This window comes from Cyprinus carpio, chromosome B5 (genome assembly GCF_018340385.1).
Source record: "Cyprinus carpio isolate SPL01 chromosome B5, ASM1834038v1, whole genome shotgun sequence".
NCBI classification, from domain to species: domain Eukaryota; kingdom Metazoa; phylum Chordata; class Actinopteri; order Cypriniformes; family Cyprinidae; genus Cyprinus; species Cyprinus carpio.
Genome location: NC_056601.1, coordinates 4,226,480 through 4,370,658, shown reverse-complemented (window position 1 = coordinate 4,370,658; position 144,179 = coordinate 4,226,480). Strand labels below are relative to the sequence as shown.

At 36.4% G+C, this 144,179-nt stretch overlaps 5 protein-coding genes and 5 long non-coding RNA genes across 17 annotated transcripts; 2 read left to right on the top strand and 8 right to left on the bottom strand.

The window, feature by feature from the left end:
* Positions 1-9,728: 9,728 nt before the first annotated feature.
* Positions 9,729-14,297, bottom strand: LOC109067867. Its single transcript, XR_006154822.1, has 5 exons — positions 14,103-14,297; positions 13,780-13,973; positions 13,647-13,683; positions 13,404-13,447; positions 9,729-10,396 (listed from the first exon to the last, which is right to left on the bottom strand). It is a non-coding gene; the product is annotated as an uncharacterized LOC109067867 (long non-coding RNA).
* A 221-nt stretch (positions 14,298-14,518) lies between these two features.
* LOC122137419 lies at positions 14,519-14,968 on the bottom strand. Its single transcript, XR_006154823.1, has 4 exons — positions 14,950-14,968; positions 14,837-14,873; positions 14,658-14,718; positions 14,519-14,552 (listed from the first exon to the last, which is right to left on the bottom strand). It is a non-coding gene; the product is annotated as an uncharacterized LOC122137419 (long non-coding RNA).
* A 1,158-nt stretch (positions 14,969-16,126) lies between these two features.
* On the bottom strand, positions 16,127-42,043 carry LOC109046619. Of its 3 annotated transcripts, none has more exons than XM_042723734.1 (8): positions 41,659-42,043; positions 34,486-34,512; positions 34,063-34,371; positions 33,641-33,696; positions 28,579-28,639; positions 28,099-28,353; positions 16,537-16,789; positions 16,127-16,310 (listed from the first exon to the last, which is right to left on the bottom strand). In XM_042723734.1, the coding sequence occupies exons 2-7, from the start codon at positions 34,502-34,504 to the stop codon at positions 16,653-16,655; spliced, it is 837 nt and encodes a 278-aa protein (XP_042579668.1). In that variant the 5' UTR covers positions 34,505-34,512; positions 41,659-42,043; the 3' UTR covers positions 16,127-16,310; positions 16,537-16,652. The 3 variants fall into 3 exon arrangements, with proteins under 3 accessions (XP_042579668.1, XP_042579665.1, XP_042579667.1); XM_042723731.1 differs by lacking the exon at positions 41,659-42,043 and adding an exon at positions 36,381-36,600; XM_042723733.1 differs by lacking the exon at positions 41,659-42,043 and adding an exon at positions 36,381-36,600 and having other exon boundaries at positions 28,099-28,290.
* LOC109084502 lies at positions 20,645-21,305 on the bottom strand. 2 transcript variants are annotated; one of them, XR_006154821.1, is made up of 3 exons: positions 21,266-21,305; positions 20,806-20,913; positions 20,645-20,686 (listed from the first exon to the last, which is right to left on the bottom strand). It is a non-coding gene; the product is annotated as an uncharacterized LOC109084502 (long non-coding RNA). The 2 variants fall into 2 exon arrangements; XR_006154820.1 differs by lacking the exon at positions 20,645-20,686 and having other exon boundaries at positions 20,696-20,913.
* A 9,061-nt stretch (positions 42,044-51,104) lies between the features above and the next one.
* Positions 51,105-51,649, bottom strand: LOC122137418 (ribonuclease Y-like). The gene is made up of 2 exons (XM_042723730.1): positions 51,574-51,649; positions 51,105-51,469 (listed from the first exon to the last, which is right to left on the bottom strand). The coding sequence occupies exons 1-2, from the start codon at positions 51,620-51,622 to the stop codon at positions 51,132-51,134; spliced, it is 387 nt and encodes a 128-aa protein (XP_042579664.1). The 5' UTR covers positions 51,623-51,649; the 3' UTR covers positions 51,105-51,131.
* A 1,291-nt stretch (positions 51,650-52,940) lies between these two features.
* Positions 52,941-53,663, bottom strand: LOC122137362. The gene is made up of 3 exons (XR_006154794.1): positions 53,526-53,663; positions 53,071-53,098; positions 52,941-52,977 (listed from the first exon to the last, which is right to left on the bottom strand). It is a non-coding gene; the product is annotated as an uncharacterized LOC122137362 (long non-coding RNA).
* A 12,284-nt stretch (positions 53,664-65,947) lies between these two features.
* Positions 65,948-72,256, top strand: LOC109065541 (probable G-protein coupled receptor 83). Its single transcript, XM_042723729.1, has 4 exons — positions 65,948-66,534; positions 67,720-67,845; positions 67,995-68,128; positions 69,607-72,256. The coding sequence occupies exons 1-4, from the start codon at positions 66,217-66,219 to the stop codon at positions 70,082-70,084; spliced, it is 1,056 nt and encodes a 351-aa protein (XP_042579663.1). The 5' UTR covers positions 65,948-66,216; the 3' UTR covers positions 70,085-72,256.
* A 10,488-nt stretch (positions 72,257-82,744) lies between these two features.
* Positions 82,745-116,349, bottom strand: LOC109090004 (rho GTPase-activating protein 20-like). 5 transcript variants are annotated; one of them, XM_042723725.1, is made up of 16 exons: positions 116,197-116,349; positions 115,958-116,117; positions 113,742-113,809; positions 110,145-110,282; positions 109,891-110,037; positions 108,048-108,089; positions 107,759-107,849; positions 107,510-107,596; positions 107,114-107,180; positions 105,428-105,595; positions 102,566-102,735; positions 99,555-99,716; positions 99,246-99,355; positions 96,492-96,681; positions 91,486-91,600; positions 82,745-87,817 (listed from the first exon to the last, which is right to left on the bottom strand). In XM_042723725.1, exons 2-16 carry the CDS (start codon positions 116,045-116,047, stop codon positions 85,965-85,967), a joined length of 3,498 nt encoding a protein of 1,165 aa, XP_042579659.1. In that variant the 5' UTR covers positions 116,048-116,117; positions 116,197-116,349; the 3' UTR covers positions 82,745-85,964. The 5 variants fall into 5 exon arrangements, with proteins under 5 accessions (XP_042579659.1, XP_042579661.1, XP_042579662.1 ...); XM_042723727.1 differs by adding an exon at positions 111,010-111,125 and having other exon boundaries at positions 115,958-116,336; XM_042723728.1 differs by having other exon boundaries at positions 82,745-84,369; positions 86,364-87,817; positions 115,958-116,335.
* Positions 116,350-122,785: 6,436 nt separating this feature from the next.
* LOC122137417 lies at positions 122,786-124,776 on the top strand. The gene is made up of 2 exons (XR_006154819.1): positions 122,786-122,961; positions 123,313-124,776. It is a non-coding gene; the product is annotated as an uncharacterized LOC122137417 (long non-coding RNA).
* Positions 124,777-127,711: 2,935 nt separating this feature from the next.
* On the bottom strand, positions 127,712-135,538 carry fdx1b (ferredoxin 1b). The gene is made up of 4 exons (XM_019097402.2): positions 135,274-135,538; positions 129,689-129,816; positions 129,031-129,160; positions 127,712-127,990 (listed from the first exon to the last, which is right to left on the bottom strand). Exons 1-4 carry the CDS (start codon positions 135,426-135,428, stop codon positions 127,876-127,878), a joined length of 528 nt encoding a protein of 175 aa, XP_018952947.1. The 5' UTR covers positions 135,429-135,538; the 3' UTR covers positions 127,712-127,875.
* Between the last annotated feature and the right edge of the window lie 8,641 nt (positions 135,539-144,179).

Here is a 144,179-nt window from a genome sequence, read left to right as displayed (position 1 = left end):
CATGCACGCTCTGCATTTCCTACGGAAACCAAAAGCCCGGAGGCACCTTGACTTGGTCCTCTGCGAACCAGCTCAGTCCGAATCCTGTCAGTCAGATGGGAGGGGCCAGTTAGCAGGGTCGGTTGACAGAGGCTCATCCTCACCATGGGGGCTCAGTTGGGGTTCAGCTCCAGGCATTTCTATCAAACAGCATATTGGCAACTATTACTCAAAACACCATAGCAGTGAAAAAACATAGACCTACTCATAAATTATCAGAAATATACTAAAATTACATTAAATTGCAGTTGTCCAGTTGTCTTGTAGCCCTACACACACACACACCACACACCACACACACACACGATATGCACACCTGAAAGCTCATGCTGGGGACGAAAGAAGTAGAGGCAAAGAGGTCTTCTACATCCTCAATATCAGATATTTGTGGAGACATATGTGTAAGCGGAGGAGGTGGTTGGCTCATCCTGAAGGGTTATGAGACCATTCCAGAAGAGGCCTGTGTAGCGGGGGAGGTGGTTGGCTCATCCTGAAGGGTTGAGACCATTCCCAGAAGAGGCCTGTGTTAGCGGGGGAGGTGGTTGGCTCATCCTGACCAGCTGGCAGAGGATGGCTCCAAAATATTTTTAGAAGTGCCCCTGAAATTGCAATTGAATTGCATTTGAAATCAAAAGACCATAGGTGATAATGTTTTATAAAGCTTAAAACAGCCTGGGGTCAAATTGACTCAAAACATATAGAAGGGTTACATAAACCTGCTCTTTACACACTAAATGTCTGTCATTACACGCTATATCCTCCTAGACCCGGAAAAAAACATTTATTTATATTTTTTTTTTTCGTTTTTTTTTCCCCATGTCATCACATTGTTTAGCGAGAGCATAGAAACAAATGGTAAAAAAAAAATTATTGAAAAATTATATTTTATTCATGTTATGCTATGGTCACCTGGGAGCTTCAGTTGTTTAAAAAAATAAATGACATTAAATTATATGTATAGGCAAAAACAATGGGATTTTTTTTATTTTTTAATCACCAAAAACTTTTTTGGGTTTTCAGGATATTTTTGCAACCAAAAAATTTGTATATTAATCTAACTTTCATGGAGGAACCATTAGCTCTTTGGTTACTGCCTCAAATTCTATGCATGACACACTTTTAGTTATGACTTGTAAAAAAGTTGTCTATACTTAGGAAACTATACTTAGCCATACTGTGTAGCAAATAAATAGCAAATGTTCGTCTTAACCTACAGATTTGAAAATGCCGTTGGTTATTTATCAGGGGCCTAACGTTAACACCAACTGATGGAAATGATAACTGAACTTGTAACAGTTTTATTGCAAAGCACCAATATTATAAATTAGATCTCCTGATTGAGTTGAAACCAAATTATTGTTGTATAAGCAATAGCAAGCATCATACCAAAAAGGCTAACAAAGAGTTATACCCACCACCAATTAACATTAGCCCTTCATTCATGAAATGGATACTGTAATCATAAAGAGAGAGAGAACGTAGTTGCATACCTTTATCTTTTGCTCGTGTTCTCCTCTTCTTACTTTTCTTTTTCGAAATTGGGCACCTGATGGCTTGACCTTTTCTTCCTCCATCTCTGTTTATTTGGCACTCGACAATCAACAGATTTCCCATCCCCCCAACTGTCACTCAAGACCAGAAGTCACAGACTAAACCAATTCACCTTGATGACCGCATAATCGTTTTGTATTACCTAGTTTCATTTGCAGGAACCATAGGGCCTGTATTATAATATTATTAGACGTCGGGCAAAGCGTTCCGGTGCCAGGCCTTCACTCGTTGAATCCCTTGAGAACCGGTAGAAGGCTGTGTTCCATATGTGAGACCTAAGTGGATCCCATATGTGTAAAGTCCACGGTATAGCCTCAGAGCCCGTGTTTCCCTGGCAGACTTCTGCCATTTCCAAGAGTTATGCAATCACCTCCAATTTTCCATATGATTAATATGTTTGTTTATATATATAATTTTTTATTAATTTTGAGTATAAATACTGGGTACCGTTCAGGCTAGTTAAGAACATGCAACCACAATTATGGGAAAAGACTACTGACTTTGACAATCTTCTAGAAGACGATCATCGACTATCGACCCTCCACAAGGACAGTAAGTCACAGAAGGTCATTGCTGAAAGGGCTGGCTGTTCACAGAGTGCTTTAAAGTATCAAATATATTTCATAGAAAGTTGACCGGAAGGAAAAAGTGTTGGTAGGAAAAGGTGCACAAGCAAGAGGGGATGACACAGCCTTGGGAAGATTGTCAGGGGCAAAGCTGATTCAAGAACTTGGGAGAGCTTCACAAGGAGTGGACTGAAGCACAGAGTCAGTGCATCACAGTCACCACGCTCAGCCTTCTTCAGGAAATGGGCTACAGTTGTCACATTCCTAGAACCAAGCCACTCCTGAACCAGAAAAAAAAAAAAAATGTAAAAAGCATCTCAACTGGGGTAAGGAGAAAAAGAACTGGACTGTTGCTCAGTGGTCCACGGTCCTCCTTCTCATATGAAAGTAAATTTTGCATTTCATTTGGAAATCAAGGTCTGGAGTCTGGAGAAAAGACTGGAGAGGCACAGAATCCAAGTCCAGTTTGAAGTTTCCAAAGTCCAGTGATGATTCGGGTTGCCGTGACGTCTGCTGGTGTTGGTTCATTGTGTTTTATCAAGTCCAAAGTCAATGCAGCCATCTACCAGGACATTTTGGAGCACTTTATGCTTCCATCTGCTTACAAGCTTTATGAAGATGCTGATTTCATTTTGCAGCAGGACTTTAGCACCTACTCACAGTGCCAAAAAACCATTACAAGTGGTTTGGCTGACTATGATAATTGCTGTGCTTGATTGGCCAGCCAACTCACCTGACCTGAACCTCACAGAGACCTCTATGGGGGTATTGTGAAGAGGAAGATAAGTAAAATCTGAAAAACAATACAGAGGAGCTGAAAGCCGCTATCAAAGCAACCTGGGCTTCAATAACACCTCAGCAGTGCCACAGACTGATCACCTTCATGCCATGCCGCACTGAAGCAGTAATTTTGTGCAAAGGAGCCCAACCAAGTATTGAGTGCATAATTAAACCTACTTTGGAGATCTTGAACATTTCTGTTTTGTAAATCTTTTTTTGATTGATCTTTGAGAAAATATTTTTTTTTTTTTGAGATACTGAATTCTTAATTTTCCTAAGCTGGAAAGGTCTACCAACTCTACCCTTTTCAAATCATTAAATAACAATTTGGACTTATTTTTACTTAACTTTTTGACATTTCTACATATCCAACATTTGTTTCAAAGTGACCTTGACTATGTTCTGCCTGCTTAAAAGCACAATTTCTCCCTGAACCAAGACCATGTGCTCATTTTTGCTTTGCTAAGCCTTGCTTTGTTTCTCTCCAGCTTGACCTCACCAGTAAATATTTACATTTCAATTCATTGCTGAAAGAATGGAGAAAAAAAAGCTCTAAAATGTATAGAGTGTGGTGGGTTGCCCTCCTTTATTTGAAGTCAGTTGTTTCACACATGAAATTAAAGAAAAAACACTATTTAAGCTGCATGAATATAGAGGTGATTTCTATGCAACAGCTGTGCATGTTTATCAAAAGGGTTTCAATCTTCAACAAAGCACTGAGTTTGGATGAAGATGATGATGATGATGATGATGGAGATGGAGAAATGATCGTGGAATGAGACAGATCACTGGTATAGCTGAAATGAGACATTAACCTCATTTATGTACTGATATCTACTAATTCATAAATACAGGTTGTATATATATCAGTATGCTGTGGAGTTTTGATTTTTTTTTTGTTTCTGTTTCCATTTTACAAGTTTACTTAAATTTTTTTTTCATCTATAAATATTGCACTTTGAACATATTTGATTATTCACTAATGAATATTTTTACAGTACACTTTTTAAAGTACCTTTATATTTAAATAATAATTAACTGAGGATTTTTGGTATTCTATAGACGTCTAAATGTTTTGTATTCACTTTAAAAGGCAATCTGAAGTACTTTGTGGCATTTTTTAGCGTTAATAGGCTTTGAGACACTAGATGGCGCCCTAAAGAGATTTTAACAGTACAATTGCTCAGACTTAAAAAAAAAAACGTGCACTGCATTGTTCGTTATTTTTCACAATTTTTGTATTATTTTCAGAAGACAGTCTGTATTCTTTTAATTTTCTCCTTTATTATAAATTTACCATATGCAAGTTCATCTAAGTTAGCAAGCATCTACAAAACCTGTAGCCTGTAGTTACTGTACAACTATCCCTTCTAGAGGGAAAATAGGGAAATTACAAGTGACATAGCATAAATTAAAAGGTCAGTGAAAATCAATTGTGAATAAATTATTTACAGGTAAGTCTGGAGTCACAATGATCAAAAAACAAAAAGCTTGACTTCACCAGCAAGTTTTTATATTTCATTTCATTTATGAAAGAATGGGGAAAAACAAGCCCTATAGATGGAGAGTGTGGGTTGCACTGTATTTAAAGTTAGTTCTTCCACACATGACATTAAAGAAAAGTTACATTGAAGAAAATATTGAGGTGATTTTGATGAATATGCAGTGTAATAGCTAATCATTTGTTAAACAAATGAATTAAATTTGTCTCTGTGTAATACAATATGACGCACTGCAGCAAGCAATAACAGACAGACATGTGTGTATTGACCCTTGTCTTGTCATGGTCTTCCCAGTCCCCAAGATGGAATCCAGCTTGAAATACAGCAGAGAATACAGAAATCAAAACAAGCATGCAATTTTTCACATTAAAGCAAAAAAAGTTTTTTTTTTTCTTGACAGAAATATAATATAATATAATATAATATAATATAATATAATATAATATAATATAATATAATATAATAATATAGACTATATTTAATGACAAAACGTGGCTTTAACCTATTTTGATATTGGACATATTTTGACACCTCTTTTCCTCCCCTAGTGAATCATCATAACATGAGTACAATGAGCACAAATGATGATACTGAGTAAACAGGGATGTTTTCCAAATGATTTTAAAGCAGTTTTCATATTTTGGAGCATCTTTAAAAAAAAAAAAAAAAAAAAAAAGTAAAAGCAAAATTTGCTGCGATTTGCCTTGCAGGAACCTGCTGCATATTTTCATTTTTCACTTTAGCAACAGTAAATGACTGTGGAGGAACTAGATTTTTATACATGGGCTGGCCAGTACATGAGTGATATAGTTCAGGGATGCAGGAATAGACCATGAAGAAAATCAATGTGTAACCCTATTATTGCATCAAAAAAGCATGAATTAATCATATGATTACTAAAAAAAGCCGAGTGAGGTATAAGTAGGGTTGGGAATCTGGTTCCGGTTCCGATTCCGGTTTTATTAAAATCATTAAATAACTATTAAAAAATAGTGGTAAGGAAAAGTGCACAGTACTCAACTTTTCAATGCTCAATACTGTTTATTACTTACTGTCAACTTAATTTAAATGTTGGCAATGTCAAAAATCAACATATATTACAGTATACGGATCTTCATAAGTAGGGTTGGGTATTGTTAGAAATTTTCCGATTCCGATTCCATTTAAATGAACTATTATGTTTTTTACTATTTTACCTTCATTGAATGTAGTGTTGCTGGAAGGTAAGTAATGTTGAGTAATGCTAGTCCATCAATCAGCATGTTCTTCAAAGTTGATGTTTTTTACACTATCAATAACATTTTGCTTTTCAAGCAGGAATAATCTGGTTGGCCAAAATAGTCCCTTGAGGGCTAAGACACTTGTTCATTTCCCTAAATTAATGAAATATAAACTGTTAGACTTATAACCATGTATACACCCACACTCCATAAAGCCCCTACAAATAATAATGCAGTGAGGAGATGGTGTGATGCAATGAGTGGTTTCCACATTTTTAAACATTTAAAATGCATGAAAACAAATATTTTCTATCACTTTGTTTATCACTCTTGAAATGGCCTTTACACTAAATAATCCAACCCTCATACCTACATAACAATAGCAGTCTGTTTATTTATACATCCAAATTCAAACAAAAATATATACAAATTAGAGTGCGCATACAGTTGTGGGAAACATGTGTTGCGGCAGGTGCTGCGCGCTGCCGGTACATGTACAGTCAGACAAAACGACGTGCACAGTTATCAGAGGCGCGAGTGTGCGCGTACAACTTGTGGGAAACGATGTGCTGGGTAGTTAAAGACACGACGCGTCTGTGGAATGCGCGTCATTGGAATCAATGTGCTCAGTAATTAAAGAGTCAGGACGGTGTGTCTGTTATTTGGTTTGTGACATCCTTTACGGGAAACGCCGATTCGTCAGAACACCGGCGAAGGCTGCTCACAGCGCTTGGTCACGTGTCGCACCAGAACCGTTTTCGGAACCGAAACTTAGAAATTGCTTACGGTTCCGATTCTTTTCAAAGAACAGAACTGGTTCTGAATAAGAACCGGTTCTCGGTTCCCAATCCTACGTATGTATAAGTGATTCAGGCATTAGTTCAGTGTGGCAGATGTGGTCCAGTTAGGCTACTCATTACTAACAGACATTCATTAATGAGTAAAACCAGTGCTTAATTTGTAAATTGCGAGGTCCCGGAACAAAGTGGGGTAATGGATCTGGCATGTGATTAGAGGAAGAAGAGGTAACGGAGCATTTGTGCAATCACATTATTTTAGACTTGCCTAAAATAAAATCTATAGATATAAAACAGTTCAATATCACAACCTAGATAAATGTGCGCTGTTAGGCGCATAACCAAGCATTTGTGCGGAGAGTGGAAGCTAAGCACTCTGCAGGACATGGAGGCGCAAGCGCGGTCACTTGCATTTTTTTTCTAACAGTAGAAACAACTTAAAATACTTGTCATTTTAATGCATATAATTTATATGTAAGTCATTTTTGCTCATAAAGGTAAGAGTAATACATCATCATTCGGAACTTTAAAAGGTCTGCTTTTATTTGTGTGCACTCACAATATCAACAAAACATTGTGCTTTTATAAAATAAAGAAAAAACAAACAGTATGCGCTTTCTGCCGTCTCATCTTGACCAGGAGCGCTTCACAAAAATTAACGACACCCAGCGAATATATGCCCCACATTCATGACAAATATATCTATAGAAGCTTTAAATTACTACTTTAATATGAACTTTTTCTAATCGAAAACAAAAACTCTTTCATTATGTAATCCGTAAAGATGCATTTCTTTCTAAAGGCGCGTCCAGTGAGGAGATGAAGAGTCAAGATCGCCAACTTCATCTTTGCAACACTGACTAGTTTATCAATAAATAATTAAAATATCTCTTACTATTTCCCCCTGACACGTTCATGGTAATTACTTTTGCTGGGGCTTTTGCGGCAAGCTTTAGCTGATCATGTGCGTTTAAACGCGGATCTCTTCCAGATGCGCTGAAGGCACTTGCGCTTGCTGCTACTGACGCTAAACACCGTCGAGCCGGTCTTGACAGTCGCTGTAGCACGAAGTCCGGCCCTGCTTAAATAATAAGCCGGAGCCGGTCGGGTCCGGGCTGAAATGCAGGGCTCTAAAGTGGATAATCACAATTAAAAAAATAAGAAAAGAAAAGAAAACATTAAATCTGCTGGTGCAAATGGCCACTTATAGACGACACATCTTAATTTTCTTAAAGTTAGCTCTCCAGGTCGGGTCCGGGCTGAAATGCAGGGCTCTAAAGTGGACAACAAAAATTAAAAAAAATAAGAAAAGAAAAGAAAAAAAAACATTAAATCTGCTGGTGCAAATGGCCACTTACAGACGACACATCTTAATTTTCTTAAAGTTAGCTCTCCATCATGGTGTCCGAACGGTTTGAGTTTCGGTAAATTTTCCTGACTGACAACAACCGACGCTCGTTAGCCGATCATTAACCGTTAACCAACAAAATTTGAAGGTTAAATTAGATTTAAATAAATTAAAACATAGAACTTAAACTTAACATATAGCAGCAAACATAGAACTATTCACACATCGTCACATCACGCACCCGCGCATTGCATCTGTGTATGGAGAAAAACAGAATAAAACAGCATATATAAAAGGAATAGAATAAACATTCCTAAACATTTATTTCACTTAAATAACGAACATATTAACAAAACCAAATAAAAAAACTGCACCGAGTTCCGCGCCACAAGTTCAAGAAAAACCGAGAAGAATAGCGCACCCTATTTGTTTTCTTTATTTTTCAAAAGCACAATGTTTTTTTTTTTTTTTAAAAAAAATAATACAAATTAGACTGTTGTAGGCTGACCGGATCTCATGAAAGTGCGTAGTATACACTGTCATATATAGATCAGTGGTAGTATAGCACTATTTTCTGTTTGGCGTAATATTTATAGCAGAAATTGACGTGAGCAGAAATTGACTTTGGTTTGGTGTGCAGAAAATCGAGCTGGCTACTATAGGAGAAACAAGAGAGAAACGTAAATTTATAATTAATGGCATGACTGGTTCAGTCGACAGAAATACGGGACACGTTACGTATAATAACTGCTGAAATGTTTCCGGGGGAATTCTCAGGTCAGCCTGAGCGCTCACGCACAGTGCGTACAGCCGCACCCTGCAGACGCCACATAGTTGTATTCATTCCCGCAGCTTTCAAGTTAATAATAAAGGAAATTCCTGGAGACATTTACTCAGTATATTAGGCCAGATGAGTAAATACACACAAACTATCAGATTAAATCTGTCATTTAAAAACAGATTCTGCTGTACCGCGTCTTCTCTCTTTCATTCTCTCAATAGCCTAAGGGGCTGTTCACATGTTTGCGTCTTTTGCACGCTGAAGTTCGTTATTGTACGGCAAGAGCGCTCTTAATAGAAGATTTTTCATTAAATATATCACATGCACGCTATAGATCAGCACGAACGTCTTTCATTGGCGCCTGAGGAGGGCGATGTGCCAAAATGAGGTGCCGGATCCGGATCAGGTGTTGTGCCCAATTTTGACCCCCAGCCAAATTATTACCCCCCTCGTTCAAATCGCTACCTGATTGCCTAATCCTAACCCCACCCCTAATCCTAACCCCTCCCCAAACCTACTCCTAAACCTACCAATACTAGGGCGGTAATAATCTAGCAGGGGGTCAGAATTGGGCTCAACGCCGGTACAAATTAAGCCCTGAGTAAAACTAGTTGTAATTTGTGTTTTTTTTTTTTTTTCCATATTTTATGACTGACAGTTCTCTTGTCAGTTATAATGTTTTTTGAACTTTATTAGTTAGGCTATAGTTTTTACTGTGGCATCAAAGAAATACTTGAAGTGTTCTTTAAGATGCTTCTGAAGTGAACCATCAGCTTCAGTGCAGAGAGGGTAGACTGCAGCAGGGCCTGTAGAGCAGTTGTGTTTGTGTAGGGTGCCACAATTTTTTTTAAGAATTTGAAAAGGGTGCCATGTCTGAAAAAAAGTTGGGAAATGGGGCTTTAAATAACCCATTCAAAACGTCATCAGTCATTTGCTTCCTTTTGGAAAAAAAAAAAAACTGATTCAATGCCTCATTCATTAAGACAGTGACTTGCCGCCACCTACTGGCGGTTTTAGTTTCATATATCATGTAATGATATATTATGTATATAATATGTACTTTTTTTTAGGTCTATACTGATTATTAACATAAACCTTATTTAATAAAAAATATTTTACAGTTAAACATAGGACACAAACAAACTTTACAGTTTTACACCAAATTTACTATGATTTGTAATTATAAGTATTTTTCTTTTTACAGGATAAGATTTAGAGTAAAGGCATAGTAGCAGACAAAATCTATCAATACAACATGCAGATTAAATGCAGTATGATTCATTTACACCAGCAAAGAAACAATTAATTGAAAATCTCTTAATTAAATACACAGAAATTTTGTTCATTTGTTACATAGTTATATTTGCCTCTGCATAAATGTAAGGAATTAGACAGAAGAACTGAACATTAGTTTATTATCATATATGGGCTTTGTCATGCAGCAAGGAGAGTTTTACTGCTTTGTACACTCATTATCAGGTCATTTATTTGCGTACATTAGTAGCCAATAGAACTATTCAGTATAATGGTTTGTAAATGCCTGTCAACATGCTAGGCTTTTGTAAATACCCTAACCCTTACCCTAATAAAACAAAGACTTCTGTTTTTAGTTCACTGTGGCTGGAATAAACTGGATAATAACTAACTGATTAAATTATTGCATTTTTTTAAGCACTTGCTGAAAACATTTGTATTTGATAGACACAAGCTCAAGTAGATCTCAACTGTGAAGAGTCGAGGTATGTAGTTGTCACAGGATCTTTCTGAATGGTCGATGAAGCGATCCTCAGTGTCATTCTGCTATGCTCTAAACTATACAAAACACAGAATTTATTGTTACTGTGATATACATTCAGTTAGTACCTTTAAATCACCCCTGCTTAAAGTCTGCAATAACTTCAAACAATTAATCGTGATTAATCACATCCAAAATAAATGTTTTTTTTGTTTGCATAATATGTGTGTGTTCTGTGTACATTTATTATGTATATATAAATGCACACATACAGTATATATTTTGAATTTTTTTATATGTATTTACATGTCTATATTTATATTCATATAATTTACATTATAAATATATTTAATATATAAAAATAACATATTTTTCTGAAATATATACATGCATGTGTGTGTATTTATATAGCCTATACATAATAAATATACACAGTACACATACTTATATTATGTAAACAAAAACCTTTTATTTTGGATGCAATTAATTGTTTTGACAGCATATATATATATATATATATATATATATTATATATATATATATATATATATTATATATATATATATATATATATATATATATATAAATAATAGTAATAATATATACAGTTTACAGCATTAATGAGTACACCCCCTCTGAATAAAGTAAATTCATGGTATATAATAATATAATTCATGGTAAGATAGCAAAATTTAAACATATTAAACATATACTTAATAAAAACAAGAAAATATATGCCAATATTTTCTTAAAGATAAGTAAATTAGCCAATTTTGTTTAAATGAAGGATTGAAGAATTGAGTACACCTGAGATTTAATTCAGAAAATGTATATTATAGTACTTCGTATGTCTTACAGAACTTAAAGTATACTGCTCTGACCCTTCTTGGTACGGAGTGTACAAGTTCATGACAAATTTTCACATCTGTCCTGTTTAACTTTGCTCTGTTATGCTCTGATCTTTAATGGGGAGTGTTGCTTAGCTCAGAGAATGAATATATTCATTGTAATGCTGAAAATTGCCCATGCAGGGAATGAGGGAGAGGGTAGCATCTTCTGTTTCAAGTTTTTGTATTACATCACACGGTAGTATGTGAATTCATGCCAGCATTGATAAAGCACAACTCCCTCACACACTTCAGCACTCATTTCATCCCTATATAAAAGCTTTACTACCACTGTGGGTACCAAGCACTTCTCACTGTACTCCTCCTCTAGCAACACCAGAACATTTTGGATGCTTATGGATCCGAAATGATTGAATTGGTCTCTTGAGACCAGAGTATGGATTCCCAGAAGTCTCTAATTTGTAAATATGGGCCTTGGAAGAGGTTAAATAAGTTTATTTTGCTTTGGCTTCAGTTGGTAGTTCTGGTGTGTATAAACAACCATGCATGTCACTTTTGCAGGCTGCGTCATACTCTGTGAGATAAAGTGGCACTCTTTTCATAGCTTTTGCCGGCTCTGAGACACTTGCATGTTATTTCTCCTGCTTTTTTTCTAGCAAAAATCCACTCATCACTAAATCAAAACTTAAAGTGAAGACCTGATTATTTCAGGAGCCTTATCACAAGTCCATTGTTTTTGAAATGTTGGTGTTACTTCTGCTAAATTTTTACACTTAAAACAATAATTTGGTATTCCTCTTATATCTCCAAAGAACCCTCACATGTATTCTAAGTAAAGAGTAATTGCTTAATTTGTTAAGTTTTTGAGAGGGGCTGTACTCCTTTATGCTGTGCACTGTGTGTGTATATATATATACTGTGTATATATACAGAGAGTTTGTGTGTGTGTGTGTGTGTGTATATACAATTTTCAAAGAAGCACAACTACAGTGGAATAATCTATAATAATCCACTTCATGTGTAGTCATATGTGTTGTGTTTTTCTGCTGTCACTTTTTATTAATCTAGTTAGCATTATTATTTCTGAAGCACTGTCTATCCAAAGTCTGTACTACATGTTAATTGCACCCCAACATAATAACAGGTCATTTCTGCATTAGCCAGTATTTTTGCACTTCTTCTATGTTAACTAGTAACTATATATAGAAAAATTCCTGGATATACTGGACCATTTTATTAGCTTTGTTCAGAACTATTGGACCTGACAGCTCTTATACACATAAAGGGATAGTTCACCCAAAATGAAAATTCTGTCATTAATTACTCACCCTTATGTCGTTCCAAACCCGTACGACCTTTGTTTATCTTCGGAACACAAATTAATATATTTTTGATGAATTCCGAGAGCTCTCTGACCCTCCCATAGTCAGCAAGGATTCTTATACGATCAAGGCTCAGAAATGTAGTAAAAATAATGCAGTAAAAAACATAGTAAAATAATCCAGATGACATCAGTGGTTCAACCATAATTTTATGAAGCTACTAGGATACTTTTTTGTGCATAAAGAAAACAAAAAGACTTCATCCAACAATTTGTCTCCTCTGCATCATCACCACCTGCCGCCATTTTGGAGAGTATCACATACGTAAACAACATATGTACGTAGATATGTTGTTTATGCTTTGATCTGAATGTAAACAACGTATCCACATAGATACGTTGCATACTTTGTTTACATATGTGATACTTTCCAAAATGATGCCAGGGTGGAGACAAATTGTTGAATAAAAACTTTATTTTTGTTTTCTTTGCACTTTCTTTTTCTATGGGAGGGTCAGAGAACTCTCGAATCCATCAAAAATTGAGAAACCACTGCAAATGAGTCAGTGTGTAAGTGAACTGTGAATAAATTAAACTGAATCACAGACCATTTCAGACGTTTTTGCAAGGGATATAGATTATCAAGTCTGTATACTTACTTACTTATCTATTAATGATAATGCTGTTCAGAGAAACAGGTGTTACTCTACCATGAAATAATGTATGAAGTTTGTAGAAAACAATTAAGTTGAATAAAAGTGTATTTTACAAAAATCTCAATATCTTAATAAATTTATGACATCAGTTCTTCATGCCAAACTAGGACATGAGAAAGCTGCTGTATGTTTAATATTTGTTCTGTTGCACTGTAGTGTTTTTACAGACAGTCAATTCCAGAAAAGTATTTCTTCTTACCTTTCTCAAATATGAAATTACACCTGAAGAGGCAGATGATTCATCTGTTTGAAATAAGGGACAGTTTTAAAAAATAAATTGTGTTACTGATCATTAAAACATGCAAATGAAAACAAAAACATAAACAAGCATCCTATTATCACTTGAAGTAAAAAAAGATGCTTGATTTTCTTAGAATTATGTAGGCTTTATTTATTGATTTTCCAGTTAATTAAAATGACTAATTTAATGTCTTTAACCTACGTTGACTTGGTGATATTGTTTTGCCTATTTTTGCCCCCTGCAGAAAAAACAAGCAATGTGAGCTTAATTAGTATGTGTGTTTCAATACATTTTAGAGCAGTGTTCATATTTAATGGAGCATCTTGTTACATACCTGCTGTATTAACCAGTTCACAGTTTTTTCAGTGGAATCTAAATTCTTCTGACACTTCAGTAATCCTGTATCCTCATAGAACAGACAGTCCACTGTGAGTATGTCTGTCCTCTTGACAGATCTGCTGCTGTCTGGGACTATTTTCTCTGGGTCAAACGTGTGATGAAGCACCACTAGAACAGTTAGCTTAGAATCTGTTTAAGGACATAGACAAATTTAAGATAATTTCATCTGAAATGCTTATACATGTATAAATTTGAGGCAGAATATTCTGGGAATTAAATCTTTATTTAAAATAGTGTGACGATGATAATAAAAACAACCTGTAGAGTAAAACACAATTCTTCAGTGCAGCTTCAATGTCAGTTCCAGCTCGAGAAACAATAGGACAGAAAACTAGAATAATGTCACTTTCGCCCCCTGTGTGAGCTTCCTCCAGATTCTCAGTTCGGTTTCTCAAAATGTCAAAAAACTTCTTCTGACAGCTTTTCATCTTTTCATCCAAAATGGAGAACACTTTGACCACCTCTGGAAAATGAATTGGGATGGAATAAGTAAAACAGCGCAACATACAAATATGATCAGACCAAAATGAATGTAAATAATAATACAGTTTTAAAAATGAATTTCTTAATCTAGGAGGAGGTATACTGTTCTATTAACTCTTGAAAAAAAAATTTAATGTGTGTGACTAGACAAGCAATTATCGTGAGAGATCCCTCATAAGATACAAACTTACTTGTACTAGGTTCATTGTTTCCCATTTTCTGCCTCTGTATATTTTACAGACATACAACTTATAAATTAGTCACAGTATCTGGATAAACACTGTTTGGCATTTTAAACATTGACCTAAGCACAACAATATAAACATTTACCTTATTTCCTTTGGCCAATGCTTCATGTTCTTGATCTCGGTTTTGTCTGGGTTTGTAAAGTCTTTTGTTTGGTAAATCAGTAGAAATTAAGATAAAACAATGAGCAACATAATTACTGTTAACTTAAATGCTATATTTACTGACGTTATATTTAACGACAAAAAGTGACTTTAACCTACTTTGACGTGGACGTATTTTGACACCTGTTTGCCTCCCCTGTAGAGAATGATTACAACATGAGCTTATGAGTACAGTGATGTGTTTTTCAAATTAAATATTTTAGAGCATGTACCTGCTGTATTAACCAGTTCGCACAGTTTTGTCAACTGCATTTGAATTCTTCTGACACTTCAGTAATCCTCTATCCTCATAGAACAGACAGTCCACTGTGAGTATGTCTGTCCTCTTGACAGATCTGCTGCTGTCTGGGATGGTTTTCTCTGGGTCAAACGTGTGATGAAGCACCACCAGAACAGCCAGCTTAGAATCTGTTCAGAAAACAAATTTGTCTAATGTCCTCACTATTAAAATATCATGTACTCCATAATATTCTGAATAATAAAAATATTATTAATTAAAAAGGAACCGTAAACTCAAACAACCTGTATTGTGATTGAATATTTCCAGTGCATTGTCAATGTCAGTTCCAGCTCGGGAAACAAAAAGACAGAAAACCAGAATAATGTCACTCTCGTCCACTGTGCCAGCTTCTGTCAGATTCTCAGTTCGGCTTTGTAGCATGTCAGTAAAATCCTTATCAAAGTTATTTGTTTTTCCAGTCCGAAAGATGTACACTTTGACATCTGGAAAATTCAACAGCATAGTAAAATTAAAAAAGAGACAAGAAAATCTTTTGTTTTGGATATGCTGTTCATGTCCATTTTGACTTCATATACACAAATCCACATATTTCACCCAAATATTTACTGTATCTGCCTCTGACCTGATATTCTGATGTACATGACAAGCATTGCAGTTTCTGTTCTTTCTCTTTCACATGAAAGTTACATTATTGATTATAATATATTTTAACTAGCTATCCTGTGTCTGTTAACATGTCTTTCAATCATTCACTTTAACAACTTATCTTGAAACAGCAGTAGCTTTTTAGCAGATGTTAATAAATTCTAGAAAGTTTGATACATTGCAACGCTGTATGTCATCTACTCTAAATGCACAGTGCAGACCTCATCTCTAAAAACGTCTTAATATTCACCGCCCCTTTCTTTCACTCAGAAGAGTGGTGAACGGTCTTTGACAAATGGATGCTCTAGATAAATCTTACCTGAATCCCTGTCTAAAAGATAACCTATGTCAAAAGATATCACTAATAGGTTTGTATCATTCTATTTTTTCTACAGTCATGAATATGTATGTTCAAGTGCAGATTAATTTTGGAGTATACAAAAAAATGATTCATCTAAATGTATCCTGACAAAACTATAAATGTGACAAACAACCTACCACTTGAAAAACCTGGTTGTTGATCACCCAGATGTGTTTTCTGTTCCTCCAGTTTACAGGTACTGGTTTCCATCACATTTTCTGGGAAACCCATGCTGTCATTCATATGTCTTCCTTTATGAACCTGTTGTGTGTTTTTCTCCTCAGCCTCTTCCCGGTTCTCCTCAACGTTTATGTCTGTCTGCGGAACTGTAGCATTGACACCCTGAAGATCTTCCTTTGGTGCAATCTGTATTTTCTAGCCTATTGAAGGCTATATGAAATCAAGCATATGAAATTCTTGATCATGGCTGATCTGCTCCATCCACTATCTTCATGAGAATATGTATGTTCAAGTGCAGATGAACTTTGGAATATACAAAAAATATTTCATTCAAATGTATCCTAACAAACTATAAATGTGACAAACAACTACCACTTGAAAATCCTGGTTGTTGATCACCCAGATGTGTTTTCTGTTCCTCCAGTTTACAGGTACTGGTTTCCATCACATTTTCTGGGAAACCCATGCTGTCATTCATATGTCTTCCTTTATGAACCTGTTGTGTGTTTTTTCTCCTCAGCCTCTTCCTGGTTCTCCTCAACGTTTATGTCTGTCTGCGGAACTGTAGCATTGACACCCTGAAGATCTTCCTTTGGTGCATCTGTATTTTCTAGCTTATTGAAAACTATATGAAATCAAGCATATGAAATTCTTGATCATGGCTAATCTGCTCAATACTACGGAGCCCCTAAAAAATTTGGGGTGGGAGGAAAAATATTTTTCAGATTTTTTTTGCGTTCTCTCGCAAAACTTTTGCGTTCCTTCGAGAAACTTTGCGTTCCCTCGCAAAACTTTTAAGTTCTCTTGCAAAGATATTAGCGTTCTCTCGCAAAACCAGTTGAGTTCAGACAAACACTTCCTGTTTACTTTACAGCTTGTAGTGGTTAATACTGCTCCTTAAGTTGACAATAGAGAGGTTCATAGAGTTTGGTTTTGAACTTGGACGATATTGTCAGTGCATGCTTATTAAAGGGTTAGTTCACCCAAGTATGAAAATTCTGACATTAATTACTCACCCTTATGTTGGTTCAAACCTGTCGAAACCTGTGACATCAGTGGTTCATCCGCAATTATACGAAGCTATGAGAATACATTTTGTGCGCAAAAGAAAAAAAAATAACAACATTATTCAACAATTTATCTCCACTGCATCACCCTTGTGCCATTTTGTAGAATATCTCAGCCACGTCATGCCGCAACTGTTTCCTACGTTGTTGTGATTTGATCTGAATGGAAACAGTGTATAGGCGTGACGAAAGTCTCTTTTTTTTTTTTTTTTTTGCTCACAAAAAGTATTCTCGTAGCTTCGTATAATTGCGGATGAGCCACTGATGTCACGTGGATTGTTTTACAGATCTCCTTGCTACGTTTCTGGACTTGGGAACATTTCAGTTGCATTGCTGTCCGTGCAGGGTCAGACAGCTCCAGATTCCATCGATTCCGAAGATGAACGAAGGTCTTACGGGTTTGAAACGACATGAGGGTGAGTAATTAATGACAGAATTTTCATATTTGGGTGAATTAACCCTTTAAGGCACGGTTTTGGGACATAAAAACCACTACATTCTGAAACGCTTAATGTAAAACACTGGATGACTAAATTCAGCACACACCTTATTAATAAAAGCATACAGACAAGCAGAATAGTCCAGAGTATGAACGTAACACAGTAAATTGCACTTTAAGTGTATACCTCATAGAAAGAAAACGCTTAATTAATGGACTAAGACAGTGGTATAAAAAGGCAGAATCGATTCAGTATACAGTTTATTAATAAATTATATATGAAAGCAGGTAAGCCCAGAAGAACAGAAGTGTTTTCCTCCCATAAAGAAAACGCGGCTTAATGAAGACGGTGATTAAAAAAAAAATACCAAATATGCTATAGAAAAATATATTCTGTGTACATGCAAGCAGATGAGCCCATATGAGCTGAATTGCATGATAATCGTTTTCTTCCCCATAGAAAACGCGCTTAATGTGGCATAATATAAGAAAATGTTATATTTTATAAAAAATATAGGCTACTAAATATATAATTTGATCTTTTAATTACACTTAATGTAGGCCTATTTTAACACATTAAGCCATATTAAGTGTTTGTTACTGTTCTGTGGCCGTGGATTTGCGGGTCTTGTCTTTTTCTTGCAGGACCCTGTATGTTATAGTGCTAAATTAGTTTTAATCATCACTGCCACAGCGTCTTGTCTCCATTGGCAACACGCATGAGTGGATTTGTGTCGATTGCAAGTGATGTCGCAGGTAGTGGAGAGTGCAAGTGGAGATTACAAGTGACTTGTGACACTACCTGACTACTGTTGTAAAATGTTGAGAGATTCAAACAAAAAGTAATCAATAAATAGAACAAAATACAAAATAAAAAAGACTGCAAGTAATTAGCGGAAGCGCAAGTGTCTGAGTGTGCAAGTCTGAGAATGCAAGTGTGCAGGTGCGTGACAGGAAGTAAGTGCGCAAGACTGTCCAGATCTTAAAAACGCCAAAGCGCAGTGCCCCCTTAAACACACACTAAATCCACAATATCTCGAATACCGCTCCACAGCAGTATTCAAGGCCTTAGTGTATCCCCTCATGCTGTGGAAATAAATATTTTGCCAAGATCGCGAGAGGTCACAGAAAACTTTCCAATGTAAGTTAAATATTAATAATAATTAGATATTACATATAATATGGTATTAAAACAAAGTACTACACGTTTTGTTGGCGCAAAGGTGAGTAGCCTATATTTATTTTGTACATCATTTGCAACTGCTTTTTATCACTTAATTAGACGCGCCAAACATTAAAGTGTGTCCCATCAGGTAATGAAAAGTTGTACACACACCTGTGGTCTTCATCCTCACTTGAACACTTGGGCCAAATACAGGAAATACGTCATATAAGTAGTCAAGTGATCAAGTGCAAAGACCGCAAGTGTGGGTATTTGACCAAGGCATGAGAGTGCAAGTTTTCCAACGTTTTAAATGGGGGAGAAACGTTGCATTATGGCTATCTGCTTTACTATAGTAATGCTATTAATAAGGTTATTAAGTTGGCTTGAGAAAGCCAACTTACTGATCTACTATTTAAACTTATTAAGTTGGCTTGAGAAAGCCAACTTACTGATCTACTATTTAAACTTATTATTATTATTATTCTTCTGAGACTAAATTTCTGACTGCTACTCCTCCTAGAGCTTTAACTCTACAGACTCCAAACTCAGCCCAGCTCTTCAGACTGATCTGACTCGAGTTGCTATATCTTTTTAGACTGATTGGACTTACGGTTTTCATAAAAATGAAGATTAAAAATCATAAAAATCCCATAGACTTACATTGAAAAGCCTCTGCTCATCTGGGGTCTCATTTATAAAACTATGCGTAGGATCTTTACTAAAAGTTTACGTGCGCCCAAAAGCCAAAAATGGCGTACGCCAAAAAATATTCCGATTTATAAAACCGTGCGTACGCACACCTGTAAGCAATGTTCCCTTTATAAATCACAGATCACCCGCAGATGTGCGTACGTGAACCAGCCTCATATCCCGCCCTGTACACGCCCATTTTTAACCATAAATAGTCAATGCAAATCACCTCATGATTGCTGATCAGCATGTAAATGAGAGTGGAATCCCATATATACCTGGAAAACTGGCATGATGCGACCCGCCAATTAATTAATCCAAGAAAGTGAAAACGTGCATTTCTGTTAGCCTAATTTTAATAATGGCGACAGGTGAGAAAAGAGGAAAAAAAACGTAATTTCTCAGATACTGAGATTGAAACACTTGTAGGGGAGGTGGAGGCTCGGAAAACTGTGTTATTGGTGGCCACAGCAGTGGGGTCACTAATAAAAAGAAGCAGTGCGAGTGGCAAAGTATTGCTTCTGCCGTCAATTGTGTCAGTGGGACAGAACGGACAGTTGCAGAATTAAAGAAAAAATGGTCCGACCTGAAGGTATACAAATTTTTTTTTTACCAACATATTACATTTGTGTTTTATTAGGCTATATACCTATATAAATAGCAATATTGATTTTCAAAAAGTTTTATTTACATGTGCTTACAGTATGCAAAATATGTGAAATAAAGATTCTCATTCATTCAAGGTGGAGGCAAAGAGAAAACTGTCCTCCCACCGCCAGAGCGTGGCTGCAATTGGTGGGGGCCCATGTACAGCTGATCTCACATCAGTGGACAGCAAAATCGCGGCTATAATTGGGGAGGTCAGCGTGTGTGGTATTGTGTCGGAAAAGGAGGGAGACACTGACGTGACTGAAACCACAGAGGAGCAAGGTTAAACCGATTTTTAATCATTAACGCTGTACATTTGAGTGTGTGGGGTGATAAATGGATAAATGTTGCCAATTGTTTGTCCTCCAGTCCTTCCGGAGTCTGAAGCTGTAAATGAACAGGAGGTTCAGGGTGAGGGGTTCTCAGATGCAGATGCACAGCGTCCGGCTCAAAGCAGTGCCCCTTCTGCGTTCTGGCACGTCCAAAAGTGGTCGGGTACTCACTGACGCAGTCCTGCAGTTACAGCGAGAGACAATAAACGCTGTCAACGGGGTTGCAGATGAGCTACGGCAGATGAGAGAAGTGATGCAAGAAATTGCACAATCATTAAAAGATGCAGTTAAAACATGAACCTTGAGTTTTGTCTTTCTTTACAAACGCCGCATGACATCCTCACGGATTCTTGCACCTCGTTGATATCCCTCTTGTCGGCCAGGGGGCTGTGGCTCGGGGTCGTAATGCTGGGGTAGAGGGAGAGCAGGAGGGAGAGGAATACCGTTTCTCAGTGCTATATTGTGCAAAACACCACACGCCCTGACAATCTTGGCACACTTTTGCTGGATGGTATAAAAGTCTGCCACCCGAGGCATCCAGAGCACGCCATCTGCATTTCAGGATGCCGATGGCACGCTCCACAACTGCGCGGGCACGAGAGTGGACCTCGTTATAATGAGTTTCCTCTGCGCTCTGCGGGTTTAAAAATGGGGTGAGGAGCCAGCGTCTCAGGGGGTAGCCACTGTCGCCTGCAGGTTATAATTATATTAAAAACAATTGTTACGGTTTCTCTACTTTTTTTAATATTGTTAAACTCACCAAGAAGCCAGCCATCACGTACTGCGCCTGCATTTAGTCTGTTCCCCTACACTGCTATGTGTCAAGATAAAGGAATCATGTGTTGAACCAGGCCAGCGTGCCACAATGTTTGTGAGGGTCATGTTGGAGTCACATATGATTTGCACATTAATAGAATGCACATGCTTTCTATTAACATAAGCAAATTCATTTTCAGATGGTGCCCTTATAGCAACATGAGTGCAGTCAATTGCGCCGATTACATTTGGGAAACCAGACATTGCTGCAAATTGCGTTTTAATTTCGGCCTGTTCTCGCACAGTGTAGGGGAACCTGATGTATCGACTAACCATATTAAGTATACCATTTAAAACGACAGATATTATGGCACTCAGGGACGGCTGTGATATACCAGACCTATAGGGTGAGATGATAGATTCCAATAGAATTATTTCATATACAAAAAGGTCTTAGAGACAAATTTGAGGATTACTTATAGTTTTTTTTATATTATTAATTTACCTGTCTGCCAATTCCCGCTGGAAACAGCCGGTTGCCAAGAACCCCAGAGTGGTGAGGACTTGTATTTGGACTGGGATGGCATGGTTCCGGCGTGTTGCCCTCTCTAATACTGGACCCAATTCAGCACATAGATCCAAGAGCACAGCTCTAGGGAATCTAAATCGGCTTATTAGCCAGTCATCATCATGGGCCAGGAAATCATCATGGTCCCTGAAAACTCGTTCTCTCCTTATTCTGCCATTAGCGTAATCCTCCAACAGTGCCAGGAGTGCCATCATGAAGCATTACATACCCGGGTCACCGGAGAATTTATATGTTTCTAGCAAATAGACTGATCGTTAACACCTTGACAAAATCACTTAATTAATTTGTGGGCGAAAATTTAAGAAGAAAATGTTATAGTGAACACATGCTTCTTGACGGTTTTGTAATGAACACCGTAATAGTTAGGACCGATGATGAGTAGCGATTGTGCTTCATGACTGTATTTGCAGACTTTGACATTTTATGATATAGGCTATGTACATTAAGGAAAATATATTTCTTTTTTACACTGTGTTCTGCAGTTCTCTAATAAAAGGGTATTTCATGCTATTCTGTAGGCTATCACATGTATCGCGCCATGTCCTCCTGTGCTCCCGTTGTGGACAATGTGACTGTAAGGCAGCGCTGATTATTATTTTATTTTACTTTTAATACATTTTGAATTACGTTTGGATTTTACTAGATGTATATAGCCTAAAACAATCGGCACAAATAACACTGTTGGATTTAATCTTCATGATAATGTGGATATAACGTATGAAATGGAGTGAAAATTAAATGTCATTCATTCTTATAAATCGTTCTTCTCACATTTATTTTCTACAATCTAACTTCAGTTCACGACCTCACCATCGGTGTCGCCAATTCCCTTTGTCTCCAGAATGTGCGTACGCACGGCTCAAAGTTTGCTTAAAGGTGCGCACATTCTCCCGTCAAGTTTGTTTTTTATAGATCACAACCTTTGCGTGGGAACTGGCGTACGTACGTTTCCAGCCCCGTTTTGTGCGTAAGCACACTTTATAAATGAGGCCCCAGAACATTCCGTAAACTCCAACTGTCAAAAATTCAAATCTAAACACACTGAAGCCCATTACACTCAATCAGACATGCCTTCTTTGTACTATTACTAACCCTTTCAAACTTATTCAGACGTATCTATCTATCTATCTATCTATCTATCATCTGACTGTTTCTATCTATCTATCTATCTATCTATCTATCTATCTATCTATCTATCTATCTATCTATCTATCTATCTATCTATATCTATCATCTGACTGCTTCTATCTATCTATCTATCTATCTATCTATCTATCTATCTATCTATCTATCTATCTATCTATCTATCTATCTATCTATCTATCGTCTGACTATTTCTATCTATCTATCTATCTATCTATCTATCTATCTATCTATCTATCTATCTATCATCTGACTGTTTCTATCTATCTATCTATCTATCTATCTATCTATCTATCTATCTATCTATCTATCTATATATCTATCATCTGACTGCTTCTATCTATCTATCTATCTATCTATCTATCATCTGACTGCTTCTATCTATCTATCTATCTATCTATCTATCTATCTATCTATCTATCTATCTATCTATCTATCTATCTATCTATCTATCTATCATCTGACTGTTTCTATCTATCTATCTATCTATCTATCTATCTATCTATCTATCTATCTATCTATCTATCTATCTATCTATCTATCTAATCTATCTATCTATCTTCTGACTATTTCTATCTATCTATCTATCTATCGATCGTCTGGCTATTTCTATCTATCTATCTATCTATCTATCTATCTATCTATCTATCTATCCTAGCAACATGCTAATAATGCTAGAAACATGCTAGTAACTTGTTAATCATGCTAGCGACATGCTAGTAACATGCTAATCATGCTAGAAACATGCTAGTGACATGCTAGTAACTTGCTAATCATGCTAGTCACTTGCTAATTATGCTAGTGACATCCTAGTAATTTGCTAATCATGCTAGAAACATGCTAGCGACCTGCTAGTAACATGCTAATCATGCAAAAAACATGTTAGAATGACATGCTAGTCATTGGCTAATCATGCTAGAAACATGCTAGTCACTCGCTTATCATAAAAGAAACATGCTAGAGACATGCTAGTCACTTGTTAATCATGCTAGAAACATGCTAGTGACATGCTAGTAACATGCTAATCATGCTAGAAACATGCTAGCGACATGCTAGTCACTCACTAATCATGCTAAAAACATGCTAGTCACTTGCTAATCATGCTAAAAACATGCTAGCGACATGCTAGTAACTTGCTAATCATGCTAGAAACATGCTAGCGACATGCTAGTCACTCGCTAATCATGCTAAAAACATGCTAGTGACATGCTAGTAACTTGCTAATCATGCTAGAAACATGCTAGCGACATGCTAGTCACTTGCTAATCATGCTAAAAACATGCTAGCGACATGCTAGTAACTTGCTAATCATGCTACTGACATGCTAGTCACTTGCTAATCATGCTAGAAACATGCTAGCGACATGCTAGTCACTCGCTAATCATGTTAAAACATGCTAGTGACATGCTAGTCACTCGCTAATCATGCTAGTGACATGCTAGTCACTTGCTAATCATGCTAGAAACATGCTAGCGACATGCTAGTCACTCGCTAATCATGTTAAAAACATGCTAGCGACATGCTAGTCACTCGCTAATCATGCTAAAAACATGCTAGTCACTTGCTAATCATTCTAGAAACATGCTAGCGACATGCTAGTCACTCGCTAATCATGCTAGTGACATGCTAGTCACTTGCTAATCATGCTAGAAACATGCTAGCAACATGCTAGTAACTTGCTAATCATGCTAGTGACATGCCTGTCACTGGCTAATCATGCTAGAAACATGCTAGCGACATGCTAGTCACTCGCTAATCATGCTAAAAACCATGCTAGCGACATGCTAGTAACTGGCTAATCATGCAAAAAAAATGCTAGTGACATGCTAGTCACTTGCTAATCATGCTAAAAACATGCTAGTGACATGCTAATCACTCGCTAATCATGCTAGTAACTAGCTTATCATGCTAGAAACATGCTAGTAACTTTGCTAATCATGCTAATGACATGCTACTCACTTGCTTTATTAAACTTCTTAAACTTTTCAAACTTTCTAAACTTTTCAAACTTTCTGTTCAAGCTTTCTCAAGCCAACTTAAAGTTTGTCTTGACGAACTTTTTTATCTAGTTATTATTATTCTTCTGAGACTAAATTATCAACTCTAACTCCTCCTAGAGCTTTAACTCTACAGACTCCAAACTCAGCCCAGCTCTTCAAACTTATCTGAAGTTAGTTGCTATATCTTTTTAGACTGATTGGACGTACAATTTTCATAATAATGAACATTAAAACTCATAAAAATCCCATAGACTTTCATTGACGGAATGTTCAGATGAGCCAAGCTCCAACTGTCAAAATTCAAATCTAAACAAACTGAAGCCAATTAGACTCAATCAAGCTTCGCTTCTATGTACTATTTCTAATCCATTTAAACTCATTCAAACTCATCTATCTAATATTTCTAATCTATCTATCTTTCTATCTGTCATCTAACTCTATCTATCTATCTATCTATCTATCTATCTATCTATCTATCTATCTATCATCTGACTATTTCTATCTATCTATCTATCTATCTATCTTAATCATGCTAGCGACATGCTAGTCACTTGGTAATCATGCTAGGAACATGCTAGTAACATGCTAATCATGCTAGAACATGCTAACGACATGCTATTAACTTGCTAATCATGCTAGAAACATGCTAGTAACTTGATAATAATGCTAGCGACATGCTAGTAACATGCTAATCATGCTAGAAAAATGCTAATCATGCTAGAAACACGTTAGCGACATGCTAGTAACTTGCTAATCATGCTAGCGACATTCTAGTCACTCGCTAATCATGCTAGAAACATGCTAGCGACATGCTAGTCACTCGCCAATCATGCTAAAAACATGCTAGTCATTTGCTAATAATGCTAAAAACATGTTAGCGACATGCTAGTCACTTGCTAATCTTGCTAGAAACATGCTAGCGACATGCTAGTCACTCGTTAATCATGCTAGAAACATGCTAGCGACATGCTAGTCACTCGCTAATCATGCTAGTCACTCGCTAATCATGCTAAAAACATGCTAGCGACATGATAGTCAATCGCTAATCATGCCAAAAACATGCTAGTGACATGCTAGTCACTTGCTAATCATGCTAAAAAAAATGCTAGTGACATGCTAGTCACTTGCTAATCATGCTAAAAAACATGCTAGCGACATGCTAGTAACTTGCTAATCATGCTAGTCACTTGCTAATCATGCTAAAAGCATGCTAGCGACATGCTAGTCACTCGCTAATCATGCTAAAAACATGCTAGTGACATGCTAGTCACTTGCTAATCATGCTAGAAACATGCTAGCGACATGCTAGTAACTTGCTAATCATGCTAGTCATGCGCTAATCATGCTAAAACATGCTAGTGAAATGCTAGTCACTTGCTAATCATGCTAGAAACATGCTAGTGACATGCTAGTCACTTGCTAATCATGCTAGAAACATGCTAGCGACATGCTAGTAACTTGCTAATCATGCTAGTCACTTGCTAATCATGCTAAAAACATGCTAGCGACATGCTAGTAACTCGCTAATCATGCTAAAAACATGCTAGTGACATGCTAGTCACTTGCTAATCATGCTAGAAACATACTAGCGACATGCTAGTAACTTGCTAATCATGCTAGTCACTTGCTAATCATGCTAGAAACATGCTAACGACATGCTAGTAACTTGCTAATCATGCTAGTGACATGCTAGTCACTTGCTAATCATGCTAAAAACATGCTAGTCGACATGCTAGTCACTTGTTAAACATGCTAAAAACATGCTAGTGACATGCTAGTCACTTGCTAATCATGTTAAAAACATGCTAGCAACTTGCTAATCATGCTAGAAACATGCTAACGACATGCTAGTAACTTGCTAATCATGCTAGTGAAATGCTAGTCACTTGCTAATCATGCTAGAAACATGCTAGCGACATGCTAGTCACCCGCTAATCATGCTAAAAACATGCTAGTGACATGCTTGTCACTTGCTAATCATGCTAGTCACTTGCTAATCATGCTTAAAACATGCTAGCGACATGCTAGTCACTCGCTAATCATGCTAAAAACATGCTAGCGACATGCTAGTCACTCACTAATCATGCTAAAACATGCTAGTCACTTGCTAGTCACTTGCTAATCATGCTAGAAACATGCTAGTGACATGCTAGTAACTTGCTAATTATGCTAGCAACATGCTAGTAACTAGCTTTTCATGCTAGAAACATGCTAGTAACTTTGCTTATCATGCTAATGACATGTTAGTCACTTGCTTTATTAAACTTCTTAAACTTTTCAAACTTTTCAAACTTTCTAAACTTTTCAAACTTTCTGTTCAGGCTATCTCAAGCCAACTTAAAGTTTGTCTTGACGAACTTTTTTATCTAGTTAATATTACAATTGTTATTAGTATTAATAGTATTTATTATTCCTAATCCTGAATTGGGTCTCCAATGTCATTTTATAGTATATTAAGCCACATTAAATGTTTTAAAATGTCCCAAAACCGTGCCTTAAACTATACGCAAGGCTGACTGTATTTGAACTTGAGTCCAAGTTTAAAATAAAACTTTTCTTTATCGGAAGAAAATGCTTCTGTTCTTCTGGGCTTACCTGCTTTCATGTAGGCCTATAATTTATTAATAAACTGTATACCGAATTCGGCCTTTTTATACCACTGTCTTAGTCCATTAATTTAGCTGTTTTTTTTTTCTATGAGGGATAGCCTACGCTTAAAGTGCAATTTACCGTGTTACATTCATATTCTGGGCTATATTTTGCTTCTCTGTTTGCTTTATTAATAAGGTGTGTACTGAATTTAGTCATCCAGTGTTTTACATTAAACGTTTTAGAATGTCCCAAAAGCGTGCCTTAATAAGCATGCACTGACTTTTTCGTCCAAGTTCAAAACCAAACTCTATGAACCGCTCCATTGTGAACTTATGGAGCTGTATGAACCACTACAAGCTGTAAAGTAAACAGGAAGTGTTTGTCTGAAAAAATCTGAAAAATATGTATGTTCAAGTGCAGATTAACTTTAGAATATATAACAAAATGATTCATCTAAATGTATCAAACCATACCAAACAAATCTGACAAACCATAAATGTGACAAACACCTACCACTTGAAAACCCCGGCTGTTGATCGCCCAGATGTGTTTTCTGTTCCTCCTCCAGTTTACAGGTACTGGTTTCCATCACATTTTCTGGGAAACCCATGCTGTCATTCATATGTCTTCCTTTATGAACCTGTTGTGTGTTTTTCTCCTCAGCCTCTTCCTGGTTCTCCTCAACGTTTATGTCTGTCTGCGGAACTGTAGCAATAACGCCCTGAAGATCTTCCTTTGGTGCATCTGTTTTTTCTAGCTTATTGAAAACTATATGAAATCAAGCATATGCAGTTCTTAATAAATGTTCATATATATATATATATATATATATATATATATATATATATCTATATATATATATATATATATATATATATATATATATATATATATATATATAAAAGATAACCACATTTATTTTATTCTGTATTGAATAAATCAAGTTCTCTGTGTTCAAACTTCATTTACTTTAAGCATTCTAACTGAACTCACCTGCCAATAAAGCAGAATTTGCCATTTTTATTCTCTCCTCATTAGTCCATGTTCTGGCTCTCTGAAAGAATAACATTGAGAACATTGAGCAAAGAATATTGTATATCAACCTTTCATTCGCTGCGTGAGGTGTGTGTGTATATTGATGCACCGCCGGCCTATCAGTGGTAAACTCAGTGGCTACTGGCAATTGTATAGTGAATTCCCGCGACAAGTCGGTAGCCTTATTTTTGGACCGGACCGGACGCTATCCAGCCATGGACGCGTTTCTTCTTGCAGCTCTAGACGGGACCGCCTTGTGGCCAGAGATCCGTGCATCCTCCTCTGTTTGCGTATCCTGTGCGCTTTCATCATTGGCGGAGCAGTCGGTCAATCCCACCTTCCAGTAAATACGACTTGTGATTGGACTGTACGTCAGCAGACAACAAAGCATTGGCCAAGAGCAGAAGGCCCTCCCTCCAGGCTTTTTTTTAAGTTGCGAGTTTGCGAAGCTTCATTTTCGCTCAGTCTGAGAGGCTTGTTTTTCAGAGCGGAGCTGTGTGACAACGCTGCCACAAATCACGTGAGTCGCAAACTCGCAACTGTGTGGGCGTATCTCCGCAAAGTGGGTGTTGTAACACTCGGCTCTGAAAAAATAGTCTGCAATAGGAGTGCAAATGTAATGTAATGTAATAAGTTTCACCCTTTCGAACCTCAGTTTTCAGAGTTTCAAAACTTTTTTTCACCTATTCGCACACCAGTTTTCAGATCACTATTTACAAGGTTTCAAATCTGGAAAACAAACTATACACTGGGAGAACAGTGACATATTCGAAACTCTGAAAAAATGATTGCACAACACCGTAAAAAAGAGTGTTGCACTTCTGAAGAAGGAAAACTCAAAAACAAAATTATGTTTGCAGAGATTTTATTTTTTTTACCACTTTGCAAGCCTGCAAAACTCTGTTTTCATGCTTTCAGAGTTTCAAAACTTTTTTTCACACATTCGCATTCCAGTTTTCAGATCACCATTTACAAGGTTTCAAACCTGGAAAACAAACTAATACAGTGGGAGAACACTGACAAATTTGAAAATCTGAAAAATTCTTTGCGCAACATCGTAAAAAAAAATGTTGCAGTCCTGAAGAAGGAAATCTCAAAAACAACATAATGTTTGCAGAGATATTTGTATTTTTTTTTTTACATTTTGCAAGCTTGCAAATCATATTTTTCGATCTTGCAAAACTTTTTTTGTAAGATTTTGAGCTTTCGAACACTTAGTTTCAACCTTTCAGAACTTTATTTTCAGTTTTGAATCATGGCAGGATAATAATCCCATAGTAGTACAGACGCCACTCAGTGGCGCGCATATTGGAAAGCTCTCGCGGTAATTAAATCTGGTCTCTACCGCAAAAATTCTTTTTCACAGACAAAGTGAAAGAAATGTATTTTAAGCTCATACACAGGTTCTACACTGTAAAGAAGTTTATACAAAGATTTGAATCTGACATTGATTTTACAAGCTCTTTTTGTTCGAGTTCTGAAGAAACTGTACACTTATTTTGGTCATGTCACTACACTCAGAAACTTTGGGATGATATTGGTGTGTTTGTCAAGTAAGATTTTGCCAGGCTTCTCAGTACATATGAAAAACATTATATTTGGGTATTATGACTCTGACCCCACAAACAAAAATATCAGTTTTGTTATTAATTTAAATTTTTTCCTAAACAAATTTCACATTCACAATGCAAAATTCTCCAACTGTAAACCTGTCTTCTCTGTTTTCCTAAAAGAAATGGAAAACTATTTGAATGTAATCTCAGTATTATACTAATAAGAAAACTATAAGGACTGTTAGAATTTGCACCGCCTTTGATCTCCTTGTGTAATTTTGTTTAGATTTTGGCCCTCTTTTTCTTTAGTTCTATTTTATTCTTTATTGTTTTTTATTTATTTTTTTTTTTGTGGTTGATATTATGTGATGTATGTTTATACTTTTGTATGTTTTTGTTCTCTGCATTAATAAAAAAAGAAAAAGAAAAAAAAGCTCTCGCGGTGATTTGTATGCAATACGTCGTGCCTTGTATTACTAAATATGTAAATAATATCTGTAAAGATGAGCTCTCAGGAGAGGCACGGAGCGGCATCATCTTCCTCCTCCGCTTGTCCTTCAAGGCAGCTTGAAGTAAACTTGTGTTACTGAAGTAACCAATAACATAGATACAAGTTTTTCATGTTACAGTGTGCAACATTTTGTTGCGGGTTATTATTGTCATTCAGTAACACAAGCTTACTTCAAGCTGCCTTGAAGGACAAGAGCTCATCTTTACAGACTAAGACGATCGAAGGCCAAATATTATTTACATATTTAGTAATACAAATCACTGCGAGAGCTTTCCAATATGCGCGCCACTGAGTGGCATCTGTACTTCCCGGTCAGAGAGCACCTGTCCATCAAAAGCTCACTATCCAATCAGAGTAGAACACTGTTAAACCCGCCCCCACGAGAAGTTGGTGTCAAAACACCAAACGAAAAGATGTGAAGCATAAGCGAAATCTGTGGCAATGCATTCAGAATCCACGATTACCGAAAACGAATCTTTGAAATACATTAACAAAGAATGAAGCATATTTGAAGAGCCTGTTAAATTTGTGCGACTGAGTTAATTTTTTTCATTTTCATTGTGTTTTTCTTCTTTTGTAATGGCATATTTTTCATAGTTTCTGAAAAAGTTGCGTTCAGTTTTATAAAGTTACGTTCATTTTTATAGAAGCAAATGTAATTCCATACTTATATGCATCTTTTAGAGACAGATAAAGTACAAAGTTGCCCTTTTAAGGGTACTACTGTCCTAGTGACAAGCTGTGACTGCAAATGTTTTGACAGTTTAGCAAGTAGGTGAAATTAGACAGCAACAATGTTCAACTTACAGATAATGAGTTTGCTTTTTTATTAAAAAATGCAAATGATTAAAAAAAAGACAAATGGAAGCTTAAAGGTGTCATATGAGGTTGCTAAAAAGAGCATTATTTTGTGTTTTTGGTGTAATGCAATGTGTTTATGTGGTTTGAGGTTAAAAAAAAACACGTATTTTCCACATAATGTACATTATTGTTTCTCCTCTATGCCATGCCCTTCTGAAACGTGTCGATTTTTAAAAAGTTTATCGTTCTGAAAAGCGAGGTGTGCTCTGACTGGCCAGCTATCCAGTGCGTTGTGATTGGCTGAATACCTCAAGCGTGTGATGGAAATGTTACGCCCCTAAACACTGTGATGCCGTGTGTGCCTGACGGGTAGGATAAAATGTCAGGACACCGGAGTGATGAGACAAAACCAATAAAACCCATTACAAACAAGGCATTTTTTTGCATCCAGTGGGGACATAATTACTGATTATAATGACTAATACTGTCTTTTTACGTGTTGCAATGCGTATCGTGCTGCATAAACATCTGCATATGTGATCGGAGAAAGGACAAACAACAAGCTCGAACAGTTACTCTACACTGCTCAAAAAAAACTAGCGTTTGAATCATCAGTGGCAAATCCTTTAATGTTACATATGTAAACGTACTTACAGACTGTGTGTCAGAAGCACCAGACTGTCCTTGCAAAGTTAGATTTGCCCCACTTTATAGAAACAGACACCGGCATTGTAGGCTATTCTCAGAGGAAACAGTCCTTTTCCTCCGCAAAATGCGCAGCACACTTCTGAATATTTGGGTTGAACTGTTCTGGAACAGTGTTGTAAATACAACTTAACCACTGATTTCAAGTCGTGTCCTCTTTTGGAAGGCCAAACAAAGTAGCTTCACTTTCACAACTAAACACAGCGTCTCCACAACATGACGCCGGTGGCAACAACGAGAATAAAAAAGTTACCCCTTCTTTCTTTGCATGAACATTTGGGGGCGGCGTTATGCAAATCTTACCACACAGTGATGTAGACATGTGGGGGTGTGTTAGAACGAGACGTTTTAGGTAGGAGTGGTTAACTTTTAACTTTTATAAAGAATATCTCTTTGGATTTGAGACTTTAGTCTTTGCAACTTTACAGATCTTCTTTATTCACCAAGAGCTTGTAACACTCCAAAGAGAAAGGAAAAATTGAAATCCCCTTTAACTTTGACCCCTTTAATAATAACTTAAAAGGACAGTTTACCCAAAAATGAAAATTCTGTCTTTAATTACTCACACTCATGTCTTTCCAAACCCGTAAAATCTTCGTTCATCTTTAGAACACAAATTAATATATTTTTGCTGAAATCTGAGAGCTTTCTGACCCTGCAAAGACAGCAATGCAAGTGACACGTTCAAGGGCCAGAAGTGTAGTAAGGACATCAATAAAATTGTCCATGTCACATCAGTGGTTCAACTGTAATTTTATGATGCTACGAGAATACTTTTTATGTGCAAAGAAAACAAAAATAATGACTTTATTCAACAATTCTTCTCTTCCGTGTCAGTCTTTGTATGTTCAAGAGAGTACCACGATGCATGCGTGTGGTGCTGCTGATGCAGGAGCCGGCATTCTGACATAGAACTCAGATGCGCTGCACTTGTTTGTAAGCAGAGAAATGCACACGCATGTGTTGTGGTGCTGTCGTGAACGCATGGCAGAGAATGACACAGAAGAGAAGAAATTGTTGTATAAATTTGTATTTTTGTTTTCTTTGCACACAAAAAAGTATTTTCGTAGCTTCATAAAATTACAGTTGAACCACTGATGTCACATGGACTATTTTATCGATGTCTATACTACACTTCTTGGTCTTGAACATGGTAACTACTGTACATTGCTGTATATGCAGGGTCAGAAAGCTCTTGGATTACATCAAAAATATCTTAATTGTGTTCCAAAGATGTATGAAGGTTTTATGGATTTGGAATGACATAAGGGTGAGTAATTAATGACAGAATTTTCATTTTGGGGTAAACTATCCCTTTAAATGATTACTTAAATATTATTGGAGCTGAGAGACCTACAAAATATACTTTCAGTTATTTACATTTGTTTCATAAATTCATGCTGTATTTTAAGTAAGCTGTTGGTTAGTAAACGGTTTTATTTTCTATTACCTTTATAAACCATTGTTTGGTTGTTTGTTGAGGCACTTCATCATTGCTCTTTGATGCTGTTAGGAAACATATTGTATGAATCACAGTGAAATCACAGTAAAACAGTGAATATGTAAAAACAGTTAACAGTAATATGTTAAACAGTTAAGAGTAATGTGAAAAAATGTGCAAAGTTTAACCAGTTAAAATGAGACTCTATACTGACAATCAGGAAATTGTGGGAATGAAACTTGGCACTCTTTACTACACATATTTTTGTAAGATTGGTGGGATTGGATTAAAAATAGATTAGATCAATACAGGAGGTCTCATTTCTCAGTTGACTGATTACACTCTGATCAAACATTTAACAATCCTCTAGATTTCAGTTCATTCTGACAAGAGGATAGAGCTCGTGAAGTTACATTATATCAAACACTCACATTTCCTTATTGTTATCTCCTCTGTCCTGTCTCCACTGGTGACCTGACACAGGTAATCACCAACATGTGATTCTCTGACATCCTTCAGCTGTAAGGACACAATTCCTCTCTCCAGCTCCTCAGTGCATAGACTCATTATGCCTTCATAACTCTCCCCCTCTATCAACCGTCTGTTCTTATAGAAACACACACAGTCTGTTTCCTTAAACCATCTGATCTCCATATCGACAGCACTGGTTTTAGGAGACAGGTGACACTGAATGGTGGAATCTGATTGAAATTCTTCAGGGAAAGCTATCTTAATTTCATCTGTGTTGGAAAAAGAGAAAAATGTGGACTCGCACAAATCATTATTATCTTTTATATCATATCAATGGCATTCTGAGTATGAAGAAAAATGACATTTATTTTAACAGCACTTACTGTTGATTTGAGCCCCCATTTTGTCTCCTAAACAGGAACATAAAGCACAGAATGACAAAGCAGAATGATTAAGCCATATTAAGTGTTTGTTACTGTTCTGTGGCCGTGGATTTGCGGGTCTTGTCTTTTTCTTGCAGGACCCTGTATGTTATAGTGCTAAATTAGTTTTAATCATCACTGCCACAGCGTCTTGTCTCCATTGGCAACACGCATGAGTGGATTTGTGTCGATTGCAAGTGATGTCGCAGGTAGTGGAGAGTGCAAGTGGAGATTACAAGTGACTTGTGACACTACCTGACTACTGTTGTAAAATGTTGAGAGATTCAAACAAAAAGTTATCAAAAAATAGAACAAAATACAAAAATAAAGACTGCAAGTAATTAGCGGAAGCGCAAGTGTCTGAGTGTGCAAGTCTGAGAATGCAAGTGTGCAGGTGCGTGACAGGAAGTAAGTGCGCAAGACTGTCCAGATCTTAAAAACGCCAAAGCGCAGTGCCCCCTTAACACACACTAAATCCACAATATCTCGAATACCGCTCCACAGCAGTATTCAAGGCCTTAGTGTATCCCCTCATGCTGTGGAAATAAATATTTTTGCCAAGATCGCGAGAGGTCACAGAAAACTTTCCAATGTAAGTTAAATATTAATAATAATTAGATATTACATATAATATGGTATTAAAACAAAGTACAACACGTTTTATTGGTGCAAAGGTGAGTAGCCTATATTTATTTTGTACATCATTTGCAACTGCTTTTTATCACTTAATTAGAAGCACCAGAAATTGAAGTGTGTCCCATCAGGTAATGAAAAGTTGTACACACACTTGTGGTCTTCATCCTCACTTGAACGCTTGGGCCAAATACAGGAAATGCGTCATATAAGTAGTCAAGTGATCAAGTGCAAAGACCGCAAGTGTGGGTATTTGACCAAGGCATGAGAGTGCAAGTTTTCCAACGTTTTAAATGGGGGAGAAACACTGTATTATGGCCATCTGCTTTACTGATAGTAATGCTATTAATAAGGTTATTAATATTACAATTGTTATTACTATTAATAGTATTTATTATTCCTAATCCTGAATTGGGTCTCCAATGTCATTTTATAGTATATTAAGCCACATTAAATGTTTTAAAATGTCCCAAAACCGTGCCTTAAACTATACGCAAGGCTGACTGTATTTGAACTTGAGTCCAAGTTTAAAATAAAAACTTTTCTTTATCGGAAGAAAATGCTTCTGTTCTTCTGGGCTTACCTGCTTTCATGTAGGCCTATAATTTATTAATAAACTGTATACCGAATTCGGCCTTTTTTATACCACTGTCTTAGTCCATTAATTTAGCTGTTTTTTTTTTCTATGAGGGATAGCCTACGCTTAAAGTGCAATTTACCGTGTTACATTCATATTCTGGGCTATATTTTGCTTCTCTGTTTGCTTTATTAATAAGGTGTGTACTGAATTTAGTCATCCAGTGTTTTACATTAAACGTTTTAGAATGTCCCAAAAGCGTGCCTTAATAAGCATGCACTGACTTTTTCGTCCAAGTTCAAAACCAAACTCTATGAACCGCTCCATTGTGAACTTATGGAGCTGTATGAACCACTACAAGCAGCAAAACAAACATTAAGAGATAACCCAAACACAACTTGCTATACAATTCAAAACAAAAAACTATAATACAAAAAAAAAAATCCTTGCACGGGAACGCAAAGTTTCTCAAGGGAACCCAAAGTTTTGCGAGGGAATACAAAAATTTTGGGAGAACGCAAAAAATCTGAAAAATATGTATGTTCAAGTGCAGATTAACTTTAGAATATATAACAATATGATTCATCTAAATGTATCAAACCATACCAAACAAATCTGACAAACCATAAATGTGACAAACACCTACCACTTGAAAACCCCGGCTGTTGATCGCCCAGATGTGTTTTCTGTTCCTCCAGTTTACAGGTACTGGTTTCCATCACATTTTCTGGGAAACCCATGCTGTCATTCATATGTCTTCCTTTATGAACCTGTTGTGTGTTTTTCCTCCTCAGCCTCTTCCTGGTTCTCCTCAACGTTTATGTCTGTCTGCGGAACTGTAGCAATAACGCCCTGAAGATCTTCCTTTGGTGGAGCTGTTTTTTCTAGCCTATTGAAAACTTTATGAAATCAAGCATATTAAATTCTTTATAAATGTTCATATATACATACATATATATATATATATATATATATATATATATATATATATATATATATATATATATATATATATATATATATATATATATATATATAAAGATAACCACATTTATTTATTCTGTATTGAATAAATCAAGTTCTCTGTGTTTAAATTTAATGTACTTTAAGCATTCTAACAGAACTCACCTGCCAATAAAGCAGAATTTGCCATTTTTATTCTCTCCTCATCAGTCCATGTTTTATCGCTCTGTTGAGAAGAACATTGAGAACATTGAGAGAAGAATATTGTCCATCAACCTTTCATGAAATTCCTGAAATATCATATAAAATATATATTCAGGCAGTTCAGAAACAATGGACAATCAAGAGAGTTTCACCACCATTTGATTATAAATTCAATATTTTTTATAATCATTTACTAAATTTTATAATTATGCTTAAAACCTGTTAACAGTGTCAGAACAAATATACACCATTGGCCCCTATTGTACCCAGCTTTTGTTTTCATTTATATAACATGATTCAGCTCATATATGTGTATATTGTGTATAGAGGAGCAAAAAAAAAAATGTTTTAAAAATTCCACTGGTTTGGTTTGATGATCCAACTGGAAAAAAGGTGCTAAAATGAGTGGTACAATGACTTGTCCCTTTAAGGGTACTGCCCATGTGACATTTTTGCACCTTATTTACCCATAAAATGTCCATTGTAGTATCTTAAGAATACATTATTCTACTAATATGCATCTTTTAGAGACAGATAAAGTACAAAGTTGCCCTTTTAAGGGTACTACTGTCCTAGTGACAAGCTGTGACTGCAAATGTTTTGACAGTTTAGCAAGTAGGTGAAATTAGACAGCAACAATGTTCAACTTACAGATAATGAGTTTGCTTTTTTATTAAAAAATGGAAATAATAAAAAAAAAAAGACAAATGGAAGCTTAAAGGTGTCATATGACGTTGCTAAAAAGAGCATTATTTTGTGTTTTTGGTGTAATGCAATGTGTTTATGTGGTTTGAGGTTAAAAAAAAAAACTTATTTTCCACATAATGTACATTATTGTTTCTCCTCTATGCCATGCCTTGCTGAAACGTGTCGATTTTTAAAAAGTTTATCGTTCTGAAAAGCGAGGTGTGCTCTGACTGGCCAGCTATCCAGTGCGTTGTGATTGGCTGAATACCTTAAGCGTGTGATGGAAATGTTACGCCCCTAAACACTGTGATGCCGTGTGTGCCTGACGGGTAGGATAAAATGTCAGGACACCGGAGTGATGAGACAAAACCAATAAAACCCATTACAAACAAGGCATTTTTTGCATCCAGTGGGGACATAATTACTGATTATAATGACTAATACTGTCTTTTTACGTGTTGCAATGCGTATCGTGCTGCATAAACATCTGCATATGTGATCGGAGAAAGGACAAACAACAAGCTCGAACAGTTACTCTACACTGCTCAAAAAAACTAGCGTTTGAATCATCAGTGGCAAATCCTTTAATGTTACATATGTAAACGTACTTACAGACTGTGTGTCAGAAGCACCAGACTGTCCTTGCAAAGTTAGATTTGCCCCACTTTATAGAAACAGACACCGGCATTGTAGGCTACTCTCAGAGGAAACAGTCCTTTTCCTCCGCAAAATGCGCAGCACACTTCTAAATATTTGGGTTGAACTGTTCTGGAACAGTGTTGTAAATACAACTTAACCACTGATTTCTAGTAGTGTCCTCTTATGGAAGGCCAAACAAAGTAGCTTCACTTTCACAACTAAACACAGCGTCTCCACAACATGACGCCGGTGGCAACAGCGAGAATAAAAGTTACCCCTTCTTTCTTTGCATGAACATTTGGGCGGCGTTATGCAAATCTTACCACACAGTGATGTAGACATGTGGGGGTGTGTTAAAACGAGACGTTTTAGGTAGGAGTGGTTAACTTTGAACTTTTATAAAGAACATCTCTTTGGATTTGAGACTTTAGTCTTTGCAACTTTACAGATCTTCTTTATTCACCAAGAGCTTGTAACACTCCAAAGAGAAAGGAAAAATTGAAATCGCATCATATGACCTCCTTAATAATAACCTAAAAGGACAGTTTACCCAAAAATGAAAATTCTGTCTTTAATTACTCACACTCATGTCTTTCCAAACCCGTAAGACCTTCATTCATCTTTAGAACGCAAATTAATATATTTTTGCTGAAATCTGAGAGCTTTCTGACCCTGCAACGACAGCAATGCAAGTGACACGTTCAAGGGCCAGAAGTGTAGTAAGGACATTGATAAAATTGTCCATGTCACATCAGTGGTTCAACTGTAATTTTATGATGCTACGAGAATACTATTTATGTGCAAAGAAAACAAAAATAATGACTTTATTCAACATATACCCTCTTCCGTGTCAGTCTTTGTATATTCAAGAGAGAACCACAACACATGCGTGTGGTGCTTCTTACGCAGGAGCCGGCATTCTGACATAGAACTCAGATGCGCTGCACTTGTTTGTAAGCAGAGAAATGCACACGCATGTGTTGTGGTGCTGTCGTGAACGCATGGCAGAGAATGACACAGAATAGAAGAAATTGTTGTATAAATTTGTATTTTTGTTTTCTTTGCACACAAAAAAGTATTTTCGTAGCTTCATAAAATTACAGTTGAACCACTGATGTCACATGAACTATTTTATCGATGTCTATACTACACTTCTTGGTCTTGAACATGGTAACTACTGTACATTGCTGTATATGCAGGGTCAGAAAGCTCTTGGATTACATCAAAAATATCTTAATTGTGTTCCAAAGATGAAGGTTTTATGGATTTGGAATGACATATGGGTGAGTAATTAATGACAGAATTTTCATTTTGGGGTAAACTATCCCTTTAAATGATTACTTATATATTATTGGAGCTGAGAGACCTACAAAATATACTTTCAGTTATTTACATTTGTTTCATAAATTCATGCTGTATTTTAAGTAAGCTGTTGGTTAGTAAACGGTTTTATTTTCTATTACCTTTATAAACCATTGTTTGGTTGTTTGTTGAGGCACTTCATCATTGCTCTTTGATGCTGTTAGGAAACATATTGTATGAATCACAGTGAAATCACAGTAAAACAGTTATGTAAAAACAGTTAACAGTATTATGTTAAACAGTTAAGAGTATGAAAAAATATGCAAAAGTTTAACCAGTTAAAATGAGACTCAGGAAATTGTGGGAATGAAACTTGGCACTCTTCAATATACATATTTTTGTGAGATTGGTGGGATTGGATTAAAAATAGATTAGATCAATACAAGAGGTCTCATTTCTCAGTTTACTGATTACACTCTGATCAAACACTTAACAATCCTCTGGATTTCAGTTCATTCCGACAAGAGGTTAGAGCTGGTGTAGAATGAATCTACAGTATATGAAACACTCACATTTCCTGATTGTTATCTCTGCTGTCCTGTCTTCACTGGTGACCTGACACAAGTAATCACCAACATGTGATTCTCTGACATCCTGCAGCTGTAAGGACACAATTCCTCTCTCCAGCTCCTCAGTGCATAGACTCATTATGCCTTCATAACTCTCCCCCTCTATCAACCGTCTGTTCTTATAGAAACACACACAGTCTGTTTCCTTAAACCATCTGATCTCCATATCGACAGCACTGGTTTTAGGAGACAGGTGACACCGAATGGTGGAATCTGATTGAGATTCTTCAGAGAAAGCTATCTGAAACTCATCTTTGTTGGAAAAAGAGAAAAATGAGGACTCACACAAAAATTAATATCTTTTATAACATATTATTGGCATTTTGAGCATTAAGGAAAATAACAATTATTTTAACAGCACTTACTGTTGATTGATGTTACCTCCATTTTCTCTCCTAAACAGGAACATAAGCCACAAAATGACAAAGCAGAATGATTCCAGACTGTCAATTCACTATTCACTATTATTCCATCACTAATGTAAATTAGTTTAATTTAATTTAATGACTAAATACAAATGTTAATTGCACTTATGTACATATAAGTGCTTCTCTACTTATTGCAATGGTTAATTTGAACAGTTGAAGTTAAAGAAGGGTAAAGTTTAAACCCTTGCTAAATTTTGCAGTAAAGTAGAGACACTACTGATATGACACCCAGTAAGCAGCGCGGTATGTTCGACTAAGCTGTAGCTACTTTGTTCTCATACGCAGAAGCTGAATTTACCAAGTGCGTCATGTTCCTGGATCAACATCTTTGTTGACCTTGGAACAACATTGTGATTAACCAATCTGATTTGAAGAACCAATTTATGGTTTTTGTGAATTTAGTCTTACAATCAGTGTTTGGTGCTTGTACATCAGTGTCATTCATCTATAATTTCCTCAGATTTTAGGGATTACTCATGGTTAAATTTAGGATTAGGTGTAGGGATATGGTTAAGACTACATTTTTGGATTAGAATGTTGTTCCAGGATCAACAAAATATGTTGACAAAGGAACACATCTAATTCAGCTAAATCAGGACGTGCGTTGTCATACACCGATCGGTCTGCGCAGCGCCGCTTCAATTCGAAAACACCTATTGTTTCCGAAATTCACTTGACGAACCGAAGCCTTCACTTTTCTGTTCAATCACTTGCACATTTCGCTTTAATGTTGGAACCGTATTTCTATTGACCACCGGGTCAAATGGTAATGGTAAACGAATGAGTCGCTCGTAATAATTCAGTCCGAACTAGCAGGCTAAATCTGACAGGTTTTGTGAATCGGTGACATATATAGCCTATACGTTGATAGACAGTGTTATCACACAAATCATAGAAACAAGCTTTCCATTAACGTTTATTTTTGCATTGAATCACATGCATTGTAGAGAAGCACGTCGTCTTTATGAAAAAAAAGGCAAGGCCAATGAAAATATGTAGGCCTAAATGTTACCTTATAGACTTCGGTTAACTTATATTTTGTCTAGGCTATATTGTCATAGGCTTTACTTACCTTTTTTTTTTCTTAAGATCTGCTGCCTGCTGTTCTCTGAAACAGATGAACTGAACAACCCCTGAATCCTTTCACTTTCGCTTTCTCTCGAGTCCCAAGCATGCAGCTATGAGATACTGCACAGCACCAAGATTAAATTTAAACCTCCTCATTTGAGCTGCCTCAGCAGTCTGTTTCGGCGAAAGTCCCCAGGGTTGCCAGGTTTTCGCAATAAAACCCACCCATTTGTTACTCAAAACTAGTCCAAAACTAGCCCAAGTGTGTTTTGAGAGGGGTCCTCCAGTAAAATTTGCATTCTAGGGGCTAAATATCACGTTACTGGGGTCGCTTCAACCCGCGGACACGAAAGATCTGATCTATCGGAGAGGTATGATGAGAACCAATCCAGTGCCATACCCCAATGCCAACTTCACCCTTTAGACGATTAAGAAGGGCAGCATGATCAGCTAAATCATCCAAAGCATATGGGAAGCATATGGGTAACAAAATTCATTTTGAAATATAATATGCAAAATGACAACGCAAATGTACTGTAAAATGGCAATGTATTTCTGTATTTAAATTTACATTTTCCCATACGTGCAACATTTAGTGCAAAATTAAAATGAAAATTCAGTTAGCCGATATAATTTACATTTGCCATTTTCACACTAAAATTACTCTAATTTTAATATGTAAATTAAAAACATTTTAATGCTTTATAAGTTGCAAAATTAAAATGAAATTGTATTACCCAAATTGATTAGATATGTTTAACATGTCCAAGCAAAAATTTTAGCAAAATTATCATTTGAATGCCAATTTTCCTAAATGCATTTAGACTTACGTGTAGGACACTTGAGATTGCATTTTAATCGTGATACCATGTGATAATTGTAGCAAAATCCAGTGTGAATTTCCAAATGCATTCTGAGCCAAATGTGCAGCAAAATGGTTGCAAAAATTGTGATTTTAATGTCATTTATTTTTAAATGCATTGACACTTACACTTAAGACGCTTCAATTGCATTTTCATTAAATACCCCGCCATAATGTAGTTTAAGTCAATGTGGATTTGAAAATGCATTCCGAGCCGATCACGCCCCCTACCTGTCAATTATTATATCAAGGTGGGGCTTGGCAACAAGATGAACAATAGGTCAATATTCACCATTAACCAAACGCTTTTCTCAACATCTCACTGTTTTACACTCCGATTGATGCACATAAGCAGACAGTGCAATTCTACACTTTTACCTGTTTGCTACCATATTTTATTCTTCTCCTATAATAGATCTCCTATAATAGTGTCTCCGAGCACCTAAGCGTTGCAGGTGCATCGCACATCTCACTGTACACGCCGAGTGATGCACGTAAGCAAATTCTACACTTATTTACCACCTTACATTAAATTTTATTCCTCTCTTTTTATCCGTAACATAGCACATGTTCCGTGGCACCTAAACGTCATGCACCTGCCACAAGAGCTTTCACTTTTTACTGCCACTGGACACCGTGATTGATGCCCATGATTTTTAATATTAAGTTACCTCACTCTGTCTGTGGCATGATCGGTGACAGCTGCGTCTACAGTAGACATCTTCATTCTGTTCAAAAGTTTTCACCCCCTTAATGCATTGTGTTTCCTTCTAGAGCAACAGTGAGCGTTTTTCACTTCCAGTTCTTGTCGATTATATAATTATAAGATACAGTATATATATATATAAATATATTTAATTGTAAACAAAATTATATAAAAGCAAAATAAAGTAATAGTTATTATGGTTGGTGTGGTTTGGGATTGGTAAAAGTGCTTAAAAAATATGATCAGAATATTGACCTAATAATAATGCATGCAATGTATATGCTTTTTCACATCATAAATGTTGTCCATGTTAAGCATTTTTGATTTTCCTGTAATCAAGTAATTTTGTCCTGGTTTGTGTGTAACGAAGATAATGTTCATTCTTCTTACTGCCCATAGTTTAATCATAATACTACACCAAATACACATCAGTGTCTTTGTGGTACAAATCAAAAGGGGTTACAAAATTAATTTGCTATGACAGAATTTCAGTGTACAATTAAAAGGGTTTAGAACATTGTTTAACAGTGCTGTAAGGATACAAATGGAAATTACATTCCTGTCATTTAACTGTCACATAGGATATTTCGTGCATTCTGTAATTTTTTTTTTACAGAATAAATGCAGTTTAATGTGTGACAAACACCATACAGTCTGTAGCACTGATTAACAAAAAAAGTGGTATCAGACGTAAATATATTGTTTATTTTGTTAGCATATCATTGAACATATATGTTCATTGGTTTATAGTCCACAACAATATATTTTGCAATCAAGTTTGAAAGTCTGTCTGATGCAGTTCACACAGGATGTGTTTGTAAAAGTTAAGAGCCATCTGTTCATCTACACCCTGTCTAGATATCATTGCACACAAAAACAAAGCCTATGGACCCCCCCCCCCCCCCCCCCATCCTGTGCTGCCTGCTTGGTTGGTTGTCCTAAAGTGCTTGAGACTTTAAAAACTGTTCTGAGTATCATTAGAAGCATTAAAGGAATAATTCACCCCATTTATTTATCTTTTTTTTTAAAATGAAAATGTTCTTCATTACTATCAGCGCCGGCGCTGTGGTGGGGCATTCGAGGGCCGTGCCCCCCCTAGCGGTCATTGATGCCCCTCCTACAGGCCATGGCGTGGCCCAAAAAAAAAATATCCCTTTTAGTCATTATTTTAATATTAAATGTTCAAACTGTAACTTAAATTAAATAAAATAAAAAGAATGGGGAAAATGCATAATTTTGGTTGTTCATGGCAAGTTAAGCCGAGTTCAGACTGCACGATTTTCAAAGTAGTCAGGTCACTGTTGTTTTCACACTGCATGACTATCTTGGCCAGCATTCAGTCGCTGCTGTGTTTCACACTGCGCGATGGATCGGCGACAGAAGGTTTCACACTGCATGACTTTACAATAGGAAGAATCGCCGACAACTCTAGGCTTTTTTGAGATGAACAAAATCTGCGCAGAACCAATCACCGGTGATCACCGCGAGATGCATGCCGGTTAGAAAAAGCATCCGAGTTACGTCCGCCTTGCTCTGATGTCATGCTGACGTGTGCCGAAAAAACTCTCGCGATGGCGAGGCGGCTGTGTCGGATTGAGCAGATGAGCGCAGTTGCTCTCCACCGACTGCGCTATTCAAAAGCATGATGGGAAACGACCGAGTGACGACACAGCTTAAAGCTCATTGGTTCAGACAACTGTGATGCTGCGTTCTCTTCTAAAAATTTTTTTTTTTAATCTGATTTCATGTGATTATGTATTTAAATTATGCATGAATCTTCCCAAACACTATTACAGTGCGATATCTGTGTGAGATATGTGATTGTTGTCATATTTCTATCAAAATCTAAAATACATGTTTGTATTAAAGTAAAAACGGATGATAAATACGGCTTTCGTATGGAATTAAATAGCAAGCACCTTGAGTGTCTTGTTTATCATATTTATTTTCATATAAAAGCAACAGAACTGAAATTATATCATGTTTATTAGCAACACAGCACGTGAGTGAGAATAACGCGATATCTGCCTTTGATCTCGTAGGTATCTGTTCCACTTCGAGAGCTCAGAACTGTCCGTCTTGCCTGCGCTTATTTCACTCCTCCCCTCACTTCAGCCGCCTACTCTCGCCTACATTTCAGGCGAGGCGAGGCGCATCTCAAACAAAGCCTTCTGTCTGGCATGCAAACTACGTTTAACAACCAAACACACGCGAGATGTGACAAGGAAAACAACGCCATATCACGCGTGCAAGACCGGAGTTCTCACGTGAGACTGGGATAGCTCAGATGAAACGTCAAACAGACACGGGTGCTCCTGCCAAATTTCGACTAATTTTTCTTCCAAATTCTCTGATCTCTCAGATCGCGTCTTTGCTCATTCACACTGCGTGATTGTCATTCGCGTGAACGAGCACCGATTTGCCTGTGATTTCGGCCATTTGTCGGCGATTACTCAAAACCTGTCGGCGAGCCAAAAAACTGGCCTAAAAAATCGTGCAGTCTGAACGCGGCTTTACTAGGCTTCATCATGGTGAATGCTTATTGGTCGCAGAGTAAACTTGTTACATTTGATTTGCAGCACGCGCCCCAAATCCATTTCAAGTTGAAGAAACAGTTTGTCCCGTCTATATTATAGACAGTTGTTAGCAGCTAATTTTAAAAATCCTAAAAAAAAAAAAAAAAAAAAAAAATGGATTTACGAAAATGTTTTAGACATCCGCAGCCTCGGTCAATCAGCAGACTTAGATACTCCAGCCACGACCACCAGTACCACGGTCTATGAGAGCCGATCGAGCTGGCCCTTCTTCTGCGAATGCTAGCTCCGGACAACCCCCAAAAGATTTAATACGCAGACATTTGTGTGATGATGTCCAACTCGTTTTCTGAAGAAAAAACCTTAAGTTTTTCAGAAACATCTATACGAAAAAACTTTGTCCGATGGGTACATTTTTTTTTGCCGGTTTTTCAAAGCTTCAAACTGATTCAGTGTTTTTATTTTTTGTCGTCGTAATTTTTTAATTATTTAAGTATAAAAACATATATTGCTATTTATTGTAGGCCTATTTTATGTTTCTTATTTAGCCTATATTATATTTATATTATTATTTTCTGTCCTGTTCTGTTGTTTAGGCTATCTGTTCTGGGCCGGGTTTCCCGATAACGATGTAGCCTAGCCTATCTTAGCCTTTTAAAAGCGCTCTCTACGTGCAAGGTTATGAACGTTAGCCCGCAATTCCTCGCGCGTTTCCCAAAAAATGTAGGCTACTGAACTCGAACGCGAGAATAGGCTACTACGTGCTACTTGAGTCGCTGTCCATTCGCAAAGTGCTGAACTAGGCTATACTAACCTTATATGGAATCGTATTCTGAACGTTTTAACTAACAATCGTCATCTGTTGTGTATTAGGAATCAAGACAGGTAAAAAATAAAAAAATATATAATGACATTCTTGTAATAATAAAAAACTCCATAGTCACGGGAAGAAGGAGGCGGGAACCGGCGAACATTCAAATAAAACTTAATAACCAAATAAAGATAAAACATCGCGACAGCCCCTCACGGGCGACTGCCGCGCACAAACAAAAACCAAACACAAAATAAAACCCAGGCCTGGTCCTCTCTCGTCCTTCACTGTCGTCGCTCCTCTTTTGTATCCTCCCAATCTCCTCCGTGGGAATCGAGACCGGTGAGTGGAGCAGGTGTTGCTCATTTCCCAAATCACTCCACCGGCCTCGCTCCGTTCCCACGGCTCTCGGCCCCGCCCCACTCGTCACAATTCTATATAGATAGATCATTGGAGCTAACATTCTAGGGTAGAATGTCATTCTATATAGATCATTGGAGCTAACTGACTCTTGCCGTATCCGGTCGGCAAAACAGCAAATTTCAGCGCTGCCTTCTGTTCCTCTTTTAGATAAAAACTCAAGTCTAAATCGTTCATTGTCATTCTATATAGATCTTTCAGATTTAGGTCTGGATTTCCATGCTACTATGATGTTGCCAATGCGTCAAAAAATATTTATCAAACCAAACGACAGTGCCCCCCCGCCGATGATCCAATGCCCCTCCAGTAGATCTGCTCTGACGCCGACTCTGATTACTGTTATCCTCATTAAAGCACAAAAGTAAACATTAAGGTGTATAACCATCATTCATACATACTGCATGCATCAAACTGAATATACATTTAATATACCTCATTTAATCTGTTATTTTGTATTTTGTTAGTTATTTAATTTATAGGCTTTAAATCCTAATCACTTTCAGTTTCTATTTACAGTAAATGCAGACAGATCTTGTAAACATGTTATAAACAGTTTCTGTTTCTGTTTACAGTAAATGCAGCCTTTACCCTTTAAAACTTGTTTGTGTTTTTGCTTATGCTAAATGTATCTTTTCTTTTGGTAGTTCTACAGTGTCACAAATGGATTTTAGGGATGTACAGAGCAAGTATTCAGACTTTTTTTTTCACATTCTACACCATGCCCAATAATGAAAAAGCATAAAATTCTAAAATTCAAGTTATTGGTGAAAAAAATGCCACTGTATGAATTTTTGTCTCATATTTATACGATATCACACAAGCAGGGAGAGCAGTATTACACTATAGTGCTGATTTTATCCCGAATACCACAAATTTAAATGTGATTTTATACAACAGTTCAGTAAATAAAAGTTCATATTGTGTTATATTTTAAACAAACCTCTTATATTTTACCACCTTATATTTTAAAACCTCTGCTGTCAGCCGTCAAGGCTCCCATAACCTTGGTACAGTTGGTACACTTAGTGCTCGCCTTGGTGTTTGACATGCACTCCCCTCAGCATGGCAGCGTGGATATACCATTCCCCATAGTGACCGCTAGAGGGCACAGTTTGGCGTTCCCTTGGAAGGTATGTAACCCTGGTTCCCTGAGAAGGGAACGAGACGCTATGTCCTCTCTTTTTGCCATGCTTCGGACGTGAGCTCCAAATGAAAAAGCAGATGACGTGTTCTCCCGGCGCCCTTTAATACTGTGGTAGCGCCACTGATCTATATATATTATAGATCAGTGGGTAGCGCCGGTAATGTCATAGGGTCAGGGTATATTCTGGCAAACGGTTTACCAATCACTTTTCGCAATCGGCAAAGCAAACTGTGGTACACGCCACTACCAACACGCGATGGGTAACTCCAGCACAATGTTCCTCCGTGTTTTCCCAGCACTATAACATATAAAGTATAGGCTAAGGTTTGAGAAGTAGAAGGCGGGGCAACAGTTAAAACATTTCAAAGTTAAAGTTCATGCAAACAGATATTAATAGACAAGTTTCAGTCAAATATTTATGGTTTAGGCCTATAACAAAACCCAGTGTTAAAGCAGAGCGCATTTGGAGCATTAGAATACTGTAGGCCAGGGGCGTAGATTACGAACATTTAATATCACATAAATTCCTCCCACGCACTTTTTCGGGCAAGTGTGTTCACAGAGGTTTTCAAGAGCCGGTGTGAATAAATATAGATTTAAACTCAAAGAGACAGGATAGTCTGTGCATGATTTGATGTTTTATTCGGACCCAGAATAAGGCGAGATGAACATCGCAGAGCACTAAACACTCATGCAGTGTGTGTTATATTCATACTTGGAGCCGGGGGGCGCTCTCGCGCAGAAAGTCATACCAGGAATTTCTTAATATGGACAAAAGCGTCCAGCTATTGCTGTATGAAAACAGAAACGTTTGGAAACATGGAGACATTAAACATACGATTGCGACAATATATGGTTTATTTGTGTTTTTCAAGTAATCTCCAGGTAATAAATAAAGTATATGAACAATGCAGTGCTAACTGACATAGCATTTATTATGGCAGAAACCATTCTGCCTTATGTGATAAAAAAGTGTTTGTAGTATATAAACAAATCATACTTATTGATTATTGTCTAGCAGTTATCTGATTTCTAAGCCTATTAAAAGAAATAAGAGAAAAATTTAAGTTGCCTATACGTTTTTGAACAGTAAAATTGTTAATGTTTTTTAAAGAAGTTTTTTTTTTTCTGTTCACAAAGCTTGCATTTATTTGATCAGTAAAACAGTAAAAAAAATAAAAGAAAAAAATTTAAATAACTGTTTTCTATTTGAATATATTTTTAAAATGTAATTAAAAAATTAGTTGTTATTTCAAAGCAATTTTTTTTAGCATTATTGCTCCGGTCATATGATCCTTCAGAAATCATTCTGATATTCTGATTTCCTGTTCAAAAAACATTTATTATTATTATGATGTTGAAAACAGCAGAGTAGATTTTTTTTTTCAGATTTTTTTTTTTTTTTTAAAAAAAAAAAAGCACAAAAAAATAACATATACCAAAAAGAAAAAATCTTTTGTAACATTATAAATATCTTTATCATCACTTTTGATAAATTTATGGCATCCTTGCTAAATAAAAGTATTAATTTCTATCATTTATTTTCCAATATATATATATATATATATATATATATATATATATATATATATATATATATATATATATATATGTATTGACCCTAAGCTTTTGAATGGTATAGATCATAAACCCTGATCTTTGGATCCTTCTATTCATCAAAGAATTTGTGAATACTCCTTAAAGCCCTTGTCCTCCTCTATAGAAAATGGCTGAAAGTCACAAGCAATCATTCTCACCAGAGCCTCATCAAGTTTGCTTTGTCTTAATGGATCCATTGGTCTTGTTACAAATCTGCTCATTGTAGTTTGTTGTTGTGGCCTCCTTCTGCTCCTTGGATGGTGGTGTGTGCTGCTGGTGTACTGGAAGCTGTAGATGTGGTCAGCGTGCCAGCCAAAGCCGTCAAAGGTCCAGCAGAAAAATTGCTGGTGGTAGAAACAGCTCCAGCTGCTGCAGGGCAATCATCTGCAGTCTCTGTTCTAACATGCTCATTTAACATAAAAAAAGCCACTTAACCAAACAGAATAATTAATCATATCAGTTTTAACCTTATAGTTCTTAAAACATCTAATGTTTTTATAACACACATAAAGTGCAATGAATATCAAATCATTCAAAGAAAGCCATAAACAAGCAAAACAAAGTAATGAGAAACATTGCCCGTTTTTCCCCCCTCAATGACGGGATGAATTGGCAACCTGAATGAGTAACAGCAATCATAATAACATAATATTCACATTCGAATGGAGAAACTTTACAAAATTTTAATAGTTTCTGGACCTGATGCTAACCTTGGGCGTGCATATTCAGCTGACTTTGTCTAAACTTTATATAATGGAGTCACTCACTCCATATACCTTAGTGTTTAATCATAATACTCTGCCAAATACACCTCAGTGTCTTTGTGGTATACAAATCAAAAGGGGTTACAAAATTAAATTGGCTATGATAGAATGTCAATGTACAATTAAAAGGGATTACAGACTGTTTAAATCTGCTAGGGTAGCTGGCACACATACAAACCCTCATTTACACACCACAGCTTGCAGCGACCTAAACTCATAAATGTCATCTGATCCTGCATGAACACAGTTAAATAAAAAGAAACACACATTTTATTATTATATACCACATTTACTGAGATTGTAGAGGAAATGCACAGTAGTAAAGTATCAATACAACCCACAAATGAAATAAAGTATAACTTAAATAGACACCACCACAGAAACATTGCAGTTACTGACATATCCTGACATTTGTTATGTATCTGTTATTTCTTGGGATACTGTAAAATTTGATTTCAAATTTAAGGGGGGAAATCTTTTGTTTTAAATAATTTTATGCCTTTCTTGTTTTGTTTTTATTCTTAAATGCAGATTTTTAAAAACTCTGCACCAAATGCATGTCCTTAAAATGGAGCTACCCCAATGTTTTGATGCCTTAAAAATTATTTTAAAAAATCTGTTCCAAACACTTTAGCTGTTATTTCTCCAGATTTGTGCTTTCAGTTTCCTTTTCTTTTGATTGACATTTACTGGCTTCCAGTTCTTTCACTTTGTTTTCTGGGTGTTTCATTTTCTCACTCAACATTTTGTGTATATTCTCCAGTTGTGTGTGTTTCCCCTGAAGCTGATTTTGTTTCTTTTCAACCTCTTTGACGGTTTGCATCAGTTTAGCATTTATGTCCTTAAGACGTCTATCTTTGTCTTGAAGTTCTTCATCAAGTCTTTCTTTCTCTTTCTCCAGATCTTTAATCTTTCCATCTCTTTCTTCTAGAAGAGATTTTGTTTCTTCAAGACATTTGGATTTTTCATTCAACTCTGGGAGAAGAACAGACAATCCCAAATGTAATGCCAGGTTATGTCTTTAGCAAACATTCATATTAATATGTATGTGCTTGATAAAATTTGATCAAATTTCATACCTGAAATCCTCAACTGCTCTTTCTTCTCCAACATCTCCTCTTGTCTCATGTGCTCCTGTCTCAGTGTCTCCAGCTGTTGTTTTACTGGTTTCCATCTCTTTGATTGTGCATTCCAGTAGTTTCTCTTTCTCACTCATCTGTTTGCTCATATTCTCCAGCTGTGTGTTTTTCTCCTCAAGCTGAATCTGTTTCTCTTCGATGTGTTTAGTTATTTGTAGCAGTTGCTTTTCTATTTGCTGAATGTGTGATTCTTTCATATCGATGCATTTTTCATTTTGCAGGAGACCAGATTTTTCGGTGATTGTTTCTTCTAGTTTTTGTGAGACTCTTTCCAAATCCATTTCGGATGCCTTTAACTGCATTTCGGTTTGTTCCAGTTTTTTCCCTTGATTTTTGAAAACCTTGAATATTGTGTGGTGAAGTACCTTCACATAATTCACTTCAAGCTCTGAAAAAGGAAATCAAACTAATGATGTTTAGTCTATCAAATGAAACTGAATGTCTCCCTAATGTGTCTTTCATGATTTATAACAGACAAAGAAAGTAAACTTTAACAACACCCACCTGTTATTAAAGCAGATTCCTCCATTTTCATTTTCTGATTCTCTTCCCAAGTACTGTTTGACTGTGAAATTATAAAGAAAACAGTCCATTATGGCTCTACAGTTACAGATGGAAACATAGAGATGGTACATAAATATTTCTTTGTTAAAACGTTCACATAGAGTTGAAATAACTGATTGGGGAAGCACTTCTGATTAGAAATGGTTCAGTATTGCTGTTGGTACTTTAGTGTTAATGTACATCTCAACAAAATCTTACCTCATGTAGTGTCAGATGAACTTGTCTACCTTGAATCTTTGATGGCTGATTCACAGGTTGGACATCAGATCTCTTTCCATGCTGCATGAGGGAACAAAACACGATTTGAAAGATGAGCGTGTGTTTGATTGGATTTGGTGTAACAGCTGACTGATTTATGATTTAGTTCACTTTTAGTTCACGCAGGAGATTGTTAAGGACATTGAGCTGATGTAGAGTTATGGGATGCTCACCTTCTTCTTCTTCTACTCCTATTGTTATCTCTCTCTGTTCTGTCTTCACTGATGACCTGACACAGGTAAACTCCTATGTCTGATTCTCTGAACTCTTTCAACTTCAAGGACACATTTCCCCTGTCCAGGTCCTCAGTGGACAGACCTTTTCTGCCCCTGTAGCTCCTCCCCTCTGTCACCCTGTCTGTTTTTATAGAGACACACACAGTCCGTCTCTTTAAAACCACCTAATCTCCATGTCAAGAGCACTGATTCAGGTGACAGGTGACACGGTACAGTGACATCAGACCACCAGTTTGGACCTCAGCAAAACTGTGAGCTTCCTCAGGGACAATAAGATGAAACTCATCTGTGAAAGAAGAGAAAAACACATTGACTTATGCTATATTTTGAGTAAATGAAATCATATTCTGTTGTGAGACAGTATTATTGTAAGACTTACTGCTGCTGACAGTTGCCATTATTCTCTCCTAAATAGTGACAAAAAACATTCAATGAGAGAAATAAATGATTTTCCATCTAAGCACCCAACATCACCCCATCATAAAATAATGACGTAATATTTCATATTATCTGCTTTGGCTCTCTTGATAATCAGCTAGTAACAAAATAAACTGATTGACTGCTTATAACCTGTTTATGTTTAATACTGTAAGCATTGTAGAATGTACGTCATTGTCACAGTAGCATAACAGGTCTGACTACCGTTTAGGACAAAATGTTTGTTCTTATGAATAATTTCGATCAACAGAATTTTTTCTCTCTCAGTAACAATGGCTCATTTTAAGAATGTGCCATGTTACAAAAAATTCCACTTCTAAAAAAACATTTCTCTAAACTGTGTTCTTTTCTATTCTGAACACAAGAACACAGTGTGTGAACAGCTCCTTGACTTACCTTTTCTGTCTAAAGTCTCCTGTCTCAGTTGAAAAGTGTGCAGAGGGCTTGAAGTTATCACAAGGGTTACAGCTGTGTACAGAAAAACTGTGTATGTGAAGAAAAACTGCAAGTTACTGTCTTTGTCTTTCCTGCTGTCGCTTGTGAAACACTGTCAACACTAGTTAAAGGTTTTTTTTTAAAAGGGGGGGGCTCAAGCATTCAAATCTCTTTCACTTTTACTGTACTTTTACACATACTTTCACTTGCACACTCCCAAAAAAAAAAAAAAAACAGCGCTTAGCTTCTGCTGTTTATATTATTTGTTATGGGAGATTCACTAGTTATTTGTGTTTTTATCAGGTTGTTTTGATGTCCATCATGATAATGAAAGGGATTTTTTCAGCAAACTCAAAAAAAACTGATTTGGATGTCTATTTAAATCTATTTAGTTGTCAGTTGCTTTGACTTGTTGCCTAGTTTTCTGTTTTAAGAAAATGGTAGAACTTGAACAGCTTTACCTGATCCTGTATCTGACTCCTACATCAATTTTCTCCAGTATCACCACTCTGCCCAACCACCATTCTATTAAAAATAAAGTTTTTGTTACCTGAATAGGGCCCATGTCTGCGATTTATCATAACCACTAAAACTGTGAACTTTGGCAAATATGTAGCTTAGCACATTCCTGCCATTGCTTTTAGACCACTAAGACATAAAGTGAAAACTAATAATCTTGTTTTTCAGCTATTCGGATTAGATGAAGCCCTATAGTGTTGAAATACGATTTCCTGTGAGATGCTTCAACCATTAAAACAGTAGATTAAAAAAAAAAAAAAAATACCACTTGATGGCAGTAGAGACCAGGCATGTTTACAAAGAGACCAGGCGTAATCTTATTATTCTTTAGAAGAGAGGCAGAAATGGCTAAAATGCTATTACAAACACCCGCGAAATACCCCGCAATCAACATTTAAACACCACTCAAGGGTTAGAGTGGTGCAGAAGGCAGAGGTGCATTTGGAGAGCAATTAGCTGTTACGAATACTAATATTTTCCATACTTGACATAGGTTGATTGTGTGGAAGCCCCCTACTAGGAAAACTGTATTAAATGCAGCCGAATAAAATTAAAATGCGAAGCAAAGAGAAGCCTGTCATGTGTAAATGAAAATAATGCATTTTAAAATAGGGAGATACAGCAATCACAGTCCAAACCAAATGAATGATAGCAGTTAATCCAGTAATAGAAAAAAAATCTTTTCACACACCTTTCCCGGCAGAAATGGTTTAAAAATTATTCACTCATAGCTTGCGTGTGTGGCTAAAAGAAAATGTAATACGGATTTAATGACCTTGTAATCATTTCCTGCTGACTGAGAGAAAGAGCTGTCATCCCATTAAAACTGAGTGGAAAAACATAGCAAGGTGACATTGATACAATGTTGATTTTTCATCCATACCATCAGTTGGTTGAGACTGAGATGATATTTCAGTGTTTAAAATATGTTAGTCTAGATTAACATTGACATTTTTTCTGAATTATTTATTGAATCACCCTGACCTACACTTCTCTTGCATAATTTCAAACAATCATACATGTGCTTTATATTTTCTCTATTCCTTTGTTTTATAGGGGATTGTTTTGTTTGATTGACACACTTAAAAGTGTCCCTTGCTTTAGTATATTGGTAACACTTTATTTGATTGTTGCCCTAGACAGTCTGTCAGATTATAAGTAACGTTGCACCTATGTCAACTCGCATTAGAGTAATAGTAGGTTTAGCATATCAGTAGACTGTCGATTAATATCGGCTAACACTTTATTGTAATGGCTCCCCAACAGACAATCTAATGATTTTAAGTAATTTTGCAAGTACATGTCAAATTATACTATGAACCCTAATGTAACAGTCTACCAATACTTAGCTATAGTTAGTTAATCCTCTCTCAGCTAATACTAATGAGTTAGTTGACATGTAGGTGCAATGTTAGAGAAAGGTCTAAGGGGGAACATCAAAATAAAGTGTAACTAATATTTATTAGGAATTTATTGATTAGAGTTCCAACAAACTTCTTTATTGAAGTGCAAGTGACCACATGAGCAAGAAAGTCATGGTCACACTTTATACACATCCCATACTTAATGTTTTGCATAGCACCTTGCGCTCTTTCCTTTAGTAGGAGTAAAGGCAGATGAGAATGGACAAATAAAGAAACGGAGAAGCCCCTCCTGATAATGATGACATGATTATACTTTTGTAGTTGACAGCATGATTACCTGAGGCTGGGAATTGATGCTATCCTATGCCTTATATGCTTGCTCCTGATTAGAGCTTCATCAGGTAATAATTCATTTTCCTCGAGCAGTATCAAATGTGCTGAATGTTTAGCCTGTTCCAGTTTAAACACAATCAAAAAAACGTGTGGGGAGTGGGGGTTGAAATACCAACATTATTTCAACATTAATGTGTGGGTGTAAAAGTGACCCAAACATCACTTCATAACATTGGTTCAGTGACATTTTCATTGATTTTTGTTGTTGTTGAAATATCACCATTATTTAAATATTAATTGTGGGTGTAAAAGTGATGTTGAACCAGTGTCCCTTCATAATGTTGATTCAATCACATTTTCACAATGTACACTCGTTCAGCGGGCCTTATTTTCACTTCGACAGCTCATCCATGAACTTGATTTCTGCCTGAGTCCCATCTGATTGTGTCGGCTGTGGGGATTAAAGACGACAACTCCCATGATTCCAGACTCCAGACAGTCACGGCGTCATCAAACTACACTTTTTTGTTTGTTTGAATACGCACAAAAGTTACCTATTGTGCCTTTAATGTAAGTGCAAAGTGATGTTGGGACCAACAAAAACACCTCATGACATTGATTCAATTAACATGTTCATTGGACTCTCTGTTGAAATCTCACTATTTTTTCCAGATTTTCCAGGGTTGCAAAAGTGCTATTGAAAGCCAATGTGACTTTAATAACATTGATTTAATTACATTTTTATTGATTTTTTTTGTTGAAATCTGAAATCTTTGTTTCAACGCTAATTTGTGGGAGCAAAAGTGACATGGAACCAACATCACTTATAACATAAATTTATGTAGTACCACTGAAAAAAAAAAAAAAAAATACAGCAGATGGGTCTTTGACATTCTCTGAGTCAACAATGAAAACACTGACAGCAGGTGTCCATGTCTATATGCCGCTTAATCTATTTATCTAGCCAGGGGTAAATGAATCCCAGTATTCTTTACTGATGCACATTTAAAAATACAAGAATGCCTAATTCTAATTAACTAGTCTAGCACTATTCATGTAGTGTAAACTTAAGTGTTTCCAGATGTCCTAAATGGAAAGACAAAATGTCTTTTTGGCAATATATTTGAGCTCACTCACGACTGAATAAATCTGGAGAATGCCTTTTGCCAAATATGCTTAATTTGTGTTGGCAAGCTGAATTGTGCACACTGTGAGTGTTTTAACATTACCAAGCAGTCCACTAGAAAACCCCACATTTCATTATTTATGCTGTATATAAAATATATTGTCACTTCTTGCTGACACCACAAATTGAACCATTTAGAACAATTGTATTTATACCCCACACACAGTGCCGCGTTAAGCCTTTTGCGGGGGCTAATGCTGCTGGGCTAACACAGAATTGTGTCGGGGCCCCCCTAGTGTTTTCGGGGCCCTGGGCTGCAGCCCATGTTGCCCATTAGGATAACGCAACCCTGATCCCCCATTTACTCTACATAATGTGTAGGTCTATATTGTAAAATTATTTATATATTGGTGTGGCCTATTCTGAAATCTGTACATTGTGTGCAATATTCTCTTCTGCTAGATCTGACGACATTTGTGTTGGAGTGAAAAAAATCCTGCAATTTTCCCCCCACACCACATTACACATGTGGTATTGCATGTATATGGTGCACTGACAATAATTTGTGAGGATGCCAGAATCAAATTTAAACAATGTAAGTATACAGAGCACACACACACAACTAATATATTATATCATATATATATATATATATATATATGTGTGTGTGTGTACTTAAAATTATCATTTCCAATCTCAAAAATTTTTAGTAGTGGAAATTAAATCGTGACAACTAGCTAATTCAGTAAATGCTTGGTAATTGTAACACAGTTGCTTTGATTAGCATTACAACTACTGAATGAGTAAGGCAATATAGAGCATTTCACATATTGTGTTATCAAACCAATGCTCATGCTCCACTCATCACCATGAAAAACAATATAACAGATTATCTTCTAAAATCAGCAGTCGAAAAAAAAAAAAAGCATTAAACACTACTAAATCTCCCCATTACACAAAAATGCTGCACTGGGGTGGCACTCTGAGGTAGTATTATTATAAATACTAATTACTAATTATTACTACCTTTTTTGTACCTCTGAGAGTGGGGGAAACGTAAATGTCCAGTTTCACTTAAATTAAAGTAGGTATAAATAAAAGAGAGTTCATTAAACCAAAACAATCAAAAAAATTCAGAAAAAAAGAAAGCTAAATATCTCATAAAAGTTTGAATTTAAAATTGTCCGTCATTATTTTGAGCATTTTACAGTGCAGCATATGCTGTAGGCAGGATGTGACTATTTCGTTCCAAATCAAGCCAAAGATATTATGACAATCGTTGAGTTCCTTAAAAATGTTGCTGCCTATTAGAGAAATGCTTGGTACTTGAAACCCTAGCCAGGTGTCAAAATTATTTTATATCTGCAAGAGCAGATTGAAATCTGCAAAACAGTCTGAATGTTTGGCGCTTGTTGTCATGATGCCACTTTAAAATTGATCTGATCTATTAATTACGAAACAAAAATCCTACTTTTCAAAATTATGATGCTTAATTTTAAGGCATTACATGGACTGGCACCACATTACCTTACAGAATTGTGTTACATCCCTTACACTCCTAGTCATAAATTGCGTTCCTCTCAGTCAAACTTGTTGGTTGTTCCTCAAACACATCTAAGCTTACGGGTGATAAGGCTTTCTCTTTCTATGCTCCTGTCCTTTGGAATGTCTCTGCCTCTTGAATTTAGGGACACTCAGAATTAGGATGTTTTTACGGTTCACACTTTAAAGAAATGGGCTCAAAAACAACAACCCTACTCTGCCAGGCTCAATAAACCACACAAGAGCAAGTTCTGGGAATAAATGAAAATGAAAAAATATGAGACAAAATTATATTTAAGGGTGCTACAGCAGATGGGACGAATAGCCCTATAATTGCAAACATGCTTTGATGAAACAAACAACTCTGATGTGAACTGTATCAAGTGCATGCAGAGCTTGTCCCACTCTTGCTAGGAGAAAAATTTAGTGGAAATACAGAAATGGCGAGTTCTGAGCCAAAATTAAAAATCTGCTGAAAATGTATTCACCCTCGGTCCATCCAAAATGGTAAATGAGTTTGTTTCTTCACTTCAGAACAGCTCTGTGAGAAATTTAGGCATTACAGCCACTTGCTCACCAATGGCAGTCCGATTAGAGGTCCATATGCGTCCCAATAGCTGCAAAAACTATCACACTAACCCATCAAGGGATCCAGTCCATCACGTTCTGTAGAACGATCATAGCTGTATATCTTAGCACTTACATACCAAGCAGTGTTACCATACTGAATGTTACCAGGGTAAAAATAATATGATAACTCCTTACATATGAGGTAATATATAGGTAATTATAAAGGAATGAAAATTGGTCTCATAAAATGTAGAGTTTTATATATATAATATATCAGTCTACAGCACAACAAATCTGCTGTCTTGAGAAAAGCTACTACAAGTAAGAAAAACCTGTCATTGAAAATGCTTTTGACAGATTGACAGCTTCTCTGCTTTTTCAGGTTAACGATGCAGATACGATTATAATAGTACAGAAGAAGGGTGATATTTAAATTAATTTCCAGGCAGGTTCTCTGTGTTAAGTGCTGACGAAAGTGCAATCTACCCGTCCTGCAGCCACCAACTTAAGAGTTCTATCAGCCATTGTTATTCATGACGTTGCCACAAGCTTGGTGTTCTAGAGAATTCCATTACAAAAACTATCACGCCCTAAGAAATGGGACTTGATCGACAAGAAAAATTGTTTGTAATGTGCCAGCCATCTTGGAACAAAGATACCCTACCAAACCTCAAATTTGGCATTTAGTGGAATATGGCTTGGCTAGTGTTTACATGAGTTTGTGCTCAAAATCTCATTGGCTGACGGAGCGTGGAAATGGTTTTAAACTCATTCTTGCACTTGGACAATCCCTATGACCACCTCTCTCATTTTTAAAGTGTCCTTGTTACAGTGTAATTATACATTTATGTACTGAGTATTATTAATTAATATTAAATGTCCTTGTTACAGTGTAATTATACATTTATGTACTGAGTATTATTAATTAATATTAAATAAAGAGTAATATTAGTTAACATGTACTTACTATATGGTCAGGGCTAGGATTAGGGTTTGTCTTAGTGTTACTTGCGTGTAATTAAAATAAAGTGTTACCATAAACAGATTTAAATTGATCTACTAAAAATATTAATCATGATCCTTTTTTAATTATGATATACCAGTTGAGAACCATTGTTAAGCTGTATAGTCGCAAGAGTTTTATCAGAGTAATATGTGTTAGGTGTTGTTCTCTGTAAGTAGCCTAAGTAAGTAAGTAAATCACTATATAAACTATAACACAACTGTAAGTCAGAGCTGGGTCAGAAGCTATTTTTATACAGTCTATGGTCAGAAGTCACTTTTTCTTAATTACATGGAATCTGAAAGTTTTGCTGTACGTGTAAACATTGTCAAGCATTTAAATCAAATAAAACAAGCTTTACATTTTGATTAGTGAATCTTTAAGACTTATTTGTGGAATTATGAACATGTTTCTGGGAATTTTATAGTGAAAGGTCTGTGTTGCCCACACAGGTCAAAGGGCCTTAAGGGTTGAGCAGCTCACATTCCACTCTATGTTCGATTTGTTTAACTTTATTTTATTTATCCATTTATTTTTTGCTGTTTGCTGTGTTTGTTTGTGGGGTTGGACCTGTGATTATACTGTAAGCAACTGGTAAATACAAGGTAAATGCAGAACAAGAACAAAATGGAGAAGCATGGCTGCATAGCTCTGTACTGAACTTTCTGAGAGAGCTGACTGTTCTTTTACACAAAAGGACTGCAAACAGATGGTTGATGGGCAAATTAACAGAGATGCTGGATTGTGAATGATAATTTTCTCTTGTTAAACACACACACACACACACACACACACACACACACACACATACACACACACACACAGAGAGAGAGATATCAAATGTCTCATACAGTACATTATTAACAGTGTTGTAATAACCATGACATTAAATTTTAAATGTGTGCTTTACTGAAAAGCACAAAAGTCAAGGTTATGATGCTCTATGTTCGGTCTGTACTGCAGCTTATAACTGACCGTTCACAAAGAGCTTGATTGACAGGAGATCTGACTAATCAGAACATATGTGATTATGTGCCACCACTGTAGCAGCTTAAGTACAGAAAATAAACAAATCCTCTCTATCTCCATAAAAATCCATGTTAAAACAGGGTTAAAAAAATTGTCTGAATTGAAACTTTGTTAATATAACTAAATATAAAAATGTGCGGAGGGTTAAGCTGTGCTGTTGTTGGTTGCCACAGTAACAGCAATAAGCTAAGGAATTCCTTTAAAGTACTTGTTTTGCATACCAGAAAATCTGTCATGTCCGTCGCTGTATGCATGGTTTGCAGCGCTTAAGTTCACGAGTTCACACTTGCATACAATAAACAGAGTAAAGGTCATGCATATTTGGCGTGCTGTCCGAAGGGAGGGCTCCGAGCTCAGAATTTTGGCTCGAACCCAGAGTAACCCCCCACAAAAACCAACACAAGTTAATAAACAAATATAAGTAAGCTATGAGAATGGGTTGGTGGAGGGATGCTGGAAAACTGTTGAGGAACAGAGGTAAGTCTGCTGTGTATATATACACCTGTTTATTAGGTTGATTACTGATTGTGCTCCTCTTGTGTTAATCAGGTTAATTATCTATTAATTATCTGTGTTTTATCTGAACGTACTCCTCCCGAACTTTGTTAATAAAACATAATTTCACAAGTTCACACTTTCATATAATACATAGAGTAAAGGTTATATGTATTTGGCACGGTGTCTGAGGGGAGGGCTCCAAGCTGGGAATTTTGGACAGAACCCAGAGTACCACCCAAAAAGCAATTGAGCGAAGGACAGCTGCCCGACGAATCGATTAAACCCGCCAAAATGAGTGCCGAAAATTTGGCGGGCTCGCTTTTTGGGAAGAAGCTTAGTTTTTTGACCGGGAGGGCCCACCAAACTCCAATGGGAGCAACTCACGGCGTGGGCCGGCAAACAAGCCCTACCGGCTGATGGATGGTGAACTGCATGATTTGGGAAATCCGATCAGGAGGGCTCATGTCACTTCTTGATGGGAGCACCTCACGGCATCAGGTGGGTGAGCCCTACTGACTGATAAGGGAGGAGCAGCGTGTTTTGGGCTGTCGGACCAAGGGCCTGTACTGCCCCACTAGCCGATGGAAGAGGAGCAACGAGATTTGGGAAACCCGATCAGGAGGGCTCATGTTCCTTCTTGATATGAGCAGCTCACTGCGTCAGGCGGGTGAGCCCTACTGACTGAAGGAAGAGGAGCAAAGTGTTTTGGGCTATCCGTTCATAGGTTTCACTTTATGCTGTTGGCTCAGAAAATATGTTAATGCACATGCCCAGTAGCCGCAGCTGTATCCCTTTTAGCCTTAACCACAAATCAGACAGGAGAGTAGATTAACTTTGGTGGACTTAAACTTAGAATGGTGTGTTCCGCGGTTGAAATAAAACACTTTCTGAAGTTTATTTATGTACAGTACATTTTGTGCTTTAAGTAAATATGAAAAGACGATCTGTTCACGTGTTTGAACTGAGGCAATAACATTACAGCGATCTGTCACAACACATTAAAGAGCCAAAATAAAATGGTATTTATTGTTTAAATTTCTTTAAAAATTACACAGTTTAAAAGTTGAGAGTCCTGAGACCTTGTTTCATACCAGAAGTAACCTGCTCTGTCTTCTCTGTCGGTGTGTTGACAGTTTCCTCTTTGCTCTGCGATGTATTTTTCACTGCATGAGAACATGGTTTGTAGTGTGAGAGCGGCATTGTTTGTCGGGGATGGCAACAGTAACTAAGGAAGACGGGTCTTTGCGAATGGTCAATTGTTGTAATAATTTTAAATTTCAAATACTCTAAATCTCTAGTCTATTAGTAGCTGTGGTTATCAAGCCGAAAGAATCCACACATGGACGCAAAGGTGAGGCAGAGAATTCTCGAAAGTGCTGACACTCATTTGGGATGATAACAGCTTTGAGTCAGATGGCTCTCTCCCTCCCAAGAGTACCAGTGAAAAGACATGACCTATGGCTAGTAGGGCTGCACAATAAATCGAAATGAAATCGAAATCATGATTAGACAGTAGCTGCGATTGTCATTCGTATCTTTCAGTGAAGCACGGTTCTGTGATCAGCAGTAAAACTCCATCCGAAGGCCAGAGGGCACTCGCGCTGAAACTTCAAATACGCCTGGCAGTTTGTCTAATGCCTAGTCAAACAGCTGTCATTATCGCAAACAATTTCTTCTATTTCATAATCATTATATCATCTGCTATTTTTTTGCATAGCCTGTCAGTGAACTACGGCTCTGTGTAGTAAATACTGCTCTATCTGAAAGCAGGTGATGGAGATTTACTACTAATCACAGAACCGACTTTACTGACAAGATGTGCATGACAATCGCATTTGGTAATGGTTAGAAGAATGTCTGTTCTGAAATTCCAGCTGGCTGTGGCTAGATCTAAAGATCTAAAATGGGACGATCTTAATTTAGAACACTGATTACTGATAATGATCCACATGACTACAGTCCATCAATTAACATCTGGTCAAGTAAAAAGCTTGTTAAAAACAAACTGGACCAGTCCTCATTCCACAAAACATGCTCCTCAGCAAAGGTAAGCCTAGTCTTATGATTCTCTGCTGATGAGAGACTTGGTGACTGCAGAGTGCATTTTTGTCTGACTTTTCTTAAACGTGCTGAGACAGATCCTTACATCACTGAACTGGCAATCAATTCCAGTTGTAGGGTGTCAGTCACCTTAGAGCAGCCCATCATCTTGTATTTAGCAATGTCCCAAATAGGTTTTTGTGCCCCTGATCCAAACCAGTCCTTGAATATTGAGTACCTTCCAAAACCGAGTCCTGATCCAATATTTGTGTATTCGTAGTGTTTGATGCACAATTTAAGTACATTGAAGTTATTAAAATCTAGTGTATACAGAGTTGTACAAAGAGTAAAGGCCATTGCACAGTCTGAAATTTTCGTCTGAAATTTTTGCACGTTGAAAAATAAATACTACCTCATGCTGTGTCAATCACATTTACAAACTGACTCTGAAACTGTAGTCCACCATAAAAATTTTTTGGATCGGGTTTGATTTTCTGCATTTTTCGCATCTGTTGCAAGCATTTTGAGAGGTGTTTTGACAAATCAGAGACACCGTACAAGCAAACGCCAAAATCCAGAATGGCGATTGTCAAGTTCATCCACTTTGTTTCGTAGCACAAAGCACTGTAAAGATCCTTGCGATCCGAGTTCACAGAAATTGGTGGACTTCTTTTTAATATGTTTCTCTAGTATCACTAGCAAAGCATTAAACTGAGCCACTGACATCCTGAAGTAAACTTTGAATCACCCGTGATATTCCCACTGCTCCTTAATAAGGAGGGGGAACTCTCCTTCCTCTCTATACCTCAGGATTGGATGGACCTAATATTTCCAATACTCAACTCATTTCAATAATCGAGAGGAAAACAAAATCATCCTCACTGCTTAAAGAATCCATTTAGTACTGTTTTTTGTATTTTTTTCACAACAAATTAATACGCATTAAACTCAGTGTGCAAGGTTTCTGTGCTTGACAAATTTTATGGATAACAAATATTTAAAAAAACCCATACAAAAATTATAGACTCAGTGTGCAATGACCAGTAATATGCATGTGTGTGTATATATACACTCATCAAATATATTGAACATATATACATATACATCAAATATATTGAACACGAAAGATTAAATGTGTGTGAAGCACCAGAACATACAGTACGTCACTGATTCTCACGCTTCACACACGCACATTTCTTATTACATTTACATTAGTTTTAATGGCGACTGAACACACATATCTGAGTGTCTTCTTTTCCTTTTAATGGCGATTTGCAAATCTACTGGAATACTGCCACCAACTGTACGTCATCGGCATGACAGCTGACATAAGGATCGGGCTTAGGAGAGCCGATACCGATGCATCCCTTCTTGCAATCTCAGTGAAAATTCTAAATTCTAAATTCTCAGTGAATGCTGCCAGTTAAATAGGGTTTCAGATAATTAAGGAAATTAGCACCAGGTAGCCTACCACATTAACACCAATAACTTGTATAGGCTATCTGTAAGTGTTCTCTAATTTTGATAAATTCTTTTTCAAATATCTATTTTAATTGTTTATACAGTGCTTGGATACAATTAATTAATGAAATCTGCCCTTCTACTCCTGTTAGGATAACTTTAATTATGACTAAGCAGTGACCTTGAAATTTAGGAAATTGTAGGTTGTTCTCTAATTTTGATCTCCAAGTTACATTTTGGCCTGAGAGTGAGTACATTTTCAGAAAACTTTCATTTTTGGGTGAACTGTTCCGTTTTCCTAAACCATTTTCTTAGGCCTGCCTAACGAAAATAAATAGCCTACTGACATGTACTGAACAAAAAAAAAAAAAAAACAGGTTCATCACATATGTAAAAGCTACACAAGTTTAAGAAATTCTTATCCTTTACCAGAGTACTTAAAACTAGACAAGAATGAATCTTGCCTTTTAAACCAACAAATACTTCACAATAATATTTTATAATATAAAGTTATAGCCTAATACAAATAATTAGGTAATTTAATAATATAATAATAATATATTTCTTACATTAGAATTTTATGTACAACATAGGCTACAGTAAGTTCTAGTAAATTCTCTTGCTTTTAAGTTTTGACAAATACGCATAAAATATAGTGACATATCTTACGATTACAAAAGTGGAAGGAAACAGTAAGAATATATGGATTGATATTCAAAGATTACACAGTGTGCCTAATTAGCCAACCATTAGTGCACAATATATATTGGTCGCTTTGCTGTCTGATAGCAGACCAGACATTGCTGCTTATTGATTATTGAGTGTCTCAGTTAAGTAACCTCCTTCAGTGACGCATGCTGAGAAGTGGTGCTAGTCCGCGACGCGTGGATATTGTGTGTGTGTGTGTGTGTGAGAGAGAGAGAGAGAGAGAGAGAGAGAGAGAGAGAGAGAGAGGTGGCAGTGCTTTGAGCGAAGGCTGTGATTATGATCATGCCAGGGGTTCAGACGAATCACTAATAACTGTGGCTACCGTCCAATCCGCTTCACTTGACGCTGCGCTCCAGCGTTTGGTTTGCAGAAGGCTGAGTCAAACGCCACCAAACTGTCCAAAAGTGGATCAGAACTGCGCTCTGCTGATTTTGAGACTGCAACCGCAACTTCGTTACGATGACATTCACAAACACCTCCGTGGATTTTTTCTCGCAGTTCTTTATCTTGCAGAATTTCTCCATGTATTTTAATTTCTCTTTGGACGCGATGTACGACAGAGGAGCGAATTACGAGTCTCAATCCCACAGACCGACCATCAGAGCCCTGCTCGTCGTCGCATATTCCGTTATTATCATCATCTCGCTGTTCGGAAACGTGGTGGTTTGTCACGTTGTTATTAAGAATAAACGAATGCACTCAGTGACAAGTTTGTTCATCATGAATTTAGCCATTGCTGACATTCTTATAACTCTCCTCAACACGCCTTTTACTCTGGTAAGTTTACACTAGTTTCACTTGTTTACTTATATATTTGTTATTGTTAAAAAAAATCTATAAAGGCTGTTATATTTTTACTCTTGTTGCTTTTATGCAAAATCTAGACAATTTTGTTCTTGGGTCAGTCGCTCATTGTCTGGATCTTGAGCATCTTAGATCATCTTAAATATATGTAAAATAAATTAACATGTATTTAAAAAGTCAGTTTTAAATTTTTACATTTAATTATTATTATTTTTTTAATTGAAAATTGTGTTATTTAAATAAATTTCTTCATATGAAAAAAGTCCTGATTTTTTCTTTTTGAAAAATAATGATTCAGTTTGTTGTACACTCATATGTGACCCTGGACCACAAAACCAGTCTTAAAGTTGATTCTTAGCAATAGCTAACAAGCATTGTATGGGTATCTGTATTCCAGATATTCAAATAGTTGTATCTCAGCCAAATGTTATCCGATCCTAACAAACCATACATCAAAGGATGTATTCAGCTTTAAGATGGTGTATAAATCTCAATGGATCCCTATGACTGGTTTTGTGGTCCATGGTCACATATATGGTTCAAGTAAAGTATTTTAATAGCTTTTGTTTTCAACTTGATTTTTATGCCACTTGCCATTTTTGGACTATTCATAAAAAAATAAAATAAAAATAAATAATTATAATAATAATAAAAAAAAGCACATCAAAAACATAAATCCATCATGAATACACCTTTGAGAATTTGACACATGGTTTTCATTGAGACTATTATATCAGTCAGTTTTATAATCAGTCTATTTTTTTCTACTGAGTATTTGTAAAGAAGGGGGATAACGTCTCTACCCCAAGCTCCCCATTATGCAAACTAAATGCATTTTTTTCAAATATGGACATTTTGAATTTTAAATATGATAGAGTTAATTTACATGTGTAAATGATACCCCCAGTGTTCAAGACATGGTGAAGGCCTTGGTATGGTTATGCTGCATTCTTTCTCTGGTGTGTGTGTGTGTGTGTGTGCGCGCATCCACATGTGCACGTTATCTCTATCATTGCTCTTAATTATTTAGTAATGACTATTCGGAGGAAGTGCATGATTCATCTCTCTGTAAGTGTGTAAGGGTGAGCATGTGCATGCTTTTTAATTTTTACCTGCCTCTTGATTCAAGGCTACTCTGTTCCATATGTGTTCTTACAGGTTCGGTTTGTTTACAGTACATGGGTGTTTGGGAAGGCGATGTGCCATGTGAGCCGCTTTGCACAGTATTGTTCTGTTCATGTCTCTGTTCTTACACTGGTTGCTATTGCTATTGATAGACACCAGGTAAGTGTTCTTACAAACAGACACATGCAACCATTTGTAATTAACAATTAAACGTTTAGAGTGAATAGCTTTTCATACTCCGATTAAAACTTAATGAATCAGAGCGTGCCAGTGTGCAGTCATGATTGGTGATTATTGTTGTCCATCAGGTGGTGATGCATCCAATGAAACAGAGGATGTCTCGGCTTCAGGGCATAGCCTGGATTGGTGTTATCTGGGTCATGGGGTCCTGCTTCTCTCTACCTCATGCCATCTACCAGAAACTGCTGCGCTTTCAATTTATGTATGACCTTTTTTCTTTTCTTTCTTTCTTTCTTTCTTTCTTTCTTTCTTTCTTCTTAATGATGAAAATCAAGTAAAAATGATAAATATATAGTTCAGTCATGAAACTCTAAATGGTGCAGGCTGACAGGTTGTTAACGTAACTGATGGTATTCAGAGAGTTAAATGACTTGGCACAAGCTGATTGGTTCATGCTCTATATGCAGCCAATGAGCTTACTGCCTTGCATTAATATGGCTGGCTAGCATTCACTTGAGATTCTTGCAGCTCTCTGAAACCCTCCACCTTCCCCAGCTCCACCTGTGTAGATCTGCTACGGGTTATTTTATATGCTATTTGTGCAGTAGTAGTATGTCTTGAATACTCACGTCACCAAATCACTATATGCACTGGCAGTAGCAAGTGCCTGTAGCAATAATCTACAGTACAACTTTAGCAATAACCACCAGCAGCAGCAGCAGAAGCAGCGTGGCAGATCTATTCTGCTAAGACCAAATACATTAACATTGTCATATCTATCAATATGCTAAAATCTTCTGAGAGTTCTCATGATTGAAATATTGTTGTGACCATTTAAATGGATGTAAAAAATTGTTATAATGCCATCATGAGAACATTTTGTTCTCAGTGCAGGGGCACAAGAAACTCAATTAAATTCTAAAATGTTGAAAAAGCAGCATTCAAGCAAGGATACCTTCCAATCATTGGAAGTGTTTGCAGTCAGGCCTGAATAGAGAGAGAGAGAGAGAGAGATAAACACTTCAGTGAGATAAATTTTGTCTAGTGAAGTATCCCATTGTATTGAATCTGTCACCCCAACTGTACCTTCTAGTTGTGAGCTTGAAATGCAATTAAATAAAAAAAAATAAAAAATAAACTCATGCTTTTCTACCCTAAAAGGAAAATTAGCTGTAAATGTACTCACCTTCAAGCCATCCAATATGTACATTTTTTTTTCTGCATCGCAAATTTAGCATAATATCACTTGTTCACCAATGGATCCTCTGCAGTGAATGCAGAATGAGAATCCAAGCTGATAAAAAACATCACAGTAATCCATAAAGTGATCCAGTCCATCAATTATGCACAGGCCAAAACAGTTCTAAGGAAATACTGTATGTTGGTGGATTTTGATGTGAGAGGACAACAGTGGAGGGACTTTTTCACTGGAGGAAGTGTTATTATAGATTATGAACTGGTATTTTGGCTTAAAACACCTTAATGATAAATTTGTGTCTTACAAACATGCAGCATTTTACTTCACAAGACATTAATTGAACGACTGGAGTCATGTGGATTACTGTGATGTTTTTACCAGCTGTTTGGACTCTCATTCAGAGAATCCATTGGTGAGAATCAAGAAATATAATCCTAATATCTGTTCCGATGGAGAAACAAAATGATCTTGGAAATCCTGGGGGAGAGAAAATGTTCAGCAAATTTTAATTTTTAAAAGATGTCTCTTCTTGTCCCTTTTAGCAATAACAGAGTACGGATGGTATGTCTACCGAGCTTTCCTCATCCCTCTGATCTCTTCTGGAAGTATCTGGATCTTGCCACGTTCGTTCTGCTCTATGTATTGCCCTTAGCCATTATCTCCTTATCGTACCTTGTAGTGGCCAAGAAGGTTTGGTTCCGGAATGCTGTTGGTGATGTCACGTTGGCTCAGTCGGCCGCTCATCGCAGAAGGAAGAAGACAACTTTGAAAATGTTAATTGCAGTGGTGGCCGTGTTTGCAGTCTGCTGGTTTCCTCTAAACTGTTACGTTGTGCTGCTGTCAAGTAAAGTGATCCAGGCTAACAATGCCCTGTACTTCACCTTTCACTGGCTGGCCATGAGCTCTACCTGCTACAACCCCTTTATATACTGCTGGCTCAATCACAGCTTCCGTGCAGAACTCAGAGCCCTGCCTCTAATTGGCCGTATAGCCAAGGGCAATGCCGTCCAGCAATCCTAAGATTTTGAAATTCTGATTTTTATTTTAATATTCCATTGTTTTTATAAACGCATATTCACATATGAAAGCACTGTAGCGGATCATCCCTGTAATCCTAGTTATTTTACATTTTTATCCCACCCACAGCTCACATTTAGTCCTCTACATCTTAGTGAAAATGACACCTAAATCTGTGTCCTTTGAAAAAAACAAAACACTGTGTTGCCATGGAAGAGATGAAAAAAAATATAGACTGTATAAGATAATATATATATATATATATATATATATATATATATATATATATATATATATATATATATGTAACTTAAATAGAAACTATGTTCCGTTTTCCAAAAAAGAAAAAATCCATAGTTGATCATGCTACATGACTTTTTAAATTTGAACACATCTGAAAACACTAGGCATCATACACAGCTGAGGATCATACACTACCAGTCTTTCAAGTAATTCTTAACAAAATAAACTCATATAGAAATACTGTATGCTCCTTATTGCTTGGAGAGACATAACAAATTAAAACAATATGTGTTCTGAAATCAGCTCGGAATATCAAACTTGTTTGATAAATAATAATCTGTGCCTGTCATACACTACATGATTTTCTGTGAAATCTGTCAAATCTGGCTGTCCAAAATCAGCAGATTGTCTATGACTTCCAGCAGCAAGCTTTGACTCATCCAGATAGTAAATTGAGGCTAAAATTATGTAGTGTATTCCTGACTTTGAAGTGGCATTTTAATAGCACCACATCACAAACAAAATCACATGAGCGAATACAGAAGATGTTTATTTTTATTTCAGGTTGGAAACTACTGAATGAGATTTTTTTCTGAACTAATTTATGATATTTAACTGAAATAGCTAGCCAATTATTTAATTATATTCACATTTTGACAGCTTCTGTTGCACTATAATAATTTCATATCAGGGTCTTATTTATTTGTTTTATTCATGAATGTGTTTTTTCTAACACATTAGCCATATTTATTTCACCTATCTCCATGCATAAGTAATTCTCAGGCAGCACTGTATTAAATCTATGGATATTGTTACAGTCTATCAAAAATTTTTACAGTAATTTTAGATGTCAGGTGGGGTAAAATATAGATATAGTGAAATGAATTACTGTTTCATGCAGTTGTATCCCTCTGAATATTTTCATTTCCGCTGAGTTATTTGGGCTGTTATAGAGGTGAAATGTATAATATACAAAGCTTCAGATGCTTATGGTGTTGTTTTTAACAGCTACTGCAGAATGCTCTCTTCTGGACCAAACCAATCTGGGCTCTTTTTTATACACTGCTACCAGTTTTAGTATAGACTATAAAATTATTGGGTAGCCAGGTCTCAGGTTTGAGCTTACATTCATTTTTGCACCACCAAGTAGATAAGAATTGATTTTCTACACATAATAGCTGTGATTTTTTTTTAGCCTTTATCTGACAGTGCTAATTATTGTCATTGGTTTTTGCATATTTATGCAATGGAACTTTGGAAGTCCTGAAACTGTGCAAAAACCATTTCTGAGGCTTTTCTTATAGGCATATGCAAAGGATAAAGCAGCCCTGAATGAACAAAACCTATATATCAAATTGTTTATTTGCCTGGACCAGGTGTTAATGTACTGTACTATACTACAGTAATGGAGTTGGTAATCGGAAGGTAACTGGCTCGATTATCACAGATATTGTGCCCTTGAGCAATGCCCTTAACCCTGGAGCTGCTGCTGGAGATGGTCCCTTTAATGCGCAATTTAAAGGGGTCATTTGATGCAATTTCAAATTTTCCTTTCTCTTTGGAGCGTTACAAGCTGTTGGTGCATAGATAAGATCCCTAAAGTTGCAAAGACTAAAGTCTCAAACCCAAAGAGTTATTCTTTATAAAAGTTAAGACTCGTCCACGCCCTCCTAAAATGCCTCATTTAAACACGCCCCCACATGTCTGCGTCACGATGTCACATGCCACCCAAACGTTCACGCAAAGAAAGAAGGCGTAACTTTGATTCTTGCTATAGTATTGTTGTCACCATCGCCATGATGTGAAGACAATGTGTGTTTCGTTGTGAAAGCGAAACTACTTTGTTTGAAAGTGAAATAAAGTGAAAGTGACGTGACATACAGCCAAGTATGGTGACCCATACTCAGAATTCGTGCTCTGCATTTAACCCATCCAAAGTGCACACACACAGCAGTGAACACACACACATACCGTGAACACACACCCGGAGCAGTGGGCAGCCATTTATGTCAGTCGTGGTATTGCTGGCCCAAGACTCAAACCCACAACCTTAGGGTTAGGAGTCAAACTTTCTAACCACTAGGCCACGACTTCCCCTTACCTGGCCTTCCAAAAGCACTGTTACAGAACAGTTCAACCCAAATATTCAGATGTGTGCAGTGCATTTTACGGAAGACTGTTTCCTTGGAGACTAGCCTACAATGCGTCTGTGCACAAAGGCTGTTTCTATAGACCCCTTAAAAGTTTGTAAACATTGCAACGTCTCCGGGTGGGCGGGGCTTAGCTGGAGGCAAAAAGAGGCGCGGACGCAATGTTGACAAGCGTAAACTAGCACGTTTTAGGAGGGATTTATTAAACATGGATGCAGAAGAAGGTTCGGAACTGTCCAAATATGTACAGTCACTGACTCTGCGGGACCGTGACAAAAAAAAAATAATAATAAAAAAGTGGGAGTTAGCATACATTTATCAATTAATTCAGTTGATCACTCAGTTCACTGACCAAACTGGTTATCTGACCAAAATATAATGACGAGTGGATAACATTACAGTAGCCTAATTTATTTATTTATCTATTTTTAGCTAAGCCTGGTGTAGTTCTTGTATCTTGTTCTCATTGGAAACATTTTAACCAGGTTTTGGATACTTCCCAGACAAAATATGAATTACTTTCGGGTGGTTTGGGGAATTTTGTCAAGACTTATTGTCTAATGTAACCTATCGCTGGGCTAACTATGATTAGCAATGTGGATTATTTTAAGAGACCATTCAAAGGATGGCACACACATCTATCACTGTATGTTTGTTTAACATTTAAGCTAGCTAGTGCGCTGAAGGTTGGCGACTTTTACCTATAAAACATAAACTTGCTGATTTGTACTAGATAAAACCAACACACCAGTACATATGCATAGATTATTTTACCTAATATGAAGTGTGCACTGCAAACACGAGCATTATTTATGATCGTCTCTGTCTAGTCTGTACGCCGTATTGCATTCAACCACAACTGTCTTCTTGATTTCTGTGAAGGAATGTCGGCCGGGATCCGGTGAAATTTTAGTTTTGAACCAAAAGTGCTGTTCCTTCTATTCTGGCAGCCAAAAACACAACAAGACGACATTTTAAAGTCAAAACCACAAACTTTTAGCGCGCCTGCTATGAGTTCTTCCTTATGTTTTGCCTCCAGCTAGAGCGGTGACGTCACAGTGACGTAGGCGATTAAGGGGTCTATAAAGTGGGGCAATTTCAATTTTGCAAAGACAGTCTGGCGCTTCTAACTCAAAGCCTGTAAGTACATTTTTATATTTAAAGAATTTGCCACTGATGATTCAAACGTGAGATTTGAGCAGTGTAGAGTAGCGGTTGTTGTATTTCGTTTCTCTGATCCCAAATGCAGACATGGTTTTATGTTTACGCATGCGATACGCAATGCATAAAGTCACTATAATCAGTAATTATGTCCCGAATGAATGTTTTATTGGTTTTGTCTTGTCACACCGGCAGACAGCATCACACGCTTGAGGTATTCAGCAAATCACAACACACTGGATAGCTGGCCAGTCAGAGCACACCTCGATTTTCAGAACAATGAGCTTTGTAAAAATTGACACGTTTCAGAAAGGCGGGGCATAAAGGAGCAACAATAATGTATATTATTAAAATAATGTGTTTTTTAACCTTAAACCGCACAAACACATTGCATTACACCAAATACAAAACAAAAAAAATAATTCTTTTTAGCAACATCTTATGACCCCTTTAACTAGCTTTGGCTAAAATTGCCTTCTAAATTGCTACTTGCTTACTAATGTCACAGGCAGCCATCTGGGGCAACATTTAGAAAATGACTACTTGCTTTCTTACTTACTGTAAGAACATTCCATCTTGGGTAAAATGGGGGAAATGATTTGCACATTGTGTGTTACGATTGTAGGATGTACTACCTTATAACTACTAGTCAAGGGTAGTTTTCTGATTACATTTCTGTTCTTAATTGATTTAAATACTTGTTATGGCTCTCTTTAACAGTTCTACAGAATCATCCTTTTTCTCTCATGCATTTTTAAACATGCAAGTGTTGTACTTTGTTCATGACATCAGTTTATGTCAGTTTCTGTTCTGAATTTGTAAAAGATCTTACAGATTCCTTCCTAAATTCCAAAACATCTGATTTGATCTTTAATTACCTCAGCAACAGCACCAATTATGTGGTGCCATAGAAACATAAGCCAGGGTTTTATTGCATTCATTTATTCTGTGGGTGTTTTGTCACAGTATGATAATAAGAACTAATCAGCTATTAACATATTATAATAAAGAAAACAAAACTGCTATTACCTTAATAGTTTCTATAATTTCAAAATGTTGCATTTTTCAGAGCACAAAATAAAATAATATACATAAGTAGAACATGTTTTACATAGCTTGGAGCAACACATTGTAGCACAAACGCTTATATCCAAATAGACACTTAACCAGATATCAAGGCTAGCCATAATTTCAAGGGGATTTACTGTGATGTTAAAAAACTAAAGGAAAGTTTAAGAAGATGTAGAATGACCTCATCCAAACCATGGTATATTCACACATATCAAATTATAAAGAAAAAGATGGCATGATAAGGAAAACATTAAAATTTGACTGGATGAAGATGGCATAAGGAAAACATTAACATTTGACAGGATGAAGATGGCATGATAAGGAAAACATTCAAATTTGGTTGGATGAATTTAAACAGCCACCATTGTGTGTAAAAAGATTATTATATACTGTATATACTAAATGTGATGCTTTTTTATGTCATTGTGACAGATGCAGTGCTCTGGGAAAAGTTTGTAATAAAACAGCGTTCACATAATCAGTGAACCATCAGTCAATCTAAAAATACACCAAAAGCACACTTTGTCCTAATGAGATTTGTCAAGCCTGTCAAGTTGTGGCATTGTATCTAGAAGAAGCCAGACATCATGCCATTTGTTTGGCTAACAGAGGTAACACAGAGGTGACTTCTGCTGTATTGCATCATCCTTATAGGATACTGTTGCCCAGTCAGTGGGTATTTTGCTTTGAACTACTGCAAAAAGAGGATTTTACATATACCATTGAATAGAAGAACCAAATTTTTTGTTGCACAGTTATTTTTGATGTGTTAAATCCCTCTATGTTGTTATTTGATCTTGTGTGACGTCTGTGTGTGTGTGGGATGGTGTTTGCCCACGGCACGCTGTGTGTGAGATATAAACATCTTTCTGGATTTTCACAGTTCTGCGAGAATTAATTTCACAATTTGATTTTCCAGTTGCAGTGGGAATAATTAGCAGCTTTAAGTGTTTCGCGATTTCTATAGATGTGAAGCTGTTATTGGTCTTAAATGAAATTATAAAGGTGGCGCTCATATATGAGGTGACACTAAAAATGTCAATCTTGTGCCTGTTTCCTCTGTGCCTGTCAATTCAATGTTATATATGTCTTTCAAAGATGATAAATTAATATGAAAATGTCACGGTTTTAACCTCTATGTTTTTTTTTTTTTTTTTGTTTTTTTTTGTCATACATTATATATTTTGATTTGTGCCCTATTGGTAATTTATCAGCAATTCTTCTTTCGGAGGATTTTCAAAAACAGCTGAAAAAATCTCACATAGCATTGTTTGCATGTATTAATTAAAAAGACAAGCAAGTATAGGATGTGTAGCAACAAAGTCCAAATGTTTAAACCAGCTGCATCAGAGTTTGATCATTGTTTGAATCTTTATGACAAAAAGGCTGTATTTTCTGTGTGGTTGTAATTTAAATAAATTATTAAAAGCTTTTATATGTTGTGTCAGGTGGTCTTGGAGATGTTTCTATAACATGAGCTGCACACATGAAATGTCTTGTCATGAGAAATACATTTGTTTCACTGCTGGCAGCAGAATGCAGTGTGAATATTGGTACCAATGTTTGGATTCAGATTGGTCAAGTTTATCTTGTAAGTGTTTGCATGTGTGCAGGAGAATATACTGTGTATGACATTACTGAATAGGGAGTGGGAACAATAGCTTTTTCAATATGAAAAGCAGACAGCAGTAGATGTGGAATATTATTGTCTATGTCCTTTTCTGTGGAGAATATAACAGTCTATCAAGCACTGTGCACATGCAATTGTAACAGCAGTTAGAAGCATTAATGAATTACTTGTGAAGGAGATATATGGGAGTTCTAATTATTCTAACATGGTTTGCGCTGATTGCTCAGTTTTTTGCTTAATTAAAATTAGCTAATTTAACAATTATTATAATAAAAGATTCTATTTATTCATTGTGTGTGTAACCCACTTACATAGAACTGACATTTGCATAATCCTACATTCACTTTGATTACATTAGGTGATTTATTGATTACAAATAGTGAATGAAATGAAATGAAAATGTGCTGAAAATGTACTCACCAAAATGTACTCAATCAAAATAAAGTAAACTGTGATATTTGATAAAATTGATAAAAAAAAAAATAAAAAAAAATGGGACCAAAAATTATTCAGACACTTTGACCTGACCATGTTTTGCTTAAGTGTTTTTTCTTTAATTCTTAATGCAAACTTTTTACACCACAGACTGAACAAAATTAAGCATTGCTTAGTAACTGGTCAACAAAGTACTGATAGTTGTGTAAATATTGTCATACTAACAGTTGTTTGAATTTTTGGTTGATTGTAATACATTACATACCTTTCTATGAAAGTTATCTGACATTATCAAGATGAATTTGTTCTGACACAGTTTAACTCTGAGTTCTTGTCATATTTTATTACCATTTTTAAACTGTGATAATGTGAGAAATGTTGAAGGTGTCTGAATACATTTTGGTTTGACTGTATATTTAATTTTTACAGTGAAGACTACGCAGTGCTATTTTACATTTAATTATTCGGTTTCTGTACCTGGACACCTACAAACTTGAAAAAAATTGAAACATTGTGTAAATAGCACAAATAAATAAACAGAATGAACATACAAATTAAACAATTTCAAACAGGGCCCACTGGTACAACCTGCACTGAGGCCCCGCAAACCCCAGATATGGCCCTTGAAGATGTAGATGAGTTTGTTTCTTCATCAGAATAGATTTGAAGAAATTTAGCATTACATCACTTGCACACCAGTGGATCCTCTGCAGTGAATGGGTGCCCTCAGAATAAGAGTCCAAACAGCTGATAAAAACATCATAATAATCATAATCTATATGACTCCAATCCATCAATTAATGTATTTTCAAGTGAAAAGTTGTGTTTGTAAGAAGCAAATACTTAATTGAGGAATTTTAACTTTAACCCTTTGTTAATATACCAGACCGTAAGCAATAATAATGCTTTCTCCATGAAAAAAAAAAAAAAAGTCCATCCATTGTTGTCCTCTCACATTAAAATCCACTGACATATTTGTTTAAAACTGTTTTGGGCTGATTTTATTTGTAAATGATGTTTAATCTGTCTCACAAATTCAGCCTTTGTGGCTCCCCCCATCACCACCAGAGGGAACCATCACCGGCGTACTAGTCAGCCTTTCGGACTTCATTTCCCACGATGCCCCGTACCTGAGACTAATCACCTGCACAGGTGTTTCCCATTGCCTGGCCTATTTAAACCGGGCCTTTGCTGTGCTTATTGTAAAGCCTCGTTTTCCCAGCATACATTTCTGAGTGGTTTCCCTGTGGTTGATCTCCTGGTTTTTTTTTTTATCTGGACTGTTTACATGTTGACGACTGATAGCTGCTACCTACTCTGACCCTGCCTGCCTTGTGGTATCGTATTATTGTCCGTCTGCCCACTGCCCTGACCCTGCTAATGAACTCTGTTTATGATTCTGCCCAGTCTGTGTTGTATCTGATGCCAGTAACTGATCTCTGCCTGTCTGACCTGCCTTGTTATTTAATAAAGCTGCACATGGATCCCAGTGCCACTGTCTCGTTACAATCTGTGCATGTTTCTCTCCTAATTCAGACTTTGTCACTGAAGAAAGCAATATTATGGATAGAAGATTCACATTAGAGGTATCCCTAATGATTATTTTGGGACTCAACTGATTAAGTTGATTATTCTCCGATACATTCTTAAAAATAAAGGTGCTTCACGATGCCATAGAAGAACCTTTTTTTTTTGTCTGAATGGTTCAATAAAGAACCTTAAACATATAAAAGGTTCTTTGTGGTGAAAAGGTTCTTCAGATTATAAAAAGGTAAGAAAGAGATAGTTCTTTAAAGAACCTTTGACTGAATGGTTCTTCGTGGAACCAAAAATGGTGCTTCTATGGCATCGCTGTGAAGAACCTTTTATGCACCTTTATTTTTAAGAATGTATGTATATATTATACATATCTATGCTGGCTAATGCCTTCTCGACCATGGAACGGCACGTTCGGCTGTCACACAGGCAAAATACAATCAAGGATTTTTAAAAAAAATCAGTTACTCGAATTGTATTGAGAAATCGTGACAGCCCTAATTCAGTCAGTGTTTTTAAGTAAAAAAATGTGTTGATATATTTATCACAAACACACAGCTTTTTACTTTGTAAGACATTAATTGATGGGCTCTCATTCTAACAGCACATTCATTGCAAAAGATCCACTAATGAGCAAGTGATAAAATGCTACATTTCTCCAAATGTGTTCAGATTAAATGTATAATCTTTTAATACGTTTTTTTTTTTTTAAATTCTATACAATATTTTTATGATTTCAGTTAACCATGTAATATTTCCCTGTTGAACATCAGATCAAACCTGATTCTCTTCCAATTATGATTCCAACACAATTAACATTTCATCTCCAACTGCTGGTTTTATTAGTACTTTAAACTGAATAATTTTGGTTTCATTCAGAGTGTCGCTGAGTGAATACATACGTAAAACCACTAAAATGTTTTCCTCCTCTGTATCCTGCACAGCTCAGTCTGCCTTCTGGCTCCTCAGATGCCAGTCCTATTCTTTGATCAATGGTCACAGAAGACGTCAAGGTCCTGAGTTTGTTGGTGATATTAAGTGTATAAAGCACTTGGAAAGTGACTCATCGTCTGTAGTCAGACAGTCTTCACTATAAAATGTAAATGTTCTAGACTTTTTACTTATTTTATAAGGTTGCATAAGATGCAATCACAGAAAATCTGTTCATAAAAGCATAAAATCTGTTCACATGGCTTTGACACATGGTACTTGCCTTCTCTATTAAAGAAATTACATAATCTGTGTTTTTTTTTTTTTTTTTTTTTGTCTATAAAGAAATATTTTTACATTCCATTTTATAACCACCAATAACATAAACAATGCCCTTTTACCTAACTTACCTTACTACCATACCTTACTAATTTAAAGAGTAAATCAGCCCTTTTCTTTGTAATTAACCTATCAATATTCTTAAAGGAAATACGCAGTCAAAGATGAAAACAATTGAGATCTGCAAGCAGTCATAATCAAATACATGAGCAAATAAATATAACTGAGAATGAATAGGGGTATTTGTTTGGCATTTATTATGTGTATTCAGAGTTGGGTTCTTGGACTCGGGACTTGGACTCAGACTGCAATTGTGAACTTGGACTTTGACAGACTCGGGTGGACTCGGACTTGGACTTGGATATTTTGGACACAGAAATTTTTCAGAGTACAGACGAATCCATGTCATGTGTAATATAAAATAAAAATCTCCCACTTAATTGATTAAAAACTAGGACTCTGTGGACTCGGACTCAACACTGTATGTATGTTTATTTATTAATTTATTTGTTACAACAGAAAAGGTTGTGCTGGGAGTTCTCTTATACATTTCCATCCATACGTGCAAAAAAGGTACATTATTATTAATCAAAAATAATAGCATGGGCCAAAATGCTTAAATGTTAATGTCCTAATACAGAAGATACTTGTTTTTAGTGACTCATATAACCCCAAAATAATACAGCTTCTAAATAACAGGAAAACAAACAAACAAAAGACTCACTGTGAAATAAGCACTATAGTACCTCTGAGGACTCAGACAAAAATGATTAACTTGTTCCATATTGTCCATTTTATGTTTTCTGGGGGTTACGACTTTTAGCTAACTGAACGAGTGACACAACAGCTTCAAAAACAGATAGTGAAGTCTAATTATGAACTAATTATATCTGAAGGGAAAATGTCTATATATAGGCTGAATGCACTGTAAGTTGCTTTGGCTAAAAGTGTCTGGTAAATGTCATATGTTATACCAAAACATGTCACAACAGAGCCTGTAATATGATTTGTCACTAACAAGGCTGTCAAGGATAGCAATTCCAAAACCATTTCTTTGTGCAAGCCTTTCAGCCTGAAAAAAGACAAATGCAATAAACAACAGTTCACATACAATGAAAAACAGTTCCATGTACATCACATCAATGTTTAACAATAAGATGATGGTGTAGTTATGATTCAGCATTCAGAGACCTAAAGAGAAGAAGCCTAAGTACAATCATATTTAACCCTAACATCAAAATGTAGGTATAATTTTCTCAGACACTGGAAGAAAAAACACTTAACTAGAAGTAGAGGTACAATATAAATAGGTGTCTTTACAGACCACTTCACTTTGATTTGCAGATGTCTATATAGACCAGACATGATTAGCTCCAAAAATAAAAAAAATAAATAAAAAATTGACACACCAGAACATAAACCAGAAAAATGAAACAGAATATATTTGATGTGAAACATGCGAGATGTGAAACCATCAAAGGTTAGGCAATAATTATAAATAGAGTGCCAGCATGACATCCAAACTGATGCCAAAAAAAAAAAGAATAAAGAAATTACTCAATTCTGAATTCAACACGTATGCCAAAAACATAATAATGGTGAGTAAGTGATGAAGCTTCTCGCAGAGGGTCTTATCTAGTGAAATGATCAGTCATTTTCAAAAACCTTTTACAAATTTATATACTATTTATATACTATTTAACCACAAATGCTCATCTTAAAAACTGGGTCGGTACTTCTGCCTTCGTCACACATGACCTTTCCAACGTGATTATGTAATGCATGAATGCTTGTGAAGGATGAAACAGAGTGAGGAGAATACTCAGTGATTCAGAAGTGTCAATGACAGGACATCAATGGTTTCCAACCTGAGGTACTACAGTGACCTGTCTGTTATTCCTTTAATGTTCTGTGGCCTCAAGTTACCTTTTTTATAGCACTTTATACCACAGAGATTGTTTCAAAGCAGATTCACAGTATTATACATGAAAATATTGATTATGCAAACTTCAAAAATGAGGCAAATCCAAATAAATAATGTCATTATTCAGCTCCAGTCAGTTCAGTGTTGGTTCCATTCAGTTCAATAACTGAATAAAATTCATTAATATGAAACAAATTCAACTCAGCTATAACGCAGAACTTCAGAAGACAAGCTCAATTCATATTTGTCTTTGCTGGTTTAAAAAAAAAATGCAGAATGAAACAACAACTGCAACACCAAATTCCCAAAGGAACTTGTGTCAGAATACAATTATAAAACTTGTTTAGCTCATTCTGTTTTATTGATTTAAATTATCATGTGGTTTGCACTAGAGCTTCCTCATCTAGGTCTCCACATTAAAAAAAAAAAATCATTACATTCATTTCCTCTAATTAGATTTTAAGTGGAGTTATTGACCCTAGGAAACATGAGTTACATGGCTACTCTTTTAGCAAACAAATTGTGTACTCATAAGAATTGAGACTAGTATTTAATGGTGTTAAAAGATGATTTAAACAATAAAAATATTTTATGGGATAATGACATGAAGCCATATGTTGTCATTAGTGCAATGTAGAGTATAATTACTCTGCCTTAATATGGTTTTGAAATGCCCCCACTTCTGTAGTCAAAATCACATCACGCTCAAGTGCTTTGATGTTGGAGATAATAAACACAATAGCCCAGAGAAATACAATATGGAACAAGTGGTTGCAGATATTGTCAATAACTTCTAAGCATAATAATTCTGAGGATATTGATTGGAGCATCATCATTGCAAGTGATGTTGATTGTGTGATGCTTTGTATGAACTGATACCAGAATATCTTAGTAATACTGTAGTCTGTTATTTAATTTTACATTTACTTTAACTTTACAAGCACTGGTACATGCTTTTATCCAAAGCACCTAACATCATATTCAAGGTTTACATATGTTTTTTTTTTTTTATCTTCATGCACTCCCTGGGAGCTGAACTGATTTAGCAAACCTCCATTTACTCTGGCTTTAATGGGCATTTACTTAAATGCTAGCCAAACATGTTTTCAGGCACATGCCGCAATCTTGGTCTTTTTACAGATGTCTCTAAAAACAACACGTCACATTCTCCGGCACATTTTTTACTTTAGGTTAAAAAGGGGTCCTAGTTAGAGCTAGGAAACAACCCAAAATAAGCTATGGAATTTATTTTAGAAAGAATTTATTTAAACACTTTTACATGTTTGAGCAAGCAGTTATTGTATACATGTATTCATTTGTAAGTGGCTTTGGTTAAAAGCATCTGCTAAATGACTAAATGTAAATGTATTCTGTGAAAGCAGTTACAACAATAGCATAGCAATTGCACATAATGTGTTTTTAGATATATAATCTGTTTAGATTTACAAAACAAATTAAAGTACAATTACATATTTAAAAAACATGACAACCATCCAGATAAGAACACACAACAGTCTTGAATTGGGTGAAAATAAATCTGTGCATAAAGATAAATTCTGTTAAATGAGTGAAAGCGCTTAGATCGATTTGCTTCCCGCCTGATGTTAGTTCTGTAACTCCCCACTGCTTTCTGTTGCTGTGGTTTCTATAGATTGATGAGGAGTAAACCACATGTGAGTAACTTGAACATAATAAGAACTTAGACATGCACACAGCTTCTTAGCATTAGTTGGGAGCAGTGTTAAATGTCAGAGGAGTTCAATATCTTATGGCTATAACATTTGTCTGATGAATCTAATGATTCATTACCAGTACTTTTTTAAACACATATACGTATCTAAGACTTGTTTCAGCAGATAAACACCATAACATCTTTAGGTGGAATATTGTGTGGTCGTGCGAGGAGTGAAACAGCCTCGGACATAGAGCTCATCAGAAACACCTAGAGAAATTATTCACATGGCTTGGAGTGGGTGGAATAGAGAACAGTGGCCAAATGCCGGTGGTTCTTTTGATTTATCTGTGAAAAAGTTAAAGCTGCTTCCCGCTCAAATGCACATCCCACAGTTCCCTGGAACCCTTCATTTTGCCAGTTCTTGTTCAAGGAAGTCTGCTGTCTGATTTCTCAATCGTGGCACAAGCTCATCTCACATTACAACTATAAACAAACATGACTCAGAACCATATGTTCATTCAAAGCATCATTCAATTATCCACTAATGTCTTACACTGGATCTACACTATGCACACTCACGTTTGAACACCTCCCACCCGCTTGTTTCTTCTTAATGTTTTTCTAATGGTCTTATCACAGCATTTTATGCAGATCACGCTGCTTCTCTGGGTTCTACATTTTCCTGCCGTCTTCACAGAAGTCCCTTCTCCTGATACCTGCTTTGTTACTATAGTGATGCCCTTTGTGACGTCTGCTGTTTACCCTTTTGCACTAAAGCACTTAAAATCTCCTACCACAAGAGTGTGATTACCATCACATTAACTTCCAATTCAGCCTGAAGTACATGCATATTATCTTTTTATATATCGACTGTCTTAAAATATAAACAACTACTGGTTCTAATGCCATGTACTCTAAACTAGAGGATTTCAAACAGGGTTCTAGGGACTCAAGGAACATTTTAGAGATTTTATAAAATGTAAATTTAAGGACTACGAAGTTAAGGTGTATACAACTTTCACAGTTAATTTCTGATTAGAATTTAGAAAGGAGAAAGAAAAATGAGTAGTAAACAGAAGTAATGTCAAATTCAGTTTAAAAATCATAACATTCGTGTATAAACTGATAGCTCACCCAAAAATGAAAATTCTGTCATCATTTCCTCACCCTCATGTTGTTCCAAACTTCTATGTCCTTAAAACACAAAAGAAGATATTTTGAAAAATATTTCAGCTGATTTTGTCCACATACTGAAAGTCGGTTGGGTCCAGTGTTGTTTAGACACCAACATTCATCAAAATATATTTTTAGAAGAGGGTTGAAAACCCTTATTCTGTATGCCTTATTCTATATAAAATTGATTTTACATTGTTAAAAATGTTATCATATTAGCTCACTTTGGTTTAAGCTTTGGTCAATTTTGGTTCAGTTTTGTAACATAATGTTTATGCTTAATGTATTTATAGTTCATTTGAATATATTTATTTCTTTGTAGTTAAACTCCCCACAGCGCCAACACTGTTTTACACTTTCTTTCAGCTTTTTGTGCCCAAAGATTTTTCTTCTTCTGTTATATGCATAGACTAAACCCAACTGCATCACGTCTCTGCAGATGCCTTTGAAAAGGTGCACCCCGCAGTCATATCCCTGTGGAAACGCATTTTCATCTTATGCCTGTGACCTCTACTACAAGTTAACACACATGCTCATACCAGCTGCAGACGCTATAACCAAGCTTGCTCTTAGGAAAAATGGCTAACAATTTACTTAAAGCCTTTATATATAATGCATTATAAAAGTAGTTTTAATATATGAATAATGCCTTGTAATGCACCTTACAATGCATTGTATGATCTAATGAATAATTGTAACCACAGTTGTAATACATTGTAACACTTATTGTCAGGGAAACAAACGGATTCAATTTACAGGTTCAACTCAAATTTATTTAAAGCTCAAACACCACTCGGCTCGGGCAGAGATTAGAGAAAGGATGAGGGTAACAGTCAACACGAGCCTACAGCACCTCTACTAGGCAGAGTAGATAATGAAGACCAGCACACACAGTCCCAGCGCCAGTGCCAACGCAACATCAGAGTAGAGAGAATAGCTCACAGAGTCAAAGCGTAGGTGCTGACGCAACATCAGAGCAGAGAGTTCCTTGTAGAGTGCACCGGGTATTCTGGTAATATCAGGGCAGGAATTAGGGAACAGAAGTTTGGTGAAACAAGAGGCTGAGAGCAAGGAGAAGAGAAGACAAACTGAAAACACAAAACTGCATTTGGAGCCTAAGAAAACACAACAAGATTAGATGCAGGACACAAAGTGTAGCACATTAATACCACAGTGGTTGGACACAAGACTACACACGAGGCGAACTTGAAAAGAGGGAGAACTAAGGAATTAACAAGTCACAGGTGTGACAGCAGCTGAAGTAGTAATTAAGATAACGATGGGGAAGGAACCATGAAGACAACGAGCACATGGTGAACTGTCAAAACACAACAAAAACCTGCTGATCAGACCGAAGTCATAACACTTATCTTATTCATTGCTACACCTTTATAAAGTATAATGCAATAAAACACATGGCAGACACACCTTCAAATATTATAATATGCATTTTAACTTTAATTATAATTATTTATGAAAACACATAATGCATTACAACACACATTATGAATACCTTTATAATGCATTATACATAAAGGCTTTAAGTGTTACCGAACATTGCATTGAAATTGAAAATGTTGCATACCCCCACCCCCATATAGTATTACATCACCAGATCAGGTTATGATAATGGTTTGTTCTTGTGCCGTCTCTCTGTTGCCAGGGAGTTTGATACAGATTGTGTTACGAAAAGTTCCTGAGGATTTGTTAGTGGGTTTGGGATAAGCCATGCTCTGATTAGGATCGCTGTGAAAGACTTTTATATTGGGGTTGACACTATAACCCTCGCTAATGCTAACAGCAGGGCTAACAGTTTCAGTAATACAGCCAGGGCGACACAGGTCGTCATCAGTGCTCAAGCTATGACTAATCGATTTGACGGTAGGACTTTTCTCTTCCAGGTAACTGCTAACACCATTGCTAACATCAGTTGTGACAAAACTAACATTAGATTCATCCCTCAAACCTGCGTCTGTCATATCCGCATCATCAGGAGGAGTACAATGTGTCCTCACCTGGACTGACGTTTGCTGAGGAGGTGAAGTAAGTAACACCAGCGGAACATTATGACCATAAAACAGTGTCTGTGGGATCTGAACCTTGAGAGATTCTCGCAATTTTTCCTCAGCTTTCTGCTCTGTTTCCACCGAGACGCTCTGAGTTTGATCCATGACCTTCGAATGTTTTAGCATCACCCTTCTTGCAGAAGGAAAGACTGAGATTTTCATTCTGCTCACTTTCTGCCCACCTGAGGCATTAATGTCTGAGCAAGCCTTTGGACACTCCAGCTGTATCTGACTTACAGAGTTTTCTGCTTTGCTGCTTGATTGCTTTTGTGCCGTTGCGGGTGTGTTTGTGAGCGTTTGTGTGACCTGGGATTCCTGTATCACATTGTCAACTGGATTCACATGTGGGGTTGCCCGTATACTGCATGGATTCAGCGAGATCGCTTGCAAATTCATGTCAGGATTGGGCTTTATCTGACATGCAGTGGAGGACTGTAATGGATTCAAACTAAACTCCATGCTGCACACAGTCTCAGAGAGACACTCTGACGTGTGTGGTCTTGTTGAACCTTTCACCTCACGAATGTCATCGAAGGACTCGCAGCTTGTGGCATCCTCATTCTCAGCTCTTTCTCCATACTTTACTGCTCTTTCCCCATCACAGTCATGAAAAGATACTTCCAATTCACTCACATTCTCATTGTCTGTCTCTTGAACTTTCTCTCTCCAAACATCCTCTTCCTTTTCATAAGTGAAAGTACTTGTCCACCGCTTTCTGGGCATTTCAGGTGTGAGTGGCTGCAGTCTCGCAGCAGCTCCAAACAGAAAAGGCCGGGACTGTGTATCTTGAGGGCTGGGGATGGGATCCGCCGAACTGAGAGACAGTGTGCTATCCAGAGAGCTGAGGGAAGAAGTGGCAGTAGATGACAGACTTGACATGCTGGCCAATCTCTGCGCAGGATGACGGAAGCGGGTGGGGATTTGTGGCGACTTCCAGAAAGTGTAACGGCGTCTCCTTGTACCCATTCCAGAATTGTGCGATTGTTGTTCTGGGCTTGACCCCAAGGAGCTGCGTGACTGCTCACTTCTGCTCACTGTTACAGCCACATCGTAGCTGGACTGGCGGATAACAGGTGTATGAGTCGGTGCAGGTGTTTGGGGTGTGGAAAAATACATCGAAGGCTCAGAGAGGCAACGATCGCGTGATTGGCTGAGCTCCCTGACTCCCAGCATGCTTACAGAAGCACTGGAACGTGAGGGAATGGAATCCAGTGTTCCACAGCTGTAGGCACCTTCTGTTGTTGGCATATCAGTATGAAAGGGCTGAGGTCTCCTCTTTTCTTTCAGAGAAAGTGCAGCCAGAGGGAGGAAAAGAGGATGAACTTCAGGCAATAGTTGGGAAGAAACGGTGAAGTCTTGATCTGTGTCTTCTGAAGAGGAGTGCTGAAGAATATATGAACCATCTATAGAAGAGAGAGAGAGCTTACAAAACTTTATGGATAAGACCGAAAAGACAAGAATTTGTATTTTTAATTTGGTTAAACACAAATGCTTATGAAATAAGTGCAAATCTTAATTTCAACCACTATGAAAAATGTGTATAAATACCTGAACTAAGTAATATATATATATATATATATTTGTATATGCATTATAGCATTACACATATATACATTTGAAATTGTCATATAATTAAATTGTATATATATATATATATATATATATATATACACATTTATATATATGGTATGGTTTGATGCAAAAGAGAAGAGTGTGTCAGCCTGTCTGGAATTCACCTAACAGCACCTTAAATGACTCTGAGGCCATGAGGTTCTTTAGGACTAAAACTGATAACTAAATGCCACATTTTCTCCTGGTCAATTTTCCAGGGATACTCTGGGGATAACTCTCAGCATCAGTAATTTGTGAGCTGGTATGAATTGAAGAAAAGAGAGAATTCCTCAGGGCAAACGTTCAGCTTTCATCCTAAACGTGATCAAACTGCCAAAACCATACCGGAATGGCTATGAAAGAAGTAACTGAATTTATCAGCGTCCCAAAGCACAACCATCAAATCCAGTGAAAATCTCTTGGTAGAACAGAAAACCACTTGGTATGTTGTGTGTATATACAGTCAAAATCATGTATATTTTCTGAACACATACCCTGATGATCTACTACTTTATCTAAAATTTGCAGTATATACGTAGCAGAGCTCACTGTAGGGCTATGCAATCGCATAATGCAAAGATTCTTGACCTTCCATTTAATTCAAAATGAATAGGAAGCAATCTTACATATTAGATCTACTTCATGACTTTTAATTAAACTGCCAAAACAAGTACACTTTTACACAAAAGAGTAACTTACATGTATATCCCGTTCCCAACAATGTAGCAAGCTACTGTTTAAAATGCTTATTATTGCATCCTGCATGCATTTCATATACTTTTCTAGGCATATAGAGGGAGAAGGGAAAATAAGAATACATTAAAAATATAACATTTATTCGCATATGCTGTCTGCCTTGTAATAGCACACAATTCACTAAAGGAATTATGTAAATCAGTTAACAGAGCCCAACAAATATGCTGAAAGCAATTTTTTTGGTGCAATTCCCTATCTTGCAGGTCGGATCTGGAGGATGCAAAACTACTGTGATCAATCATACTCCACTGAGACAGCATCACTCGAACAGAGCAATCCAGGCACCTGAAGTGGCTCCTCAAAGGTATAGTTAACCCAACACAAAGGAAGATATTTCTATGTTTTTTTGTTTTTTTTTTCACAACAAATTAAAGTCAGTGGCGTCAAAGGCTGTTTTCAACCCCATTGATTTTAACTGTATGGGCAAAAAACAGTTCTTCAAAGCATATTCTTCTTTAAATGTTTGGAACAACATGAGGATGAGTAAATGATAAAAGAGTTTCAATATTTTTGGTGAACTAGTCACTTTAAAATGCCAGAAGTATGCTCAATACACAGCACATCTTGATAAATGCCCGGCTAATATTGCAGTTCAGCATCATTTGATCTTCTTTTAATCTACTGCCATGATTAAAAGAAAAAATATACAAATATATTTTTTGAATGAAATTCTATTTAATGCAACATTAAGTAAACTACCACTTTTTGTGATTACAAACCCGATTCCAAAAAAGTTGGGACACTGTACAAATTGTGAGTAATCTCATAAACTTACATTTTATTCACAATAGAATATTGATAACATATCAGATGTTGAAAGTGCGACATTTTGAAATGTCATGCCAAATATTGGCTCATTTTGGATTTCATGAGAGCTACACATTCTAAAAAAGCTGGGACAGGTAGCAATAAGAGGCCGGAAAAGTTAAATGTACATATAAGGAACAGCTGGAGGACCAGTTTGCAACTTATTAGGTCAATTGGCAACATGATTGGTGTATAAAAAGAGCCTCTCAGAGTGGCAGTGTCTCTCAGAAGTCAAGATGGGCAGAGGATCACCAATTCCCCCAATGCTGCGGCGAAAAATAGTAGAGCAATATCAGAAAGGAGTTTCTCAGAGAAAAATTGCAAAGAGTTTGAAGTTACCATCATCTACAGTTCATAATATCATCCAAAGATTCAGAGAATCTGGAACAATCTCTGTGCATAAGGGTCAAGGCCGGAAAACCATACTGGATACCCGTGATCTTCGGGCCCTTAGACGGCACTGCATCACATACAGGAATGCTACTGTAATGGAAATCACAACATGGGCTCAGGAATACTTCCAGAAAACATTGTCAGTGAACACAATCCACTGTTCCATTCGCCGTTGCCGGCTAAAACTCTATAGGTCAAAAAAGAAGCCATATCTAAACATGATCCAGATGTGCAGGCGTTTTCTCTGGGCCAAGGCCCATTTAAAATGGACTGTGGCAAACTGTTCTGTGGTCAGACAAATCAAATTCTGAAGTTCTTTTTGGAAAACTGGGACGCCATGTCATCCGGACTAAAGAGGACAAGGACAACCCAAGTTGTTATCAGCGCTCAGTTCAGAAGCCTGCATCTCTGATGGTATGGGGTTGCATGAGTGCGTGTGGCATGGGCAGCTTACACATCTGGAAAGGCACCATCAATGCTGAAAGGTATATCCAAGTTCTAGAACAACATATGCTCCCATACAGACATTGTCTCTTTCAGGGAAGACCTTGCATTTTCCAACATGACAATGCCAGACCACATACTGCATCAATTACAACATCATGGCTGCAAAGAAGAATGATCCGGGTACTGAAATGGCCAGCCTGCAGTCCAGATCTTTCACCCATAGAAAACATTTGGCGCATCATAAAGAGGAAGATGTGACAAAGAAGACCTAAGACAGTCGAGCAACTAGAAGCCTGTATTAGGCAAGAATGGGACAACATTCCTATTCCTAAACTTGAGCAACTTGTCTCCTCAGTCCCCAGATGTTTGCAGACTGTTATAAAAAGAAGAGGGGATGCCACACAGTGGTAAACATGGCCTTGTCCCAACATTTTTGAGATGTGTTGATGCCATGAAATTTAAAATCAACTTATTTTTCCCTTAAAATGATACATTTTCTCAGTTTAATGATTTGATGTCATCTATGTTGTATTCTGAATAAAATATGAAATTTGAAACTTCCGCATCATTGCATTCTGTTTTTATTCACAATTTGTACAGTGTCCCAACTTTTTTGGAATCAGGTTTGTACATAGATGTGTTTGCACTGAAAATATTGACAATAACAAAACTTATGAGCAGGTTAGAATGTAAAGGTCAGTGAAAGAGTTTATTGCACTTAAAATGGTGTTCTGAAAAGTTTATTGACATTTCAGTTACGTCTGAGAAAGCTTAAAAGGATCTAGTAAAGTAAAGGCTGAAATTTTGAGGACAAAGCTGGTATGCCAAATATCTCTAAGAATACTCGAAACTGTAATAATGGCCAAGGCATTTCTTAAAAGTGATCTAAAATGTATTATTTTCAATTAATTAACCGCCAATTCAAATTCTAAAACACCCACATTCACCAGCAGCTAAAGTGTGTGTGGGAGTACTGTGAAATTGCAAAGTCAAAAGGGCTAATTGTTTTCTGTAATCTCAGTGAAATAAGGTCCAAAGGGGATAACTTTACAATCACCTGTGTAATCGCATGTTTCCTGCTCTGTATTCATCTGCCTGGCAAACAGACTCTCCAGATCATCTCCAAATATGGCAGGCGTGTTTTCTATCAGGTACTGGATGAGCGCTGCGACCTGAATGACAGATGGAAAAATATGAAACACCATCAATATGGAAAACAGACACAGCTGGCCCACAAATGTAAACGTTGACCGTAGCAGCACATATATCAGAGACTGAAGCACTGTACAAACCAGCTTGTGAAGTTTATGACTTGTGTTACAAAATGTTTTAAGAAGATTTATGTTCTACGTTCGTCGGAGCATGTCAGTGTGTCTGAGGTGGACACATTGTGTATGCTAGATGACTGCCACCTTGTTTCTGTCCAAGTTCTAGAGTGTTTAGACATCAGTTTAGAGTTTTCATCACACAGACCGTACATGACGCCAGTGTGTGTGTGTGTGTGTGTGTGTGTGTGTGTGTGTGTGTGTGTGTGTGTGTGTGTGTGTGTGTGTGTGTGCGCGTCTGGCATATGCATAGAGATCCTCGCAAAATCCAAAGAATTTTTTACTCCTTACTCATTTCAGATACAAACAAGCCCAAAGGACTGGAAAATTAAAATGCATATTAGAGGGAATGGAATGCTCTGTAGCACTTCCACTGGAAAAAACAGTATTTCATACACACCACTGGGATCTGCGGCTGGCACACGAAAGGCATCATCGTATGTAGTCCTGGACATGGTGAACTATTCTAACCACATTAACAATTAGTGTTAAATAGCCTGCTCTCATTCACCACACATTTGTCTCTGCACTAATTGGCTGGATTCATTGGTTTCGGACACAGCGTGAGAATGTGCTGCATAAATTATCTGGCATCTTGGGCATTGAGAAACAAAAGCATCTGCACTGTCACACACATCCAACTGCTCATTATAGATCAATCCTTGATTCATATCTCCCTTCATGTTCTTTTAAAGTCCCCAGGAAATCAAAATGGACAATTCTTGCTTCTGTGAGGAATACTGCAGCATTTATTCCAAATTATTTATCTGTGCATATTATTATTTTTTCAAAATGAAAGTACCGAGGGGGACATTGGTAAGCAAATGATGTACAGTAATGTTATGCAAATTATGTAATGTCTTGGTTGACTTGAGGGTAAGTAAATTGTCAGTAAATTTTTATTTTTGAGTGAATTTTTTTCCGGGCACTGGAAATATAGCTGCCCACTGCTTCGGGTGTGTGTTCACTTCTCACTGCTGTGTGTGTACACTTGGATGGGTTAAATGCAGAGCACCATTTCCAAGTATGGGTTACCATACTCCAAAATCATCCGAAATCACTGCAGAAGCACCGACCCAGTGTTTACAAAGTGAATATGCAAGGATGGTCAAACATTCTTTCCAAATAAATAAATAAATACATTTAAACAACGATGTAGTACAATTCTGAAGTTGGAGGAGAAAAGTGTTGGGAGTTTTAAGACATACCCTGCCTTGAACCATTGTACACAGAGTTTGCATGCGCATCGCAGAGCTAGACAATATGAGCAAAAAGTGTATAATTAATTTTTTTTTTTTTTTTTTTAAGAAAATGACAGCTCGTTTCGTTATATAAGTTCCGACTGATAAATTATTTGCGACTGAAGAAAGGGAGACATGAACATCTCGGATGGCATGGAAGTAAATTATCAGGATATTTTTATTCTGAAAGTGGAGTAATTCTTTTAAAAACTTGCCGTCATGTACTCTGAAGCCTACTGTAGCATGCAAAAAACGTATTTAGTTGTGTGTATTGTGTTCGCTCTGCGCAGCTTGTAGGTATCTATCTAACAGCAATATCTGTTCACTCGCAATTGTCTAGAAATCTTTGTATGAATAGTGAATGTTTGTCGTTGTTATTACTCTGATAAAGTAGTTCTGATAAAGAATAGAGCAGTATGTTAGTGTACAAACTGCAGTGCTTCATCAATACGTTTCTGCATTGGGCTAACACATATACCATGGCTGTTTGAGTGTTTACCACTGAGCTGTGGGCTAAGTAATGGTGATGGGCGTTCTGTTATTGACCTGCCCTGCACGCAGTAGACCAATCACGACAGACTGAGTCATCAGACCAATCACCACAGTTTAGCATCATGCAAAGGAGGAGTTCGGAAAAATGAATCATTAAACGAATCATTTGGGAGTCATTAAGCAAAAAAGGAAAAAATAAATGCATATTTTAAGACAATGAAAGTGTTTTTTGACCTTGCATGCATGACTCCCAAAAACAATATATGAACCTTTCATTACCCATAATAGGGGCACTTTAAATTATTGCAAGGAATTTAAATGACACACATACTATAGTAGTCCTTATCTTCACCTTTCTCTCCAATCTCACAACTCGGATGTCAATCATCTCAGGCTCAACGATGACAAAGCTGAGCTCTGCTTCCTCCCAATTTCTCTCAATCTCATTTTCAATCTCTCAGAATCACACAGAGATCACCACATCAGGTCTTTTCATAGAAAACTTCCTATACATCAGACTCTGATTGCGGACTGCTGTGCTACCAGTGCCCTCCTGTTATTTACAGTACAAGCCATAATCAAACACTAGCAGCAGCTGCCGCCAGCTATGTATGGTTGAAATGTTTATCCTCTCTCTAAATGAAAAGGTTTTATATCTAGATCAAGAAACTTCTCAGTCTCTGTCAGCCCAGTTGATTTCCCCTTTTAATAAATACCTCAGACCTAAAAATCACCTTCCAAAAAACTTCAGTAAGCTTTTGATTAAAAAAAAAATACTTTTCCTAGAAAATTAGGGCATACTGTCATTTTCAACAGATTTTTAAGGCTGAATGCGCAGCGAAGACTGACACGGAAGAGAAGAAATTGTTGAACAAAGTCATTATTTTGATTTCCTTTGTGCACAAAAAGCATTCTTGTAGTTTCATAACATTATGGTTGAAGCAGTGATGTCACATAGACTATTTTAGTGATGTCCTTTTTAGCTTTCTGGGCCTTGACTGTGGTAGTTAGGTTGCTGTCTATGCAGAGATCAGTAATATCTTAATTTATGTTCCAAAGATAAACAAAGGTCTCACGGGACAACATTTTCATTTTTGGGGGAACTATCCCTTTAACTGATGTTTGACCATCAGATCTCGCCATTTTAACAAGCACTGAAAAAGCAGCAAGAGTTAGAGTGAGAGATTGTCAGCTGGCCTGAGGCTAGCTCTGAGCCATCCTTATTGTTGAGCCCTGCATTCATGTCTGTCTCTGAAGAGGATGACTCATCAGCAACTGGCAAATGATGCAACAGAATATTAGTCAGGAAAATCTGGACATGTTTTTGAATTGTATTGGTCCTGAATGCAAAGATGTGGTTTACAAGGAATCTCCTTTGAAATGCAAAATCTGTTCTGATAATTTTCTATCAGAATTTTACAGCGCTGCAGGGTTTTGCGATCTAATTTGAATTAAGACAGACAGTGTGAACCAGTGTTACAAGGACGTTCATCCTTAATATGAAATGTAAATTTTTCCATGTAATATTTTGCATACTACTGTAAACAAACCTATGATTTATAATCTCTTAACATATGTAACATATAACATATCCTGCCACTCTATATTGTATATAATATAGTGACGTACAGTAGGTCCCCGGAGATTTGGATTCTTAATCATTTCCCTGTTTACATTTGTGTCAACATCCTGTTGATAAGGCAGATCCCTTTGGTTATATCCGATTTCATGAATGTAAACTGCTGAGGTTAATAAGCAGAGCAAGTCAGCAGCCAATAGATGCATCAGAATTCATTATCTGAAGGGTGGAGAAAATCATTTGCAGCTTTAGGTTAAAATCTCTTGAATAATAAACTGTGCACAAACTAGTATTGTGTGATTTACAAATGGAAGTTGGCCCCGGTTGTTGCACCCTTCAGTACCCTTACCAGATGCCTCTTAATTCAAGTTCATGTGAGTGTGTGTTAATGTAATCACTGGGATTTTTCTCCAGCATGACAACCTGTGGTGACAGTGGTGTTATACTGTGCCTCCCCAAGAGCAATTAGGGTGAGCTGTTTAAGCTGCATGACATTGTTTAGCAAGCTGGCATGCAAATTAGAATCTTCTCCCCTGCAGCACAAAAAAATCTAGAATCCTATGACTGATTCTGACCCAGATTTGAACCAACACCCCTCCATTGAACTTGAACTGCTTCTAATTTTAAACAAGAGAATACGTGTGTGGGTGCAATTAATGATCGAATACATATACTGTACTTGTAAAGCTGTTTCAAAGAACAGTTTCCATATTATGACATAATTGGCCAAGTGATAAGCCAAATGGCCACTAGCTATATTAAGAATTATTTTATGTTCATACCCATGAATTTTCACAGTGATGTAGGTCTTTTGATTAACTTCAGGTTTATGTCTCTAGTATAGCTATATAGTTCTTGATTCTAATTCTTTTATTTTTTATTATTTTTTATTATTATTAATTAATTTTTTTTTGGTTCACTGTGTCATGATAGGAATCGGTACAATTTCCCTTACATAATCTGTGAGGTTCAAAAGTCTGAGAGCTCGCTGAAATCAGGGATTTAAATGTCATTTAAATTGGAAAGTAAATACAATTAAAATCATTAGAAAATGAACAGGTTTTGATGTGATGAAAAATAAAATAATTACTTTAGATTCTGCAGGATTTCGAGGTCACTAATCAAATAGGTATTTTTAAGAATGAGATACTCTCTGGATCATTCTCAAATAATGGCAGAGAACGTGATCAAAAATTCTGAAATTATTTTTTCAACGAAATTGTGCCCATAATATAATTTGCAATAACAAACCATTTTTACTAAAGGTCTCAAGCTTTTGATCCCCACTGTATATATTAATTTTAACCTAAAACTAAATATTTAAATATACTGTTCATGGATGTGTTGTATACTATCCCTTAAAAGAAGTGAGAAAACACATGTAAATGGATCATATTACTAAGAATACATGCAACCAGATTTTTACCTGCAGAACACTCTGTCCCTCTTTGTCAGCGCTGATTTGGGAAGACCTCCAGAGCATGTTGGGTGCAATGCAAAGGGCCAAGTTTGTTGCTGTCATTTGATTCACCTCTGAGTGAGTGTGTATCCTGTGTAGCACTCCAAATAAGTGACACAGCATGGTAACATTCTCCTCCGGTAACTGTGCAAGCAAACTAGACAAAAAGACAATAGAGCTTGAACAATGGCAGATAGCTGCAACCAGACAGACAGAAACATAAAACACATAATTAAATAATCTTGCCAACAAATGAATATATGTGGGAATTTGTCTGCCCTCTCATACATACTGTATGGAAATGCATTTCAGCACAAATATGCACACACACACACACACACACACACACACACACAAAGATAAAACTACAAGTTTCAGTAGATGCAGTTCACACTAATGTCACCATGTACAGCTTTAAAATGTGATAATTTATTCAAACTTCGATAAGAGTTGTCCATTCTGGGCTCCATTATTTTGTAGTGCTAAAAAATACAGTTTCAAACGTTGTCTAGTAGTATGCAGGATGTCTTCAACCCTGCTCCTGGAGATGGAACTGTTCTGCAGAGTTTAACTTAAAACTGAACCAGCTAATCAAGCTCTACAGGTCTGCTTGAAAATCACAGGGATTTTGAAGGAGGCTGAAAATAAACTGCAGGACAGGGGGTCTCCAGAAACAGGGTTGAAGACTTCAGGGCTAGAACACGGAGGAAAATTAGAAATTGTGAAAGCACAAAGACTTTTCTTAAAAAAAAAAAAAAAAAAATAGAGTTCACATCAACTGGATGATTCTAAGAAATATCATTTCAACTAAAAATCTCCCAGCTGAGCATTCATGCTCCCAAAAACATTTAATAACACTTTGCTGTTCTTTCCTTACAAGAGCTGATCCTCACACTGATTAGTTTATTTTTCTAGTTAGTTCAAATAATAAGTTTTCATTTTATATTTAAACAGAGGGTCAGCAGTTGCTGCTTGAATTATGAGGCTGGATGGAATATGGGGGGTGGTTACAAAGAGGTGATGAAAGAATGATTACAAAATACACAAGCAGCTGAACTTGAGATAGGTCTTTTTTCACTCTAATGGATGCTTTTGTGTCAGAACCCAGAAAATGCATTTTGCTAAGCAGTTATACAATTAAATGAGTTGGAAGCTTTTCATTTTCCATGTGAGCAGATGGTTTTTCTGTAATGCTGCTATGAAAGTAGAAGCATGCTTTTTGCCACACATGTAAAAGTGTTGCCAAGACAAAGGGATTTCAAAATAACCTAATAGTCTTACCATTTGAAGGATAATTACTATGTGTTTTCTTGTTCTTATAAGCAGGGTCTTTGATTTTATAACTATGTAAATTACTCTTCTGATACTAATCTACCGTACTATTTCTTTTTTTCTTACTTTCAATAAAAGTAATCTAAAAGCTTTTTTCCTTGTGTATTTTCTTGTCCCTGTTCCCTACGCTCTTCACAGAATCTCCTTTCAAAATTATGGTTCTGTGTGTATTATGTTTTTTTCACCTGGCATCTACAGTAAACATGAGTAACCTTCATAACCCTAACCCTAACCTCGTCTTTGTAAAATGTAAAATGTGGTTTATACATGTAAAATTTTACAATCTATGAATATTAAATTTATGCAATTAATTGGTTCAAACTATACTATTTATGAATAATGAAATTGTTTCTATTGTCTACAAAAAATCTATAGTAAAAAATTCTAAATTTGTCACTTGACAAATAAAGGCAAATAAATCATTTAGCAAATAAATAAATTATAGACAGTTATATATGTATTCACAAAATTTTATAAAGCTTTATGTTACATTACAAATTATTAAGGATAGGGTTAAGGCATCTAAAATATATCTGTAAACCCCGGTGGTCTTGTCCACCGGGACAACACCACAGGAACCAGTTAAGTCCTCTGCACAATCTGACTTTGCTGCAGCCTGGAATTGCACTGCTGGTTTCGTCTGGCCAGAGGAGAACTGGCCCCCCGACTGAGCCTGGTTTCTCCCAAGGTTTTTTCTCCATTCTGTCAACAATGGAGTTTTGGTTCCTTGCCGCTGTTGTCTCTGGCTTGCTTAGTTGGTGACACTTCATTTACAGTGATACCGTTGACTTGATTGCAAATGATTGCACAGATACTATTTAAACTGAACTGAGCTGCATGATGACATCACTGAATTCAATGATGAACTGCCTTTAACTGTCATTTTGCATTATTGATACACTGTTTTCCTAATTAATGTTGTTCAGTTGCTTTGACACAATCTGTTTTGTTTAAAGCGCCATATAAATAAAGGTGACTTGACTTGACTTGTAAATGTAGCTATATAGGTTTATGATACAAATTATAAATATTTTATGTTTCTATAGCTGTAAATATGTAATACTGCTAATGCTTTAGATGCTGCCAGTACATACATGTTTTATATTTCAACATCTACCTATATGCACAAAAAAAGTGTTTTTATACTTGTAAATGGCATGTAGGAATGCCTGCAGATCAAGAAATGCGCTATACAAATGAATGAAAATTGAACTGAACTGAATCAAATCTTTAATCTATGTATTTGTTTTGAAGGATATAGATAATATGGGGATATAGAAAGGAGTTAAATAAAACATGGTCTTAGTCTATACACTTAATACATTGAGTATAGTGTGTGTGTGAGAGCATATTGTACAAGACATATGCATGTTTGTAGGCTGTTCTTACCCTCTGACTCTATTAAGTCTATCCTGTTGATCTTCAATCTTTAGCACTTCCATCCAGTCCTCATATAAGTCACAGCACAAAACACCACCAGGCAGTTTGCGCAAAAACTCCTTTACACACATAAAGAACAAAAGCCCATTATTTAAAAAAAAATATATATATAGAGCAAAGAGGAAATTCTTATGTTCAAGCCAGTAATTATGATAATTTAGACTGAGAATGTAGAATTGTGAAAGTAGTTGAGGCATACTTTGTGTGAATTTTAATTCAGAGCACATTATTGTTGAATTGAAATGATTGTGTTCTCACTGTAATTAGAGATGCAGAGACGAACACTGATTGTTCATGCAGTGAAATACTTTGCCCAGCATTCATTCGCTCCTTCAGGATTCTACAGTTTTTGGCATTTGCTGAACGACGGAAGATTCCACGGGTCTCTGGACCCTCACAGAACAGCAGATACAGCAGGTCCTATGTGCACACATACACACACACAGTTTTAGTCAGCCAAACCCCTATTCACCTAAAACATTTACTTGGAGTACCCCATATACTGTATACAATTACAAACCGATTCCAAAAAAGTTGAGACACTGTACAAATTGTGAATAAAAACAGAATGCAATGATGTGGAAGTTTCAAATTTCAATATTTTATTCAGAATACAACATAGATGACATATCAAATGTTTAAACTGAGAAAATGTATCATTTTAAGGGAAAAATAAGTTGATTTTAAATTTCATGGCATCAACACATCTCAAAAAAGTTGGGACAAGGCCATGTTTACAACTGTGTGGCATCCCCTTTTCTTTTATAACAGTCTGCAAACGTCTGGGGACTGAGGAGACAAGTTGCTCAAGTTTAGGAATAGGAATGTTGTCCCATTCTTGTCTAATACAGGCTTCTAATTGCTCATCTGTCTTAGGTCTTCTTTGTCGCATCTTCTTCTTTATAATGCGCCAAATGTTTTCTATGGTTGAAAGATCTGGACTGCAGACTGGCCATTTCAGTACCCAGATCATTCTTCTTTGCAGCCATGATGTTGTAATTGATGCAGTATGTGGTCTGGCATTGTCATGTTGGAAAATGCAAGGTCTTCCCTGAAAGAGACGATGTCTGAATGGGAGCATATGTTGTTCTAGAACTTGGATATACCTTTCAGCATTGATGGTGCCTTTCCAGATGTGTAAGCTGCCCATGCCACGCGCACTCATGCAACCCCATACCATCAAAGATGCAGGCTTCTGAACTGAGCGCTGATAACAACTTGGGTTGTCCTTGTCCTCTTTAGTCCGGATGACATGGCGTCCCAGTTTTTCCCAAAAAGAACTTCAGATTTTGATTTGCACAAAAACAGAACAGTTTGCCACAGTCCATTTTAAATTGGCCCAGACAAAAAGAAAACACATCCACATCATGATCATATATAGATACTTCTTCTACCTATAGAGTTTCCTATAGAGTTTTAGCCGGCAACGGCGAATGGAACGGTGGATTGTATTCACCGACAATGTTTTCTGGAAGTATTCCTGAGCCCATGTTGTGATTTCCATTACAGTAGCATTCCTGTATGTGATGCAGTGCCGTCTAAGGGCCCGAAGATCACGGGCATCCAGTATGGTTTTTCCGGCCTTGACCCTTACGCACAGAGGTTGTTCCAGATTCTCTGAATCTTTGGATGATATTATGCACTATAGATGATAATAAGTTCAAACTCTTTGCAATTTTTCTCTGAGAAACCCCTTTCTAATATTGCTCCACTATTTTTTGCCGCAGCATTGGGGGAATTGGTGATCCTCTGCCCATCTTCTGAGAGACACTGCCACTCTGAGAGGCTCTTTTTATACCCAATCATGTTGCCAGTTGACCTAATAAGTTGCAAATTGGTCTTCCAGCTGTTCCTTATATGTACATTTAACTTTTCCGGCCTCTTATTGCTATCTGTCCCAACTTTTTTGGAATGTGTAGCTCTCATGAAATCCAAAATGAGCCAATATTTGGCATGACATTTCAAAATGTCTCACTTTCAACATTTAATATGTTATCTATATTCTATTGTGAATAAAATATAAGTTTATGAGATTTGTAAATTATTCCATTCCTTTTTTACTCACAATTTGTACAGTGTCCCAACTTTTTTGGAATCGGGTTTGTAGTTAAGGTAATTAATAAAAAAGATACTTCTTTAAATAAATAACTTTTTGTAACAGTTTTGATTTAATTCATTTTTAGCTTCTCATCAATTCACAAACCCTGTTCTAAGCTAGACAAACCTTCCCTTAAATGAACCTAACCTTACCTGACCATGAAATGAATGACAATTTAGATGTTTTAATATCTTAATGACAAACTATGTAACACTATTTAACCTCCATAATCGTGTCTCTGTCTCAGTGTAAAGCCATTAAGGATTTGACCTCATTTTGAAAGGGACAGAAAACGGTAAGAACTTAATATACATGCAGTACGGAGCCAGTAAGCACCTAAACAACTAACTGCTAACAGTATGCTCTTATAAACGTTTTCAGCTGATATTCGTTTCATACATTGCTATTCATGGTGGTGTTTATGAGTAAATCAGCAGCAAAAATAGTTTAAACTGAAAGGGACTAAAACAAGTTAAACAAGGACATTATTTTTATTTTAAACAACACCTTGTAAGACACAACCAGAATATTCTTTGACCATCGCTGCCATGGGAAAGCCCAGTTATATGTAGACAGAATCAGATGATAGCATACCACAACAATGGTACTGTTTTCCTAAGAGGACATTTAAACTATTTTTTCATTATGAATATGACATTGACCTGAAGAATAAATGCTTAATCCTATACAGGTAATCAGACTCACTTTGTCGATATCTCCCTCTACTCTACATAATACATTTAGCATATAGCTTACAGTATATAACTTTAAATATAATACACTTTTTTGTACATGATGCTTTTAAATTCAATGAAACAACCCCACATTCCTTCATTAATATTTCTAAGATGATGTTTTCTAATTAGTATCGGAAGCTTGGGCTCATCTATTAAACTCTAATAAACTTGAGAAATGAATCTGTGGCGGAAGGAAGTAGTTCCGCACACAAGACAATCGGTTCTTGTTTCATATTTATCTACACACTTGTGCAGTCGAACTATTATATAAAAGCAATAACATGCTGGGTTTTATTGTCCATGAGCGCTCATCATTCATGGTGACTAAACCTCTGGCTTAGTGAAAGAGCCATGATAAGTGCTCAGAGACAATAAGACCAAACATGACAAAATATAGTGAAATAAAAAAGATCCAGAGCCAGTTATAGCCTTACCATTATTGGTTTAGGCAGGTTTCCATCAAGACAAATAGAGGAAAGAGGCTGGCCAAATAACTTGTGCGAGGCAGTTTGTGGGTCAGACTGGCCATCAGATTGGTTAAAGTGTCCCCTCCTCAGAGCCCAATCAATCAGAGACCTTTTTCTTTTATGTTTCAGCAAAGTACCTGTCAAAGAAACACAACAGACCAGTCAGACATATGCATTTCATTAACTAGAGGAGCTTATTTTCTTCTGATTCCATATTTGACCAATAGTAGTTCCATGTACTTTATTTTATGTTTGAGTAAAAAAAAAAAGGGGGGGGGGGTACCCTTTTTTGCACTCTCAAGAAAATGTTTCCTCTCATCTGGGGTTGTCAAGTGTCTTATGTCTCATCTAGAACTAGTCTGATCACGTTTTGATAATCCCTAATTTTCCTGTAGTGTATGGAGGGATATGGAGGTCATGAGAGAGCCATTCTCATCCGTAAAAGATATCAGAATAGGCTGCATCCTGTGTGATTACACTAAATGCTCCTCTTAAAGCTTTTTGTTTAGCTCTGAATGAAAGGCCTCCATTAATTTTACCTGACCCCTGCTGGCATCATTATGTACAATCAAGTATAATATGATGAGATGTGAGAGGAATTCAAATATCTTATTGGTAGTATCAGAAGTAATATAATATGTGTTATTTACTTCATCTAGTGCTGTAAAATGTTTAACTAAATTAAATGTTAATTTGTTTTTTATCTCTTCCTATGGTCTTCGTGTCCTGAAAATCAGTAAAAAAAAGAAAAAAAGTGATAAATCTAATTAAAACATTTCTGAGAAACAAGTCTGTGACATTTACAGAAGGTAAAATGCCATTGCTTTTATGTGCGTAATCATGTTAATAAATACATTAAAGAAGTATTTCACTTTAGAGAAGAACAGAGAAGAGCTTGTTCAAAAACATAATACACATACAGAGTACATACTGACAGATTTTACACTTCCATGGCTTCTCTTCCATGACCATGAGCTCAGGCTGTACTATAAACAATCAAGGACATGAACATCCTTTCTGCCACTGAGATCTGCATGCTTTATGAGGAACAGGACGCAGACTGTCAGGGTAAGTAATCGATTAGATTCTGGCTATGAGCACTGAAGTAGTTTAAACTTAAATGGCAGCTCCCGGTGCAGCTTTGTTCAGCCAATATTATTCTTATTACATTAGAATTTCATGTGATATACATGTTGACCATCAGCGTCAATAGCCTTGTGGTAAGTGCGCCGATATATAGTGCATCTGCACTCATGGTGACCTGAGTTCGATTCCTGTCTTGAGGTCCCTCACCCAATGCTTTCCTGTCTGCTCTCAAACTGTCTTATCAGATAAAGGCATAAAAGGCCCCAAAATATAACTATATATATATATATATATATATATATATATATATATATATATGAAAAGTTCTGGTATGAAACTCTAGATGGAGCAGTCTGATAGATCTAACTCAGTCTGACATAATGACATCAGTATCACATGGCACAGCGGATTGGTTCTCTCCTGTATCAGTAGTCAATGAGCCCGCTGCTCAACATTCAAATATTTGGCTAATGCTTGTGGTAGCAGTTTGCAGCACACTTCAGAGGCCCTCCACCTTCCCCAGTTCCACCTGTATAGATGAGGGTTATTCATATATGTTATGTATGCAGCAGCAATATTCTTTACAAGCGCACAGCAGCATGTTGTGGATGTATTGGCATTAGCAAGTTTCGGTACTTGCTCTGCCACAGCAGCAACAGCAGCGTAGCATACATACACATACAAAAACAAAAAACATATACACACACACACACACACACATATATATATATATATATACACACATATATATATATATATATACATACATACATATACACATACATATATATATATATATAAACACAACAACAATAATAAATATATAAATAATATCCCAAATCACAATAATCACAAAAAAAGGTTTTAAGTCAAATTCCAAATTTAAACCTTTTGCAGAAACAGTAATGTATAGATGTAGTACGCTTCTCTCTGTAATAAGATTTTATTGATATCACCACCCCTTCTGGGTACTTTCACTTGTTATTATACCTAAATATCGAGGAGTTGACTAATTATGTTTGAAAGCATTTAAATGAATGGCAATGGGGTTCTTTTGGTCATTCAACAGCAATTGCTTCCATGTTCGGCAATGCATGTTTTTAAAAAAGCTTTGTTCTACCTACTGTATAAGCAAAACCGCAGGGACATTTAATCATGTTAATTACATTTTTTACATGTATTACACAAGATGATTCCCTTAATTTTGAACTATTTCCCTGAGTGCGGATGGCTAAATGTATGGCATTGTGCACATTGTCCGCATCTATAATTGCCAATCAGGAACTGAAAAGGGGCAATGAGCTGACAAACCTTGGTCAGCTCTCACCACCATTTGTCGTAGATTAGGAGCTCGTTTATACACATCTCTCAGTCCCTAATGGCAATTTATCAATCACAAAGATCCATATGTACCCTGTCCCTTCTAATGTAAAAAAAATAAAAATAAAAAAAAAACTTTAGCCTTCAACTACCAATAAGAGTACATTACTCACAGCTCAATTTAACACTTTAATCCATGTTTAATTCCATTTTGGAGAATTCCACAAATTTCTCTTGAGCAGATAAAGTGCAGCAAAAGTCAGTAGATTTTGTTACTACTAATGGCCTTTGGACAGCCACATACTATATAGACCCCATATAACAGACCCTCATGAAAGGCACTAGTCTTACTACACATTTGATGAAATTATAATGTTTTATTAAGCTAGCCACATGCATTATTTTGGTGAAAAATGCACTTACCACTAGGAGTATGTGTTCTGGGTTTTAGGATGAAGTGAGGGGTCTTGGGAGTGGCCTCTGTCTGCTGGCCAGAACTAAACACTTCCTGCAAGGGCTCACTGGGCATGTGCAGATTGTCTTGTTGACTTCTCAGGGAGTGATGCAGGATGAAGAATGGTAGCTCATGGCCTAGAAGAGACAAAAATGGAGACAGGAAATTGGTATTTTAGATTGCAGGAGATTTCATTTTCAAAGAACAGTGCAGGGGCCAAAAAAAAAGCATTATTGTGTTTACCTTATTGCTAACATATTTCATTCTGTATATGCTTGAAAAAAGCAAGCATAAAACATTGTGACATTGAGAATAGTTTTTGGTTTGTTTTCTGATCCCTCGATAGCTAGCACAAAATCTGTATAAAAATCTGATATATGGATTAGCGTGCAACCTTCTGCTGGAAATCCAGCTAAGCTTCAGATAAATTTTTTAGAAAGTGAAAATCAGCTTGTGTGTGTTTGTGAATGTTTACAGTTGGTATTTGGAGAGAATTATCCTGAGGTTGCCTATTACAACATAGAGAGAAACAAGCAGACATAGAGAGAGTTTAATTGAGTTTTGGATTCTGTTATCTGATACTAAATCTCTCATTTCCTGTTGTCTTATACAATAAACCTTACTTGCATGCATATGACCTGGGGGGGGGGGGTGTTCCAAAGAATTCATCGCAAAGAAGGGGGGGGTGCAAAGAATGGGTGGGGGTGCAAAGAATTCATTAATAGTAATTCATACAGACTGTTTTCTATTTCTCTTGGGAATCATAAGCTTTTTTCTATCATTCCTAGTCTTTCATAACACAGCTGTCAATGAGCAGAGAGTTTCATCATAGCTCAGCGCTTTTAAAGAAACCTTGCAATCACGTCCCACAGAGGATTTCATCCAAGATGTGAGAATATATGAGGAAAACTAACATCAAGTCATTCTTAAAACATTATACCAGTATGATATATTCATTAAAAAAAAACAAAAAACAAACATTCATTTATTTTCCAAAATATTTTTCCTATGTTGGTATACAGGGATCCTGGAGTATAATATACCATTTAAGCCACAGAAGAACTTTGTAAATACTCTGTTAATTATGCATGACATTTGTAAATAGCTGAAACTAGATGGACTGTAAGAGACACAATTGGCAAACTAGTTAATGCTCCCACTTTGAAACTTTTGAATGTAATTTTTTGGGTATAACAACAACATAGAGACACAGAAAATATTACAAGCAAAAAGTGAATTTCACAAAAGAAATGCAAAGTTACAAATACAACTTGAAATACAAACTCTGAATGAAAGGAAGGAAATTCTTCAGTTCTGCATTTTTCTCAACCATGATGATATATTTATTTAATGTTGAGTTTGTCTGAGAAGCATGCCTTGTAATTAAAATAAACTATTCTTATTTTTTTAGGTCAAACTTTGTGGTAATGTTCAGTTTAGATGGTTTAACCAAAAATAGTAAGCTAAAGCTGACAGAATCTTTTAAAACCTGAAAATAAAATAAAGCAAGTTGTTAAGGTTAACGTGAAGTATGGGTTAGGGTTAGTTTTAGGTATTTATAGAAAAACAAAAAAACGTCTATTCGGAATGCCCCTATTTAAGTTGATATGTGTATGTATGTGTGTGTGTGTGTGTGTGTGTGTGTGTGTCATCACCAATAAGGGGGTATGTTTCCTCTTCTTTCTCATAGTTTACACACAACTGGTAGTCAGAGACTTCACCCTGCACACAGGAAGTTGTCATTATGTTTTGGAAAGAGACAGGAAAGAGGAAATGGGTGTTATCAAACACAGGAAATGCCAGTGGACAAACTTGGCATAATAAAGAGTTACTGGTGATCAGAGAGCAACAGAATTATACATAAAATTATAGAACCACATTGCCTGGCCAGGTAGTCAAATACACCAAGATACAAGATGATATCGGGGGCAAAGAAAAAACATGTTTCTCTCTCATTTGGACCACTCCTTTGTACTCAGTTGTGCTTTAAAGATGATAAATAGCATATATAACACTACACTCTCAACAAGTGGCTTTTAAGGATCACTTACCAATAGTTTGTACTGCTGTATGATGTACTGAACCACATTTTCTGCGGTCGTGCTCACGTCCACTGCCACAGCAACGGTCTTAACAGCCTACAGCATGTAAACAAGCAAAAACATTGAGCATCAAATTTACAATGAAAGCTTCAGGCTAGAGTGCAAATAACTTCCACTTGTAAACAGAGACATGAATTTAGTTCCCAGAGGACTGGGAGTGGCTCGGCTCCAAATTAAACTAAAAAGGCGCTTGTGTACCACTGAGCTGTTGTCATCTGGATGGCAAATCAGCAGGACGTAAAGAAGAATGGCATTTGGCAAGACTTTCTGTCTGGCTCTGCAGGTGTGCCTGAAGAACAATACATTATTAGAAACAAACAACCACAAATGCGAAAGCTTGTCAAAAAATACAAAGACATGGATCAGTAAAGAAAACTGACAACAGAAATCACAGCTGGAACACCTCAATTTTGAAAGGAAACTCTTATTGTGATACATTATATAAGGTTATGGATGTGATCCTTTAATTATTAATTTTTTTTCTTACCACTGAAGAGCATGTAACCATTTTTCCTTTGCTTCTGATGAGCTAAGGTTTGGGAGGACAGGTACAGAGATAGAGAGAGAGAGAGAGAGAGAGAGAGAGAGAGAGAGAGTTAGATTTCGTTTAAATTTTCCCATTAACAAAGTGCTTGACATTTACATGCTAAGGAGATTTTCAGATAGATGCATCTGAATGATAAGATATTAACCAATGGAACTGATGTCTGATACTTGTGAGGGTGGTTTGAATGTGATATAGTTTTGTAGAGCTTGTGACTCATATCACTATTTGGTCCAATCTTACATCCATGTAGACGTGTTTCACATTATATTACATCTTTTTTGTTTAACAAAATAAATAATCATGACAAACATCAACATCACTCCAGGCTATGAAGGACATATTGTAAACAGCACATTGGCAAATCTATGACAAAAAAAAAAAGAAACTCTCCTCTCACACAGTCCTAAAAGCAGAAGTGAACCAGCATGATTCTATACTTGTTGCTTGTAATTTTCTTTTGAAAGCATGTGTTTGTGTCATAGAATCTCTTTTCTCTCTCACATCAACTGACCTCTCCAGCTCTCTGTATTCTTGTGCAAAGTACTTTATGCTGTCACATTTCAAAAACCTTGTATTCTTCACTTTTGTAGATAGACATCTAAATTGTACTGGTGAATTGGCATACAGTGCATACAGTTCTGAAAATGCTTGTGAATCAGTTTTTTTTTTGTTGTTGTTGTTGTTTTTTTTCTTTGGGTCTGTGCATTTGTAAATTACATGTTTGAGGATTTTTTTCTGTGCATTTATGGATTGTTGGGCAAATTCCAATCAGAAGTGTCCATCTCTATATCTTACTCACTCTGAAAGGCAAAGCCCTTGAAATGAACACTTTGGAATGAGCAGGCCAAATGTGTCCCATAATGTTGCTTGGACCAAACAATGAAATGTAATTTCCTAATGATCTTAACCTACAACGTTCCTATGGCAATCCAGCACTGTGCTCTTGCAACATGAATCTATTACTGTGGTTAACACAATTGTTACAAATAAATATGCATTTTGTAAATAAGTTTTTTTCAGTTGCTTTGTATAGTGGACACATTTCCTCTCTGATATGTTTCACATTAGTTTCATGATGAACACATGGTGACAGGTGTTACAGTATTTAAAAAAATTAATAAATCTGTCCACAGCATCTTTGTATTACTTCATAATTTGTTCACTATGCCATATAGCATTTGAGGCAGTATACATTACAGGAACAATCAAAACGGTCATCATTACACAGTCTTTGTGATATTAAATAACTAATAGCATACTCAGTCTTGTTTTTTATAGTGTAATTTGCCGAATACTTTTTGCTTTCCATTTCAAGGGGTTTGACCTACTTTTATCTCTTCAGCAATATATCTAATGAAGTACTTAAAAATGAGGTCGAAGTCAAATCAGCAATGTGAAGGACAGAGTGCTGAACTGAGCTTAAAAGAGAGTGACTGTGTGCATTTATACCAGATAATCTAAACTTCACATGAGAAAAGCTGCACCTTATCACGTAGTGTTTTAAGATCAAATCAGTAGCAGTTGAGTGGGTGGATCTCAATTTAAATATTTTCCTCAGTACACCTGAAATGCTTAAAGCTTTAACACATCCATTATCCCTTCCACTGCAGAATAGATCTTTTTTTTAAGAAGGGCTGCTTCATCTCAAACTCATAAACAGTTTTGAATTTTTCAGTGCCGTTTGTGTGAATGACAAACAATGACCATATCAGTCTGGTTCATTATGCCAAGATCTGAGATGTTTGACATTTATGTCCTATTTAAATCGTTTTTCAAAGACTACCTGTAAGTGACGACATAGTTGGTGGTTGGCCAGCCAATCACAAATGAGTTCTTGGAGGCGAGCTTTCTGTCTGTGATGCAGTGGACACATGATGCCAGCCATATGTCCGAGAGGCTAACACGAGCCTTCAGCTTTAGATACAGAGACCTGTAACATGTAACACACACACAATGCATACACATGCACTCTTAGAGAGACATATGTCTTACATTTCGTACATATTAATAGACATATTTACACCCACTAAAGCATACTTTGTTTTGGCGATGATAAGCGAATCTGTAAAAAGCAGCAGAAGTCTTTCTCTTGACTGCAAGCCAGTGGAAAGGTGAGCATGGCCTTCCATCAACAGCACTGCATTTTGGGATACATTACACGCCCCATACTCATCACTGCAGAAGAGTCAACAGGTTAAAATCACAATAGCAATGAGGAACATTCATTTTCATACAGAAATGTCAAAATTTACCATACTGACTTTTATTTTAAATGATTAAATATGTGTAATGCAAACAAATTAATAAATTAACAGAATTTTGTACTATTTTGTGTCACTGCGCTACTGGTAAAAATCACAAGATAAGCAGTTTATCATATTTTTGATTTTATTGACATCCCTTGATTCTAACAGTAAAACCAAATCTGTATATATAGTATTTTGTTGAAAAAAGCTCTCTCCTCCCTATAACATGTATGCCTTCAAGAACAGTTGAGTACTAGTATCTGTGTTGTATTTTCTTCCCACTGTTATCAGTTTGCTAAAAAAAAACATCACTAAAACATTACTAACAATTATCTTTAAAGAGATGGTGAAATACATTATTTTAATAATTTTATAATGTTGCTTGAGGTGCAATTATAATGTTCTTTTTTTCTGAAATAAGCATTACATGTGGAACTCTCTTGAAAAAATGTTCTCGATTTTACAATAACAGCCGCCAAGATTTGCTATTTGACCCTTCACAGGGAGTTTGATTGACAGGTGAATCTGACCAATCATAACGCTGAATCTGACATTTTTGTCCAACAAACAAACCAGACAAGAGAGTAGATTAATGTCAGTGGACTTGAACTTGAAAAAAGGTGTACTGACTTCTTTACACGGTTAAAACTAGATACCTTAGCAACCGTAACTAAGGGGGGCAGGTCTTTGCGATGGGTCAAATGTGAAAAACGCTGATTATCCACCTTTTACTTCAGTGCTGCTATAGTCAAGACTTCCAGTTCATTAGCCGCTATAGGGAAATAATGAGAAGAATAACAACGGTAAAACTGTTTTCACTGCAAACCAGTGTGTTCATAATCAAGATAATAATACATTAAAATATTGTGGTAAAACAACCAAATTTCAATATCAAGCAGCAAAACAAGCTGTTTTATACAGCTAAAAATAGCTAGACGCAGATGAGACCAGAAGCTAGACCCATAGAATTTACAAATGGCCATGCCCACTCTTAAGGGAAGAGAAATGTGGATGACATATTATTCAGACTCCCACTGCATCAAGGTTTGCAGCGCTGTAGCCAAACAAAGTCATATCTACTGAGCACACGATGCAGTGATCTCCTCATTGCAATGGGATTTCTGCAATCTCATGACATATACTTTCACCATAACTAGACAACATAGTGAAACACAATGAAAAATAAGAGATTCCTTGAGCATTATAACAGGAGTTTTAGTGAAAGTACAGAAATCAATTCACTAACACTCACTCAGATCTAACGACGTCTGCAGAGATTATAAAGAGAATGATTTTTGATCACTTTTTGCATATATAATCATCACAATATAGAGAAAAGATGGTTTTCACGCTACTAACAGAAACAGTGTGAAGTTTAATTACTGGCTTGGTTCACTAATGCATAAACAGCAGTAAACCACTTCACATCAAAGAATGTCTGTACATGGGTCCTTACATATAACAAAGATCACAGGTCATGATGCTTATGAAATGCAGTTACGCATTTTTATATTACAGTAGGTTTCTCAAGGTTAGTTTATAAAGTCTGCAGTGTTATTTTTTTCACAAAAATTTCTTTCTTTCTTTACCTAAAAGCAGTGTTGCTCTTGTGACTGATGTTAATATATTATTATATCTTGTGAAGATATTTAAAATATATTAAATAAAACATGCCATTTGTTAATGTAATACTGTTTTATTCAGTATGTCCTTCCTTGCATTGAAGATACTCTTTCTTGTTGGCCAGGGATGCACAGTTTGATCTCACCATTTACATAAAATTACTGCGATTCCCATGAACTGGGATTAAAACGGACTACAAAATATTAATAATAAAGTTTGCATGTTTTACACATTCCTTGATAATCATTGATGGAATACTTCAGAGCAGGAATGCAATCTAAACAGCTAAAATGTAAAACTTGGCTTACATGAGCCAAGGTTTACTTGGTGCAGAAAAGCTGTAATATTCTAAGCACGTAGGCATATTCAGAAATGTTTTTTGAGTTTGAGCATAAAGAAACAATTTTCGTTGAAAACTCTCCTTGAGCTCTCCTTACAGAACCTGTTTCATTGCCACGACAACAAGCTGAATTTACATCAGTGAAGAAAACGCCTGTTCCTGTATTGGTGTTCCTGTAAGTGAGCCTGTATGTTCTACTGCAAGAAAAAGAATAAATGATAGAGTTATCAATCATCAATATGAAAACTCATTTGTCATACGCAAATCTGGCGTATAAAGTATAACAAATCTGGGGAAAAGATGGCATATAAATGTAAATATGCATTCGTTGCCTTTTCAAGACAATTTTACATAAATCTACACATGAACACTTCAATTCCAGCCTGTTTCGCTTTTATATACCTCACATGCTTTCATCTAACCTGCAGCCCAGTAATTTCATAACAAATATTTCTCCTTATAAATGATATAATTCAGCCTCAGGATCATGAATCTCAGGCGAATTTACTTTGAATGATGTGCTGATAGCAGCTACAGCTACAGAAACAACTAAACCTACAGACGTGTGCTGCATATTTCTAGTTTTTCTATGATTTTCCAGAAAATTCATATTCCAAACTAATAGATTTCTGACACTAGATACAAATAAGCAGATTCAAATAAATAAATTCTTTCTTTGTGTTGTATTTAGTCATCATTTTGTCTTGGCATCTTGACTCTATCTCTTCTCTTGCTTGTAATGTGAATGACGCACGATGCCAGCTTTCTTGTTATGTGTGTGTGTCTGTTGTTGCATTCCTGCCTATATAAGGCAGAGTGTGTCCTCTAGCCAATACCAAAAGATATTTCACAAAAAAAAACACACAGTGAGAGTGTGCCCAGATTTTTTTATATAGCGCACAACACAGTGAAAAAACAAAAAAATAAAATAAATTCCCTATAAGTATTTTTGTCTTGGTTTTCACTAATATACATGCATATCCTTCACCAATATAGATCTGCTTTAGAAACAAATTAGTGTTAAGATAATAAGACTTATTTGGGAATAAACCTCACTAGATTTTGTTAAATTTATTCTTAAAGCATGAAAAAACTGTTTGCCAAAATAAATGTAACATATTCTCTGCCAACAGCTCTAATAGCTTAGCACTTTTGCTTTATAAGAAAATTTATCATTATTCAGTGAGGAACAGAGCGCCAAAAGAGACATTTTCTTTAATCAGTTAAAGGCTGAAGGAGGAGGAACCAGTGGGACAGGGAAAGAATAATGAGATGTGTGTGTGTAAATGAGAAAAAAAAAAAAAAATCACATGTACATTTCTGTTTTATTTTTTGCAAGATTTAGCATTTCAAAAATAATGCAAGGGAGTATGTGTGTATTTTTTGTGAGTAGGTATGTATGTGTGTGTGTGTGTTTGCACGTACCTTTGTCTGGTTTTGCTGAAAGCTTTAATAACAGCGGTTTTTCTTCTTGGTATTGTGGACTTCATTTTCTGCATATTGAAAGAACACACATTTGCACACTGGTTATACACATCACAAATTTATCAAACACATATATCACATAATACTTCATTCAAGTATTAATGATTGAAGAGAAAACTAAAACAAATATTAATTTATTTAGTAACTATAGCAACCATCTGTGCAGTAATAGAAGAAACCATTCACGCCAGATAATCTCCTTTCTGCATATGACATCTGCTGTGAACGCTTCACTGACCTATCAATAAGAAGAGTTGGTTAGGGCTTGTCACCCTTTGTTTAGTAAAAAAGAAATAAATAAATAGATCACAGGCAAAATTGCAAAAAAAAAAAAAAAAGAATGCACAATATTAGTCTTTTATTATTAATGGAAATTATTTCATAATCTCTAACAAATACAAAAGGATCCTAATAGAATCAAAAAAGATTTTCACAAAGGATCAAATAAGATTATTTTACACATGGTCCTGCATAATTTTAACTCAAATAATTGAGTTTACTATGGGCTTCCGATTTCATGAATGTGTATATGAAGTGTTGAGTCTCTATCTATGATAGCCCAGTAAGCATGCATACATATCACAGAGACATCTGTCATAGATCTGGAAAGCACTGCAGTCTAAAATTGGCAGGGAACGTGTGGAGACATAATGCAGATGAGCAGATGCTCTTAAAAGAGAAACATCATATAGTGAAACACATAAAGTACGCCTGGGCAACATGCACATGTAATATCAGGACACATGGGTCTGAATGAGAAAAAAGAAAAAAAAACTGACAGTACAATCCATGTGAATCATGTATCTTGTTTCAAAGTCCTGAATATGTATACCCCATATGTTTAAAGATTAAAAAAAAAAAAAAAAAAAAAAAGAGATTAATTCCAACTGAATAAATTTACACATCGTAATAACAGCATTAACTACAATAACATCAAATAAAAAACTTTGCAACTTTAGTTATGTACCTTCTGTCCTCAATCTCTGGCAAACTTTTTAAATCAATTAGGAAAATTAGGAAATTAAATCAATTAGGAAAGTCCCTGTGCTAAAGCGCAGACATCATTGTATGAACCACAAATTGAAAAGCAGGTTCTCAACTAAATGTAGAGAAGGTTCGACTTAAAAAAAAAAAAAGTGTGACAAATGTAACTTTATTCCTTAATCATTAACATCACCACATGCCAAGTAAGCATAGAATTAACCTCTAACCTATTTAACAACAAATTATATCAATACCCTTCTAAATAAAATAAACTCAATTTCTTTCACTCATAGATCCAAATATTTTTTTAACAGCATTCCACGAGTTATGCAATTTTGTGCTATGACTAGAATGGAATCCATTTAATGTGAATTTAATGTTAATATGCAATACCGAGAAAGGCAGAAGAGCTTTTTCTAAGGATTGAATGCTCTTGAGTGTTTGAGTAATGCATTGAATGTATAGTGTGCGAGGTGGCAGGCATCAAAGCTGGCCATGCACTCCCCCTTCTAAACACTATCTGACTTAACACACTGTAATCTAAACAGCATCTTCATTTGTCCTGCTCCTTCGTCGTCATCCTCCTCTTCCTCCTCCACTCGGCCTGAGCACATTAGCTGGAGGGCCTTTCCCTTTCATTTTATTTCATCAAATGAAAAAGAACCTCCAGTGAATAGCCACAGAAAATGCCACACACAAACACACACTGACACAACACAACACCTTCAGCATCATTGCTTTGTCCTCCAAAGCTTATTAAAACATCCACTAACATGAGCAGCTTTCAGCAAATTAATCCCATTACTGGCCCAAAAAATACTACTAATAACAGTATTTTCAATTTTTTTCAACAACTTTTATTTTGATAATCTTTGTTGAATACAGGCCAATCTGCTCTTGCTGTGTAGCCTTTAAGCAAAACGTTACACTGAAATATGCAGCAATTACCTCCAGGAACCAGAACAAGAGGCTATATTTAGTTTAGATAGAGGCTTTTGTATTTAGATACCATTTACCACCAGTACCAATATTAAATATGAGCTAAAAGCATGCATTACCACTAAATGCATAACACGTTTAAGAAAAAGTCTGACGTACAGCTCACATACCCTCAGTTTGAGGTCCAATCAAGGACACTTCATGTGAACTTACACACAAACACACACACACACCTTTTCTTCCACAGGCCTCGTCACCGGTCCACTTCTGGTAGAATGAAGGTCAGTGCCGTTTGAGACCCTCTGATGTGGACTCATTTTCATCCATCTCCCTCAATCTTCCTCGGCAAGGGTTCTCTAAATCTTCTCATTCACAGAAAACATGCATCAATTCCTACAAAGGAAAGGATATCGGATTGTCTTTGAGAATATTATTATTTTTTTTCAATCATAAAGGGGTTTGATTTTATCACCCTGATGAGAAGTTGTCTGGATCTTGGTGTGAGGAACTTTACCCACACAACCCATCTCCCGTCCCCCCACAACTTTTTCTTTTCCCTTTAATTTTCATTACTGTCCTCTTCCTTTCGCCCTCCCTCCTTGGCAAGGCTTACTCATTTCTTGAGTTTTCTTTCTCTCTCTGTCCCGTTTCCATCACACATTCTTTCTGTCTCACTCTCTCTCTAAATATGGACATGGAGGTTCAGTGTTCTACATTCACTAAAGTTCCAAGGCCCCCCACTGGATGTTATTGTCACTACATGAACTATGAAAATTAAATTCAGCTTTGCAAACAGCAGCAATTCAGTATCTTGAATGCTGCTTTGAAACCGTACATGATGACCGTTTAACAGTCCAGCTTCGTGCTGAACGTTCATTGCAGAACTAATGGCCACATCTCAAGCAAATTTTCACAGGTTCATGAACCAACTTGTAAAAAATTCCGGTAAATAGAAGACAAACTAGCTAGCTTTTGAACTGTAATATATCAAGCAGCAACTAACAAAGAAAATAAAAAATTCAAAAAGCTTTAGAAAGTTTTAATTCACGGGTCATAAGACCTGCAGAGGAAGCTCTGCCCACCAGTGCAAAGAGCTGTGGTCTGAGGTCACACAAGAGGTTTTGTCACATTGCCTACATCTTGTCACTTCTTCCCTCACAAAATTATCAGCACTTTGACACAGACAGAGCCAAAATATAATTTTTTTTGTCAATTTTTATTTTATTGGTTATGCATTTACTTAGACCTTATTTATTTGCCTTCTATGAATTCGGAAACATCATTTATAAAGATGTTTACATTTAGTCATTTAGCAGATGCTTTACACCAAAGCGACTTACAAATGAGGACAACAGAAGAAAACAAACCAACTTTACCATATAATTTGTCATTTCATTAGAGTGGCCCAAAGTGTTACATTTAAAGGGCACTCTAAATGTACACATTTCATTGCATTAAACAAATACACCAAGCAGCATCTGCCAACAATTGAGGTTTGACCTTTTCTCTCTTTTTTTTGGTCTTAAAAAAAGGTTTTTTTACATGTACAATACGCTGATAATTATCCAATATCACTAAATCAATAAATTAAACAAAAATAAATTAAAATGGCTTTTTCTCTGTTTCGACATCAAAACATAAACAGACTTTGAAAAACCATCAGAACACATGAGTTTAAGAAGAGAGAGAAGTTGGAGTAATAGGGGAAAACCATTGTGTGCCAATCACTTTTTCATTCCAATTAAGAGTTTAAAGAACACTGTGTAACACTCTTTTTGTCTGTTCTGTTCTCAGTGTGTGCTTGTGTAGGTGTCTTTGTAAAGAGTGAAATCTTTGTAAGAGTGCAAGGGTCTGGTACACAGCTGGAAGAATTCCCAGAGCTAAAGATAGAGAATCAAGGGCTTAAAAATCACCAGAACTCATGCAGGGTCAAATTTATTCATTCATTCATTCATTCTGCCATATAAAAAAGTGCAGCTTTGCACTAAGAAAGTCGTACAGGAGAGGCTGATGAAAACACTTGCTTAAGACTCATCATGAAGTAACAAACCCAACTTCTCCTTTAAGACAAACTGAATATTAGAACTTCCCCTTTAAGATATGGGCCACAACATTAGCTGGTTGAGTGTTGAAATGATGATTGCACACACATCTGATTATTAACAAAGATATGGAAAGCTCACTCACACCTCACACATGGCCACACATACAAACTCATACACAAAATAAGCACAACACACAACCACACAATGAGCAAGAGAACCCTATAATTTTGTCCACTGTATATTTATAATCAGAGATTAACAAGCAAGAAGAACTTCTACTCTAGCTGACAGTATTTAAATATCATTAAAAAACATACCCAAACACACACACACACACACACTTACATAAGTAGTACATATTGATGCACAAATATAACCGGACTGGACACACACACTGTAATAAGCTAACAAATGCACACAGCAAAATTATGAGACATTATTAAAACATTCAACAGAAAGTAAACTAACTAAATAGATTTTTATTCCACATTTGATGCTTTGATAAAAGCAGATAAAAGCATCTATGTATGCCTGTGAGAGTGTGATACGAGTGTATGTGAGTCATCATGACTAGTGTGGTTGTATGCTTTGCTGATCTATATCTCCATTTAGTCACACTGAAAAGCTGCAGTCAAGATCTGATCCAAACCAGAAACAAAACCTGCACAAGCGAGACCCAGATCTCTCCGAACCAAGCTTCTGATTAAATAAAGCTATACCTTAAAACAACTTCCTTTCTCTCTTTTATTTGTGTGTGTGCTATTTTGGCTACTGCAGATAACTGCATGACAAGCAGAAAAACAGAGAAGAGGTGTCTCTTCGAAGGAAGTGTCTTTTTCTTTAGAAGGTGTAACTGAAGTTTCTCTCTCTCTTTTTTTCTTTCTTTCTTTCTTTCAAACACACTCTATGAGAATCAGGCCTGAAACACTGCTGTTGTGACACGCTCTCAGCCGCAGTGTTGAGGGTGGAGGCTGCTGCTGAGCGGTCATAGTTGTGAGTCATGATCACTGAACATAAGCTTTATTGAGTGAATTCAGGAAGAAAAAAAAAGTAAATCATGTCCAATTCCATACATATTCTGATCCGGTTTCATAGATATAAAATTGGAGGGTATGAGTCACGCCGGATACATGTTTGTATAGTCGTTTCTCCATCTGCTGTTTTTTAGCATCTCGTGTGTGTGTGTGTGTTTGTGTGTGTGTGTGTGTGTGTGTGTGTGTGTGTGTGTGTGTGTGTGCTGCAAATCTTACAATATGAATGTAACTGCACATTAACATAATTGTCAACCTCAGTAGCATGCATGCCTTCAATAACATGCACTACACACTCTCTCCATTTCCAGAACTGCATTATCATAATTACCATCCTTTGCACTCTCATTATGCTCCTCTTCTTTTATCTTGTCTTCCAATTAAAATTTTATGAACGGCAATGAAAAAAATAAATCAATGAACAGCCGATGATCCAGTAAGATCTTCATTTCCACAGGAGCCAGCACTATCACTTAATAAATTCATGTAACCTGGAAAGGATGTCAAATGTGTTGGCTCTTCCACACAGGACCTTACAGGATCCTCCTCATCAACACAAGCGAGTAGCAGCTACACAAACTAATGAATTAGTAGTTTGGGCACTGTTAAAGGGCAGTTGCTCAACAAACGTTCTTAAAATACATTTTAAACACTGTATAATTCCTGTTTACACAACACAGTCACTATGTGCACTGTTCATTTTAGACTTGGATCATGTCATGTCAGTTAAGCTTATCCTCTACAGCAACAGCGTGAGGAAAATTAGGAAAGTTTCAGCATGTCTCTATGTCATTATCTTTATATGGTGAGGCACATGTAACAAATTTAATTGGAATTATGCAAATGTAAACTTAAAGTGCTTCTTCAGCCCCTGAGACCCATGAAATCTACTAAATGATATTACAGGCTTCACTGTTCTTGGCACTGTTTTTGTCATTTAAGGCAGCATGAGTCTGGCAATGGAAATATGTGAGCTTTTGTTTCTATCCCGCATCGTCTTGTGAGACAGATTCACAAGCTGGTCGATGGACCACCGATGCTGCATGCTGTGCCGTGACTCATCTAACATGAGGAAAACATTGAGGAATACAACACATTTGCATTAATCATAGTCCATAATTCATGTGAATCTGCAAAAACCACTTTTGAAGCTTTTATGCAGCTGTGTTTGAATGCTAGTATTTTAGCATTCACTTAAAGTAACTTGCAGTATACACATATTACTGGAGCAACCTCGAGTTAATTGTCTTTCTCAAGGACACATAAAGGACTCATGACCTGCTTTTACTCAACAGTCAATTTGGTTTCTCTTTTAAAACATAATTTATTCCACTGTAAATTCCAAATAGAGCTGACTTAAAAAAAAAAAAACTGTTTCCTCACAAAGGTCACTGGACTAAACTCTGCTTGAAGAATGTCTTTTACTGACATCCATTCAAAATAGCCATCCCGTTCTCACCCCCAACATAGCCATGGCTTACAAAATGAAGGTGATGATACACAGGACACTTTTTCTTGGGCACTTTTTCATTTAGAACTGGATACTTTAGATTGGTCGTGGGCTCTGTGTCTCATCTGGTTGCCCGCTGACAGCAATATTGCCCAGCAACATTGCTCAAAAAGTTTCTCTGTGTATCTTCACCTTGATAGGACATACCCATAACGTGGCAAATTGGCTTGTAAGTTGACAGTGTTACATGCAACGGTTGTTTTTCTGCTGCATTCGGCAAGTTGGTGGGTGTTAATTTCAGTTCTTAAACACAACACTGATAGCTCATGGCTCACAGGGGCAGATGTTTTCACTTCTTTTTACTTTTGATGAGACCAAAAGTTATTTAGCACTAACTTTAAGTTTGTTTAGGTTTTTAACCAGCCGAAGCAATGGGAATGTGCAAGTTTGAACAGTAAGTCTGTTCTCTTCAATGCATGTACACTGAACAATTAAATTTTCATAAAAGCACATTGCAGTGTGCTAAAATGACAGTAAGTGGCAGGAAGGCACAGCGGGTGTAAATGCCCAGGACAGCCAAACACTCAAGTTTAATTAGACTGAACGAGCACACAGCCGGCGACCTGTTCGCATTAACTTGACTATTCCTAAACCTGTCTGATGATTCAATCATTCTTAATGGGGCAAAAGACTCATCATCAGCCATTAAATTAGTTGTTTCCTATCCTTGCATGTATGAAAAAAAAAACATTGCTATTAACAACAATGTGAATGTCTTTACAAAAATAGAGTATTTATTTATTATTAATTTATATTACTTCTGGTGAAATATAAAAATAATTGGCTACTGAATCATTTAATTGTTTGAATGGATCAGGGCTGAATTTCTTCAAAAGCATCATAAGCCTAAGCATAAGTGGATTGCAGAGTCCATTAATGCCAATGGTTTCAGCACAGCCCAGGTTGGTTTAATATAATCATTTTGAATTATTTAGTAACTTATCTAAAATTCAGCTTATGAAGTACAAAGGCAATCAAACTACAAGATCCAGTGACACCAATGAGCTTGATGCCTGACAAGGCCAACCGCTTATGGGAAGGTCTGTGGTTGAAACTGTGCTCAGTTGTCAGCAATGTTGAGACATGAGGAAAAAAGTGTGAAAACTCTCACAACACCAGACCTAAGAGCATCCAGCACCCTCACCAGAAATTCACACAATACCACATGACAGCTAAGTACAAAAACACCAATCAACCACAAGAGCACTCCTTGAAGAATTCGCCCATTGCAACTGGACTCTAAAAACAGCTCAGCTGCTGGCAGCACTACGAGCCTCAAACTTAAACATTTCCCTGTGTTCTCAAATTGTTTAAAAGGCACCTAAAGGATGAAAGCAAAAGCTTCTTAATCAGACTGGCAAAGAATCAGTTCCTCGCTTCTCAAAGTGATGTTCACATTATTTACAAATTACACTTCAGTAAACTGTAACCAATCAATTCCAGAAAACAATGCTGAGCAGCAGGAGGGCCTGTTTTTTTACACACTGCACTTTAATAGAGTAAATGAACCCACATACTGATTAAAAAGTTTTGTTGAAATGAATTTGAATATCAAACATTTTCAATATAAACAACATTTCTATTACTGAGGAGGGAAAAAAGCATGTTTATGTCAAGAAGAGAACTGCTGGGTTGTGTTTGTGTTATTAAGTGCATTAAAGTAGAAATGAATCCCAAATCCATCCAACAGTTTTCAAAGGCTGCAGGTTTAATGCCGCTAGAAGCTGGCAGAACAGGCTCTCCACACTCCACAGGAGAACCAAAATTAATATCACCTCACTGTGTTCTTTTCAAGCCCGCATTTATTCATCAGACCAGAATTCAAGAGTGATCTATAATAACATACTAGCATAAGTTACCGCTTTCCTCAACCGAAAGGTTTGTGTTTGTATCATAGGATATAATGCTCACATTTACTAAAATAAAAATTACCAATTGTATGCACACACACATACACACACACACAGACCACACACACTGAATGTATTTCAAGTGTGGAAATTATTGGTAGCTTGGAGTCCAAATGGAGTCAGAAATTCTGCCGACATAAGGCACATCTAAGGATTGTGCACACTGAATGAAAAGTCTGTAAAAATTGTGCTCTGTGTGTAGTGTTAATATAAAGGAATTTTCTGTATTGATTTGTTGTCACAGGTATGTTTTCTCATATTTTGAATTACGCATTGCATTGCATTGTGTTGCATTTTAGGTTAAAATGTCTGTAAACTTAACAGGAATAGACACTGGTTCTTCTAGAACAGTATCTATTTTTCTATCTATTTTTTACAAGAAAGGCCAACCCAATATAACACACAGGGCTACAGTTTGTGGAGTAATTTGGCGGGAGAGTTTGTGGCTGTTATTGCAAACTCAGAGCTTTTTTTTTTCTTTAACATTTCACAACTACTTTTACATATAGTGTTGTCTCTTAGCCTCCAGATATTTCCTGCTCTAAAGCCTGCGTGTTATCTTCCCCCTTTTACTTCCTCCTCGTGCTGGTGTCTTATTAGTGATCACACACTTGCTGTCCGCTTCACACAAACACTCATCAGCGCCTGATACATACATGCCCCGAAGAGCACACGTCCCCATGGCGGGCCAACCCGAGGAGCCCTGTGGATCCGACCAACGGTGAAGCAAGGAACGCAAAGGTTTGAAAATCTTCTCAGCTAGGCAAGAAAGATAACACCAGAAACTAGTATTAAAATAGGAAGAGAAGTGAAGAGAAACTGAGAGCTGCATGGTGGGTGAAAAGAAAGCTCCATTAAATAATCTAAAATGATAACTTTCATAGGATTTAGATTTTTTCTTTCAGTCCTTTTTTCATATTTTAGCTCATAATTACCTTAATAATCTTAATTTTAGATAAATTAAGAATCATTGCTCATTAAGCTTGTTCAAGTATATCTGACAAACGGGAGGAAGAGGGAGGAGTGAGAGGGACAGATCTTCCTGAACTAAATGTGTTTTAATATTGTTTCCCCCCCCCCTCATCTCTCTAGGTCTATCCATACATCTACTGGTCTCTCTCTGATCTAGACTCTTCTCTTAGAGTATTTGACAGACTGTGGTTGACACTCAATTTAAGGGGGTGTCAGTTTGTCAAATACCCCAAGAGAGGGGGCACGAGTCTCCAAAGTTCTCCATCATCTCGTTTGATACAAGCGAGCCCAGTTACACCCTCATGTTCAACCGTTTGCAGCAGCGCATGTGTAAGTTTAACTACTTATGCTCAGTGCTGTGTAGATTGCTTACAAATTGTAGTCTTTTACTGATTGTTACTCTGTTACATGATAAAAATTGTAGTCAGTAATGTAATCCAGATTACTAATTTTAGGTTATGTATTCTGGCTACTTTTGAGTTACTTTTGGATTACTTTTGGCCTAATTGGTTTATAGATTTGAATGGGATTCTTGTTAGAAAAAGCAAAGATAAAGTGTATTCTGTTATAAACATCATGAAACACATAAAATTTTACATTACTCCAGGATTTCCCAAACTAGGGTAAAGAAGTGCTGATGGCTTCTGAGTTTATATAACAAAAATTAATTATTAAATCATAAAAATTTAAATGAGTAATTTAAATAACATTTTTACATTTTAAGATTTTATGTTTACCTGCATGTCAGGGTGACATCAGAGAACTGTGAACATGTGAATGTGTTGTTAAATTATTATATATAAATATTAACATGTATAATTGACTGAGAGGTGCTTTCGTACTCAAACTCAGAAGCATGGACTGCAAATTAATTTGCATGACATTTATGTGGCCATTCTATATTGTGAATGTTCGAAGCTAAATGATATGACAGTAGAATTTTTTAGAAATGAATTTTTTAATCATGTAATCCATAAAAAGTAATTGTAATCTGATTATTACCCTTTTTAGTACTACATTTTTGGAATCTGATTACATCATCCAGATTACATGTAATCCGTTTCTACCCATCACTGCTTATTCTTGTGCAAAATGTCTAAGGAAAATATCAAATAAGCAGAAGCACGGGATGTTTTCCATATCATTTTTTCATTTATAGTGTATGTTTGTATTTTTTGGCTCTATATTGCTGCGATCTTTCTGAATGGATAAACAGGTAGATTGGATAAATAGATGAAAAATACAAATGTCAGAAAAGTACTATTAATGCAGTGCTCCCTGTGTCACAGATCATTACATTATAATAAAGTACTCTTACACTCTCAACATGATTTAGACAACCAGAGTTTAGCATGCTGATCATACTGATAGCTGCTGATGACAGTTTGCATTAACAAGTTCCTCGCTACAGACAACTGGAATTGTGAAATTTGTGTTTCATTGTTAGTATGTGTTAATGTGTGTAGGAGTGTGCTATTTGTTATCTGTTAATTAAATCTAACCATGTTTTGTTTATATTTAGTATGTCAATTCTGTGTACAGTGGCTGTTTATTGGAATATTAAACAATTATTACTAATGGAAATTTCTCTTTTAGAAATTACATTTTATCGGGTTAATAAGAAAAGTACATTTGCATTTAAAGAAAGAAATGCCAGTGCTTGCAAGGCTGCAAAAGATTGTTATTCAAGTTTTTGTTAAGCTTAGGTGCTTTATATATAAAACATAAACAGATATAATCTACAAAAAGCAAAGTATAAAAAGAGTGTATATGCTAATTAACTGCAGAAATTAGTAGTGGTGGGGGAAGAAGACGATTTTAAACAGAATGTTTGAAGAATAACAATACACTGATGGTCTTTGCATACACTGTTTTAATAAGAAACCTTCTTCAAGCAAAGCTGTTGTAAAGCTGGTTGTTTTCTTATACTATCAGTAACATGTAGGGCCCCTAGAACAGCCTGAGATTAAGCATGGGTTATAAGATGATTCTTGAGTTCACCGCCTGGGTTTTCTTTGGATGTAGGACCTTAGACTTACTAGCCCGAAGCTTTAAGAGGTATTGATCTAATGGTCTAATGCTGTGTAGCCTAACAACATTATTAACTTACTGTTTGAAGAATTCAGTTTGACTCACACATTCCCATTGATCCAGAAGGATGTGGTTTTAAACTTCCAAACATGCAGGTGAGTTGGACGTGGGTCATCTGAAGTCTAATTCACAGAATTATCATCAAATGCCTTGTGCCTATAAGTGCAATTATTGTAATACATTTTAAAAAGATCTTTCAAGCCAGCAGCTGCTCAATGAAACTTTTTTGGTTAAAATTATCCAAAATGAATTACTGAGCAAGGACATAACCAACAAGTGTTCAAAACTATCTCCTTACCTTAGCCCAATTCACAACGGTAAGCTTTTAATATTGTTTTAGAATTTGAGTGGTTTGGGTTGTTCGTCTTTGAGTCTTTATGTTGCGTCTGTATAAGAAGGAGTCCCAGCTAGTAGGTTACATCACGTGTGTGGATGTTTCAGGTGCCAGATCATTTGTAGCCTCTTCTTACAGCAGCTATAATAATTAAACTTGTCAGAAATTAAATAGAGTCTTAAACGATGTGTGATGGCAATGAAACTCATGTAAGTGACTAAAATTAGATTATATTGCAGTTTTAAATATGCATTTGATTACAGATAGATGGGATTACAGTACTTACAAAAGATGTGTATATTAAAGAGAATGAGTTCTAATCGAACATTAAATAGATCTTGAAGGTTAAAAAACTATTTATTTCGATTACATTCAAATGTCAAAGTATAATCATAATAATTTGCACGGTTTGACATGATCTGAGCTAACTTTGCGATCATTAGATTTATTCACCACTGGTAGCACGATTTATTGTAAAACCTTTTTTTAGTTGGTCAGAACAAAACTGGCAGACATGTTACTTGCTCAGATGACATGTGAAACTTCTTATTTTGGACATACTTCCAAGACGTAGTATCTGTAATTCCGAAGTACAGTGAATTTCCACACTGGTGTGTTGACTGACAGCCCACACACACACACCTCAAAACATTAGATTCATCTGCGCTGAGGAGCTGTGCGTGTTTCAAACACAGATGGCGACAAAGAGACAAAACTTCTTTAATGGAGCTTTAAAGGGGTCATGACATAGATTTTTTTATTATATTAATATGTTCCTTAAGGTTTACTTACAATTTAAATAAAGTTTTTTGTACAAAAAAATAAATAAAAATAAATATGTGTAAAAAATATATTATTTTCAACCATCATTCTGACCCCTCTGTCTAAAATGACCTGTTTTAAGGGCGTGTCCTTTAAGGCTTATTTGGAATCGGCCACTGTTATGATTGGCTAACATCATTGTATATGAAACAGTATCAACGGCAAATACAAATACAAATCCTGCCGCACCACAGACTACCCACACAGTTTTCCATAAAATCACATTATATTTGTCCCAAATTATTGTAAATGTACATAAGGACTTCATCCTAGGCTTGAAGATTGTGTGCTGTGCATCTTTCAACACAACGTTTGTCTTTCTGTCAGTATGCTTTATATAGAGAGCTAATAATAGCCTTAGATCATGTTTTCTCTTTCGGTTTGGTCTGTTTTGTCAAACACTGTACTTCAAACTAATTCAAACTTTGTTCATTCCTGAAGTGAACTTTTCTGTTGACTGTTTTGGACTGCTGTCTTAACTGGGTGCAATACGTTGGAGCTGTAGATGTGGCTTCTCCTCTGGTGTGTGACACGTTCGTACTCCACCCATCATGTATTAAAAATGTGCGTACGCAGTTTTCTGACATATATACTTCAACTTCTTTGGTGACTAATATCAATGGTATGACATATTTCAGATGCGTCCGAAATTATAAAAACATATAGGCTATATATATATTTAGTTGTTTGATCAAAATTCTTGTTAGGGGCAATTTGGTAGCTGTTGGATATTGGTAGGGAAATGTCCCTGTTAGGTCCCTGTTCCCAAATCAAACTCTCCCTATTTCAAAGGCCAGACTAAAAAAATGTGTCTTCAACTGGGACCTAAAAACCTCTATAGAAGGATCCTGCCGAATATACAGGGGAAGGCTGTTCCACAATTGTGGACCTACTACTGAAAAGGCGCGGTCACCTTTTGACTTGTTTTTGGACCGAGGAACAGTCAACAACGACTGATTTACTGATCTAAGTGACATAGCCGATGTGTAAGACCTTAAGAGATTGCTAATATAATTTGGGGACAAGTTGTGTTTAGCTTTAAAAACCAATAATAAAATCTTAAAATCAATCCTAGACTTGACTGGTAGCCAGTGGAGAGAAGATAGCACCGGAGTAATGTGTTCCCTTTTTTTTGTGCCCGTCAAAAGCCTAGCTGGGGCAAAAGATCAAGGCAAATTTGATTTCTCATGTCATGACCCTTTTAAGGAAAGAAATATTCACCCTATTTGTGGCTGTGTTAAGATTTTTTTGGGGTGATATACAGAGGCATACTAGTGGGTCACATTCATTTTATTGTTTTGTGTAATTTCAAAGTACCATGTTCATATGCTTCAAAACAGAAGCAAAACAAAAACAGCTTTGGAAAAGAAAAACAGATCTTACTGTATATTAAGTGTTAAATTAACATGGAAATTGTACATGTGACTGCTAGTGTATCATTTGCTGCTCACTGCCTCTTGTTTTCCTCGCTGATCTTTGATCTCTTGCGGGACGTGAACTGTCATTCCGTCCATCCAGCGCTCCACAGTCACCTGACACCCCAAACGAGATCTGAGCCAATGACAGAACAGCAGCAAAAATCATTAGCAAAATGAACAAAAAAAAAAAGAATGCCAATTTTTGCAATATAGTTTAACTACAAACTGTTTAGTTAGTATGTTATTATTTTCTATTTTAGAAACCATTAAGGATACTACATAACTTCTAGCACATTGTTATGTCAAACGTATATACGTTCTGAATGGCATCTAAATTCCTTGAAGTTTATCTGCGAATTTGCTTCAGTGTCTGTGAATATAAAAGTTGCCATTTTATGTTTTATGTTGAGGATGTAGTGAGGATGTAGCTGATTGGACTCATGTATGATGCATTTGATTGAGATAATTAACCTTCTAACAATGCACTTCAGTTTACTTGTGCTCAGCTCAGTTTTATTTCATTTGCACATTGTTGATACCTTACAGTACTCTTTTTCTTGTCATAATTCAGCAACAATTTAAGTAAAATCACTTCTTTATTGTCTAAGATGCACTGATGTGATTACAGACATCCCACCCAGCAAAATCTCATTTCAGGGAGGTAGCATTACCCCCCACCCCACCCCCACCCATGAATAATTGATGAATAAAACTCTTCAATTAAAGTAAGGTTAGCACCAAAATCATAGCTGTTGTACCTTAGCCTTTTCATTTGCTTTCATGCTCAAACATAATACTAATACTCGGGGTGATTCATTCAATAGTATTTGTGCACATTGTAATGCAGAATGTGATGCTTATCAGAGACACATTCAAGATACATGTATAAAAGGTGGAAATGGTAACTGCATGCTCGCAAACAATTTTTGTTACTAGATCACTAAAACTGCATATAAATACCCTGGAAACAGGGCTTCTCTCTCTCTCACTCGATTTCCAGGAGTCTCTAGGAGTTTCCCATTTGCAAGAGTCAGGGAGCTGCTATCAATAAGCAGGAGACTCACAGACCTTCTGTGAGAGGTGGAATGTCTGTGACTGGCACCGGATGAATCCTTCTAAATCAATTAAAGCTCTACTGACTTTACAATGACACTTTAGATCCAGGTGTCTTACGTCTTGGTGAGTCCGTAAGCCAAATCCAGCATGTCAACCTCATCATCCACCACTGGCTCCAGTTTGTCATACACACTCTCCTCAAATATCAGGTGACAGGTGGAACAGGCCAGAGTGCCCTCGCATGCTCCTAAGACACACACACACACACACACGTTGAGTTTGATGTTTTCTGAGGACATTCCATAGACGTACATGTGATGGTTTTTATATCGTACGAACATTATTTATTATCCCCTTACTTTTTGGCTAAGAATCCCAAAAACATTTTTATTCTTTTTATTCAAGAATGCATAGCATCTAAATAAATAGGTAAACATAATTCCTGTACATAGTACCTTTCATATATTTTAATATTTGCACTGACCGAAGAAATTATTTGTGGGATGATAGTAAAATATAAATGTAAAATGGCAAAAATAAAATAAAAATATGACGCAAAATGATTTTGTGTTTAAAGGTATAAAGTAAGAATATTAAAAAGCAAAAATAAACAGTTTATAGGTGCAGTTGGGTATTCTAAATGTTTTTTTCAGTTGTATGTGCCAGCAAGCGCCTTCCTTTTGACAGCATTTAAAAAAGATGGGAATTAGATTGATCACATGAAGCCAAAATAACACAAAAAAATAAATAAATAAATAAAAATGGTCTTAATTACCAAAGCCACTGATGTCAAGATTCTTCTTGATGACCACGTCAAGAAGAGTCTCTCCCTCTGTGACAAACACGCTGCTCTTTACCCCCGACTGATTTACAAAGTGCACCAGCACTTTAGAGCCCGAAGAACTGAGAACACACACAGATAAACACACTGAACTCATTTCATTGCACTGATCTTCTTAGTAGAGACATTCTTACTGACGAAAAAAAAAAAAAAAAAAAATAGCATTGTAAACAATGGATTGCCTTGATGAGTCAAATAGTGTTTAAGTGAAATACAGTTTCTGAGCAGGAACAAGGGTTATTTTATAATTTGTTTAGTATGCATTTTAAAGAGGTAGAATCTGCAGTGTTCTGCACTGATTTAACTCTTGATTACACAAGGATTTTGATTAATTTGTAATCTCTTAATCGTTCATGTGCAATGGAGGACCCAATGATTGCTCAGTTGGGAATTAATGAATTTCCTTTAAATCACTGACAATGACACACTCAGCGGACACCTTTGAATTTTGTGATTCCAGACCAAATGAAAAAAACAACCTTTAATTAGACATTTGTCAAAGAACCTCATGACATTAACGTGATCTTCTGGCCTATCTCAGTCTTTAAACAGCACGGTTAAATAGCAAAGCCCAAAAAAAGGCTACAATTTGAGTGTTTTTGGACTTGCTATAAAGTAGAAAATGAAAAGTAGATTACCATCCTCTCAACACAAGAAAAATGACCCTGACTAGGGCATTTGTCCTTGTCATTGCGTTTATGTGAACAGTCATAATTGAGTTATGGGTTTCGTTATTTGTCTGTCCAAGTATACATGACGTTATGCGTAAATGAATATTTGAGTCATTAAATACACATCATGCGCACAGCGGTGAGGCCAACTGTAGGTTGATTAATGTGTATACATGCTGGACCGTGTTGAGCTACAAATCATATTATCTAAGTCTGTTAGTCCAACTCTGCAAAAATCTGACTGGTACAATTTTAGTCAGATTTAAGAGTTTATTCTAAAAAGTGACTATTCTTTGCAAACTTGCTTTGGGACAATTTGAGTTTTAAATTTAAGTGAATTAGGTGGTTCTGTGAAGCAGATGACAAATGCCATGTCAGATTTTTCATATGACTGTTCCCGTTCTAGACTTTTCTGTGATGACTCATGCACTATGCACAGGAGACTCTGAACACATTTCATTGTCACCCATCCATGAATAGCACATTGTTACATCCCTGCATAGTTTGACAGCTGTGTACCTTTTTTTCTTTGGGTTATACTTCCTCAATCACACTCTTCTAAATTTGGATTTTCATACTAATATGTTATTTATGTTAGTTGTGCTAATTAATGGAGGTTGTTGCAAGTTTCTGAGGCCATATATTTTAACTATTTCTTTCATATATAGAGACATATGTATGAGGGAAAAGGGGGTACTTAAAAAAAGGTGATAATAGATTCGGGGAAGTATGACATGCTGGCTGGGTTTTATGTGAAGAAATGGCGTGTAGTCTTGAGGAGAGCCAAAAATGCTGATGGCCCCAGGTTTTTATAAATATAGCCCACTTCCAAACAAATAAAATTCCACTAAATTCCATTTTTTTTTTCCCTTCATCACCCACACACATTAGCTCATGACAGATGCACTTCTTTATTACGAAATATTATACATTTAAATCGGAAACGTAACACGGAAGAAGCCTAAACCAAATTATTGTGAATAAATAACTTTTTTTTCTGTGTTTTTGTCCTGTCACTGTCATTCTGTTGCATTGTGGAAGCTTCTGTCACAAAAACAAATTCTTCATATGTGTCCACACATACCTGGCAATAAAGCTCATTCTGATTCTGATTCTGATTCAGTGTGCAGGGATGATGGGTTTTCTAGACCTGGATGAGCTCAATCCTTCAGATGGAAATACAGAATGGATAGGTGACAAGAAACGGCTGATAATAATGGCCAGCCTGACATGTAGGACTTGATGATCAATACCAGGCCTTTGACACTGAATTCTAATAAATACTGGCGGCCTAACAGGAAAAGGAATGAGTACAAAAGATTTTCCAGGATTCTGACAGCCCGGTCATGTAAGAGGTACAGGACTTTAATGAGGAGCTGGGTGGAGTAGATTTTCGAGAAAGGACTCATTATATTTTTGCATGATCAAAAGAGATTTGGTGAAGGGAGTTTTTGGTCAGGAGGGAGAAGACAGTCTTGTTGAGCTTGAGTCAAAAGCAATCAGTAACCATCCAGTCTGATATGTCAAGGAATGCACAGATCGTTTCTCAGATTACAGATGCAAAGGCAGATGGGGGAATGAGTTTGTGTTATCTGCGCAGCATTGATAGAAACACCATCTGATTACAAGCTGTTCCAAACAATCTGGTGTGGGTGGGTGGAGAAGAAAAGCACCTCTGATTCCTGTGGAACCCCGGTGGGTTGATAAGAGTGGGCTATTTCACCTTATTTTAGAGCATAATAAAAGATTTGATGTTCACCACACAACGCTGAAGACAGCAAATGTTTCTCCTGTATATTGTGTGGATTAAAGCTAAGAAAACAAAGGTCTAAGGTCATGTGATGTATAAACTAATGAGAGTTCTAGTGATCTTTCAAGGAGATGCTGTGGGCAAAACATTCCCAAAGCCAATGATATAATTTGCTGATTTAAAATTCCTTACACACTTGTTATTTTCATGTTTTAGGAAACGCAGTAAACACAGTGCCGGCGCTGTGGTGGGGCATTCGAGGGCCGTGCCCCCCCTAGCGGTCATTGATGCCCCTCCTACAGGCCATGGCGTGGCCCAAAAAAAAAAAATCCCTTTTAGTTATTATTTTAATATTAAATGTTCAAACTGTAACTTAAAGTAAATAAAATAAAAATAATGGGGAAAATGCATAATTTTGGTTGCTCATGGCACGTTAACTAGGCTTCGTCATGGTGAATGCTTATTGGTCGCCGAGTAAACTTGTTACATTTGATTTGCAGCGCGCGCGCAAAATCCATTTCAAGTTGAAGAACAGTTTGTCCGTCTATATTATAGACAGTTGTTAGCAGCTAAAAAAAAAAAAAAAAAAAAACAGGTGAATTGTTGATGAATGTTTGTGGGTTCTAACTGCATTTGTGTTTTATACTTGGCTGTCTGTAAAGATATACGGGCTTATGTCATTTCTGCTTGGTGCGTGCATAAACTGTTGGGAGGTGTGTAACCCAGGTTAAAACCAAGTATTAGCATAAAGTAATAGCAGAAAATACATTTATTTTTGTCCTTTATTTATTTTGTTTAGAAAATGAGTCCTTTAGAGTATTTAAAGTCCTTGAAACCCTAAGAAAAAAACGGTGTTTAAAGAAATTATTTTTATTTGTTGAAGCACACTTTGTATTTTCTGTATTTTATTTTTTCCATTTCCTGTATTTTCTTTTCTTTTATCTATTTCTCAAGTTCTACAGAATTTGCATTCTACGCAAATCAAAAACTACAAAATCAGTTAAACCTTATACCCTGTGTGAGTGGCTCATTATTGTTGTGACATCCTTATTCTCTGCAGGCGAATTTTAGTCTTCAGTTGGTCCATACGCAGACATTTGTGTGATGATGTCCAACTCGTTTTATTAAGAAAAAAAAGCCTTAAGTTTTCAGAAACATCTATACGAAAACACTTTGTCTGATGGGGACATTTTTTTGCCGGTTATTCAAAGCTTCAAACTGATTCAGTGTTTTATTTTTGTCGTCGTAATTTGTAAATTATTTAAGTATAAAAAATATATAGCTATTCATTGTAGGCCAATTTTATGTTTTTTTATTTAGCCTATATTATATTTATATTATTATTTTCTGTCCTGTTCTGTTGTTTAGGCTATCTGTTCTGGGCCGGGTTTTCCCTCGATGTAGCCTAGCATATCTTAGCTCTTAAAAGCGCTCTCTACGTGCAAGGTTATAAACGTTAGCCGCAATTCCTCACGCGTTTCCCAAAAATAAGTAGGCTACTGAAACTCATAGAACGCGAGAATGAGTCGCTGTCCATTCGCTGACGTGCTGAACTAGGCTATACTAACCTTATATTGAATCGTATTCTGAACGTTTAACCTAACAATCGTCATCTGTTGTGTGTATTAGGAATCAAGACAGGTATTAAAAAACAAAAAAAAAAAAAAAAAAAAAAAAAAAAATTATATAATGACATTTTATATAGATAGATCATTGGAGCTAACATTATAGGGTAGAATGTCATTCTATATAGATCATTGGAACCGTATCCGGTCGGCAAAACAGCAAATTTCAGCGCTGTCTTCTGTTCCTCTTTTAGATAAAACCCCAAGTCTAAAGGCCCGTTCACACCAAGGACGATAACTATAAAGATAACGATAAAGATATAGTTCTAAAAATCGTTTTCAGTATTAAAGAACAGCAGCGTCCACACCACAACTATAACGATAAAGACAAAGAAAAACGATATCGTTGGAATCACTTTCAAAACGTTTTTTTTTTTCCAGCTAATGAACGAAAAAAAAATTGACAGCCAATCAGAATCCATCCTGTTGTAACGCGCTCGAGAATTTAAAGCGCCAGACGAGCGTGCGCTTAGAATAAACAGAAGATATCGTTCGCTGGTGTGGACGCTAATATCGTTATCTTTATAGTCATCGTTCTTTGTGTGAACGGGCCTTAAATCTTTCATTGTCATTCTATATAGATCTTTCAGATTTAGGTCTGGATTTCCATGCTACTATGATGTTGCCAATGCGTCAAAAAAAAATATTTATCAAACGACAGTGCCCCCCCCGCCGATGATCCAATGCCCCTCCAGTAGATCTGCTCTGACGCCGACTCTGAGTAAACATACAAAAAAAATCATTTTCTCACCCTCATGCCATTCCAAACCAAAATTATTTTTATTATTATGTTGAACACAAAAGATGTCGGGTTTTTTGTTGTTGTTTTGTTTGTTTGTTTGTTTTTTTGTATGGACAAAAACTTTTCTTCATGAGAAACTTTTCTATTGCGCATAAGAAAAATATGTCACATCTCAGGTCAAGTTTACACTACTGCTTGAACTTGTACACGCACACAAACCTACTAGTTACTAAGAGCAATAACAGTTAGTCATTCATTGCACACATCATCTATCTTTCATCAGAGAATGGCTGAATCTAACAAGAGGGGTATTATAGAGTGTGACATGAAGTATAATGTGTTAGAATGGTCTCGAAAAAGGAACCCAAAGTGTTTCATTCTCACTCAAGCGAACTGTAATTTATTCTCCACATACTGTAGAATCATAGATTATTTCTTGTTAAAAATACTCTTTATATTCAGTAATCTGTACCTTAAGGTTAATAAACCTGGGTCTGTGTGCAGTTAGATTAGCGACATGCACATAATATGTTATTTTTAATTGTACATTTAAATTAAATGAGCAAATAAAAATAGTCAAACCTCATTGGCTACGTTGCTCATGAAGATGGCTTTTAATGCGGTGACGAGATATTGCTTGTGATTGTTTTAAGATATCTAGAAGTTACATATTCCACGTTCAGACACAAAGCATTATGTGAAACAACAAGAAAATCACATTTGATCCTTACCCATTTGGCTGGGATTGACTGCAGAGTCTGAGAACTGTGTGAAGAAATCTTGGATGGGTCCGCGTGGATCCTGGGTGGCACAATGGAGCCAAACTGGAACGGAGCAGGACCTGTACACACTTACGAAAGGCCATGCTGTCCTGCTGTGCAAGCATGTGTGCATGTGGGTCTATGAATGAGGAGGCTCTGCATCTAATTTTGGGGTGTTCTTTGTTTCAAGGACAAAGCTGCAAGCTCCATGGTAAGGCCAACCCTGAGGTGGACAAGGTTAAACACACAGAGAAAAGGAGAGAGAGTGAAGCCTTGGTCTTAAAGGGATAGCTCACCCATTAATTACTCACCCTCATGTCGTTCCAAACCTGTAAGACATTCATTCATCTTCAGAACAAGATATTTTTTGTTTTTGTGCACAAAGAAAACACAAATAAAGACTTTATTCAATAATTCTTCTCTTCCGGGTCAGTCTCCACTGCTATTCATGAGAGCATCACGACGCATGTGCTGTGCTTTGTTTACAAGCAGATGAATGCACATGTATGCGTCTCATGGTACTGTCATGAATGCACAGGGGAGAACAACCCGAAAGAGAAGAAATCATTGAATATAGTCATTATTTTTGTTTTCTTTGCACACAAAAAGTCTTCTCGTAGCTTCTCAAAATTAAGGTTGAAACACTGAAGTCACATGGACTATTTTAGGAATGTCTTTACTACCTTTCTGGGCCTTGAAAGTGGTAGTTGCATTGCTGTCTATGCAGGAACAGAAAGCTCTCGGATTTCATCAAAAATGCCTTCCGATTTGTTTTCTGAAGATGAACGAAAGTCTTATGGGTTTGGAACGACATGAGGATGAGTAATTCATGAATTACTCATTTTCATTTTTGAGTGAAAGATCCATTTAAAGATCATGAATAACTTACAGAAAAGAAACCAGCTCAAGACAATACACATTTCCTTATCTTTATAGTATACTTTAAAATTCAGTTCTTGACAGGATTTTGTCATCTGATGGTATCCTGTAATACTGGGTCATGGTGCACTCAGATGTTGATCTTGGGATCAAATCAGATCATGAGATTCTGTTCAGATCAAATGAAGGATCACAGGAGTCCCGTCAAAGTCAAACTTAAGGCACTCTCTCCCCATACAATCTCAGAAAGATTTTTTATCGTTTTTCATATTTGACCTTGACAGACTATGTAAAGAAAACAGAGAGAGAATTCCCACATCAAAGAAAATATGTAATCATCATTATGGACCAGTAGCAGTTTGAATGTATTAAATGCACTTGTGCATCATGAGAAGAAACTCCAAACCTTCCTTTGGCCAGATTTAGTTTGAAATTACATCACACCCGTTTGTTCTTCTATTTCTCTTTAAGTGTACTGGAGCCTTAAGAATAGAGATTTGGATTGCGGTGTGTCCTTATGGTTCAGATTGTATACATAGCTTTGGGTTAAGGCCAGGTTTTTTTTTTTTTTTTTAATCCTAAATTAGTAGTGGTTGACCTATTCAGGTTTTTGAATGGGCAACATTGATATAATATATCTTAACGGCCTCCCCAAAACCCCTGGAAGAATGCAAATTTGAAGTCTGCCACCTTGCCTTATGGGCACTAAGTTCAAACCACTTCAGATCTGCAGGAAAATTATATTATTCCAATGTTAAGTCGTTAATTGGCACCAAAAACCCCAAACAGCATCCCAAAACCTTCACTTGTGACCACTGAACTCTCATTCATGCCATTAAAGAGACCTCCAATATGAGTCATTAGCATTGTTAACACAACTGTGAATATCAGCATGCATTACTAATTGTTGCGTGCTTTCATAATAGTGTAGTATTTGTGCAAAGCATTTGTGAAGTTAAGGAAAAAAGAATTACCTTGGAATCTTGAAAAGCCTGCAGTATGACATTCAGTGTCTGGGTTTTTTGTTTGTCAATAACATTCAATTTGACTGAAACTATTTATATGAGACCACTTCTTTTAAATACTGCAATTTTGGGTTTAGTATAATTGCCTTGCTAAAAACCGCTTCACAGAATACTTACCCATTATCATCTTTGATATTTTTGAGGTAAGTGGAGGATGTTCTCCTAAAACTGACAAAATAAATAAATAAATAACTAAAATAAAACCTACCTATGCTTGCTGTTAAGCACATATAACAATGGATGCAGGCACAATGGATGCAGCCATTTATTTACAAAGATCATCATCCGAACACATACACTGAATCATTCATACACTGAAACAAAAATTGCTAAAAGAGTTTCGGATACTTAATTAAAAGTATTTCAATAATAATGACTGAAATAATAACAAGTTATTATTCGCTGAAAATAATTTTAGCTATTGTTTGTTGGGTACACAGTACATGGGCTCTGATCCACATTCTTTGTGTGTGTGTGTGTGTGTGTGTGTGTGTGTGTGTGTGTGTGTGTGTGTGTGTGTGTGTGTGTGTGTGTGTGTGTGTGTGTGTGTGTGTGTGTGTGTGTGTGTGTGTGTGTGTGTGTGTTGTTTCTGATATACTGTTGATCACTACTGTGAATACTGCGTGATTGCACCAAGGTTTCCTGGGAAACTTCATTCATTCATTCATTCATTCATTCATTCATTCATTCATTCATTCATTCATTCATTCAGCCCTATAAGGAATAAATTAAAAAACACTTTGAACTTTGACTAAATATAATTGTCACATAACTAAATATTCAAAAAAATATATAATATGATTTAGTATATAATATAATTCAGTATAATAATAAAGTTTAATAGTTTTTTATTTACTTTATTAATATTATTAATTTCTAATTAATTATGAGCACCATAGGGGGAAAGTATAATAGAATTGTCAGTTCTTAGTCATGGTCTTATAAACCGACAATGCTTTTGGTTTGTCGCTCTGACCAGCAAAAATGTGAACAAAACTCTTTTAAAATTATTTAAACAGACCAGCTAATCAACTTAGGCCATTTGAAGTTTTTATGAAGCTTTTTTTTCTCCTTCTTCTTCTTCATCTTTTCTCAGCAGGGATAAAATAGCATTTCACAGAGTCCAATAATTTTATGTTACAAAACATTCACAGCTGGGCCAACAAATATTGGCTTTATGATGAGATACAAAGGGAGCAGCTTTGATCTTAAGGTCATAAATAATTTTTAGACGACAAATCAGCCTTGCAAGAAATACACACAAAAACAAGTATAGTGTTCATCATTTTGTTTCTCAGTGTGAAATCGATCCATTCTGAGAAAACAGTTCTAAAATAACTTTAAAAGATATTTCTAAGGATATTGATTATTTTTCCAGAACCTCTTATAGTGTACATATCTGGGTAATAATGTTTGAGCATCAGGCAGCGTTATTATAGTTAACAAAAATTGAAACTAAAACCATGAAACGAAAGAAAGAATGAAAGAAAGAAGGAAAGAAAGAAAAACTTTACTGGAAAAAATAAATGTTAACTGAAATAAAAAATAAAAACTTTTTATTTCATTTTAATTTAGTTTATGTATTAAAATAACACTAATAAAAATAGAAAACAGAAAAACAGAAATAGAAAAATAAAAATAATAAAAACTATAGAGACATACATTTACTTATTTGTAGTATTCCTGGTAAAATTTATTAAATTTTTTATTTTTTTTTAATTAAAATGTATCTATCTATCTATCTATCTATCTATCTATCTATCTATCTATCTATCTATTATTATTATTATTATTATTATTATTATTATTTATCATTACTTATATTTATTATTTATAAATAGTAACACTCAATCTCTCAAACATACAGTATTAAAATCTATTATGTCATTAGGGACATGGCCATAGCCAGGCCTTGAAAATTAGTGAGGTCCAGGGGGTTTCTATAATAACCCCCTTATTATAGAATTGTGTTATAATAACCCCCATAAATACAACTAAATATATACACTATTATCAAATAAAAAAAAAACAATATAAAAAAATTTTTAAAAAAAATATTTTATCTATGATCATTATTAAATAACACCCTAAAAACACATATTAATTACTGCATAAAATTTTGTTTAAACTTTAGGATGCTATATTTATGGGGTGGATAATTTTATCAGTTGTTTTATTCATGCAACCATACATTTTGCTGTTATAGTTTTTATTTATAACCATTATATAGCTGATAACTTTGTCTAGTACTCTTATGAATATTTATATAGCATGATTTGTAAAAGTTTAACTACGGACGCTAAACATATTGAATTAAACTGAATTATACATGCAGACATTCATATGAGTTTAACATCAAATTAGTCATTCAGAGAACAAATTTTATTTTTGAACATTAAAAATTTACAGAGGCCCGGACCTCGGTGACCTCATAGCTGGCTACAGACCTGATTAAGGAATATTCAGGAGCTGATAGATGCCATTTCACTTGAACTGTCAACATGTTTCCCCAATTGCTTGGCTCTATCTAGAATCTGATGTGCTTCTGATTGTGGTGCTGATCGCTTTCATTGACTGAAAGATTGTAAAGATGCCAGCTGGTTCTCTGTGAGTAAAACAAATCTTGCACGCTCTTGTGAAATACTTATATAATTAAATATATAAATACTTAGTAGTACAGTTTCACTTTATCCTCTTCAAACCCTTAGAAATGCTCACTCTCCTATTTCATGCTTTTTAAAGCAAAAACCTTGACACTGAGCCAAAGAGAGCTAAGGGGGCAAGAAACTACCACTGGAGCTCCAAGAAAAACCTTTCTATCTATGAATGTACTGCACAAGCTAACAATTTTGAATGTGAAGGATAATTTACAGTCAGACTTCGTGGGAGACATACTTATAAAAACACTTTATGTTTTGTATCTGTCAGCTCCAGAGGCTTTCTGAAGGACAACAGGAAGAATTTTAACCTTCAACTGATAACGGTGTCCATTAACGTGTGCTTGATTGCCTTGAGAAACTTGAAGGCTGTTGTGTAACCAAACATCTGAAAATCACTGGACACATGTAACCACTCCAAACCCGAAACACTCCATACCCACAGGCCTTGGCAACTATTGTGAAAAGCGAAGGTTTGAATGTTTTTTTTTTTTTTTTTTTCACAATAAAAATGTGCATAACAAATAAAGAAAAGAGGTATCATAAACAGCAGACAGAAAACAAGTCACAGATTTTTAAAGTGTCTCTGACACCTTTTGCCTTTAGTTTTTTGTCTGAATTGTTTCCCTTGTAATGTACACTGTACACTGTATTAATAATGTACACTGTATGAAGGCTGGAGGGGTTATCCACACACATGCTTTAAGTTATGATTGTATTCAGTATAATTCAAAGAGCTAAATGTCTCTAGGAAAGAAAGAAATATTAAATACAACACTTGATTTCCAGTTCCAGGGACACTTACCTGTTTTCACCCTGTTATAATCATTCATGATGCTTGCCATCTTATCTGTAGAGAAAAATAATCACAGAAGAGCATTAATCTGGGCTGAAACATACCATTCTTTTTTAACAGCCAAGATTTTGTATGAACATTGCAAAATTTCTCATTCATATATTGTTGTACAGTCTACTGTTTTATTCCCGATTTATCTGCCTATTTTGCTAATGTACTGAAGCTGCAAGCTGAAAATGTATTCTTTAATAAATATCTTTATAATCATAGCCAACAAAGCAGGATTCATCAGAGCAGGAGCAGGATTCATCCAATATAATAAAAAAGGAACACACACAATTTTTGATTTAGACAGTTGAATGCAGAAAAGCCATTCTGATGCGATGAAAAATGTTTTATAAGAAATAGTCAAAATAGCTAAAAGGACATGGAACAGAAAATTAGAAATCATTTCCATATTTTTTGTGAAAATGGACAGCTACATTTGTCAACATGACACTTTTTCAGATAATATGTCCTCTTTGGAGATAGCAGGTTCTCTGAGGTTGACCATGATCTAGTAAGAGATGCTTTTCAAAAGATTAGGTTGTTCATGTTTTTAGCATTCTATTTTTGTTTAGTTTCTGTCTGTACCAGCTAGAATTGCAGATCAAAGAACACAGAAATTTAAATGTTCTTCTTTCGTCATCATTTTCTTATAGGACCCTTATAAATCATTTGAGATAAGGACACCACTAACACTGAAAGAAAGAAGATATACAGATAAATAGTAATGAGGAACTGTATGTTCTTTGCTAGTTCCTGTCATTAATTTTGTCCTTGAGGTTTTAAACTCATCTTCTTAATGTATGCAACACATTTATATAATCAAACGCGAGGTCAAAAATGATTTTGAATTACATTTTTTTGAAGTTGTATTTACATGCAATGATGTAGGCCTATATTAGGTAAGAACTGCCTCATTACATACATACAATAATAGCATCCTACTTTAAGTTAATGAATTGTATATTTTTACTCAACTGAATGTGCTTCAGTGTAAATTATATTATATAGTGTAATTCACCTGCTTTTCTGGGGGTACAGAGGAGTCATGCTAAACATCTTAGCATTTAATTACTATAGATGTCAGATTGAGTGTCTAAAGGTGACAGAAAGGATCAGAATCTCAACAGAATGTGTTTAATGTGTATCACAGTGGTTCTCAACTAGCAGCCCATCACAAATTCAAATGCGGCCCAAAATGCTGAGCACAATTTAAAAAATAACTTTGTTTAAAAATCATTTTAGTTTTTTTACATTCATTTACATTTAAAAATTTACTAAATAAATAAATATAACCTATAATGTTTTTGTTATGTAAAATAATTTTGTTTTTCATATATTATTTTCAGACATGAGCAGACCTGTACACACGTAATTAACATTCCCTTTCAGGCTGTCACTACGAGTCATGTCAGTGACCAACGAATTGGGATCTTGCTTAGAGAGACCAATCCATTTCAAGTGTAAACTAAACGAGCCGATGCACATTGGCATGTGATGATTGGCAGCTGGCGCTGATCGCAGCGCCAGTATAATTAGGCACCAGGTGCAACGCATACTCAGCTTTTCGCTTCAGAGCAGAGCGGTCATAATGTTCTGCTCCTGACATTTTCTGCTTGAGGAAGACTGAACAAGTTCAGTGCGCTCTTTGAAGAGCTCTGGTGTTGGCGGTATGGCACTTCAGCGGCAGTGGTTTTCCTGTGTCGAGTGGATTGCACACATCAGGCTGCACTACCCCCTGTTTGTGTAGCAAGCCGCCATCTCCCCATTGCACTTCAGCACATTAAGCGAGCAACTTCTAAAAGAGCATTCACAGGTGGACATCTTTTTAAAGACAACGTTGCATCTGTACCACTCGACGCTGCGTCTTTCTACAGATGACGCTGGGTCTGGGTATAGATGCCTTTCCACCTGTGCGTTCCTGGATGCAGTTGTTACCCGGTGCAGGGTGATGGTCACGCCCAGACATGTGAGGCAGCGTTTGTGGATAAGTCATGCTCTCATTGCATGACGATGACCATCGTGGAGTGGACCAAGCTCCGTTTCCTGCGAAGGGGCGGGGTACCCGTGCCTCTGCCTAGATCTAGTGTTACACCTCTCACAGTCTCTACTACTTTTACAACAACAACAATGAATAACCCCCCTACGAAAAAACAACCAACCAAGGAATGTCTGGAACATCCCGTGGGTAGTCTCGCGTAGCCTAGACTGACGGCTGAAGGCCGTTTGACCGACATGTCAAAAAACCAACAACAGTCCGTTTCGTTCATCGTCACGTTTTGGGGCATGGAAATGTCGCCACATTAACAAACTGGTGTGTAAAACTCTCTGACATATTTTAAAGATTCTATGCAGTGAACTTTAAATATTTCACATACTTTTGAAAATCCAGCATTCAGTTGATCCTGATAAGCACTCGTTGTCACAGTTGTAAACACGACAGCTTTCTTCTTTGTGAGGAGGTTTGGTGTCATGGCATCTTTGTTTCTAGGCGGAACGTTAAAGAACGCGACATGCACGTCTACCGGAAATCCTGTATAATTCAACCAATCCGACGACGAGTTTGAAACTCCCGAAGTGTTTCCACTTTTGTGTGCCGTATGCATCAGACGTTTAGCCAACCGTCCGTGGGCATGACGTCTGAGGTTGAGACTATCCCGTGGGGTACCATTTGTATCCTTCGGCGCTCCCTCCAACGATTGGATGTCAATCGCTGCATCGGAGGATGAATCAGACTCTCCTGGAGATGATGATCTGCCAGCGCTCCCATCTTCTGGGTGGCCAGCAATACCAGATTCGGATCCAGAGATGATGGATATGCTTGCCCGGGCTGCCAAGAGGGTTTGGCTCAAATGGAAGCCTCCACCATATCCAGAACCCTCGAGGCTGGAAAATTGGTTTCTCGGGGTGGCACATGCTGGTTCTCAGGTCCACACCCCGGTGCCTTTCTTTTCGGAGGTGCATGATGAGATCACTGGAATGTGGACGGCACCTTTCACTGCCAGAAACTGTTCTGGTGGCTCATCCTCCCTCACCACCATTGATGGTGGGGCACCGCGGGATTATACGGAAGTCCCTCCAGTGGAGTGGTCGGTTGTGATGTAGTTGTGTCCAAATACCACTGCCAACTGGCGGGTCAAGCAGTTGCTCCCCTCCCAGGCCTGTAGGCACTCGTCGGCCCTGCATCGGCAGTGCCTATGCGGCTTGTGGGGAAGCTGCTTCTACCTTACCCACCATGGCATTGTTGCAGGTTCATCAGGCCAAGGCACTGAAGGACCTGCACGAGGGTGGTCATGACCCAGGAGTTTCTCAGAGAACTTTGCACTGCTACTGACCTCGCAACGGAAGCATTTAATGAACACTTACAAGCGCTCTTTGCCAGAAGCCAATTCAAATAGTCATCACCAGCCATTAGTTCGGTAAAACTGAGCATCAGAATGGACAAAATTGTTATTAAGGGAGAAAAACAAAATG

What these genes read in the sequence shown, in the direction of transcription:
- fdx1b (XM_019097402.2), bottom strand. Translation starts at nt 135,428, where the DNA reads ATGCTTGCACAGCAGGACAGCATGGCCTTTCGTAAGTGTGTACAGGTC. An exon ending in TCTTGACATCAGTGGCTTTG is followed by an intron (nt 129,161 to 129,688) that starts GTAATTAAGACC and finishes TGTGTGTCTTAG; the next exon opens with GAGCATGCGAGGGCACTCTG. An exon ending in GCTTACGGACTCACCAAGAC is followed by an intron (nt 127,991 to 129,030) that starts GTAAGACACCTG and finishes TCATTGGCTCAG; the next exon opens with ATCTCGTTTGGGGTGTCAGG.
- LOC109065541 (XM_042723729.1), top strand. Translation starts at nt 66,217, where the DNA reads ATGACATTCACAAACACCTCCGTGGATTTTTTCTCGCAGTTCTTTATC. An exon ending in TCAACACGCCTTTTACTCTG is followed by an intron (nt 66,535 to 67,719) that starts GTAAGTTTACAC and finishes GTGTTCTTACAG; the next exon opens with GTTCGGTTTGTTTACAGTAC. An exon ending in TTGCTATTGATAGACACCAG is followed by an intron (nt 67,846 to 67,994) that starts GTAAGTGTTCTT and finishes GTTGTCCATCAG; the next exon opens with GTGGTGATGCATCCAATGAA.
- LOC109046619 (XM_042723731.1), bottom strand. Translation starts at nt 36,486, where the DNA reads ATGAATGACAGCATGGGTTTCCCAGAAAATGTGATGGAAACCAGTACC. An exon ending in ACAGCCGGGGTTTTCAAGTG is followed by an intron (nt 34,513 to 36,380) that starts GTAGGTGTTTGT and finishes GTTCCTGTTTAG; the next exon opens with GAGACAAAATGGGGGCTCAA. An exon ending in AATGGGGGCTCAAATCAACA is followed by an intron (nt 34,372 to 34,485) that starts GTAAGTGCTGTT and finishes TTTCCAACACAG; the next exon opens with ATGAAATTAAGATAGCTTTC.
- LOC109090004 (XM_042723725.1), bottom strand. Translation starts at nt 116,047, where the DNA reads ATGAAAATGAGTCCACATCAGAGGGTCTCAAACGGCACTGACCTTCAT. An exon ending in CTTATCATCGCCAAAACAAA is followed by an intron (nt 110,038 to 110,144) that starts GTATGCTTTAGT and finishes TACATGTTACAG; the next exon opens with GTCTCTGTATCTAAAGCTGA. An exon ending in ACCTGCCTAAACCAATAATG is followed by an intron (nt 99,717 to 102,565) that starts GTAAGGCTATAA and finishes GTGTGCACATAG; the next exon opens with GACCTGCTGTATCTGCTGTT.
- LOC122137418 (XM_042723730.1), bottom strand. Translation starts at nt 51,622, where the DNA reads ATGAGACAAGAGGAGATGTTGGAGAAGAAAGAGCAGTTGAGGATTTCA. An exon ending in AGAGCAGTTGAGGATTTCAG is followed by an intron (nt 51,470 to 51,573) that starts GTATGAAATTTG and finishes TTCTTCTCCCAG; the next exon opens with AGTTGAATGAAAAATCCAAA.